The sequence below is a fragment of the Haliotis rubra genome, unplaced genomic scaffold (genome assembly GCF_003918875.1).
Source record: "Haliotis rubra isolate DU_JTF1 unplaced genomic scaffold, ASM391887v1 Scf415, whole genome shotgun sequence".
In the NCBI taxonomy this organism is placed as follows: domain Eukaryota; kingdom Metazoa; phylum Mollusca; class Gastropoda; order Lepetellida; family Haliotidae; genus Haliotis; species Haliotis rubra.
Genome location: NW_025767097.1, coordinates 163,286 through 273,836, shown reverse-complemented (window position 1 = coordinate 273,836; position 110,551 = coordinate 163,286). Strand labels below are relative to the sequence as shown.

Genomic DNA, 110,551 nt, shown 5'->3' with positions numbered 1-110,551 from the left:
ATTTCTGATGTCCACTGATATTGCTGGAATATTGCTAAAAGTGGCGTAAAACCCAACTCACTCATTCTGACACCAATTTCACAAAGGGATCATAGAGAGACAACTTCTTGAAGTCTATGTTGGTTCAAGTTTTTGAGAATTGTAGAGCTACAATGTCTGTGTAACAGCCTAGACTACTGTTCACTGGTATACAAGCTGAAGGACCCTGACAACCACTTGTCATAGTCAGACTTTCATTTACACTCAGGCACTTATCATTGCAATACATATACTATTCACACTTTGCTAAGGATCAACCATTGATTCAACAGAAAACTATGATGTGGGATCTAATTTGGTTTAAATATCTAAGCTTATTGTAAGCATGGATACTAGGTTTCAGTATGTCACTGCATCTTGTGGATCCCATACCTGCTATTGACAGGTGTTGTGTACTTGTCAATGACTCGTTCCATGATTTGCAAAATGGTTGATTGGTGCCATAAAAACCATTTTGATGGTTACTCATGTCTCAAGTGCATAAGGTTAGATTAAAGTGACTGTTTGCCTAAAGAGGGGTTACCATATCATTATTTATCTAGTTTTAAATGGATACAATTTTAAATTATAAATCTATGTTTAAGTAAAGTTGGGAATTTTTGTGATCCTTTGCAAAGTGTGAGTAGTATATTTCCATATACATTCATAATGTGAAGTAGTATATATAAAAATAATCCAATATAATCTCCACACATACGATCAATTAATTTAAACCTTCAACACAGAAGACAAATTACACCGATATTTGCCACCACATTCTTCGAGTTTACAGAGGCAGAAAAACACCAAACAGGTTTCCCAAGATGAAGGAGGTGAAATATAGGAACTGAACCCTGAGGCTGGCATGAGGTGAATATCAAACCACTACATCAACATTTGTCTCTATATTCTCCTTGACATAATATTTCAACATATCTTTTCTGTGATCCTGAACGTAACTCCTCTTTTAGCTGTTGTTTTTGACAGTTATATTTCTGTCAATAAAATATAAAAAGGTCTTTGTCATGTCCAGTAATATATCCTGTATTGAATGAGAAATATTATGTATTTATATGTCTGTCATTTTCAATATTTTTTTGGGTCAATATATTCCCAAGCACTGGTTGCCTTGATAATGGCAAGTTCCATACAAAATGGGTCCATTTCCTCTGCTGGTTTCCATTGACTTGGTCCCTCTTCAATGCAGTTTGCAGACACTTTATGTCCATCTCTTGTGCTGGTTGCCATTAAATGCGTCCTTCTCTGATGTAGGTTGTCTGTCTCAGATGGAGGTTCCATTAAAATCTCTTAGATGCAGGTTTCCGTTAATTGCGCCCATCTCGTTCCTTCTCATGCTGGTCCAGCTCATACGCAGCTCGGTAGTAGACCACACCCTTGTCATCACGGTACTGAAGCCTGGGGTTGGGGTGAGTGTTGTTCATACTGCCCAGGGACGTGTACCTGTGGGTGGATAATACGACTTACTGGGAAGGCCAGGCTACGTATGTACTTATTGAACATATACGTCTGTCCTTCATTTGGAAAAATTATACAGAAATAATAATTTTAAAATATTTAAATCATGCTTACTGCTTCAAACAACACTTAGTCATGGAAACAACATAATGGCAGACAGGGTGGGGGGTGGTGTGTATGGAAGGGTTACGACACACAAGAAACTCACCCTCGGTCATAGAGGCTGCAGTATGGCAGACAGAAAGAGCGCAGGAATGTCCACACATCGCTGTATTGCCATTCTAACAGTGGGTTAATTCTCATGAACTGTGGCCAGTCAGGGTCCGTCATGGAGAAAGACTCGAGGTGATCTGAAATATGTCTGTATGTTGTAAAATAGCAGCTTAAAATCTTCAGTAACTTGTAACAATGCAAATATGTATCTTAGACATTAAACATCACACAGACAACGAAAGTGTGCAAGCACATGTTGGCAAACTTCAAAACATTTGTCAACTTGTTTTTTAACAAACACCCTCACATTTCCCAAATATAGACACAGTTTTGTAGCAGCTGCAACTAAAAATCATGTTTCATCTACACAGTTTCTGGTTGCCTATAAACAAACAACATGCTTGGCAACCATTTACACACACAAAAAAACATGCTTGGCAGCATTTACACACAAAAAACAGCGAAAATACTGAAAAGCTGGCCAAATATTGGTGAGAATAGAGATTATTTTCCTTACCAACAGTTTGCCAAACTTTACAAATTAGTGTGTTTAAATGTTATCAACTTCTCTTTGTAAACGTAAATCAGAAAACTTAAGCTGGTTGTTTGAAACCAAACCAGAGCTGACTTCGTGTCCAGAGCAAGATGTTACCATGGTTACTGACACAACTGTAGAATTTACATATTTTGACAAACATGTTGAATAAACGTATAAGATAAGTGCCACTATTTCATTAAAATCGTCAAACTGAAAAGACTTGTGTTGTTGCTCCTAACATCCACCATTTGTTTGATTATTTAAGTGGTCGTGTTAGAGATGGAAACAACTCACCCGAGTATGGATCTGTACGCCTTGTTCCCATAATGACGGCCTTGATCTTAGGATGTTGCTCTTGAAGTTCACTCATGCTATTTTTTATTCTACCTTCAAATCTTAGCATTTCTAAATTATACCTGAAAAAATATCAAATTTACAAAAATTCAAATACACTCAATTATGACAAACATTTAAAAATCTACAAAACATTCTTCAAGAGTAATTAACATATTAGAAAACTAATTTATTAATATACAGACTTGTATAGTAACACCTGCACAGCAACTAGCAAAACTTACCTGTCTGTAGACAACAGTATTGTAATGAGACACATTCACCTGTCTCAAAATATGTGAAAAGTAATGAACATACACTTACCTGTCTCTAGACACCTGTATTATGACACACATAATCACCTTTACAGTAATGTGGGAAAATACTCACCTATCTCTAGATACCTGTATAAATTCCTCAACTTCAGGGAATGGAAGCTTACTTCGGATGTAAAGGGCATTCAGATTGGCTTTGGAATCTGGGTACATTCTGACAAAGTGAAGAATAAAGTTTTGATAACAGTATTCAAACAATAGAATACTACCAAACATCCTTCAGTACTAGCAATCCCACAAATATACAGAACAGCATGGCTAACTGTATATAGCTGGCTTGTTGTTTAACGATAGTCATATTTGATACCTAGTGGCCTGTGCACAATCAAGTCTGTGTCAGACCAGCAAGTGGTCAATATGATGAGCCACCCCCCCAGTAAGTCAGATAAGATGACATTCAAAGAACATTATCCTACCTCATGTAAGAATGTCCATCTCTGATTGGTGCGTGTGACCTTGAACAAATTACCATGTATGACCGGTGCACGGCCGTACACCACCCAAGCGTGGTACAAATCTTTACGAGGGAGAATAAATCATTTGTACCCCACCTAATGGAAAAAGCATGCATCCACGCTAGTCAGTGAACCGTGAATCAGTGGTTCGGATCGACTAGTCAGTACCATGTTAGTAAAATATATGATTGAATTTCAGTTTGATTTAATGTTATATTTTCATAACAAGAATTGGGACGTACGTATGGACGCCGCTGAATACATAGTCCCCGTTCCGCGTTGCGGCCAGGGACAATGAGAGATCTAAATGTTCGGTAAGATAAATTCATAAACTCGCCTTCTGCTCGGTGGATAAATCCTTACACGGGATGCATAAAACCCGAAACATAATGCTACAACATATAGAGTCAAGACCACTCAATCATATTCAGTAGTCTCTTACAACTAGCAGTTCAGTACGGAGGACATATTCTGATCCTTGGCCCAGATCCATCAGTGTGGTATGTAAGTACATATATCACATATGATATTAAACTTCATATATACCAGAATAAAGGTTCTGAATGTTGGCTATAGTTACAGGATAGGTGAGTGGCTATATGTGTGAGACACTGAGTTGCCTCCCTTTTGTTTACATTAATCCAACATGGATGACCACTGGCCTTTGACAAAACACTATTGGAAAAAGGCATATCAATGTATTGATATATGTTGAATGTTGATAATCAATCTTGATACTAAATTAATATTTCTGAGCCACAGAAATGTTTATGATTACCATAGACAACAACGAGAAGGAAGAATATTCAATTTATACATTTGATGGATCAGCTGAATTCCTATTTATCATTAAGATGATTAATGGCAGATCTAGACTGGATTTTTATTTATTATATAACCATACAGAATAACTAGTTTTGTTAGTTATTACATACTTTTTGAGTTGACAGCGATATTAAGCCTTCCAATCAATGATGTCCTCCATGCTACCGTTAGGCACTCATACAGTCCTGTTACTCGTACAATCAACACCAGGAAATACAATTCAACATTTCAATATATAGCAGGGACTGGGATAGAGAACTTTGACAATGGGCCATTTTCAGGTTTATTAGCCATTTTCTGAATTTAGAATGGGCTACTGCATTTGTATCAATAATAAACTTCAAAATTTTACTGGACCATTTTGTATTCTAATGTGCAAAATGGCCCCTGGCCCCTGCCTTTCCCAATCCCTGATATAGTAATACTTTCACACACATTTCTGTAGTAAAGCTATAAGAATATTCCTAATTTCTTTAAAACTTAGATGGTGATGTTTGTTGTCTTGAGACTAATTAGAAATAGTACGACTTAAAGGTTATCAATGAGGGTGCTTACAGTCTTACATTCAAAGACCTAATTTTTAGTGTTGAATTTGAATGTTCCTATTTGTAGTAGGTGAGTATTACTTTACACTGATTTTAGCAACATTCCAGCAAGATCCCATTGGCTTCGCTCATCATGTCGGGAATAGAACCTGGGCCTTTGTCCTGACAAGCTGACACATTAACCATGAGGCTACATACCCCTTCTGCCTATCCCTGGTTTGAGAGTATGGTACTTACTTCTTGAAAACTGCATGGCAAAGGTGGAGCAGAGCAGTGCAGTCTTTGCCGCCATTGAAACCGACACAAATCTCCTCTAATCTGAACAGATGGAAAATGTCAGGCATTGGTGTAATGATAGAAATCTAGTTTGAATGAATATTCCAGATCATACTGTGACAAAATGAGTGAGTGAGTTTAGTTTTACGCCGCACTCAGCAATATTCCAGCTATATGGTGGCGGTTTGTAAATAATTGAGTCTGGACCAGACAATCCAGTGATCAACAGCATGAGCATCGATCTGCTCAATTGGGAACCGATGACAAATGTCAACCAAGTCAGCGAGCCTGACCACCCGATCCCGTTAGTTGCCTCTTACGACAAGCATGGGTTACTGAAGGTTCATTCTAACCCGGACCTTCACGGGTAAGATCATACAAAGAACATTGCTACCAGCATTCTCCATCTTTCTGGTGACAGTTCTGACAATTCATGGTGCCATAGAGCATCATTCCTTGTTTACCCTCTGAGGAAGTGGTTACATCTCATTAAATCCCTCAAATGTGACATCCGTTACAAATACGGTTCTAACTGTTAACAAAATCATTTCAAGCATGATCCCACTTCAGCTGAAGACATTTAAATACAGGTAGAAACTTACGAGTATTTCTTCAGTCCTTCTTCAATAACCTTGACAGCATGTCGTACATTGTTGGCGTACACAGTGTCTTCATCCGACTCCACCAGAGTGTACAACGTCTTCACTGCAGCAGATACTGGATCTTTCTCGTACATCACCACGCTGTCTGAAATAGGCCAGGTCTTTATAAATACAGCTCAACTTTTGACATAAATGAAAATATGTTAGTTGCTATTACAACATCAAATAATAATGTGATAAATATGCAAATGAGGTTTCCTTGCAACAAGTTTGTACAGCAATCTCTGTACATGAAAGGTTTCCCAATGTGTGAGTGCAGTATGAGGAAATGTTGTATTTACGCACCACTTGGGTGACAATGACATTAGAATCTATGTTGAAACGTTGCCTATACTGAATAAAGAAGTTGTATATCCATAAAAATTGTTCTCATTTTGCATCTCCTCAACTTCTAGAATGCCAATCAAAAAAGAAATGGAATATTACACATCATAGGAACTACGTACATGTTGCAGTTATGTCTACGTTTCCTCTTCTAACACTTGTATAAAGGTTCAAAATATGGTGTACTATGACAATGTGCCAAATTCTTATGTAAATATACTGAGAAAAACAAATAAAGGATCACAGGAAAATTCAAGCAGTTCCTTTAATATTTTCCAGTTTTCATCACCAGCTTTGAAGTTTCCTGTGATCCTTTATTTGTTTCTCTCAGTATATTGTTCTAACAAACAAAAACAATCAAAGGATGATAATAACTTACAGATATCATCTATATGATACATATTTATATATCAAAACAGGTGAAATTTATGAGTTTCATGAGTAAATATATCTAAAAGATAGCAACATATACATCATAATATTGAAACTGTAAGCAGCAGGATTGGATTACTGTGTTTACTCCTATTCAACCGACCTTCTCCTCAAACATATCACTAAATATGTACAGCAATGTTGACGCATGACTTTACAACTGGTGACCGATTTTTCCCAAAATTGTGTGTTCACTGGCATCCGTATGCATGATTTTGCGAAGGACCTTTCCTTGATTCAGGGAACATTTGTACATAAATTTAGGATGTAAGTAACCAGAACCATTCTGACTACCTACATGTTGTTATTTGTTTTATTGTCTTCATTGTAAATAAGAGAAGAAGTCAGAGATGCGGATAATTATCATTGTCTTACTGCATGATTTTGGGTCAGTCATGGCATCAAGCTGCACGGAAACTTTGACATTTTTGTGTGAATTTATCAAATAATTGTATTGTATCTATTTTGAATTTCCTATTTCTTGCTATGTTACTCTTTCCATGTATATTCTAATTGTAATGAGCCAATGCATGCAATAAAAATGATGAACAGATGTCTAAAAATTTTAGAAAATGCTACACAGTGTAAAATCTGAATTTTTCTTTGTTTACATTTCAAATAAGCGCAGTCTTATGAGCACAGTGTTAGTTTTCACACCCAATATGCTTTGTTTGATTTCATCTAGACACTTGGTTTTCCCGACCAAAAACATTCGGTATTTGATTTTAACTGTATGTGGAATTCAATGGTGTATATGTTGCAGCTGAGAGTGAAATATATGTGATGTAATATGATATTGTATCTGCATCTCAAGATGTGATTTGGTAAACACTATCAACTATGGTGGTAAACTCACTTTGGCATTCATGTTTGTGTATTTTCCAAAACATCCCAGCTGATTCAAGGTTTATCAGTGACCTATCAGAATTATAATTGGTGATTTGATGATATGAATAATCATTAAGATCCTAATTTGAAACTGAAACCTCTAAATAATTATCCAATTTTTACTTTTAAAAATAGACACCAAATAACGCAATTTTAAAATGTGTAAAAAATGGTGACATTTACAATGTAGCCAATTTTGCATGGTCATTTTCAGCCCTTTTGCTTCACCTAAGATTATAGTGCATGATATGAAGAAACAGGAAATGTCCCACAGAAATAAAACTGTGAAGGATCTTTGTGTGTGTATGTTGAAGACCATAAACAAATATGTCTCTCTTTTCCGGGGCTTAAAACTCAAAAATGACTTCCGGTATGTTATAATATCCTGGAGATTTCATACGTCAAGTTGGTGATACTGTAACATGTGAATATTGCTTGCTGTGTATTTATTTTGCATCTTAACACAAATCAGACAAGGAAGTTTTCATAATGATATAAAATAAAATGACCAATGTCATTTGTATAATTGATCTTCAAATTGGTAGCCAAGTGAGTGATCTGCAAGACTGACAATCCCAGTAATTTGAAATTTTTGTTGTTCAAGTACATGTATGCTGCGAGGACTTATTTACACCTGTTTCCTAAGGTGCAAGAAAAATAGGACATAAACAAAAACATCTGAGATATGGTGTTTGGGATTATATATTATTTAGTTATAGATAAACCATTTACTCGAGGTCTCTGTAAGATTAAAACCCTCATTCTCAGATGCCCCATAGATTTGGGTTTCAAATCTCATAAAGACCCTTGGAGATGCTTTATCCTACACATGAAATGAATATGAGAGGCCTTTCTAGGTTTCAGTAGTGCTTTACCAATCATTGGTGTAAAATTTAATTAGGAGATAAACATCATGTGTTGGCCAATTTCCGGGTGTTATTGAGTATTTGAAGCACGGGAATTCATTTTCAACCAATCAGATTAGAGAACACAATGACTTTTGGTTTACAATGTTGGTGGTCAAGAAAACATGAGTACTGCAATCTACTAATGAAAAACAAAATTGCTGGTCACACTACAGATTGTTTTGTTTGAAAAAGTGTTTGGACAATACTCTTATGAAAATATTTTAATAAAACCTTTAGAATTTGTCATTTCAACTATCATAAAATGGAGCTGTAAAAAAGAAATCTTCATTTTTCTTCTTGTAAACCAGCTACATAAAGAATGTCTAAATGAGCATATCTTACAGCATAAGGTATACATGTTAATTAAGTGTGTAATGAAATTCATGACTGAGTGAAAAATAAATTAAAAATCACACATGAAGGTCAAAGGGTTAGCCAATGAAATTCCATGCTAGTTTAAAGTCACACATTTATCATTACATTTTTTTATGCTACTTACTGTGAAAAAATATATGGTATCACATGGTAATTCTATACAGGGAAATTTATCAAAGTATATTTTGTATGTTATCACAAATAAAGTACTTCTGTTTGGGGCTTTCCATTATTACATTATCTAACATGTTCGGTATTAGAACACAGAAAGAGCTCTCCTTGAGGAGCTAAATAAAACTAGGGTATAACTATTCTATGGTAATGGAATGTAGGGAACAAGAAAGATATACAGAAACAACACCCTTGACCATGTAATAACATAAAGCCATGGTATACGGAACTCTGTAACAGAAACCTTCAGGGAATACAGTACAGTGTATATACAGGAATCTGTAACAGAATCCTTATTTAAAGCAAAAGATGGTATACAGATTTCTGTAACAGACAGTTTAAGGAAAATACAGTATACAGTATTCTGTAACATCTGCCTTAGAGGATAAATACAAAATGCATGGTTCTATTATAATGTACTTGAAAGTAGAAATATGGTATATCAAGCTTATAGCATATGATAACAGTAGTGTTAAAATAGCAGGGACAGAAACTTTAAACAATCCTAACTTGCCACTGAACTGAGGAAAAAAGAGACTTGGGGAATAAAAGTGCACATGCTAAATACTAGTACCTGATCTGATTTGACTCTCAGACATGTTAAACCCTGCTACAGATCATCATTTATACCAGACTGTGACATGAATGTTAAATGCAAGTAACCTCCGACATGTCATGCACCACTGACAACTTCAATGTCACCACATACCCATTACTTCCTTCACAGAAGCTGACATCTACAGTGAAGTAAGTTCACAAACTTCACACTTTAAGTCTCAGCCTCAACCAAGTCACGTCATGTCATGCCATCTCATGTCATGTATTATGGCACTTGTTGCTTCAGACATGGAAGGGTATCAACTGTCTTTCTCTCATGTTGTGTGTTACTGAGTGACAGGTATTAACCCCTCCCCTGCCTTGACTTATACTGACATCAACCAATCAGAGCTGTTAGCTGGGACAAGGTCAGCTACCTCATTTGTAGGCCATCCCCGGTGTAGCAGGCCATTTCTTCACAGGTCTAAACTTTCCCGGGGAGAATCTGGCCTAGGCCAAACTTTCCCTGGGGAGGTTTTGTCCTAGGATATTCTTACTGGGGAAAGTTTGGGCTAGGCTAAAGTCCCCCTGTTTAAACTAAGATATTTTGTTCTGTTTTCTATTAAAAGTGGGGAGATGCTGGCCTAGCTAGGCTCCTCCTTACCACCCTTGCTCTTATATCAAAAGGGGGTGATTCTGGCCTAGCCAGGCTACTTCTTCCCCACCCTTGATCTTATAAACCGACAGTAGGTTTTGACTTGGGTGTAGTGATTTGAATGCATACATGTTTGAACGGCATACATCTCTAAATCTATCCTGCTCCTGCCGCCATTCCTATGAAGACACATTGCATTAGTTCTTCATCTGTCCACCATAAGATGTAAACATTCAATCAGCACATTTGATGGGTAAATAAGATGTAATATACACAGGTTGCTTGCTCTCTTATCATGCTGTTTATTATCTAATATTTGTTGTATTTATGTATAAATGTAATGAAACATTATTCACATAAGCTTGTCTACTAATCCATAATCACTTTGGGTGAATGAAATATGATTCAGATGTCCATGGGCCAAGTATACCCCTTATCAAACCTTGTCTTTTGAATATAGAATAAGGCAATATAGTGGAATGATAGATGATACAGCATTTGATACAGATATTGTGTTGGGTTGTTGTTGTTGTGTTGATGTTTACGTCTGCTTCCAACTGTTAAGTTGATGTTGCCGACATGGATGCCATATTTAAAGCCATGAGTGAGGGAATAAACTTTGAATGGATATGGACATAAGTAAAAACTGGGTATTTAGTTAAAGTTTCGAATATAGTAATGATTTTGACATAAGCCAGTTTTGAGGAAGTTGGCATTAGTAAATTATTGAAATATAAAAATAAGTAAATGATGATATAAAACAATAGTACTGATATAATATCTTTGCTTTTATGCTTGCTTTTCTTTTTAATCTCACCTTATAGAAAGGTACTGAAACAAAATGGGAACCATGTACATGTTATATATGAACATGAAGATGACCTGTAGATTGTTAATGGAACTTGACATCAACATGAATATCTTATCAATGTGTTCACGTGAATAGCTATGTCTTGTTTTCGTTTCTGACTTTTTCAAGACAAACATAAACATGAAAACAAGGATCGGAAACAATTAGCCTTTAAAGTTGATTCAAGGGTGGGGACAGTTTGGCCTAGGGGGAAAGTTTGGCCTGTTACACCGGTATGGTATTTATAGCCTATGTATCACTGTGTGGACATAGATATTGAGAGGGGACCACACCACACACCTGGGATAAAACCAATATCATGTTACACTTGGGAAAATCCTTTGATAGTGTTTGTTTGTGGTTGGCATCTATTTTTAAAATGTGAAGTGTTTGCAATTATATACTCTTAAAAAAAAAGTAGGGGAACTTCATTTTTAATTTACGATTGAAAAAATTGGGAGATATATCAGAGTCAATCAATGTTGATATGATGATAACGGATGTTTTAAGAGTGCATCGCTGCTTGCACTTCCTTTAATCACCATAATTGTTTGTACAGTAATCGGTCTTGAAAGGTGATTGGTGTTTGACGTGAAATTTGCATGTGTACAATTTTGCATGTGTACATTTTCAAAACAAAAACAAAAACGGCTAGAAACAAACACTAACAACTGTGTGATGCAAGATGATTGTCAAAATTAATGGTCTACAGTGATTTATCGACCTTCTTGAAAACCATAAAAATCAAGAATGACACCCCATGCACATGTATGGGGCTACTGCCTTGTGTTTAGGAGTGGTTACAGATCAAGAGAAATGGTGGTGTGTTCATAAGATGTCTGCCCTTGAAAAGTTTGTTAACGCTTATACTTCTTATCCAAATTGAAAGTTCAGGTTCCCCTACATTTTTTAAAGAGTATACAGTGGAAACCGCCTAAGTAAAGACCGCTTAACTAAACAGACCTGATAAGTAAACACTTTTCCTTGGTCCCGGCAAATTTCTTCATTAATTATCACTATTAGAGTCCTGTTAACTAAACCTCGATAAGTAAACAATACCGCTTAACTAAACGTTTTCTCACAGTCCCTGGAAGTAAATTACTTAACAAAAGAGACTGGATAACTAAATTAGCGATCACCACATAATCCGACATGAGGGGCAAGTGTCAGTCTCCAGTTAAACAAACATCCCACTTACAGCTCGCTGGCGTCATGCAGTTGACAATACACTGACAACTGGAGGCCATCCCTGATAAGTTGTTCATTGTTAGATATGCATACATATACATGCATACGGTTGTCATTTGCAGATTTTTATAGGTTTGGATAAGTAAAATACCTGATAAGTAAACAATTTTGGCGAGTCCCTTGAAATTTTACTTATCAGGTTTCCACTATATGTTTTATGTGGTGGGTGGTCTTGTGCACAGAGCTCAGGCCACGAACCAGTTGAAGTTAAGCAACGTTGAGCTCGGACAGTCCTTGGATGGGTGACCGTGTTTGGCAGCTTGACTTCTGAGAGTTTCTAGGACTTCAGTCCTGCCCCACAACGAAGCACATGTGATACATGTGATCTCACCTCAGGCAAGTGGGTTTGTTCAAAATTGCCTCTGTTCACCCAGCAGAAAATGGGTACCCGGTTGGATAAAGTCATGTGACTAAAACCTTCTAGCGCCTAACAGGCAGCTTGGGTTATCCGGGGTAATAATAATCAGGGTGTTAGCGCTTTGAGCATGCTTTGTTGCATGGAGATTAGTGCATTATATTATATATTATTATTATTATTATGAAAATGAATAGACATCATGAAAAGATTGTTTTTTCACTATATCTAACAATTCTTACACCAGGCTTGACTTCAGACATCAGATAAAACACATTAAAATCTAATCATATGGGGTGATGGTGAAATGGTAAATATGTCTATAAATGCCTCAGTCATACTTTGTGTTCGAAGCAATAAATCATCATAGTTTTAACCTGAAAATACATAGGATCTCTATCTGAAAGAAAAAGTAAGTTGAATGATAAAGCAGTCCCACCTTCCACACCTCTGTCCTACTACACTGTATCCTGACGAATTATCATGAAGAAGGGATTTACTTCACAAACAGACTATTGTGAGCATGTCAGCACATTTCTCCATTCTACAATGGCCTTTTGATCTAATGCCCCTGTGTTCCTCTTAGACCACTGGATTCCTTCCTTCTGTAGACTAGTCGCAAGATAACAGGGCCAGAGTGTGACATGTCCGGGGTGCATGTGTCTTATGGCTGGGTGATCAAAGTGAGTGAGTGAGTGAGTTTAGTTTTACGCCGCACTCAGCAATATTCCAGCTATATGGCGGCGGTCTGTAAATCTGGACCAGACAATCCAGTGATCAACAGCATGAGCATCGATCTGCGCAATGGGGAACCGATGACATGTGTCAACCAAGTCAGCGAGTCTGACCACCCGATCCTGTTAGTCGCCTCTTACGGCAAGCATGGATTACTGAAGATCAATATTCTAACCCGGACCTTCACGGGTAGGGTGATCAAGACATGAAGATACTCAGGAGGTTTTGGAGTGAAATCCTAATATACTCTTGTCCAGGCCCAGCCTTGTCTCACACTTCAGTTACTTATCATATAACATGTCTTTGTGCTTGCTACAGCACCCGTTTATACGGCGAAAATATACACAGCTGCAAATTTGCATACATGAGTAAATTGACATAGGGTTTGCAATTTGCTAGGATGTGCAGTTTGCTTATAATGCGTTCATACAGACTTTAAGTACTTTAAGCAAAGTGGTAATACATCTTGATAATAATTCAAGAGGGTTCAAGTGAGTGCGGGTTCCAATCCCGGATGGGACTCAATCTGAAAAAGTACTAGAATTTGTACTTTACTAAGAAAGTGTAATCCCAAATATAACATATGTTACATTTGACCACTTTCAAAATGGCATTGTGTATTCATTGATAATACATGTAGTTCATTTCTGCCCCAGCCACGGATTGAGTAAGACGTGAGATATCAAGAAGGTATAGGCATTTCCCATATTACATCAGTGTTGTCTGATACTGGGATGTTCCCATGACCAAAATTCTAGAAGAAAGCAAAGATCAAGTCATTGGTATACTGAAGTTGTCGGTAATCATTTCACGGATGCCAAATGGTTGGAAAATTTTAGAATGTGAGGGGAAACATGAATTGATCTGCACTCAACTGAAAGATGAGCTCTCTCCCTCTGATCATATGGTCGAGGAACCACTCGATGTAAAAAAAAGGTTGCTATAACAATCTATTGGATGGCTTCCTCTGCAGAGTATAGAACTGTGGGCAACCTTCTTGGTGTCGGGAAGGCAACCGTATGTGTCTGCGTCCATCAAGTGTTTGGAGCCATCATGAAACTTCTCCTAACTGAATACGTCAGGTTCCCAGAGGGAGACGCATTGAAGGATGTTATCAAGGGATATGAGAGTGTTGGGGATTTCCAAACTGCGGAGGATCTATAGATGGCAGTCACATCCCTATCATAGCTCCTAAAGATTCACACGGTGACTACCTGAACAGGAAGGGTTACTATTCCCTGATCCTTCAAGGGGTATGTGACCACAAGCTGATGTTTACAAGCATCAATATTGGCTGGCCAGGCAGAGTGCATGTCGCCCGTGTCTTTGTGAACTCAGACATTTATTTCCTTGGCGATGATGGTTCTCTTTTACCCAACTGGTCGAAGAACATCGGAAATCCACAAATGCCCTTGGTGCTCCTTGGTGATGCAGCATACCCCTAAAGTCATGGTTATTGAAGCCCTACACTGGCAGAGCTAACCTCACTCCAGCTCAGAGTACCTTCAACTATTGACTCAGCAGAGCCAGGATGGTGATTGACAAAGAATCTTCAGCTGAAAATTGTTGGTTGGCAGTTGAGGAATAGCATGATGAAGGGCCCGGACCTCTGACCATTACACCTCCGTCATACTGTGCTGTACGACCCGTGCTGTATGGGACAGCTCTCTTAATCATACTGTATGGTGGATGGGGCTGCTGTCCTGTCCCCCGTACAGCTCTCATAATCATACTCATCATGTTGAATTGGTGCTGTCTCTCTTCACGCTTCTGTCTTTCATCTGATTCCATCTTGGCTTTCTCGACATCAAGTTTTGGGGGTTCAAGTTCTATTTTCTGGCATTCAAAATCAAGAGCCTTATCATCAGCTCTCTCGTTTGCAGCATTAAATCCATCCATCACTGATTTCAGTGCTACTTCCAGCCTTGTCTTCCAAGCTCTTTTCTTCTCGCTCTTCGCCTTTTCATTTTCCCCTCCAGTGGATGCCATTCTTTTATTCTTTCTGCTTCCTTTTCATCCCTTTCAGTTTGATTATCAACAAGAGGTGTAATGTCAGCACAACTGTCACCAACAACCTGCGTGTTCGCCAGTGCTGTATTGTCATCAGGTTCACAAGGATCCCCTTCTTCATCTTCGGTTTTCTTCCTCAATGTCTCTATAACCTTCAGAGGTGACAAGGCTGGTCTGGTACTAAGAATGGCATCCAGTTCTTCAAAAAACTTACAAAGTTTCCTTCCCTTTCCACTTTTCTTCAGGTTTGATTTACACTCTCTGTATGTCCTCTTTAGGGTATGGATTCTCACTTTACATTGGTCAGATGTCCTGTTGAATCCTTTTGCAGCCACCTCCACCACGACAGTATTGTACACCGAAACATTGCTGCTGTGGGGTTTTCCAGTAATTCCTCTATACTGTTGTCTTCCCATATTGCCAATAGGCAGTTTGTTCCCTCATCATTCCAAGCGGAACCACGTCTTTTGGAACCACGAGTTTCTTTCCGGTTCGCCATTGTCGTGTGTCTGTTCTTAATAGAAGCTAGACATCAACTGATAGATATCTGACCAATAAGAAGCATAAAGTTTAGGTGGGAAACCACTAAAATAGCCATTATGAAATCAAGCGGTAAAAATACTCACCCTGAGTAAATTTGCTATGCATTCATACGACAACATTTGCTTAGGGTAGCAAAAAACAAGCATGTACTCACCGGTAGTAACAAATTAGCATCGGGTCCAAGACAGGAGTATTTTAGCTTGGGGTAGTAAAATTTGTATATGTGTATATGCTTTTATGCAACAATTATACTCATGTAAGCTTTACATATATGCAAAAACACACACATGTGCAAATGTCACCATATAAACAGGGCTCCTGGAACCATGGTTTCACACTGCTTTTAGCAATATTCTTGCAATATGACAGTGGGGGAAACCAGAAATCTTGCTGAGCATTAACAACGTTCACTGATCATCCTAATGCTTCCACAGGAGACATTGCTTGTCAGCTCAAGAGTTACTTCCTCGGAGATATGACAAACAGGATATTGTATCACAAGCCTCTCAGGCCATTGTGACATCACCAGTTGCCATGACATAACAGCAGTTGCCATGACATCACCTCAGTTGCCATGACCAGTTAACACATGAGTTGCCATGACATCACATCAGTTGCCATGACATCACACCAGTTGCCATGACATTACACCAGTTGCCATGACATCACATAAGTTGCCATGACATTACACCAGTTGTCATGACATCACACCAGTTGCCATGACATTACACCAGTTGCCATGACATCACACCAGTTGCCATGACATTACACCAGTTGTCATGACATCACATAAGTTGCCATGACATGGCACCAGTTGCCATGACATTACACCAGTTGCCATGACATTACACCAGTTGTGATGACATCACACCAGTTGCCATGACATCACATCAGTTGCCATGACATTACACCAGTTGCCATGACATCACACCAGTTGCCATGACATCACACCAGTTGCCATGACATTACACCAGTTGTCATGACATCACATCCCAATAAGAAGCATAAAGTTTAGGTGGGAAACCACTAAAATAGCCATTATGAAATCAAGCGGTAAAAATACTCACCCTGAGTAAATTTGCTATGCATTCATCACGACAACATTTGCTTAGGGTAGCAAGAAACAAGCATTTACTCACCGGGTAGTAACAAATTAGCATCGGGTCCAAGACAGGAGTATTTTAGCTTGGGGTAGTTAGTAAAGATTTGTTTATGTGTATATGCTTTATGCAACAATTATACTCATGTAAGCTTTACATATATGCAAAAATACACACATGTGCAAATGTCACCATACAAACAGGGCTCCTGGAACCATGGTTTCACACTGCTTTTTAGCAATATTCTTGCAAATGACAGCGGGGAAACCAGAAATCTGCTGAGCATTAACAAAAGCGTTCACTGATCATCCTAATGCTTCCACAGGAGACATTGCTTGTGTCAGCTCAAGTGTTACTTCCCTCGGAGATATGACAAACAGGATATTGTATCACAAAGCCTCTCAGGCCATTATGACATCACCAGTTGCCATGCCATGACATCAGTCATGACATCATTACACCAGTTGTCATGACATAACACCAGTTGCCATGACATCACATCAGTTGCCATGACATCACACCAGTTGCCATGACATTACACAGTTGTCATGACATCACATAAGTTGCCATGACAGTGCACCAGTTGTCATGACATCACACCAGTTGCCACATTACACCAGTTGTCATGACATCACATACCATGACATTACGCAGTTGCCATGACATTACACCAGTTGTCATGACATCACATAAGTTGCCATGACACCAGTTGCCACCAGTCAGTTTCCATGACATTACACCAGTTGCCATGACATTACACCAGTTGCCATGACATCACACCAGTTGCAATGACATCACACCAGTTGCCATGACATTCACACCAGTTGCCATGACATCACATCAGTTGCCATGACATTACACCAGTTGCCATGACATCACACCAGTTGCCATGACATCACACCAGTTGCCATGACATCACACCAATTGCCATGACATCACACCAGTTGCCATGACATAACACCAGTTGCCATGACATCACACCAATTGCCATGACATCACACAGTTGCCATGACATTACACCAGTTGTCATGACATCACACCAGTTGCCATGACATCACACCAGTTGCCATGACATCACACCAGTTGTCATGACATCACACCAGGCACTTATCTCTGCCACCGATGCAGGCTGTGGTACTGTTTATACTTATGTTTGTTTGTTGTTTAATGTCACACTCAGCAATTTTCCAGATATATGATGATGGTCTGTAAATAATCAAATCTGGACCAGACAATCCTAGGACTGACATCATGAACATCTATCTACCCAATTGGGATATGGTAGCATGAATCTGAGTCAACGTGGTGGACATCCCAAACCTGTTAGTCGCCTCTTATTACAAGTATGGATTGCTAAAGATTGATTCTAACCTGGACCTTTATATACTTAGCACTCTGGATAGTGCTGTTCTTAAACTGTGAAAGTTGGTAGAATATTTTGACATGATAAGTAGAATGTTACCATTGTACTATGTTAAACATGTCAACACAAATGTTTCATTAAACACCTTGGCACGCCTCAGAATTGTATTGACTTGTGTTGATATACAAAAGTCACTTCTCTATCTTACCATGTCTTGTGTTTTTGTCCAGTTTACTTGAGTGTAAGAATATTTGTTATAAACACATCAGTTGTTTATATTTTAAAAAGTATCTTATTGTAAGTGTGCCTTCAATCACTAGGTTTTTGTCAGTACACTTATTTCCTGTTTACAGAAAATAGCAAAATACAATTCTACCAAAAAACCCAACCTATCAGTGGCTTCCTTAAGTGGCATTTAGAAGCTGGTATGATGAAGTGGAGCACTTTTATGGATAGACAACTTCTTTGTTGCAGTAGCAGTTGCAACTACTACTGCAACAAAGAAGTTGTCTATCCATAAAAGTGCACCACTTTATCAGTGGCTTTTTTCTTCTGATCTCTTAAACATTTGATCAACATATTCATGAAACCTCTACATTAATGTCATAGTACAGTGTGAGCATACTGAATATCACAATGTCGATATACCTGTTTGTCATACATTATGTAAACATACATGCCTGTCATCTGATCCAACACAATATCCCCACTGTATAATACTCCATATACTGACATCACTTGTATGGAACCAGATAAACAGCTCACCATACAACTGAAATAGTCTGATATGACACCCTGTTTCAACAGTTTGATATAACACAAAGCACTGGCCACACACTTCAAGGAACAATAGACACACTTTTCAAAGGGCATTATTGAAAAGAAGGATCTTAATAAGCATATGCTGGGATATAGTGCCCATACACATCAATAGACAGAAACACACACAATACACACAATGTAACAATGTTTACAATGCACACAATACACACAATACACACAATGCATACAATGCATACAATACAAACAATGCATACAATGGAATGGATTCACATGTATACATATATAGTGCAATATACAAAAGTTAAATAATGAGATATATGTCTATATGTACCTGATATGGCATTATCATATCGGATAAATGCCTTGTTCTGGGTTTATCAGAATAACTGTTGGGAATATTTTCTAACAAAAGACCTGTAACCATTGTCAACTAAAGGATTTATTATGTGAACATCTGTGCAAAGATAACAGCTATAAAATCAAGGATAATCTGAGCTAAAACATATCATTTGAACTATCTGTCTATTTGTATCATAAAGGTGTTGCAATGCAATGACTGCTAACAACCAGTCTATGTACATGGTGTCTCCATATTTTAGAAAGGTATCACAAAGCAGTGATAGCCAAGGACCAGCCAGTGTAAGAAAGGTTCCTTAATACATTCTTCATCATTTTCTTGTATCAGAAATTATTCAGATATTATGGGTGAGTGAGTTAGTGAGTGAGTTAGTAAGTGGATTTTCTTCTGCATTGTTCCAGCTGTAAATCAGGAATGATCCACATGAACCATTGACTGAAAGTGTGAGCAACCCATGAGTGAGTGAGTGAGTGAGTGAGTGAGTGAGTGAGTGAGTGAGTGAGTGAGTGAGTGAGTGAGTGAGTGAGTGAGTGAGTGAGAGAACTCTTCACGGCAATGAGTCCTGGACACCTACCTTGTGGGAGCCTCTCCGTCAGATATTGACACACCTGTCCGAGTTTGTCCTCATCTAGGGACTCCAGTGTCAGTCTCACCTTGTAGTAACTGAAAGTAAATCTGCTTTACTCACAAGAATAAAGAAACCAAGGATTTAGACACCAAGTACAATTTTCACTGTGCCCATTGTCTCTCAGTAAATAGTGTTGTAGCTCTACTGGATGGGTTGTTATTAAAGACAACAACATATAAGCAACAAACATTTCTAACAACATTCACATTCAAATAATGTCTTAAATCATATCGAGGAGTGAGTAGAGTTTTATGCCGCATGCAGCAATATTCCAGCTATATGGCGGCGTTCTGTAAATAATCGAGTCTGGACCAGACAATCCAGTGATCAACACCATGAGCATCAATCTTCTCAATTGGGAACCGATGTCAACCAAGTCAGCGAGCCTGACCACCCGATCCCGTTAGTTGCCTCTTACGATAAGCATGGGTTACTGAAGCCCAATATTCTAACCCGGACCTTCACTGGTCTCATATCGAGGAAGGCCTCACTGTAATAATTCAAACAGACCTGTCAAAGTTCAGCTTGTTAGTTGGGCAATTTCAGAGAAATCAAGTCAAATTTGGATTTTAATAATTTATGAACTTGGTCAAAACATGGTACAGATGTCAAATTATTTAAGATATTGTGAATAACACAAATGTTAATATTGGTGACTCCCTCCCTCACTTACACAACTACCCTTCTCCTTGCTGTCACATTCACTCACCCGCGGACCTAACCCTTTTCCTGACTTCCTCCCTCACCTAACTTCCAATCCACTTCTTGAGTCCCTCACTCACCCAACTACCAATACACTTCCTGACTCTCTCACTCACTCAACAACAGGCCCCATCCTATCTCCCTCATACACCCAAATAACCGACCCTAGCCGACACCCCCCAACTACTTTTCCCTCCTCCCACCCCACTCAACTACCCACCCCACTCAACTACCCACTCCTGACCCATTTATTTTGATCGACTACCAACACCTAATGACTCAAGCACCCCCCTCCTCCGTCATCACCAACTCACCTGTTGTGTGTCACTGGGTACGACCCCAGCATGACTTCCTTCCGGAATTTCTCGTCCGCCTGGTTGAGGACTGAAGCAATGGTCATTTCATCCTTGTTGATGAACATATCCATGGTGTGGAACTCCACCCCAGGGTTCATAAACAACTCTTTCTGAAACATTGACAACAGCCCCCTCTTAGATATACTTAAAGACCCTCTCCACTCTACATACCACCAACATATTAAAGGCCCTCTCCACTCTACATACCACCAACATATTAAAGGCCCTCTCCACTCTACATACCTCAAACATATTAAAGGTCCTCTCCACTCTACATACCTAAAACATATAAAAGCCTTCTCCTCTCTACATACCACCAACATATCAAAGGCCTTCTCCTCTCTACATACCTCAAACATATAAAATGGCCTCTCCTATCAAAGTACCCTCCATGCTATATACCTCAATCATATTAAAGTTCCTCTCCGCTCTCCAAACTTTTAACATACGTTTATCAAAGGCCCTCTACACCCTAAATATTAAAGGCTCTCTACACCCTAAATATTAAAGGCCCTTTACACCTAAATATTAAAGGCCCTCTCCACACTCTACATACCTCTAACATATGGAAGGCCCTCTCCAGTTGAGCTGGTACTCCTGGGAACATGTGCACATTCTTCACTGACACCAAGGGGTACAAGGCCTTCTTGCCAGTGATTTTGTTGACTCCGTACTTCAAGGTAGCAGACTTCGGGATCTGATATTATACTGAGTCAAAAAAGAAACTTCACATTCTTTCTTCAGGGCACTATAAAAGAACAAGAGATGGTAAGATGGTTAAATTGTTATTATTTCATTGCTGAGATCTGTGTGATGTACTCGATACACTGACAGTGCCATAATCAGTTCCATTAGGCTACACCGCCGTTCCAAAACATGGGTATACAGAATGTCAAGTCACAAGAATAAAAATCTTGAAATTTCTCAGTTCAATATAGTGTATGGCCGCCCCGCTGCATTCACCACTGCCAAACACCGTCTCCTCATCGACTGCCTGATGCTTGTGAACCGCGTGGTTGGGGATTCTGTGCCATTGCTCTTGCAAGGCAGCGCCAAGTTCCTGCAAATTCTGAGGTTGGTTCCTAAGACCACGAAGCCTTCTCCCAAGTGCATCCCAAACGTGCTCTATTGGATTAAGGTCAGGGGACCTCGATGGCCAGTCCATGGCGTTGATTCCAGCGTTTTGAAGGAAATTTCGTGTCAACATCGCGGTATCGCGGCCGAGCATTATCATGCTGGAACTGTAGACCTGGGCCATGAGCGCCATGAAAGGAACGAGTTCAGGGGTGAGCACCTGGTGTGCGATAAGCAGCAGCTGTGAGGTTTCCACGGATGACCAGAAGTCGGGAGCGGTTGTTCCCACAGAAAGCACCCACACCATGCAACTTCCGCCCCAAATCTGTGGGACTTCCTGTACACAACATTGGGCATACCGTTCCGCGGCGTCGTCTCCAGACTCTATGCCTGCCGTCCAGCGAATCTGAGGGTAAACCTGGATTCATTGCTAAAGATGACTTCGATTCCAGTCTCTCTGGGTCCATCGGAGGTGGCGTTGGGCCCACAGCAGGCGTTGGCGTTGATGAAGCGGCGTCAATATTGGCCCGATATGGGCGTCGAGAATGGAGATTGGCAGCCATAACCCGATTTCGAATGGTCTGTGAGGACAGTCGACCTCTAAACATCTCAGCCCTGGTTAGGTGTAGCCGGCAGAAATCTGTCACGTAGGTGGCGTAGGGCGATTGGCGGTCTTCTGCTCGTGGCGTCACTGCGTGGGCGACCGACCTTAGGCGATCAGAAGTGGTGCCAGTTTGTTGTAGGCGACCTCGCAAGTCATACACAGTCGCGGCGGCTGCATCCCATTGCTCTTGCGGCGTCAATAACTGATCTTCCAGCTTGCAACATGCCAGCGGCGCCGTTCCGTTGCACATTTGACAATCGTGGCATTTCAAGTACCGTTAGAACTGTGGTTTAAAAGTGTTTTTTCAATTCTTGAGGCCAATGCAAACATGTGCAAATGAAGAAAACTTCGATGCGACAATCACGTGATCGACTGCACGTGCAAAACCTGATTTGGCACTAACGTCATTTGCACGACGAATGGATGGGTTTGAGTGGGTTTTGCTAACGTTTTTCTAGAGTCGAAAGATAGGGATCCCATTTCGGATACATAGATGTATCATCAGAGAAAAATTATTCATTATTTTTCAAATTACATTTTGTGAAGTTTCTTTTTAGACTCAGTATATTACTATCACAGCATGACAGCTTGATGTAAGAGGAAGTACTGAAGTAAATCAGTCATATCAACTGGTTCCAAGCAGTCTTTGTTTTGTGGCATCTTCAATAGATGTTGAGCATTCTATCCATGGTAAATTATATTTATTCTATTTATAGCTCATCCCTGTGCAGGGAATGCCCTTTTGCTTTCTGGAATGCTGGAAAAAATAGTTACATATGTCATAGTTTGAATTTTGATTTTAAGTAAGGCCAGACCAATTTTGTTTCTTGTTCTACAGATTTTTGTCCTCAGAAAACCTAAAGGCAGGAGGGAAAAACATAAAAAATGAAAATCACCAAAGTAAAATCCCTTTCAAATACTAAAAGTATGTATTTTTGGCAATTTATGAAGTGTATATCGGGCAAAATGCAATCCAAAAATTTTTTGGGGTAAGTTTACATTTTTGTCCAATAAAAACATGAGGATTTTATTTTTTGAGTGGGGAAAAATAATTGTTATTTTTGTTTTTATTCTTAAAAAAAATATGACTGGCGGATCTGTAAAACAAGAAATAAAATTGGTCTGGCCTAATCATAAAGCGATACAAAACCATGCAACTATTATTTGGCACCTTTAATAGTCATTTCTAAATTACTGCTTACAAAAGCCATCTTCATTTTGGGGGAAGTCAGGTCATCAGTCCCGAAGTATCCCTTTATCAGCTCCACCAACTGTGGGTGTGGGTAGGTCTCCTCACTGAAGGCCTTGGCAATACCTGCAGTACAGTACAGGTGCTAGTACAAGCAACAGGGCTCTGAAGCTCACCTATCACATATTACATATGTGAAAATCATAAGATGGGAGAAAGTCCCTTTTTGCACAAATCTCAAACTTCACAAAGATGAAGATATGAAGTATTTCCAACGGAAACGATCAGACTTGGTCAAGTGGCTGATATCTCAGTTTTCTTTTTCACACTTTCAAGTTTTGGACGTATGACATGATCAAAAACGGTACTGTGGCTATGATGAGTGAAAAGGGAAGATTTTGAAGATGACCAAGCTCAAGAACCTTTTGCCAAATGTTTGCACTGTCTTTATTTACACCTGTATATTAGTGTTTTATCACCTTTCAAACTTGCTCTTGCTCCTTAAGAAGGTTGTTCCAATAATTAAATTCACAACAAACCATAACATTTGTCACAATTGTTGCTGTTAGCTGTAAACCCACATGAAAGTTTTATATAGAGAGAGGATACAAAATAAAATGTTACAGATATATATCCTTGCTCTAAATTTCTTGTTTTATTAGCCATGAGCATATTAAGAGGAAAGATTTAATTTATGTTCTTCAGTGAAATCAAATATTTCATTCATTTTTTACTTGGTTAGGCTTTCTTTTTCAAACATCTTCGTGTAAATCCTGCCTGGATGGTGAGAGAATGAATACAACTGTTGCCACTGTTTCCACATAGAAGAATACCTTTTGGGTGATGCAGTTTTTAGTTAAGGTCACTTCTCAGAATCTTCTCCAAACTCTGAAGATATTTCAGGAATATAGTAGATTTGAATGCATAGATGCAGAGGCACATATCCACTGTCAGTATCAGTGTGCATTAGGGCTGGGCCGGGTCCAGATTTTCTACCGGGTACCCCACCCCCTATTACCCTACCCTACCCAACCCTACCCTGATATCCCTTATGTTAATTCCTGACATCAAATTTGTAAGAAAGGGCAATACATTGTTTAGATTGGAGGCTAAAATTCATGAGATATTATGTTTACATAAGTTTAAAAAGTGGTCAAAGTGTCATGGTGACCTTGAACATAAGGTCAAGGTCACCCAAATCGACTGGTGTCTGCATAATCTCCCAATGTAAGCTGTCACAAAATGCGAAGACATTGGATACAACACTGCCTGAGATACCACGTTAACAAGAGCTTGAAAAGTGGTCAGTTTCGTGGTGACCTTGAAAATAACATGAAGGTCACCCAAATTGACTGGCGTCTGCATGTGTAATCCCCCAATGTAATCTGTCACCAAATTTGAAGACATTGGGTACAACAGTTCATGAGAAAGCTCGTTAAGAATCGGGACTGATAAATGCTAAAAGTGTCATGTTGACCTTGAAAATAAGATCAAGGTCACCCAAATCGACTGGTATCTGCATAATCCCCAAATGTAGGCTGTCCCCAAATTTGAAGACATTGGGTACAACAGTTCATGAGACATCGCGTTAACAAGAATCGAGATGCTGCTGAATACATAGTCCCCCATTCCATGTTGCAGCAGGGTACAAAAACAAAACAATTTGAGATTGTGTGTTCTGTGACCTGAAGAGAGATGCCAACCCTAATTTAGCCAAATTAGTATTTTGGCCAAAAACTGATGCAAAAATAAGTATTTTGGGCAAAAATTAGTATTAATTTTTCCAAACATTTTTCATATTTAATAAATAAATATACAGATATTCTAAGAGCTTGTTATTAAATGTGTACTCACCTAAATCAGTATTAAGTATCCACATATAGCTTGATACTGAATAAAATATGGTTGAAATTTAATGTGTATGGTACGTATGCTATTGGATAATTTAATGTAATGTATTTTATTAACAAATCGTATATTTTTACTGCTATCATACTAGCGTATTTTGTGCTGTTTTTTTGTTAACGAATACGATAAAATCGTAGGTTGGCATCACTGCCTGAATATCTCACTGAGGCAATGAGTGCTGTGCAGAATATACATTATTTTCATTAAACTTCACTATCTTTGAGAACACCTCATTACAAGGCCATATCAAGTGAAGCCATACAAACTTGGACTGACTCGTCAAGATGAAGGATATGTGCCCTTATTTAGCCAACAGGATGTCATCTTTCTATAACAATTTCATTTCATTTGTTTACAAACTTAGTTTCAAGTTTTTCATTTTATGACACAAAAACACACAGGCTACAATATTCCTCTGATGGTGGAAAGTCTGGAAGTGGATGTCAAGGTGCCCCGAAACTAGACAAGATACTGTTAACAATGCTATGGTGCAGTGCTTATTATTGACATTTGGAACTGGCCTATTTAGTTTGTATATGCAACACAGAATTCATGCATGCTGCTCATTCATACCAACAATTTAGGAGACTCAATGCTGATTGGTCAGTTTGAAAGTTCCCAATCTGTGTAGCAGTTGTCAGATCTTGTTGCAGAGATATATAATACAGGAGAAACAGATCTGATTGTATGGAATTTGCCATATACACACAGACAAAGTCTTGACAGACTCGACATTTACCTTCCAGTGTTTTGTCGTCGTGTGTTGGGCCAATCCCCCCAGATGTAATGACATGGGTATAGGAATTCGAGAAATGAGCTACCTCCTCAGCTATTGTATCCTTGTCATCGCCAATTACAGAGATCTGGAATTGAGACAGGGCTGATTAACTTTACAGATGTTTCAGATGCATCACTGCATGCACTGCTGTTAGAAATCTTGTGAATAAGGAACCGTTAATAATTTATGGCTGGTGTGTGTGTGTGTGTGTGTGAGATGATGATTTTAAGGGGGTCACCCATTTTTTTCTGGGGAGCTAGGGGGCTCATCAATTTGTACACATGTACTAGGGGGTCAACAATTTTGTACATAAAAATATGTTTAAAATGATGCTTAGAAATTATGGGAAGGGGAGGGTCATTGATTTTGTACATGACATGCAGGGGGGTCACTTATTTTGTACATATATTTTAGGGGGGGGGTCATTCACATTGTACATGCTTCTCCATAAAAATCATCATCACACCACACACACACACACACAGAGAGTAAATTATGAACGGTCCCTAAGTCAGTTTGGTTTTTCGCTGATTGAACAAAGTTTCAGTTATAAGATGTTGGTGGAAAGCTGGAAGTGGAGCAGGTCTTAGGCTTCTAAACCCAAGATCATCAAGATGCATTATCTGGGTCAACCAGGATTCCAGCACAGTCACACATCAGGTATGCAGTTTTAGACAGCAAACTGAGACCCATTGAGAATTAGCCATGGATTATCTACAATTTTGTCTTGTGTATAAAGTACAGTTTTTCACCAAAATATAACATTTTTTACATTAGTCTTATACACCTCACATTTATGTCAGTCCAGATTTTCTCTTTACATCAATCTAAGGGCTTCTTTTATCTTCAATACAAACATTCTCTATTTATCAGTACAAAGATTTTCTTGACATCAGTCCAGATCTTCTCTTTTAATCAATCTAATTTTTTGGTTAACATCTCACTGGATACTTACAAGAATGACAGATAGAAAAAAGCAACAAGTGACACATCTCAGCTATGGACATCCAAAGACCTGAATAGGGGATCATTGTGAGGAGGGGGAGAAAACTGAACGGGGTTGTTAGTTTTATTCAGTATGTGCTCTGGGGTCTATAAGAGTCTAAGACCGTCTAGCTATTCACACAAACCAAGTCTTATATATGCATTCATACAAGACCGATATTCAACACCAGAAATACAGTTTTCTTATTTAAAACACTACATATTGACAAAATTGAAATCTAAACGAAATCAGGAACAATCCTAAATTTCAGCCAAAATCTGATGCAATCAAGACTTAATAAATCATTACTGCCTTGAGTTGGACTACTGCATGTTAAATAAAATAACGTAAATCACTATATAAAGTTGGAACTGAAACATCAATTCCTACCTTTTTCACTGTGACACCGAGACTGAAGAGGTGTTTGCAGATGAAGTTTGAGTTGGTGTCAGCTGTTTGCCCTTTCAGAATCTCATCACCAATGACTGGAATATTAAATGGGTCAATAATGATATGATTTGTGTGTATAAAAAATACAATTACATAAGTATCCCTCATTTGCTAAATTGGCAGAAATAAAGAAGAAATCTATGCTGATACTATATTTCCAAATTTTGAAAACGCAAGATGAAATAATCTTGTGATCTTTATCATAAACAAATCTAACAAGTAGATATGTGTACCCTAAGTTAAAACTGGTGCAAAACGACCTTCGCCCCCCCTAAGATACCCAGGCCTTACCAATGATTCCGGCCGTGCTCTGTGATCTGCCGTCCATCTTTATTATATGATTGAGGACTGTGCTTAATCTGTGAGAGTTCGGCGATGATGTCATTCGTAGAGGAAGTTTGCATAGAATTGCAGCCATCACATGTTGCTCACAACAACGAGCCTTAGGCACAGAAAAATGAGGAATATCCCAGAGCCTCGTTTTCAAAAGGGAATCCCCAGACCTTCACCTTTACGAAGAAAGCTGCTTTCGACACTCAGATCTGATCGGTTAAGTCCGCTACCGAGAGAACATGAGACTGACGAACCGAGTGTTGTCAATATTAGCATTTGAGTCAATCAAAAAGTTTGTGTTAGATTACTTTTTACGCTATAATGTCAGTGTTTGCAAAACATGTAAAAATAATGACTGAATGACATAAGAAAATCGTACATTCGAAAAGAATATATACATGTAAACAGATTGCAAGGTTAAAGAAGTTTGTTGATACAAATCTTTCATAAATATACACTCACAAAGACTATATTCAAATTTAGTAGGAGTATACGATTCTACCCCAACGATACGTAATGGCTAGTGGTAGCATAGGCGGGATTTTCAAGGGTGGGGTGGAGAGTGGGGCGGTGTTCAGGGGGTTCAGTCACATTAGGGACCCCCTTCAGTCACAATGGGTAGTGGTGTCAGTGGCAGCAGTAGTGAGTGAGTTTAGTTGTGCGCCGCTTTTAGCAACATCACGGCGGGGGACACCAGAAATGGGCTTCACACGTTGTACCCATGTGGGGAATCGAACCTGGGTCTTCGGCGTGACGAGCGAGCGATCGCTTTAACCGCTAGACTACCCTACCGCCCCTGTAGTAGTAGCTGTAGCAGTAGTAGGAGTACTAGTTGTAGTAGACCATCTAATTTCAAGCTTAAATTATATATTTATAAATATACATAGATTCCTATAATCTGCTTTACTTAACCTAGTGACATATGATTACACAGCATGATAAACATCAATAACATTTCGCGGGCAAGCAGCACGAAACGCGATTAAGCCATTTGGTTTCCACATAGAAACTAAGCAAAGATTAACGTCAATGTGGTCTTGTCATTTTCAAAAGGTTTGTGTGAGAGAGAGAGAGAGAGCGAGAGAGAGAGAGAGAGAGAGAGAGAGAGAGAGAGAGAGAGAGAGAGAGAGAGAGAGAGAGAGAGAGAGAGAGAGAGGAGAGGAGAGGGAGGGCGAGAGAGAGAGAGAGACAGGGGTGGGTGGGACTGGACCACTGCCGTGCACCGCCTACTTCTCGTAAACGCGTTCTCTGCGCCGGTCCAACTTATCCTTGTTTGCCAGGTACCTACAGCTTGTTCAGCTTGACCTGAGATACTCTACATATGCATGACCCGGGAGGTCGAGTTAACTTCATTAAATAGGGGAGCAGAGAATGTTAAACGGCGACCTGTCTCCTCTGTTCGGCCATGTTGACAATCCACTGACAAAGGTGCACCCCTTCACAATAATAGACCCAACCAGTTGTGACACGGTCACGCAATGCATTAGTATTTACTTGATCAGGTCAAACTGAACAAGCTGTAGTGAAGTTTTTTTAATGTCTTTGCCGACCATATATCGCAAAACTAGCTTCTTGGGTTGTAGGCTCCTCAGGGAGTTGAGAAATGCTATGAATACCAGATATTTCGGTAATGATGATAATGCTGTTTGAAGTCTTGACCATTGGCCGCTGATGTAACGACCTTGTGTTTCGAGGCAGAGCAGTATTGAAGTTCACTACATGAAATATCACAAATTAGGGAGTTATATTTGTTTAGTATCGTTGATATCATTATCATCAACAACTCTTTAACTCGTTAAATTTAGTTCTATTTAATGGTAAACCTTATTGTCCTAAATCCTTTATCGTAACATAAAATTCACAAGAACATAGAAATATTATACCACTCGGTACCTCTACAAACTCAAAAAGTTATTGAAGTGATATTGATTCGATTTTGTTGTGAATATTTCTTTTATGTATTAGAAATAGTTTTCATAAAAGATGTACCTTAATGAACAAGTAAAGTTTCATAAATGAGTCTTTTGTATGTAGAGAAAGGGTCGTATGACATTTACTGTGTCCTCTCGTTTACAAAGTGAAATGCAAGTATATCTTTTCTCGAAATTTACAAAATACGTTATACTCATTTTTCATATATCATTGTATAAAGTTGGAATTGGAATAGGAGCGATAAGAGGGAATGGTGACAACGTTCAGGGTATCAGTAGCATACAGGAGGAATCAAATGAAGGTTCCGATTGAATGAGAGTTAACAAGAGGAGATAACTCTCGAGGCATCGCTTTGTTCATGGCGTCGCTTTTGTTGATTTGGAAAAGACGGCATTTATTTGGATAACAAATAGGGTAAGTAACTACTTTTCAAGACCATAAATAAATTCTGTATTGTGAAAAACTATCATACATTAGTTTGCCGCAAAAGAGTGTTTGCTTTTACTGAGTGCATGTGTTTTTGAAACGCACGTCTTATTTATGACATTTCTTGATTTCATGATGTTTAGGAATATTGAAATATGACCAAAACAGAATTATGTGATTTCTCAGTTAAATATGTTCATCAATTAAACGTTTGTACAAGTTGTCATATTTGGACCACATAACATATTTTTGGATTATTACACTTGTTTATTGGCCTCCCGATATTTAATAGGTATCGTATGTGTTTCAAGAGACCAGGATTTACTTTAGTGTTGTTAAAGGTGATACAGAGCCGTTACCTAAATTCACAGATAACCTTGATTCATGGACCGCGGTCATTTTCGTGATATCTCGTAAATTAAGTCTCGTATGACGTCATGCAGCGGTACTTTTGATGAACAGACCTTGCTGAAAAAGATGTTCTGAATCACAGCAGTAGATGTAAGTACACAGAATGAATGGTCCAAATCTGTGATAATTTGTCCATCATCAGTAGTACCAAATCTTAAGTTTACAAATTTTAAAGAAAAGAAAAAAAGATACTGTAAGCAACAACCTTCTCACATTTCGTCGTCTGCTTGTATAGGTGTCAATAAACAATAAGATAAATGGGTCCGATATATGCTGTAAAGTAATATCCACTGTCAGAATATAATGACTACGGAACATTTTCAGGCCATCCTTTATAGCTTTTTTTCATTTTCATAGGGTTCACTGATGCTTTCAGAGATACAAAACATATTTGCCTACAGTTTTGACTAATGCTTAATTACAAGTAAAAAACAGTAATGTTTCAGTCGAGAAAGTGGCATTGAACCTGTTTGTACCTGAGCAAACACTGAGAGAAAGAGTTAAAGTTTGATTTTACTTGTCAGTTAAGAAAACGTGGCCTAGAACATTCTTTATCTGGGAAATGGTTATATGGTTTAATCAATCAGTCAGTCCAAAAGATAGTTAGAGCCAAAGCCAAAACTGAACCAGAGATCGAAAATCAGGTTAAAAACTTCTAAGGAAGCAGGTGCTTGATAATGGTGTTAGAACCACCCAAATCTGCTCTCACTGTAATTAAGAAATTGTTCATCCATATGTTGTTATCCTTCCTTTTGCTTCATCTTCTAAATGCATCTCAAAGAAATTAAGATCTTCTAAAAAGTCAGTTACAATCCAAGAAACGATCAGCAAAGTCACATATGTCAGCTACACCTTCTAAAAAGAAAGCTAAACATACCAGGCCCTGTTACTAGTGTTAGTCTTTCATATAGTGCTGATAGTGAGGAAGATTTGCCAGTGTCTAAAGATGAAAAGTGTTTTCAGCCCAGTGAATTTCCTTAATGCACATCTCTGTTTTTCATGCAGTGGTGTCATTACATGAGCCATGCCTGTAAACACTGGGTATATTTATAGTATTGTTATTCAGTGCATGTCCTTCAGACTCATGATACATTCTATTGCCCTTACAAACCCTCAGAGATGATTGAAAACACCAACTTACCTGTCAATAGTGTATAGACTTTATTGATAAGCTGACAGGTGAAGATCCAGGTTAGAATTGGTCTTCAACAACCCATGCCTGTAGTAAGAGATGACCAATGGGATCGGGTGGTCAGGCTTGCTGACTTTGTTGATACATGTCATCATATCCCAATTGCGTAGATCGATGATCAAGCTGTTGATCACTGGATTGTCTGGTCCAGAGTTGATTATTTACAGACGCCGCCATATGGCGGGGAAAAATGCTGAGTGCGGTGTAAAACTAGACTCACTCACTATTGACAAGCTGTGGCATCAGATCAAGAGATAACTTTCTTTTCAGCTGCTATCAACTGCCACAGAAATGTCTGTAAAGGAGATTACGTACATGTTTGCAGAACCTTACGACGGATATTATTAAATACGATCCCATGTTTTGTTCCATGTGGACAGGTCACAAGAAGAAACAAACCATATAGCATATACAGGAATGTCTGTCATAACACTTTTGGGATCAGGCATTGTTATTGGCACAGGTACTGCAGATATCTAACCAGGCCTGGATTTATATGTGTGGCACTAGTTTCACTCTCTCCAGTTTCACCTTGGTTGTCACGTAAACTTAGTCACATGTGCAATATGCTACAACTGTGCTGTTTCCATCAGTCCTGTTATACCCTTGTGCAGCAGTATTTATGGCTCTGAAGATTATTGGGGATTAACATTAATTAGTTCTGGTGATTAAGGTCAACACCACACTTATGGCATATCCCACACATGGCTAAGTTTAGATAATAAAAAAAAAAAAAAAAAAAAGTTTAGATAATACCTCAAGTGAAACTGGCTTTGTGTAAAAAGACCATAAATGTATCACCAGGCTAGGTTGCATTTGTCTGACTTTAGACACGCGTCCATAGTATGAGGCTTGTACAATTCTGTTTGGTCTGATAAACTGAGAAATTTATGTTCCTGCAATAACACAAAGAGCAACTGAAAATACTACTGAGAGCCAAATTTTAGCTTGTAGCCTCAAAGGTTTTGGGTACATCTGTAGTACCCAGTTCCCACAATGACCCAGCACCTCATTACTAGGTTTACACTGCTCTGAGGCACTGACCTTGGCTCCACAAGTGATGAAATCTTAGTTTGTAGGTCTGCCTTTCTTCAGTTCACCGCAAATAGCTGTAAAATGCATCATGAAGTATTATTCACTCATTCACTTTATTCAATTACCTAATGTTGAGTCTAATTTCATAAAAAAAACCCCTAAAAGTATAAATTTGTAGCAGTTTAAAGGTGTAACAGTCTTTAATTCCAAGCTGTGTATCAGATGTTTTTATATGTATAAATCAAATCAAATCTATTCTGGACAAGCATCAGCACACACTATCAGTAGCTTTTTTATTGTAAAAGGAAAATGTTAAAGTTTATTTGGAGGGGATCACGAGAGGCATTTAGCTTGTAAATAAAACCCATGACAATAAGAAGTGTTTTGTGATAGGGGATGCTGTTTGTGATGGGTTTCATGTTTAGTGTTAGCCACACAGCCACTTACTCCAAGTAGAAAGAAGATGGTGAGGAAAAAGGTCAAAAGTACATATCTTGGTCATGTGTCATAGCATCAGTACACAAAAACAATTGGTTTGTTTTGCATATACCTATTGATATTCAGTGTTTTATTCACGTAAGCTGTTTGTGTGTGGCATAATCTTTACATTAAGAAAACATTAGTTTACCATTGCTTACTGAAAGCTGAATGTGATGCAGGAAGTCACTTTGAGACTGTAACACTTAATCATGTTAATAGGTGATTGTTGTGATTGTGCTGGGATGCTGCAAGGATATTGTGATGTTTGTGTCATGATTGTGTTGTGATTTTGTTGTTAGAGCGATTGTTCTGTAATTGTTGTGATTGTGTTGTAATTGTGTCATGATTGTGCTGTAATTGTGTCATTTTTGTGTGTTGTAATTGTGTCATGATTGTGCTGTAATTGTGTCATGATTGTGTTGTAATTGTTGTGATTGTGTCATGATTGTGTAGTCATTGTGCTGATTGTCTTCTTCAGTGAGATGGACGCTGCTGAGGAGGAGGAGCAGATGTACCGGGTTGTCAAGAATGACCTTGACAACCTCATCTCCTCCATTTTGGAACAGGAGCCGGACGAGGACCCTGATGAGCTCAATGTGTTCAACACCCAGGTCCGGCAGATAGAACGTAAGTAGAACGTGTTACACCCAGGATCTGAAAAGGGCAGGGCGACAGAATTTCAAAAGGGGCATCCTTATTCCAAAAAGGTCATGCAATGACAGATTGCCAAGTATTATGTTAACTTATCCATGCATAAAATGCTTATAAACTCAAAGAACACAGTTATTTCACTAAACATTAACATGAAATAGAAACTAAAAACCACCAAGTGTTGATATCAATTATTGTACTCAAAGAAGGGCAGAGCAGCAAGTATAAAGGCCAGGGTGTTGCAACCTGCTAAAATGCCTTGGGGAAACACTAGTAGATTCATATGATCAACACCCCTGTCTGATTGATAGAGTACTGATGCATAAGAAGTAAGCACTAACATACAGCATTACTTTCTTCCTAGTTATAATACTACATCAGTGCTGGCATGTATGACTGAAATACTGTTCAAAGTGGTGAATCCTCTCACTCTCTTAGTGATACGTATGGAACTTGTGTACTCCTCTGAGATGTTAATGGTTGTGAAAGAGGACATAGAGACTACCAACATTAAGAGTTTTCATGACACTTTTGTGAATGTCAACTGCAGTATTTTAGTGATCGTCAGTGATCTCCTTTTCTTGTAGGGAAACAACGGGAGATAAATAGAATATTTCCAAGAGTGTCAAGACCATTTGGACAAATATCAGGAGACCCTCCGACTGGAGCAGGAAGATGAGGAGTAAGTTACAGCTGAATTATATGTTGATGACATGGTTTCAGATTGATGTTAGTAAATGGACAAGTCACTTTCATTTGTGAAAATAAACACTATCAGTATCATAAGTATTGGGGCCTGAATCCATAGTCTTCCAAATGATAAAGGAGGGCCATATACCTTTCTGAGAGGTCGCAGTAGAGACATCTCAAGCACTGTTGATCAAAGTGACTTGGTAATTTATAAAATTATGTTCTTATAGAAACAGATGTATGATTAGAATAGCCTCTCTTGCAGATATTGATGCAGCTGATATTTCTTCTTGTATTTGGTTCTTTGATGGTGTGTGACATTATGGTTGATGTGTTGCCATGGTTACAGTGAGAGACAGAAGGAGGCGGAAGCAGCTGTAGCTGAGGCACAGGAAACCGAACGGAAGCAGAAGTTGCGTGAAGCAGAGGAGGCAGCAGAGGTTCTAAATCTTGTGGAGGACAGTGATGATGATATTGAAATCATTGGGTCATCTTTTGATCCAAATGTTGCTGCCAATAGAAAGGCAATCATCAAGGCACACATGGCTGCCAGGCCTGCTGCCAAACAACCAGTCAAGCAAGCAGATGCACCAGCATCACAACCTGAGACACCTACTCTCACACAGAATGTCATGTATGTAGTGCCTTATTTATCTTTTCTATATAATCTGTATATTACTGGGTGTTGGGAAACCAGAGATGTATTGACCAACTAGGTGATGTGCTTGGAGAGACATTTACATTACTTGTGTTGGTGATTTTTAAATCCAAGTTGCCACATGCCTAAGCCTATTTTTGTAACATGAATTTAGCTGCTAAACCAATGAAAGACATGTATGCATGTTTCATTATGTCTTCATTAGGAGTTATACAGAAATCCAAGCTTTTGATTGGATGGTTATTGTATCCTATTTCTGAGTATAGATTCAACCACCCTGTAGTAGTAGGAGGGGCGGTGGAGTAGCCCAGCGGTTAAAGTGTTCGTTCATCACACCAAAGGCCCGGGTTCGATTCCCCACATGGGTACAATGTGTGAAGCTCATTTTCTGGTGTTCTCCCGCCATGATATTGCTGGGATAAAACCATACTCACTCACAGTGTCACTGTAGTAGGACTGTGTTGGGACCCTGTGATTCCAGAAAACATTTCTTACTGGAAACTTACTGTTAGGAAAGCTTTCATAAATAAATAGACATTTATCACTTAAACGGAGGTTTGCCTCCATGAATGAATGTGAAGAGTATTACACCATACTCACCGACTCCCTGTTGCAGCACCCCTATGGCAGCTGGAGTGTCAGGCCAGGTGTCCGTGGCTCACCTGAGAGCTATCCTCACAGAGGCTATCAACAAACAGATGCCAGGCTCACAGGCACATGCTCAGTCTCAGGCTCAACTTCTACAGCTACAACAGGTACCCACAATACTATCTCTGTGAACATCCCCGTCAGCCATTGTGACCAACACATCCTCAGTAAGGTCACCTCTTCTTATAAGGGATTTCTGTGGGTATACTGGGTTTGGAGTTGTCCCTCAGCCTATGCTTGTGGTAAGGCCAAGAATACAATATATGTCCGTTTCCGGTAACCCGACCGACCCTATTCTAACACCCCCCCACCCCCCACCCCTAAATCTTTTTTTAACCAAGTCAATATCATGACTGGAGTGCATTTCAACTCATCATTTTCATCCAAATCGATTATGATATTTTCATGTTTTTCAGTGTACGTAGGGCTAAAATGGATTGCACTGAATTGGCATAATGGGTCCTCACTGACCAAATCTGCAAATAAATAACATAAATAAAGATTTGATATAGAAATCTTTCAATGTTTCATCACAAGGCATTGTCACTACATGATATGGTATCCTTGAAGACCTCAGACCTGATGCCACTATAAAATAAAAAAAAAAGTAATAAAAGAAAGATAAAACTGACCTACCTACCCTATTTTTAAAAAGCATGTAATAGGAAACGGACATATATTTTATTTTGGCCTAAGATTAGAGTCGATTTGGTGGTCAGTAGGCTCAGTGACGTAGTCAGTGACTCTGTTGATAGCCTTCAGACACCTGTGAATAATTGCTCATAATATCAATCACATGTTTGCATATTTACAGGCCACTGTCACAGATGAGTACTTATGATTATGTTATGTCTGACACTGTGCCCATGTCAGTTTCTTTACAACATATTGACTATATTAAAATAATTAGGGGTCTTTGAAATTTCTTAGGTTTCATAGATTGGGTCATATGCATGAAGAAATATAAATTTCAATGGAAACCTTCTAATTAGAAAACTGCCCGTAGAAGGTCTGGACAAAAGCAGTGACAGACACTGACCGTGAATATTGACTCATCACATAGTTCGTATTTACCTTTCATGGTGTCATATGTTTACTCTGTCTGTTGGAAAACAACATAATGTTTGCAAGTGGCAACATGCAGGGCTCCAATCTATCTTTCAAGAATGTAAAATTAAGCATTTTATGGTGTGACTGTAAGTTTCACAATTTACCTGCCAGAGATATTTTGTTTGTATTCCAAGATAAATCCTTGCAAATATTGGTTTGTCTCATCAATATGTGATTTTTCCTCTCGTTGGTACAGTGTGGCATGCCCTCATCTCTATCATGATATTCATTGATTATTACTAAAGGCCACATCAAAGTAAACTCATTCACTCACTCAACTTCCAGCAAGCCCAGAAGGGTGAGTTGTCTCCCCTGCAGAAGCAACTCAACACCACCATCACATGCACAGTTCCCAAGACAGGACCTGTTGCAATCCTGCCCAAAGTTTCTACAAAATCTAAAAGCTCATCTTCAACTCAGGACTGGTTAGTATTGGGATACTTGTAACTGTATATAGTGTACATATTTACTGTTGCTCAAAGAGCATGCCCTTGAGGTGTGGAGTTACTACTATACTGCTCTCTACAAATGTCCATATTATTATTATTATTAACTCAGCACAGAGTAAAACACTGTTCATTCATAATAATCACCAACATGCATGTTATGCTTCAAATCTGATAATGTTGGGATTACTGTACAAGTCCTTCTGGTCTATTTTCTGGACTTTGAGATCTCACTTGATTCCAACTTGTGCTAATCATGTGACACAGGTCACACTATCCCTACAGGGACGGTGGGGTAGCCTAGTGGTTAAAGCGTTGGCTCGTCACGCCGAAGACCCGGGTTCGAATCCCCACATGGGCATACAATGTGTGAAGCCCATTTCTGGTGTCCCCTGCCGAGAAGTTGCTGGAATATTGCTAAAAGCGCTGCGTCAAACTCAGTTTGATATTTGCGTAAAACCAAACTCAGTCAGTCACTATCCCTACAAAACAACAACAAACAACTTTCTCTGGTGTTATTAGTTAAGTGAAATGCTTTACTAGTATTATTTATTAATTGCTGCTTGTACTTCATCGTATCCATATTGCCTTCAGGAAAGAGGTGGAAATTACGGCTAAAGTTCTTGCCAAGAAGTTCAATGATATCTGGTACTCGGGCACAATAACTGACATTGTCAACAAGTTGGATCCACCAGATGTGGTCAGTATCGCTTCCTAAACATTGTTATGTTCTTAACTTCCTAATACTTATGTTTCCTTAATCTTTGTACTGTTCCTAACTTCTGAATGATTTTGTCTGAAGTTGTTAAATTGATCAGTCGGCCTCTTAACAGATCATGCATTGATCAATCCTGCAAAATCATTAGATTGCAAAGGAGACACCTTTTAGTTGTAGGCCCTCATGGAACTCGTGATCTTTGCTTGAAAGACATCAGAAATATTATTGAGACTGAACGTGGTGATATTGTTTGTGTTTTCAGAGAAAATATAAGGTGAAGTTTGATGGCAAGGGCATGAAGATTCTCTCTGGGAAGCATATTGCTTACAGGGATCCAATACATGTAGTGCTGAAGGTGGGATCAAGATGTGTTGGTAAGTTCTCGGCCTTACCACACTCAAAATTAGTGAGCTGAGGTAAAATATGGTAAATGTCAGTGTCAAGTGTAACCTGGTACATACTCTATGCTCTAAACCAGACCACTAAGTAGTCAGATCATCAAGTAGTAACTGAAATTAGAGTCATTCATATATCTCAACCTGATTGGGTACAGTCTGCAGTACTCAATTTAAGAGCCATGTATTAACAAGAAAGGCTTCTGTGGGTATTCAAGGTAAGAATAGGCCACAGCAACCAATCCTTGTCTCCCCATGGGGAATTCAGGTCAGAATAGGCTCCAGACCTGGGTTGGATTCCCCACATGGGTAGATTGTGTGAAGTCCATTTCCAGTCACCTTCACCATGATATTGTTGGTATATTGCTAAAAGCTGTGTAAAACCCAACTCACTAACTTGGAACTAAATTGCAACTTTGTTGTCTGTCCCATGTTTTTCCTGGCCCATGGTGTGTCAGCCTGTGCTCTGGTTTCCTCAGTGTAGTAGCCGTCTTCTGTCACTGTGTTCCAGCCCTGTATCGAGATGATGAAGCAAATGGTCCCAATTCCTTCTATGCTGGGATTGTGGCCGAGGCGCCAAGTGTCAAGAACCAAAAACGGTAGAAACTGTCATTAAGAATCATTGTTTAGAATACTATGAAATGAGAGAATGACAATGCCGCAACAATGAATAAAGAATTATTGTGTTAATCTTGTCTAGTCTAGTGTTTCTGAATTGTGAAGAACTGATCTTCACTAGCCCATGCTTGTTGTAAGAGGCCACTAACAGGATCGGATGGTTGGGCTCACTGACTTGGTTGACACATGTCATCACATCCCAATTGTGTAGATCAACATTTATGATGTTGATCACTGGATTGTCTGATTATTTGCAGACTGCTGCCATATAGCTGGAATATTGCTGAGTGCGGTGTAAAACTAAACTCACGCTTTTCTGAATTCATTCACAACACTATCCTTATCTTTAGGACAAAAGTTTTGAAAATCATATGAAATCATTATGCTTATTATTAGTGAAGCCCATGACTCTTTATCACTTCACTCATGACCAATAAGACATTTGCTGAAATCATCTGCAGAACTGTAAGTAAACACCCTTATGGATAATACAGAGCTTGTAGAGTATGTGTGTGACCAGCACTGTCTACTGACTCATCATCACTCTCTTCTTTCAGATATCTGATATTCTTTGACGATGGGTATGCACAGTATTGTTACCCCAAGGAGATTCACAAGGTCTGCCATCAAAGTGAGTCACCTTGTACTTTATAAATCTGCCACCAACAGGGATTACTTTGTCACACTGGTTAAATGGACAAATAGTTCGCACATTAACAAGTACCATGGTATACTAACAATATCTAATAGACTAGAAAAGCCTTAAATTACCTTGAAAATACATTGTATATACATGTAGTTCTTAAAAGGAACTGTAATTTTACAAAAGTCATAGTTTAAAATGATACCGTGTACTTTCTCACCTTTGCATGTTTTCATAACATAGAACTGTATCTCAGCAACTTTGTATGAGTTTTGTCAACAGCAGTGTGCAGTTGCCTCCCTTTCCCTATTTTAGGCAAAATATGTAATGACAGCTGACTGGTGTATGGCGTTGTGGCTGATGTGTGTATGTGAAGAACTATGATGCATAGCCTGAAAGCTATAGTTAGCATCTTAAAGAGGCATTAACAGGCCTGAAATTATGACTGAAAGTTTTTAGATGATTGATTGTAGTTTGTGAAAGACAACACTTTAAACAGTTCCCTTGACCAGATAATAGGAGTTGCTGTTGATGCTAATCTTATTATAGTGCACATGGTATGTTTATTAAGGCAGTTTATGATATATGAGTCTTGGCTTAGAAACAGGAACTCACTTAGTATTCTGTCAAAACATTCAATTTACTTTAAGATAATGTCACATTATTGATATAATACCATATGGAAGTTACCTATAAAGTTGTCTATTACACAATGTACTACACCTTCGTTAATATTGTTCTTTCAGGTGACAATGTGTGGGAAGATATTCACCCAGATTCTCAGGAATTTATCAAAGAATACCTCAAACAGTACCCAGAGGTAATCACTGACAGTGACAAACAGTGTGACACATAAACAGTGTTGTATTATTTGAAGGATAACATCAAGGAGCTAACAGATATATTTGCTCAATCTTCTCTGAACATTCTGAGTTGTTGCTAATCAAGATGTCAGATGAGTGAGCAGGTGCAGAAAAGAGCTTCTCTTATGCTGTTGGAAGATTAAAAATGCTGAAACACTGTTTTAGAATATCAAGTATTTCATTGATTTACTTGAGATTATTAACTATTTTAGGTGTAAAAGTTGTTATCCTTCAAAGACTCAAAGAGTGAAATAAATGGTAAACTCCCTATGTTAAGAGTACTATTGTTGCTGTTATTTCTATGATGGCATGACAATGAATATGTTTCCATGGAATTTTTCAGAGGCCGATGGTGCGTCTGTTGAAGGGTCAGGTTGTCAGGACCGAGTGGAACGGAAAGTGGTATGTGTGACTGTCCTACTGATTACCAAGAAAAATTGTTGTTTACCTGTTAAGTTTGTTTAATAGTTTCAGTGTAGTTTCATTCTGGTCTGTTGTGAATGTATAACATGCTACTAGTCTCTTATGTTGTCTATGTGATCAAATTATCCATGATACTGCACTCTGCTGCCCAGAGATGCATCCCTTAGCCAGGATGTGCTGATGGGGGCTAAGACTACGAGGTGGTAGGCATCTATGATGACAGTTACTTATACTGGAACTTAATTCAAAGCAGTCTCAAAACAGTGTGCATTGATTGATTGGTGCTATGTTGACTGTTGTCCCATGTTGGTGCCTTGTAGGTGCCATGTTGGTGCCATGTTGACTGTGGTCCCATGTTGTGCCATGTTGACTGGTCCCATGTTGTGCCATGTTGACTGGTCCCATGTTGGTGTCATGTTGACTGTGGTCCCATGTTGTGCCATGTTGACTGGTCCCATGTTGGTGTCATGTTGATATCATGTTGACTGGTCCCATTGTTGGTGCCATGTTGACTGTGCTCCCATGTTGACTGTCATGTTGGTGTCCCATGTTGTGGTCATGTGTTGTGGTCCTGACTGTTGTCCCATGTTGCGTCATGTTGACCGGTCCTATGATGGGGTCATGTTGACTGGTCCCATGTTGGTGTCATGGTGACTATGGTCCCATGTTGGTGCCTTGTAGGTGTCATGTTGGTGCCATGTTGACTGTGGTCCCATGTTGGTGCCATGTTGACTGTGGTCACATGTTGTGCCATGTTGACTGTGGTCCCATGTTGGTGTCATGTTGACTGTGGTCCCATGTTGGTGCCATGTTGACTGGTCCCATGTTGTGCCATGTTGACTGGTCCCATGTTGACTGTGGTCCCATGTTGTGCCATGTTGACTGGTCCCATGTTGGTGTCATGTTGACTGTGGTCCCATGTTGGTGCCATGTTGACTGTGGTCCCATGTTGGTGTCATGTTGACTGTGGTCCCATGTTGGGGTCATGTTGACTGTGGTCCCATGTTGGTGTCATGTTGACTGTGGTCCCATGTTGTGCCATGTTGACTGTGGTCCCATGTTGGTGTCATGTTGACTTGGTCCCATGTTGGTGTCATGTTGACTGTGCTCCCATGTTGTGCCATGTTGACTGGTCCCATGTTGGTGTCATGTTGACTGTGGTCCCATGTTGTGCCATGTTGACTGTTGTCCCATGTTGTGTCATGTTGACCGGTCCTATGCTGGGGTCATGTTGACTGGTCCCATGTTGGTGTCATGGTGACTATGGTCCCATGTTGGTGCCATGTTGACTGTGGTCCCATGTTGGTGCCATGTTGACTGTGGTCCCATGTTGGTGCCATGTTGACTGTGGTCCCATGTTGTGCCATGTTGACTGTGGTCCCATGTTGGTGCCATGTTGACTGGTCCCATGTTGGTGTCATGTTGACTGTGGTCCCATGTGGTTGTCATGTTGACTGTGGTCCCATGTTGGTGTCATGGTGACTGTTGTCCCATAATGGAGTCATGTTGACTCTGGTTCCATGCTGGGGTCATGTTGACTGTGGTCCCATACTGGGGTCATGTTTACTGTGGTCCGATGTTGATGCCTTGTTGACTGTGGTCCCATGCTGATGTCATGTTGGTTGTGGTCCCATGTTGATGCCTTGTTGACTGTGATCCCATGTGGGTGTCATGTTGAATGTGGTCCCACGTTGGTGTCATGTTGACTGTGGTCCCATGTGGGTGTCATGTTGACTGTGGTCCCATGTTGGTGTAATGGTGACTGTGGTCCCATGTTGGTGTCATTGTGACTGTGGTCCCATGTTGTTGTCATAGTGCCTGTGGTCCCATAACTGAGTCATGTTGACTCTGGTTCCATGCTGGGGTCATGTTGACTGTGGTCCCATGTTGGTGCCATGTTGACTGTGGTCCCATGTTGTTGTCATGTTGGTGTCATGCTGACTGGTCCCATGTTGGTGTCATGGTGAATGTGGTCCCATGCTGGTGTCATGTTGACTGTGGTCCCATGTTGGTGCCATTTTGACTGGTCCCATGTTGGTGCCATGTTGACTGTGGTCCCATGTTGTGCCATGTTGACTGGTCCCATGTTGGTGTCATGTTGACTGTGGTCCCATGTTGTGCCATGTTGACTGGTCCCATATTGGTGTCATGTTGACTGTTGTCCCTTGTTGGTGCCTTGTAGGTGTCATGTTGGTGCCATGTTGACTGGTCCCATGTTGGTGCCATGTTGACTGTGGTCCCATGTTGTGCCATGTTGACTGTGGTCCCATATTGGTGCCATGTTGACTGGTCCCATGTTGGTGCCATGTTGACTGTGGTCCCATGTTGTGCCATGTTGACTGGTCCCATGTTGGTGCCATGTTGACTGTGGTCCCATGTTGTGCCATGTTGACTGGTCCCATATTGGTGTCATGTTGACTGTGGTCCCATGTTGTGCCATGTTGACTGTTGTCCACTGTTGGTGTCATGTTGACTGTGGTCCCATGCTGGGGTCATGTTGACTGTGGTCCCATATTGGTGTCATGGTGACTGTTGTCCGATGTGGGTGTCATGTTGACTGTGGTCCCATGTTGGTGTCATGGTGACTGTTGTCCCATAATGGAGTCATGTTGACTCTGGTTCCATGCTGGGCTCATGTTTACTGTGGTCCCATATTGGGGTCATGTTTACTGTGGTCCGATGTTGATGCCTTGTTGACTGTGGTCCCATGTTGATGTCATGTTGATTGTGGTCCCATGTTGATGCCTTGTTGACTGTGATCCCATGTGGGTGTCATGTTGACTGTGGTCCCATGTTGATGCCTTGTTGACTGTGGTCCCATGCTGGTGTCATGTTGACTATGGTCCCATACTGGGGTCATGTTGACTTTGGTCCCATGTTGATGCCTTGCTGTCTGTGGTCCCATGTTGATGTCATGTTGACTGGTCCCATGTTGGTGTCATGTTGAGTGTGGTCCCATGTTGGTGTCATGTTGAGTGTGGTCCCATGTTGGTGTCATGGTGACTGTGGCCCAGTGTTGGTGCCATGTTGACTCTGGTTCCATAATGGTGTCATGGTGACTGTGGTCCCATGTTGGGGTCATGTTGACTGTGGTCCCATGTTGATATCATGTTGACTGGTCCCATGTTTGTGTCATGGTGACTGTGGTCCCATAATGGTGTCATGGTGACTGTGGTCCCATGTTGGGGTCATGTTGACTGTGGTCCCATGTTGATATCATGTTGACTGGTCCCATGTTTGTGCCATGTCGACTGTGGTCCAATACTGGGGTCATGTTGACTATGGCCCCATGTTGGTGCAGTGTTGACTGTGGCTCAGTGTTGGTGCCATGTTGACTGTGGTCCCATGCTGGTGTCATGTTGGTGTAATGGTGACTGTGGTCCCATGTTGGTGTCATTGTGCCTGTGGTCCCATAACAGAGTCATGTTGACTCTGGTTCCATGCTGGGGTCATGTTGACTGTGGTCCCATGTTGGTGCCATGTTGACTGTGGTCCCATGTTGTTGTCATGTTGGTGTCATGCTGACTGTGGTCCCATGTGGGTGTCATGGTGAATGTGGTCCCATGTTGGTGTCATGGTGACTGTGGTCCCATAATGGTGTCATGGTGACTGTGGTCCCATGTTGGGGTCATGTTGACTGTGGTCCCATGTTGATATCATGTTGACTGGTCCCATGTTTGTGTCATGGTGACTGTGGTCCCATAATGGTGTCATGGTGACTGTGGTCCCATGTTGGGGTCATGTTGACTGTGGTCCCATGTTGATATCATGTTGACTGGTCCCATGTTTGTGCCATGTCGACTGTGGTCCAATACTGGGGTCATGTTGACTATGGCCCCATGTTGGTGCAGTGTTGACTGTGGCTCAGTGTTGGTGCCATGTTGACTGTGGTCCCATGCTGGTGTCATGTTGGTGTAATGGTGACTGTGGTCCCATGTTGGTGTCATTGTGCCTGTGGTCCCATAACAGAGTCATGTTGACTCTGGTTCCATGCTGGGGTCATGTTGACTGTGGTCCCATGTTGGTGCCATGTTGACTGTGGTCCCATGTTGTTGTCATGTTGGTGTCATGCTGACTGTGGTCCCATGTGGGTGTCATGGTGAATGTGGTCCCATGCTGGTGTCATGGTGACTGTGGTCCCATGTTGGTGTCATGTTTACTGTGGCCCAGTGTTGGTGCCATGTTGACTGTGGTCCCATGCTGGTGTCATGTTGGTGCCATGCTGACTGTGGTCCCATGTGGATGTCATGTTGACTGTGGTCCCATGTTGGTGTCATGGTGACTGTTGTCCCATGTTGGTGTCATGGTGACTATGGTCCCATAATGGTGTCATGGTTCCATGCTGGGGTCATGTTGACTGTGGTCCCATGTTTGTGTCATGGTGACTGTGGTCCCATAATGGTGTCATGGTGACTGTGGTCCCATGTTGGGGTCATGTTGACTGTGGTCCCATGTTGATGTCATGTTGATATCATGTTGACTGGTCCCATGTTTGTGCCATGTCGACTGTGGTCCCATGTGGATGTCATGTTGACTGTGGTCCCATGTTGGTGTCATGGTGACTGTTGTCCCATTTTGGTGTCATGGTGACTGTGGTCCCATAATGGTGTCATGTTGACTTTGGTTCCATGCTGGGGTCATGTTGACTGTGGTCCGATGTTGGGGTCATGTTTACTGTGGTCCGATGTTGGTGCCATGTTGACTGTGGTCCCATGCTGGTGTCATGTTGGTGCCATGCTGACTGTGGTCCCATGTGGGTGTCATGTTGACTGTGATCCCATTTTGGTGTCATGGTGACTGTGGTCCCATAATGGTGTCATGTTGACTCTGGTTCCATGCTGGGGTCATGTTGACTGTTGTCCCATGTCTCTGTCATGCTTGTGTCATGTCAGTGTCATGTTGATTGTGGTTTCATGCTGGTGACATGTTATCGGTGACATCATGTTGATGGGGATTCCATGTTGACAGTGTTGTCATGCTGATGCCAAGAATACGGTGCCATGTTGTAGGTGGACAGCTAAGGTGATGGAAGTGGATGCTAGCCTGGTGAAGATGTTCTTCCAGGCTGACAAGCGAACTGAGTCGATATACAGAGGGTCTACCAGACTGGAACCTTTGTTTAAGGCACTGGTGGGTATACATTTCTTAGACTGATGATTCTTCATATTGTCACAGCAACAAATTGTTACAACAGTCAGTTGACTGATTCAGATTAAATATAACAAACTTACTCAGTATTGGAGGTTAAACCAGGGTTGTTACCTCACTTACTCCACTGTAGCTTGAAACTAGGTTTGTCTTCAACGTTAAACAAGATTTCTTTATTACTTTCAATATGTACCACTTGCATCAAACATTACATAAGGTACTCGTCAGTACAGTAATGTGGGTGTTCTGTTGTGTAGGCCAATGCAGAGGCTATCAAGGCAGCAGGAAGCAGCAAGGCTAGGCGCCACAATCTGGATCCTAAGGCCAACAGGAAACCCTTGGTTGAGTATACCCGGGGGGTGTCCGAAGAAATCTCCAATAAATCCATGAACAAGCCAGCAACCCCACCTGTTGCCTCTACCCCAATATCCATAGCACCTACCCTTCCCCCACCCCAGGCTCTGGGCCCAGGGTACAACCAGAATCACCCTGCTGTCCAAGCGTACCTCCAGGCCCGAGAAGCCGGTACACAGCGGGCCCAACTGGCTACAACCATTACCACCATGGGGGGAGAACACAAGAAACGTCCTGTTGCAAAGAAGAGCACTGGCAGCCGCCCCATCCCTGTTCCTCCACCCGTGACAACGTCTGCATGGGAAGCCCCTTGGCTGAAGCTCCCGAAACGAGGGGGTACAAACACTGTCACAGTCAGTGTGGCACCCGTCACCAAGACAACCATGCCACAAGTGTCTGCCGCTGATAATGAAATGAGGAAAGGTGAGGATTGGAAATTAAACAAGTTTGTTATGCAGCTCCTTGTTTTTATTTAGCTCATATAATCATTTCAAATGCCTTGCCACAATCTAAATTCATTTTGTGACTGGTATTCTTGACTGACATATCACTTTTTCAGACTCCATCTTAAGCCGTCAATTTGAATTAGTTGTCAAATGTCAGTACCACATGCACAAATATTTTCCTTAATCACTTATCTCCAGATATATGTTCTTCTTTTCATCAAAAGTGAATTTTGAACTTGGATTGAAAACATATTGGTTCGGGTTTTGAAAAGCAGATTTGCAGGACCGCCCCCCTCCCCCCACTGAAACATGCTGAAACAACTACTATTTTTCCTTATCCTGACTCATGCTCTTTTTGCTTGTCTTCTTCTTCTTGCGAACATAGTGGAACACTTGTATCTCCCTAATTGAAGCTCCCTTCAATGTAAAATCACTAATTAGTACTCAGCATGAGTTACCTCCCTTCCACAAGCGCGGGAACGAGGGCGCCACCTCCACCCATGTGCCTCACTCTCTCCTTCTTCGCCCAGTGAGCTGGACGTGAGAGCGCCTGTGTGTCCCGACACACTATATCCTTTGATTATATTTAGTTAGTTACCTCGTATAGACATCTATAGAGGTTTAGCTAGTATCCTTCAACAATTATATATTGATATTTAGTCGTGTTTCTACTGTTTATTCACGGGACGCCGTGTTTGTTTCAGTGGATTACGTTGATAAAAATTCTGTTCTGTTGCAGATTACGTTTTTTTATTCTGCTGCTGATCCGCATTTAATATGCCCTATTTGTATTGCGCCATGTTCATTTTATTCACGTTGCAGTTGCGGTACTAATTTATCCATTTCTGCCTTTAATAAATAATTACTTTGCGTTTGAGACGCGCAGCAGATAGGTCGCGTTTGCAGAGTCTAGCCATGACTGATACACCTGAACCCCTCGCCAGACTCGTGGGACGTGGGACGTAGTCCGCCGCCTCCAAGAAGCGTCCTGCTTCCCCAGACATCCCATCGTCGCAGCCGAAGACTAGAGGGTTTCTACTGCATCTCAACGCGACCTCTGAGGGGAAATCAACGAAGTCTACTTGAACTTTCTCAGCCGAGATTGTTCCCGTCGCAGATTTGGGCCTGTATGATGATCAGCCGATCATCATACCTGATGTACATCAAAAGAATGACCGATGTCGACAACAGTGATGTCAGCGCAGATCAACATGCAGCCTGATGTACCAACGCTGATATTCTATGATCTTCCTGAGGGTCCCGTCGCTACCAACACTCAACGCAGACTTCAGCACCCCAGGGCAGCGCCGACCTCTGAGGGGAAATCAACGAAGTCTACTAGGACTTTCTCAACCGAGATTGTTCCAGCCGCTGAACTGGGCCTCTACGATGATCAGCCGATCATCATCCCGGCGACGACGCCACAAGAAGCTGACCGGAGACAGCTACAGTGACATCAGCAGAGATCGCCATGCAGCCTGAGGTCTCTACACTGGCGCCAGACGACTTCCCTGAGGGCCCCGCCCGCTAACATCGCCAGAGGGCACCGACTAATTCGTCGCAGACCATCCCAGATGAACTGTTGCGGCAAATCATGATCATGATGGAGGGCCACTACAGACTGGGAAGCAGCCAGCCCAAGGCCTGAGCCCAGCGAAGGTTCCAACGCAGACGACACCCCAGAGGCACCCCCCTATCAGCTGCAACAGCCACGACGAAGCCACCTTCGCGAAGGAAGTCGCAGACCACCTCCACGGCGACCCAGATGTACAGCCTTCGCTGGCGAAGGCCTTGGCGGGATAGATCATCACCTGCCTCGGCTTCATCCTTAGATGCGGACTCAGACCATCAGACCTCACGGAAGCCTTCGCGAAGGTCAAATCGCCGTTCCCCAGGACCGGACGCAGAGGAAGCTTCGCGAAGGCCTTCGCGAAGGACACCTGACTACACAAGAGCTTCGCGAAGCTATCAACATTCTCCTCACAGGTCTCCGAGAAGGTCAACCCATAGACGCAGATCAACATCACCACGTCGATCGTCTCACAGGTCACCACACAAGTCTGCACACAAGTCTACAGTCAGGTCTCCCCGAGCGTCACCCGACATAGAGATAGAAATACACAGTCCACCATCAGAAGAGCATCAACATCTCATCAGCGATGCTGGGATAGAAAATGATGGAGGCATCATTTTCTCAGACGCTGAGATACGATATTGGATGGTAAACAACCTAGATCTCTCTTCACCTTCCAAGAGTGGCAACTCGGCGCAGACATACCTGATAAAGGAAGACGAGGCAGACGCCATCACCTTACCTCCGACGACTTCGATTGCTCGCGGTGCCACAGTATGTGGACACAGCCTACCATAAAGCCATAACAGTTCAAACGCCAGAGGCGTATGTTCTGGCATTAATAGATCTAGAACGATCAATGAGATTCTTATCACCAGATTTCGTGACGAATTCTGAAGATGATAGGATGATCTACTCGGCTCTACTTATGCAGAACCAGCAAGAACCACACCCTGTATGAAGCTAGCGGCTCATATATTGATCGGATTCTAGACACTTCGCTAAGGAAGTCCCAGGCCACCTCAGCGAAGCTAGAGCCTCACCAGTTACAAGGGACGTCACAGAGGAGTAGCGCTTCACCGACCCCACATATTGCTGAGTGCGGCGTAAAACAAAACACTCACTCACTCACTCCTGTTGAACACAGAGGTCGCTCGTGAAGCAAGCCATATATTATATATATACTGATCGGGCTCTGATTCGATACCTTCAAAGGTCGCGAAGGCTAAGTGGCTCCAAGGCTACCTCACACAGGAAATCTAGAATGGATACTTCGAGAGCTTCGCAAGTCTCCGGCGCCCACCGAGGAATTCTCCTCCAAGGTCTCCATATATTAGCCACTTTCGTCATATATAGCTACTTCGTCAGTCCGTTCAAGACATCGCATAAGTTGTCTATCAACTGTATGCCATATGCGCCTATAAGCCTCTACGAAGACAATTGCACAGGCTATATACAACACAAAACGCCGCTATATTAATTAATCAACGACGTTGCATAGATCTTCACAGAAATCAACCTTTCCGTATAGATTGCTAGAATATGCAATCGGACTACTGATACGATTATCTACATGCGTGACCATTACGCAGATCTGCAGACAATTCAATATCGAAATTGAACAGCAGCCTAGTTACAGCGAGTATAACTCATATTCGTCAAAATTTTCTGAGAAGAAATATGTACAAGTTCAGCTTTAATTCTACAATTATGACGATACATTCATGTATACAGTCTACAAGCTGACAACTTGCAAGTTTATTGTACCTTTATATAAGGAAGTCGAAATTATATTCAAAACTGAAGTTACATTCACGACAGCCAGGAAAATAACCTACCCAGCATTAATATTACAGAGCGAGGTAGGTTTTGCGCCGGAGGTTTCAGCTTTACCTTAACCCTCGAAACACGTGGTCACTCGGGTAACTTCGGGAAGCTACGGTGAAGACCGACGATTATGCTAATATCAACGACGGCAAGATTTTATACAAGGTTTTTTCCTGCTACACCGGTGACATCACAGCGCGGGTATTCTACAGAATCAAAATGCCTTGTTCTGATTGGACCGCGTTGGACAACGACCTACGCAGAGGTCGATCTTAGTTCACAGTTCAAGACTTACGTTACAACTATATATCAGTGAACGAGCAAGCCTCCTTACAGTCCAGTTAATCTGAACCTTCATGATTGGGCTGCTTTCTTCAGGTTAGAGACCTCCCCTGTCAAGTTAGGACGAGGGCACGGCAGTCAGGCAATTTTACATAAAATGCAACGAGGCACCTGGTTGTGCACCTACATCGTCAAGGACTTCGCAGCGAATAACCTAGACGACGGGATACAAGTGGATCTAAATCCACAGCGTCTCAGACTACAGCTGAATTTCATAATCAAGCTACTAACACAACTAGATGGTTAGTAAACCTACTTTAATTTTCTGATTGGAGAATTAAAACGGAAGTTTCACCCTCCAACTTGGGGATCTGAATAAAGTGCTCCAACACCTCACAAGTGAGGTTTATGAACACGCCTGGATGACATACTTGGACTCCATGATACGATGATTCTATCACGATGGCCAGCAAGAGCACTGTAAATTTATCTCCACCGAACCAAACAGAAGGGAATAATACAACAGAATATTTCCTCTATCATCAACTTAACTTAAAATGAAATCTCACGCACTATATCTCCGCTTGGATCAGAACTGTCATACTACGTGCATACAAGACGGATGGACCCAATCCGACCCTCCATGAGCTTTAATACTCATGATATTAGAAGCTAACTTCTACAATTGATCTACACAATATTATTTGAAATAATGGAGGGTTTATTTTCTGGAGATCCTGATATGGTGGTTGCCAACCATTATCTGAGAGATATCATCACCGAGGACGTCTCAGGTATCCACCAATGCGATCCCATGGTCCTCGCTACAACAGTTGACAGTTCCTCGAGAAGATAAGTCAATCTTACAGATTTCTACTTATCTTATAACAGTACTAAATAGCTACATGCTATATATAATTTGCTTAAGTTCTTTTATCATCACAGTACTATGATTATTGCATCATACAATATATAAGTTAACAACTCTACAGAGTTGGTTATTATATATTTACCTTAACTTAATTATATCTTAAGCATAGTACTATACTCAGATTGTAAAATATATAAGCTAACAAACTCTACAGAGTTTGGGCTATTATATAGGTAGCTTAAGCTTATTCATATCTTAAGCTCAGTACTATGTTTATATCATATCAGTATATTAGCTAACAAACTCTAAAGAGTTTTGCTATTTGGCTTAAGGCTCATCATATCTTAAGCAATATGGTTACATTATAACATGTATTAGCTAACAAACTCTACTGGAGTTTTTTTACTATTATATATGTAACTTAAGCTTATTCATATCTTAAAGCAATACTATGTTTATATCATATAGGTATATTAGCTATCAAAACTCTAAAAGAGTTTTTGCTATTATATATTTGGCTTAAGTTTCATCATAATTTAAACTTTATGGTTACATTATAACTTGTATTAGCTAACAAACTCTACGGAGTTTTTGCTATTATATAGGTAGCTTAAGTTTTCCTTCAAATCTTAAGCTCAATACTATGTTTATATCATATAAGTATATTAGCTAACAAACTCTACGGAGTTTTTTGCTATTATATATGTAGCTTAAGGTTTCCTTCAAAGCTCAATACTATGTTTATATCATATAAGTATATTAGCTAACAAACTCTACGGAGTGTTTGCTATTATATATGTAGCTTAAGATTTCCTTCATAAACTCAATACTAAGTTTATATCATATAAGTATTTTAGCTAACAAACTCTAAAGGGTTTTTTGCTATTATACAATTAGCTTAAGTTTCATCATATCTTAAGCAGTATGGTTACATTATAAAATGTATTAGCTAACAAAACTCTCTGAGTTTTGCTATTATATATATAGCTTAAGTTTAATTATATCTTAAGCTCAGTACTATGGTTATAACATAAAAGTATATTAGTTAATAAACTCTAAGGAGTTTTTTTTTGCTATATACATTTAGCTTAAGTCTAATCTTATCTTAAGCTTAGTACTATGGTTACATTATAAATCTATAAGCTAATAAACTCTACAGAGTTTTGGCTATTATATATGTAGCTTAAGTTAATTATATCTTAAGCACAGTACTATAACATATTGTAAAAATATATTAGCTAACAAACTCTACAGAGTTTTGCTATTATATAGGTAGCTAAAGCTTATTCATATCTTAAGCTCAGCACTATGTCTATATCATATAAGTACATTAACTAACAAACTCTAAAAAGAGTTTTGCTATTATATAATTAGCTTAAGTTTAATCATATCTTAAGCTTAGTACTATGTTTATATTTTAAAAGTAATTTAGCTAACAAACTCTAAGGAGTTTATACTAGCATATTAACAAGCTTAAGTCTATTAGCCTTAAGCATTGTATTAATGTTATATATACTTTATCATAATAAGTACATTGTAATAACCTTTATATGGCAGCTGATAAGTTAGCAGCAGGAATTCATCAGTTCAGTACCTTTATGAAGTTCCCATAGGGTTATTACAATCATCACAGTTCAAATCACTAATTATTAAAATCCAAAGTATTATATATTCCCACCTCCCTTTCCTCAAGGATTCTACAAGCAAAAGAGCATGAGTCAGGATAAGGAAAAATATGTAATTTTTAGAGTAAAATTGATATTTTATACTTATCCTGACTCATGAGGTAAGCCCTCCCATCCTCCCCACATAACACTTTGGATTTCCCTGTAAATTCAAATGTTGGGCTCAGTATATGAGGAGAGAGTGAGGCACATGGGTGGAGGTGGCGCCCTCGTTCACGCGCTTGTGGAAGGGAGGTAACTCGTGCTGAGTACTAATTAGTGATTTTACATTGAAGGGAGCTTCAATTAGGGAGATACAAGTGTTCCACTATGTTCGCAAGAAGAAGAAGACAAGCAAAAAGAGCATGAGTCAGGATAAGTATAAAATATCAATTTTACTCTAAAAATTACATTTTTGTGTTAGCTCTATACAAGCTTTAACAGACCTTTTCACTGTGTGTGCAGCCTTCTACCAGGCCAGCAAGTACTGTTTTCTGTTGACTGTCGTCCCTTACTGGTGTCATGTTGACTGTGGTCCCATGCTGGTGCCATGTTGATGTCATGTTGTCTGATTTTCTCACTGTGTGTGCAGCCTTCTACCAGGCCAGCAAGTACTGTTTTGTGTTGACTGTGGTCCCATGCTGGTGCCATGTTGATGTCATGTTGTCTGACTTTCTCCCTGTGTGTCCAGCCTTCTACCAGGCCAGCAGTATCAGCAGCAACACGGTGGCCCAGGACATGGCCAGCGTCCTCCAGGAGAGGCTCAAGACTGTGGACGAGGCAGACATAGGTGAGGGCATCTGTTCCAGGGTACATGACATTGCCATACCAACACCATTAATGTCTCAGAATCTGTAATTTAGAACTGGTGGGTCTCCACCTGGAATGAATCTACAAGTTCCAGGGATAGAAGATCATGGAGTATTTGACTGTGTAGTGTACATACAGAAATTCATTTGAAGTCCTACTGGAATATTTAGGTAACAGTGACATGAATGTTTTGGTGTTATTTATGCATAGACTGTCTCTCCCCAGATGAGGAGGCACTAGGAGAGAGGATGGACACGATGCTGGACTTAAAGGAGAAGATCAGGAAGAAATTCAGTGAGTATACTTGGTGTGACACCAGTGGTGATATCATACATCAACTGCACTGTGTTCTTGTGCAAGAGGCAGACCTTGGAATTATAGCATCACAAAAGAAGCGACCTCATGGTTGGGTGTGTCAGGCGCAGTGATTTAGTTAATTGCATGTCACCAAACCCTGATGCATGGAAAATATCTCATGTCACCTGGATTTTCTGGTTTGATGACTGACAGGCCATATGGTTTGAATATTGCTAGTGTAGATTTTGGTGAGCTTGTTGAATGTTTCAGTTCCCCACAATTGTGGCAAGAAGTGCAAGAAGAACAATGACGAGGAGCTTGAGAAGCTGAAGGGCCGCAGTACGCTGCTCAAACCTCTACTGTGTGGATGGGAGAGGTAGGTTGCCCCCTTGGCTGCTCCAGGATATGCCACTTCTGCTGAGGCCTAGATTTGCACTGTCAGTACTGTTGTCAGTCTTCACCAAACACTGGTTCCTTAAAGGGAGGAAATAACTTTGATCACATCATTTTGGGCTTCTGGGGAGTCAACTAGACCTATGTTTAGGGCATAGTCAGGCCCAAATAAATGCCAGTAATAAATCCTAAATGGAAATTACAAATGTCCAAAGTCCTGTTAAGCAATTACTCATGTTAGCTTTGTTGAAGGGAACACAGATAGCAAGTTTCTGTGTCTAGTTCTAAAATTTGATACATACTGATCTGAACCTAGAACCAATATGTTTCATGTGTGTAAGCTGTGTCCTTGCACATCTTGATCTAGCTGTGATATGCTGTTGACTTATAGTCAGTTGTGACATCTAGTACTAGAAGCTGCTGTGTGTTCCAGGCATGTGTGTAAGCTGTGTCCTTGCACATCTTGATCTAGCTGTGATATGTTGTTGACTTATAGTCAGCTGTGACATCTAGTACTAGAAGCTGCTGTGTGTTCCAGGCATGTGTGTAAGCAGCGTCCAAGTGGCCGTCGTGTGGTCATGTATCAGGGTCCGTGTCAGAGACGACTCCGCTGTATAGAGGAAGTGGACCTGTACCTTTGTGTCACTGACTCACCCCTCACCATCGACCTCTTCTGTTTCGATCCTGTGCTACATGTACACACAGAGTTCGTGCCTGTCAAGGTGAGGCAATGTACTATACAGTAATTATCCCAGAATAATCTACAATAAAGTAACAAAAGCTGTTAGATAACATACATGTACAATGCTTTTGTGAGGCAACATCTGTGTTTTAGTGGTAGAGTGTGTTTAGAGATGTCTGAGTGGGGTAGATATTCTAAATTGTGGCATGGTATGGCAACAGGCCAGCACTACAGACTAGTATGAGCAGCAACATACTAGTACATATGTAATAACTATCATCTTGAACTTGATGTGACACCACATTTCACCTCAGCCATCCAAGTATGGCTGGATGATAAGCCTGTGGTGCTGCTCTGGGAACAGTTGTACAAAACAACCTTAGCTCTAAGACTACCTTAAGACTGTGTTAAGGTATGGGAGTTACGGTCTGTTGTACAAAACAACCTTATCGCTAAGACTACCTTAAGACTGTGTTAAGGTATGGGAGTTACAGTCTGTTGTACAAAACAACCTTAACGCTAAGACTACCTTAAGACTGTGTTAAGGTATGGGAGTTACGGTCTGTTGTACAAAACAACCTTAGCGCTAAGACTAACTTAAGACTGTGTTAAGGTATGGGAGTTATGGTCTGTTGTAAAAAACAACCAGTTTAACCTTAAGACTAAGGTATACCTTATGTCTATGTTAAGGTCTGGGAGTTACGGTCTGTTGTCCAAAACAACCTTAACGCTAAGACTACCTTATGTCTATGTTAAGGTCTGGGAGTTATGGTCTGTTGTCCAAAACAACCTTAGCTCTAAGACTACCTTATGTCTATGTTAAGGTATGGGAGTTACGGTCTGTTGTCCAAAACAACCTTAGCGCTAAGACTACCTTATGTCTATGTTAAGGTATTGGAGTTACGGTCTGTTGTACAAAACAACCTTAGCTCTAAGACTTACTTAAGACTGTGTTAAGGTATGGGACTTACGGTCACCTTAGCTAAGATCACTTTGTACAATGGCACCCTGGTATATATCTTTACAATGAAATGGATTTGTTATGTTGATTATTCTTTGATAAGATATTTCTTTTCAGTTCATAAAGTAAAGACATGCGTTTCTTTGCAGACATTTTGTGATATCAAAGATTTGTCCTATGGCAAGGAAGCTGTCCCGATATCATGTATCAATGGAATAGATCGACAGTACCCTGACTATGTGGAGTATTCGAACCAGAGGATCCCAGCCCAAGGGGTGAAGCTCAACCTTGACTCAGACTTCCTCATGTGCTGTGACTGTACAGACAACTGTAGGGTAGGTGCAAGACTTGCTCTAAATCCTGGGATGCTACATTTAGAACGAGAATGTTGTATGTATGTTATGTATGGGATGTGTTAAGTCAGATGTCCACCTACATGTCTGTGTTCCAGGACAAGTCCAAGTGCCAGTGTTGCCAACTCACCATTGAGCATACTGAGGCTCTGGGGCCCAACTACAGAGACCCCTCAGCCGGCTACGACTTCCGCAGGCTGAAGGAGCCGATATTTACAGGGTGTGTACCAACTCAGTCACCAGGGGTAGAGACAGTGTCATTGTGAACCGGACATGACAATGTCCCGAAAAAGATGTGTGTCTTTTTTAATGTGAACTAGGGATTATGATTTATTGCCTAATCACCAAAGTTGAAGTGTACTGTCAATCCTATAGTATAAATCCCTTAACTTTTCTTACGTGATGGTCAATAGCCCCATATAATGACAGAAAGCAAAACAGTGAACTGATGTTAGTTCAATTGCGATTACAATCAATCCTTAAGAGTTAAAAGGAATTGATGCCACTCCATGTACTGTGAATGTCTTTCAGTATCTTTGAGTGCAATCCCCGCTGTAAGTGTGACAGTCGCTGTCACAACCGCCTGGCACAGAATGGACTTAGTCTTCGTCTCCAGGTGTTCAAGACAGAGAAAAGGTGAGACAGAAGACAAGCAGGATGATAAAGCTTCAAGAGTGATTGTTGTATTGGGAATGACAGGGACTTGGTATCTTGCTGTACACTGAAATGAACCATGGTACCGCGAACCATGGTACCATGTTTCCGCGTTAATATAAATGGATCACATAATATTCCAGTCATAAAGCCTTGTTAAAATGCAGTTCCAGATACTGCTGAACAGATTTGGTATTGCTGATCACTTTCTGTTAAATATGTTTTGTAAATTATTCAGTGACTGTGTTTGTTGTATTCAGGGGGTGGGGCCTGCGTTGCCTTGACGACATTCCAAAGGGAGGCTTCATCTGTATCTATGCTGGTCAACTGTTGACAGAGGGTGGAGCGAATGAGGTAACATGCTTCTTGTGTCAGGGTTGGTGAATGGCTAAAACAGCCACTGTCCATAGCTATAAAGTTTTTATTTTATCTATTTTACAACACTGTTTACGTTATGCACTGACTACAAGGTGATCCAGTGGTTAAAGCATATGCCTTATCACTGAACACCAAGGTTTTGATAAATCAAATATATTTATGTCCTACCAAGATATAATAGTGCTAAATGTGTTGAAAACCCAACTATTTGACAAGTACCATATTCTGTGATCAGGATGGTAAACAATATGGGGATGAGTACTTGGCTGAGTTGGACTTCATCGAGGTGGTGGAGCGTCAGAAGGAGGGGTATGAGAGCGATGTGGAAGAAGATCAAGGCATTGGGGATGATTCAGATGCTGAAGATGAAGGGGATGAAGCAGTCACGAGTGATACATCTGACAGGTTGGAGTCTCTAATTCTCTTTTTAAGCAATCAGAAGTCTGAAAATATTCCTGATTTTATCTGATGTTATCCTCATTGGGGGCTACATGTTGGTATGCAGAGTTGTGTCCCCTTGCCTAGGATCTAGTGATGGTGTGCTTGCACTCTCACCTTCACTCTCCCATTACATTTTGACAGAATGTGTGATATATTCAGCATTAATCTTGATAATGGGGATTCAGATACTACAGCAGTAAACATCATGGTCCCTTTGACATATTTGGTTTAGTCAAACACTGCATGTTCTTTTACACCAAGTACTGATGGGTATACCATAAGAAATACAATTGAATGTGTGCCACAATACGCTAAGAAATACCAGGATATTGCTTTCCTTAATATTATTCTTATTTTCATCTTGTTGACATAATTTACAAATGTGATCAGTCAAATTAGAGTTAATAAGTTGATTTGAAGATAGCAACTGATTCTAGTTGTTGAAAAACTATTCACGATCAGCTGTCTTTACATAATGTGCCTATTACACATACATTGTGATCATTGCATCATCTAACAAAATGGGGGATGACTACAAAGTTGTCAATAGGCTGTGGTATGGGTCCATTTTAATTCAGGTCCATAACCAACTGGAGATGAAGGAACAAATGAAATACAATGAATCATTATTACAACTAATTGTTTTATGAAAGTCAGGCAATACCCATCAGTACAAAGGTCTCAGTTTCATGACTGGCTGTGCAGAGTTTTGTGTGTTTTCTTTTTAAATATATATGAAAGAACTTTCAACAGCAATGTTAAACTTCCACCTTGTTCTTATTAAGGCCTAAAGAAAAATATGTTGTGGTTCCGATTACCCGACTGACCCTTGAATTCTGGTGCCGACCCTATTTTTTTAAGTGGACTGAATAAAATAAGCTTTCAGATACCATTGTTTTTTCCTGGCACTGACAGATATCGGTCATTCTGATAGAGAAAGTCGACATAACGGCCGCAAGCTTGATTGAATAAAAACTTACACATTGATACATGTGTTATTAGTTTGTAATTTCCTTCTAAAAAAATATGTAAAAAAATCAAAAGAATTCCTACATACCTACTTACCCTAAATTTTAAAGAGGTGTAATCAGAACCACAACATTTTTTTTTATTTGGCCTAACTGAAAATATGCTTACTGTGACTGTGAGTGTTGTGTTGTGAGTGCTGCTTAGTGAATTATTGTTCGTCACAGTTGAACATATTGTTTTATGTATGAGAGAAATCTTCTTCAAACCAGAAAGAAAAATAGTAGTAGGGTATTTAGCCACACCATATTTTCAAAAACTTCAAAAGCTTAACTGGTTTGACTTAAAGTAAGTAAAGCCTTGTTAATCCTTACAGATTAAAGAATACTCAGATAAGCGACTGTGATATCAGTTGTATACATGTACATTGTAACAGTTAGCATCCCAAGAGGGGCCTTTCTGGACAACTGTGGCTGTAGTTTAATGTATATATAGTCCTAAGTATAGGCATGTTTGATGATTCCGTTTTTGTTTTGGACATTATAGTGTTATTGTGTTTTCTTACTTTGTATTGTATTTGTTACTGGACAAGATCTCATCACTCCAAGATGGCAGAGATTCTCAGGTTCCTAGGTAAACCCGTCCAGTCTATGTTACACGTTTTATACCAGCTGTTGTCAGACCTCATCTATGCAGACCCTGTAAGCTACCTGTTGTGTGTATGGCCATGTGTTTGTATCTGTGTTATGTCTCTGCTTCAGTGACTTTGCTGGTGAAGGAAATGAACAGAACGTAGAGCACAAAGAGCATGCCACCAGGTAGGCGCAGATTTGCAAATAACAAGGGAGTTCATAGCTAGTCCAGAATACATCCCTGGTAGTACTTCATGTTTGTTCTCTCAATGAGAGTCCAGGGCTAGTCCAGAATGGTAGTACTTCATGTTTGTTCTCTCAATGAGAGTCAGGGCTATCCAGAATATATCCCTGGTAGTACCAGGGAGAGTCCAGGGCTAGTCCAGAATATATCCCTCTTCATGTTTATTCTCTCAATGAGAGTCCAGGGCTAGTCCAGTATATCAGTACTTCATGTTTGTTCTCTCAAAGAGTCAGGGCTAGTCCCCCTCATGTTTATCTCCCTCTGTGAGTCAACAGTAAAGCAGGTCCCCAGTATAACATGTTTATCTCCCTATGTGAGTCCAGGCTAAAGCAGGTCTCAGTATAACTTATTTACCTCCCTATGTGAGTCCAGGGCTAGTCCAGCATATTCCCTCATGTTTATCTCCCTATGTGAGTCCACAGTAAAGCAAGTCCCCAGTATAACATGTTTATCTCCCTATGTGAGTCCAGGGTAAAGCAGGTCCCCAGTATAACATGTTTATCTCCCTATGTGAGTCCAGGTTAAAGCAGGTCTCCAGTATAACATGTTTATCTCCCTATGTGAGTCCAGGGCTAGTCCATAATATATCCCTCATGTTTATCTCCCTCTGTGAGTCAACAGTAAAGCAGGTCCCCAGTATAACATGAGTATCTCCCCCTATGTGTGAGTCCACAATAAAGCAGGTCCCCAGTATAACATGTTTATCTCCTATGTGAGTCCAGGATAAAGCAGGTCTCAGTATAACTTATTTATCTCCCTATGTGAGTCCAGGGCTAGTCCAGAATATATCCCTATGTTTATCTCCCTCTGTGAGTCAACAGTAAAGCAGGTCCCCAGTATAACATGTGTATCTCCCTATGTGAGTCCACAGTAAAAGCAGGTCCCCAGTATAACATGTTTATCTCTCTATGTGAGTCCAGGATAAAGCAGGTCTCAGTATAACTTATTTATCTCCCTATGTGAGTCCAGGGCTAGTCCAGAATATATCCCTCATGTTTATCTCCCTCTGTGAGTCAACAGTAAAGCAGGTCCCTAGTATAACATGTTTATCTCCCTATGTGAGTCCAGGATAAAGCAGGTCCCCAGTATAACATGTTTATCTCCCTATGTGAGTCCAGGATAAAGCAGGGTCTCAGTATAACTTATTTATCTCCCTATGTGTGTCCAGGGCTAGTCCAGAATATATCCCTCATGTCTATCTCCCTCTGTGAGTCAACTGTAAAGCAGGTCCCCAGTATAACATGTTTATCTCCCTATGTGAGTCCAGGGTAAAGCAGGTCCCCAGTATAACATGTTTATCTCCCTATGTGAGTCCAGGGTAAAGCAGGTCCCCAGTATAACATGTTTGTCTCCCTATGTGAGTCCAGGATAAAGCAGGTCCCCAGTATAACATGTTTATCTCCCAATGTGAGTCCAGGATAAAGCAGGTCCCCAGTATAACATGTTTATCTCCCTATGTGAGTCCAGGATAAAGCAGGTCCCCAGTATAACATGTTTATCTCCCAATGTGAGTCCAGGATAAAACAGGTCCCCAGTATCATGTTTATCTCCCAATGTGAGTCCAGGATAAAGCAGGTCCCCAGTATAACATGTTTATCTCCCTATGTGAGTCCAGGATAAAGCAGGTCCCCAGTATAACATGTTTATCTCCCAATGTGAGTCCAGGATAAAGCAGGTCCCCAGTATAACATGTTTGTCTCCCTATGTGAGTCCAGGATAAAGCAGGTCCCCAGTATAACATGTTATCTCCCTATGTGAGTCCAGGATAAAGCAGGTCCCCAGTATAACATGTTTATCTCCCAATGTGAGTCCAGGATAAAGCAGGTCCCCAGTATGACATGTTTGTCTCCCTATGTGAGTCCAGGGCAAGGCAGGTCTCCAGTATAACATGTTTATCTCCCTATGTGAGTCCAGGGCAAGGCAGGTCTCCAGTATAACATGTTATCTCCTTATGTGAGTCCAGGATAAAGCAGGTCCCCAGTATGACATGTTTGTCTCCCTATGTGAGTCCAGGGCTAGGCAGGTCTCCAGGACCACATCCACGACATAGGTTCTCATGTGTGACATTGCTGAATGTGTCATTTTACCCTGAGTGATTAAGTGTGGTTCATGCTATGAACAACTGGTTTCCTTGGATCCAACTGAAATACAGACCACTTTACTACAGCAGCTGCTTAAACCTCATTTCCTTGCATGTTGCAATGTTTCTGAAATTCTTCTGTTGCCATGTGCTCTATCTCGTCTCCACTTGGGTAGCAAGCTCTTACACCCCCAGTTTCTATGTTTGCCATCAAACCCTATTCAGTCACCCATGAATGAATTCTGAAGGCCATTCTCATTGAAAAAAGCATTTCTGAAAACAGTTTACGATCTGCAGATCTGGGTTAGAATTGATTTTCAGTAACCCATGCTTGTCGTAAGAGGCGATGGGGTCGGGTGGTCAGGCTCACTGACTTGGTTGACACGTGTCATCGTATCCCAATTACGTAGACTGGTGTTCATGCTGTTGATCACTGGATTGTCTGGTCCAGACTTGATTATTTACAGACTGACGCCATATAGCTGGAATATTGCTGAGTGCGGCGTAAAACTAAACTCACTCACTCACTGACCAGGTAAACTGGGTCAGTGTTACAAGAAGAAACATTTTATGTAACAATGCAAGTTGATATGTTGAGTTTCAGGATGTAGTTTATTATCCATTGCTGGTCTCAACAGGTGAAGATCCTAGTTAGGATTAGGATTTATCAACCCAAGCTTGTAGATAGAGACAACTCAGGGGATCTGGTGTTTTGTGGACCTGATTGTAACCCATATGCATTATGATGTCAGTCACTGGAAAGTCTGGTCCAGGCTTGATTATTTACAAACTGAATTGATACTGCTGAATAACACTGGGTGTGGTGCTAATCAACAGACAACAATTATAAACAATATATGTTTATCCATTTAACATGATACAATATAGTGATACATTAACAGTTGTGTTTGTGATCATCCTGGATTAACTCAGATATGTAACTCATCATATAAACAAGTAGCTCACCTGCTATCCTCCAGCATAATATTTGTTACTGTCTCCTACAATATGGATCACTGTGTTACAATATGGATCACTGTGTTACAATATTGATGACTCTGCTACAACATTGGTCACTGTTCTGCAACATTTGTCACTATCAGACAACATTGGTCACTATCCTACAGCATTAGTCACTGTGCCTTCACATTGGTCACAATCCGACAACATTGGTCACTGGGCTTCAACACTGGTTACTGTTGTACAACATTGGTCACTATCAGACAGCATTGGTCACTATCCTACAGCATTAGTCACTGTGCCTTCACATTGGTCACAATCCGACAACATTGGTCACTGGGCTTCAACACTGGTTACTGTTGTACAACATTGGTCACAATCCTACAACATTGGTCACTGGGCTTCAACACTGGTTACTGTTGTACAACATTGGTCACTATCATACAACATTGGTCACTATCCTACAGCATTGGTACTGTCACTGTTAATGTTGTACACATTGGTCACTTTCCGACAACATTGGTCACTGGGCTTCAACACTGGTTAATGTTGTACAACATTGGTCACAATCCGACAACATTGGTCACTGGGCTTCAACACTGGTTACTTTCCTACAACATTGGTCACTGTGCTGCAACTTTGGTCACTATCAGACAACATTGGTCACTGGGCTTCAACACTGGTTACTGTCGTACAACATTGGTCACTATCCTACAACATTAGTCACTGTGCTTCACATTGGTCACACTGGTTAATGTTGTACAACATTGGTCACTGTCCTTCAACATTGGTCACTGTGCTTCAAACACTGGTTACTGTCCTACAACATTATGCACTTTCCTACAACATTGGTCACTGGGCTTCAACACTAGTTACTGTTGTACAACATTGGTCACTTTCCTACATATATAAATATGCAAACACTAAGTGTCACTCTGTTGAATTTGTTCTTTATTTAATCTCTGAAGGACAGACTACTCAGTATCCTTCAACATTGGTCACTGCCATATTGGTCACATTCTAACCACGTTTGTCAGTATCCTATGACACTGGTCACTATTTAGCAACATTAGTAACTATCCTGTGACTTTGGATATTGTTCTTCATCAGTGGTCAGTATTCCATAGCTTTGGTCACTACTCTACAACACTGGACAGTATCCAGGGACATTGGTCACGGTCGTATAACGCCAGTCACTGTCATACAACATTGGCCATGGTCCTTCATCACTGGACATTACAGTTCAACACTCGTCATTATCCCACAACACTGGATAGTATCCGGTCATTATAACGCCAGTCACTGTCATACAACATTGGCCATGGTCCTTCATCACTGGACATTACAGTTCAACACTCGTCATTATCCCACAACACTGGATAGTATCCTGCAACATGAAGACTGGTCAAGACATACATGCAAGCCTAAAATATTACTGGCCATAAATGCCTGCCATGACTTTGTTGCAAACCATCACCATTACCAGATTGGTGCTGTATTACCTGCCACAACGTAACGGATTAGGAGTCTGTTTGAAACAATACAAGCTACAACATGAAGGATTAACAGTCTGCTCCAAATATTACTGGCAGGATGCAACCAATTACCTGTTTGCCTAACTGTCTATGACGGACAGTCAATGGGACAGTAATTGTTGCACCCGTAGCAGGGGTATACAAAACATGATCCTCTCTGATATCTATTTCCAGGAAAAGAAACAAAACGTCTAAGCTTGAAAGCCAGTCAAGCATAGAGAGCTCGGACAGGAAAGATGAAAAGTTAAAGAAGATAGTAATTAAGCGTGACTCTGCTGCGAGTGGGGACAACAAAGAATGGCGAGTCATGTTGGTTGATATTTCCAATCCTTATACAAACCAGTGTGCGGCCGGTCACAGCATGATGTACAGTGGTGTTCCAGTGCTAAGTAGAACCTTGGTTCTGTTGATGCCGTTGCGCTGGTTTGTGTTGCCACTGTTGCCACATGGCTGTTTGGTTTGCATTATTTTTATTCATGGTCACAACCATGTCCCTTGTGCAGTACATGGTAATGTTTGTATCAGTGTTATTGTGAAGTTTGCATGGAATCTGTGATGAATAGCATCATGTGTATGATTTGTCAGCAAAAAAGTGCAAATCATCTTCCTTGGTTTGTTGGGGGTCAGGAGCATGCTGGTGGTTGTAGCTGGTAATGTAATTTCATGTTCATATTAATGTTAGAATATATTCTTCAAGAGTAATATAAATTTCATTTATACTGAAGAACAACGAAATAATACAGAAAATGTCACCATCTGACCTGAGTGTCCTCCAGATCTGCCTGTGCAGGAAAAAGTGGTACTGTAGGTCTCTCTTGACAGGTGGTTTTGTTCTGTCCCCATGGGAACAGGTGGTACTGTGGGTCTCTCTTGACAGGTGGTTTTGTTCTGTCCCCATGGGAACAGGTGGTACTGTGGGTCTCTCTTGACAGGTGGTTTTGTTCTGTCCCCATGGGAACAGGTGGTACTGTGGGTCTCTCTTGACAGGTGGTTTTGTTCTGTCCCCATGGGAACAGGTGGTACTGTGGGTCTCTCTTGACAGGTGGTTTTGTTCTGTCTCCATGGGAACAGGTGGTACTGTAGGTCTCTCTTGACAGGTGGTTTTGTTCTGTCTCCATGGGAACAGGTGGTACTGTAGGTCTGTCAGGACAGGTGTTTTTGTTCTGTCTCCATGGGAACAGGTGGTACTGTAGGTCTCTCAGGACAGGTGTTTTTGTTCTGTCTCCATGGGAACAGGTGGTACTGTAGGTCTCTCTTGACAGGTGGTTTTGTTCTGTCTCCATGGGAACAGGTGGTACTGTAGGTCTGTCTTGACAGGTAGTTTTTGTTCTGTCTCCATGGGAACAGGTGGTACTGTGGGTCTCTCTCAAGTCTGGGACAGGTAGTTTTGTTCTGTCCCCATGGGAACAGGTGGTACTGTAGGTCTCTCTTGGCAGGTGGTTTTGTTCTGTCTCCATGGGAACAGGTGGTACTGTAGGTCTGTCTCCAATGGACAGGTGTTTTTGTTCTGTCTCCATGGGAACAGGTGGTACTGTCTTGGTCTCTCTCCAGGGAACAGGTGGTTTTGTTCTGTCTCCATGGGAACAGGTGGTACTGTAGGTCTCTCTTTTTGGACAGGTGTTTTTGTTCTGTCTCCATGGGAACAGGTGGTACTGTAGGTCTCTCTTGACAGGTGGTTTTGTTCTGTCTCCATGGGAACAGGTGGTACTGTAGGTCTCTCTTGACAGGTGGTTTTGTTCTGTCTCCATGGGAACAGGTGGTACTGTAGGTCTCTCTTGACAGGTGGTTTTGTTCTGTCTCCATGGGAACAGGTGGTACTGTAGGTCTCTCTGACAGGTGGTTTTGTTCTGTCTCCATGGGAACAGGTGGTACTGTAGGTCTCTCTTGACAGGTGGTTTTGTTCTGTCTCCATGGGAACAGGTGGTACTGTAGGTCTCTCTTGACAGGTGGTTTTGTTCTGTCTCCATGGGAACAGGTGGTACTGTAGGTCTCTCTTGACAGGTGGTTTTGTTCTGTCTCCATGGGAACAGGTGGTACTGTAGGTCTCTCTTGACAGGTGGTTTTGTTCTGTCTCCATGGGAACAGGTGGTACTGTAGGTCTCTCTTGACAGGTGGTTTTGTTCTGTCTCCATGGGAACAGGTGGTACTGTAGGTCTCTCTTGACAGGTGGTTTTGTTCTGTCTCCATGGGAACAGGTGGTACTGACAGGTGGTTTTGTTGTCTCCATGGACAGGTGGTACTGTACTGTAGGTCTCTCTTGACAGGTGGTTTGTTCTGTCTCCATGGGAACAGGTGGTACTGTAGGTCTCTCTTGACAGGTGGTTTTGTTCTGTCTCCATGGGAACAGGTGGTACTGTAGGTCTCTCTCTTGACAGGTGGTTTTGTTCTGTCTCCATGGGAACAGGTGGTACTGTAGGTCTCTCTTGACAGGTGGTTTTGTTCTGTCTCCATGGGAACAGGTGGTACTGTAGGTCTCTCTTGACAGGTGGTTTTGTTCTGTCTCCATGGGAACAGGTGGTACTGTAGGTCTCTCTTGACAGGTGGTTTTGTTCTGTCTGTAGTCATGGGAACAGGTGGTACTGTAGGTCTCTCTTGACAGGTGGTTTTGTTCTGTCTCCATGGGAACAAGTGGTGGTACTGTAGGTCTCTCTTGACAGGTGGTTTTGTTCTGTCTCCATGGGAACAGGTGGTACTGTAGGTCTCTCTTGACAGGTGGTTTTGTTCTGTCTCCATGGGAACAGGTGGTACTGTAGGTCTCTCTTGACAGGTGGTTTTGTTCTGTCTCCATGGGAACAGGTGGTACTGTAGGTCTCTCTTGACAGGTGGTTTTGTTCTGTCTCCATGGGAACAGGTGGTACTGTAGGTCTCTCTTGACAGGTGGTTTTGTTCTGTCTCCATGGGAACAGGTGGTACTGTAGGTCTCTCTTGACAGGTGGTTTTGTTCTGTCTCCATGGGAACAGGTGGTACTGTAGGTCTCTCTTGACAGGTGGTTTTGTTCTGTCTCCATGGGAACAGGTGGTACTGTAGGTCTGTCTGGACAGGTGTTTTGTTCTGTCTCCATGGGAACAGGTGGTACTGTAGGTCTGTTTACACAAGAAGTTTTGTTCTGTCGCCATTGGACCACAAGTCTTTCATGGCAACCTGGGTGTTTGAAGGAATATCTGAACTACAAATTTTGAAATTTCTGTTTAATTTTCAGAATTTATGTCAAAATATCTAAATTGCGTGTTGATATACCATGTATATCTGTACATATTATATATTCCTGACTGGATGGATGTTGTTCTGTCTAATCTGCTTTTCCTATAGAACTTTTATGTCCTACTAATCTCTCCTATTTACTGTTGATTTGTGACTCCCTGTCATGTCTCCATTCTGCTGGTAAACCAACAAGTTGAACAAACCTTTCTTACAGAACAGATGATTAATGGAACATATTGGTACTTGTCATCTGAAGTAGTTTGCAGTGCACAGTTGCGTCCCTAATGCATGCAAAAAGTTTATGATCATGGGTATTTCGTCTCTATTTGAACCCAAATAATCATTCTGGGGTTGTCATACAATGCCCTTTTACGTCGAAGTCTAGAACATTGGGTGTTCCTCACTCACTCAGCCACTGCTAGTCACACACTCACTCAGTTACTTATGCACACAGGAGGTTTCATTCTCTAGGATGTGCCTCATTCTGGTGTACCTTGTCAGATATCATAGTAAGATACAAAGCCACCTACTTGGGGTTTGAACACAGATTTTGTAAAGGTTTTACTTTTGTTTGTTTACCAGTTCTGATGTTCTTCGAAAATTTCATGCATGTTGAAGTTTGTTTTCTTTTGATGGTCTTTCATCACAGTGTGCTTCACTCTGTCAAGTGTGTCTGTCCTCTCCTGGTGTTCATTGTGATGTCTTGTCTCTGTTAGAAGATCCTGCACTGCTTAACAAGTTACAACTTTAATTAGAACGCTTGAAACACATACTCATGGTAAAAAGTATTGCAACACTCCATATTTTTCAAAGTGTCAATATGTTACCCTTAGCCATAACAAAGGAACTTATTTAAGCCTCCATTTAACCTTTTATCAGGATAAATTGATTCTCAGGGAGTAATTACATGGCAAATCTAAATGCAGACTGACTAAACACTGATTGACTTATGTGCTGATAACTAAGGTCGTTTTGATGTAATTGTGTGCGGTCACTGTTAAGATTCCGCCATGCCACCCTCAAGAAATCACATAAGTGTCAATCACTGAGCATAATGTCAATGTCTAGTACAAAAATATATGAAATAACAAACAGTTTTCGTCACTGTTGAAAAGTTTTGTCCTAATGTAAAAATTAAATTCATGCCGTTCCACACTCTTCATATATATTTATTAATAAATTGTTTCTTTAACAAAGTGACTCAGTCAACATCATAAGTTAATTTAAAGCAAATTTTTAAGTGATCTAAATTTTGAAATTTGATAATTGTTACAAGATTAGTAAAAGAATTTATTTTATTTTTTTCCTTTTATTCAATTATTTTTGTCCGCCCACTCTCTTGTTGGTTGAGGTTTGAGAACAGAAACACATAAAATAGTACAGATGGTCAAACAGTAAGGGCAAAATAGTTCTACTGTATCTACTATATTAAAACTAATCTCTGTGGGCCTAACTCTCCAGTCCTCCACAGGCCACACTTAGTACTCTGGTCAGTTAGTTTATATGTAGCTGACTTTAGCTGGGAACCTCTTTCACTCACCCGCCCTTCTTCTGCAGTGGGGGCGGTGGGGTAGCCTAGTGGTTAAAGCATTGGCTCGTCACGCCGAAAACCCGGGTTCGAATCCCAACATGGGTACAATGTGTGAAGCCCATTTCTGGTGTCCCCCGCCGTGATGTTGCTGGAATATTGCTAAAAGCGGCGTAAAACCAAACTCAGTCAGTCTTCTGCAGTGTTCCTTTCTACTTTATCGATGATGAGGAAAACCTTTGCTTTTAACAATTACATGCACAAGTCACATACTTGGTGTCTGTGATGACTTCCCATGCTATTCCCAGCCACATGTTGCTGATCTGTTCCCTTTGTCTTATATCAGTGGCAGTGTTGTGTTTGTCCTTGTGGTGTTCCTTGTGGTGTCTTTGTGATGTAACTGTTCAGATAATACTGTACTTTCTCATACTTGATCACTAACCATTCTATGAATTAAACCAGCTAGTGCTGGCATGCACAGGTATCACACGTATGAAACAATTAAATTGTAATTTGATTATATCAAAATGTGTTTTCAAGAAAAAGGGTGCCAATGTGGTCTAAGGTGCCACCATTTGATGTACAGATTTATTTTCCTTAGCAGTGGCAGGATCTGCTGATGGTTTATTATCTGTGAACTCCATACCTGTGCTTTTGTATTTTCAAAAGTGATAAATATTTACAACTCGCATCGCTTCAGGCTACCTCCAGGTTTGTGCTGGTGAGCTGCAATATGAAACTATTTAAACTGCCTGGAAACCCAACTCTTGTAAACCATGTATTAAGTAGAAAATAGTAAAGGTTTCAGTGCATGTGAAACAGAAAGAAAAAACAGGTTAAGGAAAGGTTTAGGCATTTGAAATGAACAACCTACAGAGCATAATAGTCTGCTCAAATGTTGATTAACATCGCATGTTTGCTGTGACAGGTATGAGAAGAAGACAGCTGCCTGGGTGGACAGCATCTCCACTGATCCCAACTCCGCGGACCCCATCTCAACTGACTCCGTGTCTCACCCTATCATGATTGATGATGAGGAAGAAGGTTCAGTTCCTGTGGACAAAGCTGAGAAGAAGGAGTCCATGGATTTTGATGAGCTGCCGGACCTTGACCTTCCAGTGGAGAAGAAAGCGGTGGTAAAGGAAGTTACGCCAGATAAACCTAAACCTCGACTGGCGAGGAAGTCCACGACATCAGTTCATTCAGGTGAGTCAGGCTGTCATGGAGGGAGTCACTGCTTGACTTCAACAATGTTTTAAACGTTTGTTCATTTATTACTGATTGGAGAGAGCTGGTTGTACAGTGATGGCATCTATTGCTATTCTGGCAGAATCTTTTGTACAAAAACCTCCCCAGTAGAGTAGACTGGTTTATGTGTTTTGCAACATGTTGTCATTATATCATCCAGTTGAATGAAAACATTAGTTACTATTGCTGGGAATCTGTAAATCTGGTCAGAAATAAGTGTTAAATCATCTTAAGGTCATGCATCCAATAAGTGTTCCCCATGGTCAGACTCTTAATACTTTGCAAAGGCAGATCCAGAGGCTGGGCCCTGCTTGGTTGACTTGGTTCCCCAATGTTAGTCACAGGATTGTCTGGTCCACACTTTATTATTCTCTTTCTGCTGTCATATTGGTGGAATATTGCTGAATGCAGTTCTATACTACCAGAAAACAATGAACAGGAGGTGTAGTACTGTGATCAGTTTTTATAATTGGGCCCCATGGTTTGCTATAAATAAATGATCTGCTTTGAAGCCCATATTTTAAAATGGTCAACCAGTTGAGCACAAAATCCAGAAGGATATAGCTGAAAAATTGCATATATGTTCTCGATTCACTACCAGCAATTTCCTCCAAGGGTGAGTTTACTTTAGTTCTCTCTTCCACTGTGTTCTGTTTATGTATGTCAGTGATAATTTACGACTGTGTTATAGAGTCCAAACATCCAGATGTTGATGAGAAAAAGATCATCCCAGGTTTGTTGATCAGCAGTGAGTGCACATCACATAGATACTGTAGAAGCTTCTTGTAGAAACTTACTTCACCTAGCAGTAGTCTTTAGTTGTAGAAACTTGTTTCTCATTGGTACAATCACTGTTTCCTTGTTTCCTAGATGTCAGTTGTAGTTGCTCATCACTAATAAAGGGGTCACAGGTGGCCCAGTCTCCAGGTGCTGCAATACATAGTGCATGCCACAAACTTACGATCGAGGGCTTCAAATGTTTGCCTTGATTATTTTTCTTGATCCATCACTTAAGACTTTCCTCACACAAGCTGATAGTCTGTGATATAACTAAAATACTGTTAGACACTTGATTCAAGTTCTGTATAATTCCTTAGAATACACTTCCTCTTCTACACCATAGCCATAAATTCCTGTTTGGCTGTCAACCACACTATGAATTTATTTAAAGATTTCAGCAGACGTTCTCTTCACCGCCAATATATCTAATAGTCCCTTTAGGGTTCCACCCATGACATGGCGTGATATAACTGGAATACTAATTACTATTACTAATGATTTCCTTTTGAGTCGACCTGGTTTTTGTTTGAATCTTCCATTATCAAGTGTATTGTATCTCCATTCTGACATATTCCATGGAAAGACCCTGACTGACCACCATAGGTTTGATTTGTGTGAGGCATTATACCAAGAATACCATGCCCAATCAAGCTACACTATATTTCACTGATTGGTCGCCTGAAATCACCAGTACTTGGTCCACTGTAGTGTTCTATCTCAGATACAGCGGGGGGCGGTGGGATAGCCTAGTGGTTAAAGCGTTGGCTCGTCATGCCGAAGACCCGGGTTCGAATCCCCACATGGGTAAAATGTGTGAAGCCCATTTTCTGGTGTCCCCTGCCGTGATGTTGCTGGAATATTGCTAAAAGCGGCGTAAAACCAAACTCAGTCAGTCAGTCAGTCAGATACAGCGGTAATGTAGTGTAATGTTTTAGAACTGTCTCCTGATTAGATCCGGTTTAGATATTAGATTTGGTGGTGGGAAATTGACTTCATATCCCTGCAATGCTCTGGAGAACTGAAATGCGTGCAGATTGAGATTTTCACAATTTGAAACCTGATTTGTGAAAAACATTGGACACAGGCAATCTGAACTTCGACTGTTTATCTTATATGAATAGATTTGTTAAATATTTCATGCACACAACACTTAAGTTAAATTTCAGTGATTCAAACTATGATAGGACAGTGCTTGGTATTTGCATTGATTCTAATTTTTTGTCTTTAACATTATGTAACATTAGATATGATAATGTTTTAAGGAACATAGCATATCAAAATTCTCTGTGTTATTTTAATCTTTCTTTGTACATGTATGTGTGACAGTGTCATAGTTTCCCCATTTAACTGTTGTCTTTGTAGTGATGTAATATAGATATTATCATTTCATCCTGCATGTGGATATGTAGTGGCACCACACTGTGTAGCTAGTTTAGCTGTCAGCACCATGTGGATATGTAGTGGTCTCGTGTAGAGTGTCACCACTACTGGTCGCTAGTTTAGCTAGTCTGAGCAACATGTGGAACCTGCAGGCAATTGATGAAATTGTTAAAACCACTTGGGAATAATGGATGTGTATTGTATTGCTGACTTTGATGATATACAATTTTGACAAAAGCTAACAGGGTCTTCTGCAAGGTGGCTTGGAAGAAATTCTGGGTGCTTAACTAACATGATTAACATAGAAATATTTGTATATAATAACATAGTTAATCAGTTTATCAGTGATGGTATTTGAGTTCTATTTCAGTTTATATTTCTGTATTGGATGTATGTGTGATTTGATAGCGTTTAGTTACAGAAGTGAATAGATAGGAATAAGCTGTTTTCTTCATCAGGACTAGATTTGTTTACAGTGTTATTCTATGGAACATGTGGGTATATATATATCTCAACATTGATCTTCTTTGGATATTCTGTTTTATTACACACCTGTGGAAGATACTGCAGTGTAATATTTTTACATCAATATTACACCAGTGTAATGCCGCTACACGTATGACGTCACAATGCTAATACCTCTGTCACAATGGTATTAGCCCTTGCTTGACTTGCGGAAAGCTGAAAGTCAACACAGTTAGTAGGCAGTTTCTATCAGTTTATGTTGGAGAGTAATAAACAGAATACTAAACTTGCTTCTGCGAAACACCATTTTTATTAAATGCGTGAAAGATTTAGTATCAAACTCGCTTTCGCTTGTTTGATACCAAATCATTAACTCATTAAATAAACATAGTATTACACGGAAGGTCGTTTAGTATCCTCTATGTCTTGTTCCATGGACGGATACAGCTGTCCTTATTGTTGCAAATAGTGACAAAAGACAAATACATGAAACTATACACTTGTATATTGGGTGCAGTGTTTGATTTGATATCAATTGTAACATTATTTCTTGTGTGCAATAACCATTGCCAACACCTTTGTTTTCATTACTAAAAATTCAGATAAGTTTCGATGAAGTAACTTTGAATACTGTAGAATCATGATAAACTTTTAACATGGTCTGACCTTCCTTTCATGGTGAGCGTGCAATGCCTATCTTCAGTTCAAGGATCTCAGCTAACAACTATTATCAACACTTGACATCTGTAAATAGGTGTTGGTACTGGGTGGCACTGTTGCACAAAGAGCTGCTTCCCTTGGGTGTACCAGGAATCTATTGCATTGTGTATGCTTCATGGTTTGCCAGCATCTTATCATCCGTCACACTGGGCTTTCCTCATACGTTAAGCTGACATAAGAAGTGGTACACCCAAAACACTCAGTTCATGTACTTTACTTCAACCTATAGTTTACTCTTGTGTCAGTATCTTTTGTTTTGGTACAAGACAAATATAACAAAAAACATGTGACCTTCTACTAGGGTTATTTAGACTCAGTATAGCAGTGTAATGAATAATACTGAGCCTAAGTTTACTTAGACTGAACAAAAAGAGAGCCTATACTTGATTTTTCAACCTTATTGGCATACAATGAATACTCTTATGATATCTCTGTGAGGATTCTGGGTTCAGATTGGTCGGGCCGATGAGGTAGCCTAGTGGTTAAAGTGTCCATTCATCACACTGAAGACCTGAGTTTGATTCCTCACATGGGTACAATGCGTGAAGCCCATTTTGGGGTCCCCCACCGTGATATTGCTGGAATATTTGTTAAAAGCGGTGTAAAACTAAACTCACTCAAGTCAGATTGGTCCCCAGCAACATGTGCTTGTGATACATGGTGACGGGATGGATCTGGTGGACAGGCTCATGTCATTGTAGCTTAGCTGCTTGTTGCTTATAGCATCACTGGATATTCTGGTCCAGACTTGAATGTTTACTGTGTACTTGTCCTATAGCTGGAATATTGCTGAGTCGTGTGTCAGACAAGAACAGTGAACGTACTGTTGCTGTATTATTTCAGATGTGAAAGAAGAAACTGATTCAGAGACTGAGCCTCAGAAAAATGAGAAACTTCTTGGTCGAGGTGAGTGAAGATAATAACAATAAGAGTATTTATATAGCGCTGACTGCCACCACACAAGGGCAATGCTCAAGAGATGAGTGTATACCTGGTTTAAGTCTTTTGTTTGACCCATCATAAGGGATAAATATTTCAATGTTAAAATTGTTAAGGATCTTTTTAATTTATTCATTTAATTCTTTTTTTTTTTTAAAGAAATTGATTTCATTAATGAATTTTCATTAATATGTTCTGAAGATAGATGTATTTTAATGATATGTAGTTTAGATTAGTAACTTAGATTGTGAGTGGCTGTACCCTCAAAGGGGGTTAAAGGACTGTAAAATTATTGTCCTCCTGAGAGGGTACGTAAGTCCCAAAACATTCAAAGTAAATTTACATCTACTGCCATTTTAATCGTAGAATAAATGTTCGTTTAATTTGTGGCTTGATTATCTAAAATTGCTAATAGCTGAAGGGATGATGTAAATCCAGCTAGGGGCCATACAGGAAGCAAATGTACTGTAAGTCCCCATGGTCCCTAGTATGGTGATCTACCTTCAGTTGTTGGCAATATATAGCCTGTTTTTACCTTGTATTGCCATCTATAGTTAAACTGTTTTAGATTTAATTACTAGTTTTAAATTCGAATCTGTGATAGTCTAGTTATTTTACTGTCCTTTGTTGACAGGTTTCTACAATTAACCATTAATTACTATGTATAAAATTAATTGTTCTCGTCACGATATGGCTGAAATATTGCCGATGTGACGATAAATTTTAACTCACTCACTCACTGTTTGACCCAGTGTCCTGATTTGTTAGAATTACTAATATTGGCACTCTGTACCAAACTTTAGCCACAGATGCATGGAGATGTCATTTATCTGGGGATGCTTGGGGACAAGTTCAAAAGATTGATGTTGGATAAAAACATGTATTCCTTGAGTCTTAAGACATACCGCCCACAAAAACCTTAATTCAGAAAATGCTAAATTCTTGAGTTTAGCTTCCTCATTTTTCCTGCTTTGTTTTCTTTTGGTCCGTTTTCTAGCAAGTTTGTCAACTTATGCATATTTACTTGGTGCAGCAAATCATTTTCAAAGTTTTTACAGATTGTATTTGCAATTCTGTATTACACATCCAACATCATTACAACATTACAACAGCCTTTGTATATATTTTGCTGTTTGTTCAAGCTTTACCTGAGAATACCTGCTAAGCAGTAAAGATCTTTTTGTAGTGAGATTTCTCATTTTATATTTGGCCTTCATGAAATGAGTTGTTTGTTATTTGTTTATTTCAGCCAGGAAAAGCACTGGTGGTTCTCGGTTTAAGAACTTACCGAACCCTCGAGCTCAGATGGGGCGCAAGGGTGATGACAGTAAGACACGTGAGTCAGAGAGTACCCCAACTGCCGGTCAGTCAGATTTACATACATCTCTCTCCTCCTTCTGGGAAACACCTTCCGTTGTGGATTCTTCGCACTTGGAGCTCTTCGTCAACATAACACCTATCTTGCCTCTCTAGTTGGTAGTGGAACTCCACACTCCACAGTGCCTGGCACTCTGCCGGTGCATGGAGTGGTGTGAGGACAGCTAACCTGTAGTTACTTAACTCTCTTTGGATTGGTCAACTTGCTGTGTTAAATGGTGACAGTTTGTGTGAAAGTCTAACAAGTTTAAAGCTACTGGTGCTTAACATGTATTCATATTGTTCTGTTTTTTACCAATTTTGCTCCTGTGGGACAAGCATGGATGAAACGTATATGGCAGTATAGGGCAGTATTAACATGAAAGTGGTAAGAAAGTACAACAGCTGTACCTTCTAGTGGAGGGGTTGTGGGGTAGCCTAATGGTTGAAGCAGCCGCTCGTCATGCCGAAGACCCGGGTTCGATTCCCCACATGGGTACAATGTGTGAAGCCCATTTCTGGTGTCCTCCGCCGTGATGTTGCTGGAATATTGCTAAAAGCGGCATAAACCCATACTTACTCACTCACCTTCTAGTGGACTTAATTTATGTGATCACCTCATGACCTGAACAGTCTTTGTTGAGTTGGAGAATGTTAAATTGTTACATTTTGTACTTCAGTCTTTATTTTATTCCTCGAAACCTGCCATGGGTTGGGCTTGTGGTTGAAGGGTTTGGTCATGGTGTCCTTCACCCTCTGTGATGTGGTTGCTGAGGCTGACATAACCCGACTCACTCACTTTCTGTTCAGAAGCTGTCCCAAGCAACCTATTGCTTATCATAAAGTGTTGCTAATTTGAATCAGATGGACAGTTGGTTTGTTACCTTGGTTACTGTGTGTCATTGTGCCACCAAGTTGGATAGGATAGTCAGTTGGTCTGTCACCTGGGTTATTCCATGTCATTGTGCCAGCGTAGCAGAACCATTGTTCATGTGGTCAGTTGCTGGTTTGCATGGTCCAGTCTTGATACCTTCCACAGTAATGTAGCTGGAAGTGTACTTACTGCGTCACAGTCACTCCACGACTCCAGGACTGGGTGACATAACAACAATCGCAGATGTTGATGTAAAGTTTCAATCTAACTGAGAATAGAAAGGGTAGATGCATGTAAGTGTAAAGATATATATTCTGTCAGCGGAGGCTATATTTGTTATATCAGACAGTAGGTTACCTGATTCCTTGTCCTACTATTGTTCATTGTGTTCCTAATGCCCTCTACATACCTCATTCTTCTTGTTAAAGGTGCAACATCACATCTCCATATCTTGATGAAATTCATGAACATTTACCAGTGTATACAAAACCTACAAGCCAAGGGTTGTCCCAGTATGTCAGTACACAAAAGGCAGCTAAACACCCCTTTCTAAAACATATACATTGTCTAAGCTTGCAAACAAAACATACTTGATATGTTCCCAAAATGTGGCAGGTATATTTGTCAAAAACTGATATTTTGCTTTAAATTTGGATTTTTACAAAAATGGAGGATTTTGTCATTGTGTTTAATACAACAATGTTAACAAGCATTTTGAAATATACATTTTATGAAAGAGAGTATGACTACAAAATTCATCTTGCATGTTGTGTGCCAAGAGCTGTCCATGTTAATGGTATCAGAAAGATTTTATTGCAGTGTTGACCATGTAAGAATATGAACAAAACAAATAGAATATATACAAAATCTGATTTTGCACCTTTGACATCGTTGTTGTAATCACTACCCATCATCACCATCATCACCATCATTTCTGTCATCTAAGTTCAGTCACATATTTCAAATCATGTAGAATAAATTCCTCAGTGGCTCTATGCATCGTCAACACACCACTGAGGGGTCCATTGTTACAGTGATCTTGGTATCTGCAATGGATACATATATTCAAGTTTATGATTAAAGTACAGATGCTTGTTCTTATTGGGGTTGAGTTGCATCCAGGATTCGAACCACCACTCTTAGAGGGAGGCACACAAAGTCGGTGATCTAACCCATGCTGTTCTCACAAAAAAGGAATCTTACAGCTAGTAGTACAGATGACATACTTTATGCAACCCTTTGACAAGTGTAAACTGGCACTGCTCATATGTCCAAAAGCTGTGAAAGCACAATTCCCTTCTGAGAGTGGTTAAATGTGACATGTGATATTTTGGATTACTTGTTTTTACTTTACTGAGAAAATGTAATCCCAAAGGTAACATATGTTCCATTTGAACACTTTCTATGTTTATAAAAATAGTATCACAGTATGAAAGTAAAGGTCACTTAGATAACGTCAGTCCAGATTGTTGGTGTTGTTACCAAGTGCAGCAGTTTGGGTATGAGAGTGAACTTGGATGACATGTTCTGTTTAAGTGTTGTGTTCTCTCATCTCATTATGCATTGCATTTCATTCCAGCGTTGTTTCAATCATATCCTGGTTATAGGGTATGTGAGATTGCTAGGTCTTAAATCATTAGCTTGTCACAATGAATGCCCTACATCCCACATGAGCTCAATATGTGAGCACCTATTTCTGGTGCCCCCTGCTGTGATATGGCATAGAGATTGCTGAAAGCAGTGTAAAGCCATACTCACCATCATGAATGTAGGCTCCAGAGAGTCTTGCTCTTGTGTGACATTGTCTTTACAATGTTCTCATCAACTGAGCTTTTGTAATTCACAAATGCATAAATATTTATCTCCTTATTGTTGCAACTGAAGTCTTATTACCTCATATAAATTAATTTGACATTGTATAATTTTGTGTAACAGATCTTTTGTTAATGAGATAGAAATTGGCCCATTCTAGCTTGCTGCTGCATAGCACATGGTGTGTTGCATAGCTGCTGTGTAGCACATGGTGTGTTGCATAGCTGCTGTGTAGCACATGATGTGTTGCATAGCTGCTGTGTAGCACATGGTGTGTTGCATAGCTGCTGTGTAGCACATGGTGTGTTGCATAGCCGCTGTGTAGCACATGGTGTGTTGCATAGCTGCTGTGTAGCACATGATGTGTTGCATAGCCGCTGTGTAGCACATGGTGTGTTGCATAGCCGCTGTGGAGTACATGGTGTGTTGCATAGCCGCTGTGGAGCACATGGTGTGTTGCATAGCTGCTGTGTAGCACATGGTGTGTTGCATAGCTGCTGTGCACATGGTGTGTTGCATAGCCGCTGTGTAGCACATGGTGTGTTGCATAGCCGCTGTGGAGCACATGGTGTGTTGCATAGCTGCTGTGTAGCACATGGTGTGTTGCATAGCTGCTGTGTAGCACATGATGTGTTGCATAGCCGCTGTGTAGCACATGGTGTGTTGCATAGCCGCTGTGTAGCACATGGTGTGTTGCATAGCCGCTGTGGAGCACATGGTGTGTTGCATAGCAGCTGTGGAGCACATGGTGGGTTGCATAGCCGTTGTGTAGCACATGGTGTGTTGCATAGCCGCTGTGGAGCACATGGTGTGTTGCATAGCTGCTGTGGAGCACATGGTGTTGAATAGCTGCTGTGTAGCACATGGTGTGTTGCATAGCTGCTGTGTAGCACATGGTGTGTTGCATAGCTGCTGTGGAGCACATGGTATGTTGCATAGCTGTTGTGGAGCACATGGTGTGTTATGTTGCTGCTGTGTAGCACATGGTGTGCTATGTAGCCACTGTGGAGCACATAGTGTGTAATGTTGCTGCTGTTTAGCATGCAAGGTTTTGTACTCTGTTTAGCACGTGGTGCATTTTGTGCTTGGCAGGAGAGAAGAGGGAGAGTCAGGATCAGCGGCCCGGGACCCGCTTCTACTTCCGTGATGGTCAGACCTGCTATATCATGGATGCCAAGTCCATGGGCAATATCGGCCGATACCTCAACGTGCGTAGATATATGTTAGAGGAGGTTATGTCAAAGTGGGAGGGACTAAGTCAATTGGGAATAGCAGAGAGATCACTGTAGTAATGACCTAAATGTAGCAGTGAGAGATGATGACTGTATTAACTACATGACTGTAGTAACAACATGACTGTAGTAGCAACATGACTGAAGTAGCAGCATGACTGTAGCAGCTACATGACTAGTACCACCATGACTGTATTAGCAACATGACTAGTAGCAACATGACTAGTAACAACATGACTGTAGTAACATGACTGTAGTAACAATATGACTGTAGTAACAACATGACTGTAGTAGCAACATGACTAGTAGCTACTTGACTGTAGTAACAACATGACTAGTAGCTACATGACTAGTAGCAACATGACTGTAGTAACAACATGACTAGTAACAACATGACTGTAGTAGCAACATGACTAGTAGCAACATGACTGTAGTAACAACATGACTGTAGTAGCAACATGACTGTAGCAGCTACATGACTGTAGTAGCAACATGACTAGTAGCAACATGACTGCAGTAGCAACATGACTATAGTTTGGCATGAAATGCATGTGGACCCGTTTTTTGTAAATATCTCTTCATCCAATGACCCAATCGATGTAGGCTATTTGCTAGAAATGAACACCTCTTCAAACCTGTCACGTGCATAGCTGGCCTACATTGACGAACATTGACCTTTATGACCCAACACTGCCGCTGTTACAGGTCATTGGCTCCCTCCCTCTGCAAGCCGTCTGCGTTCTGCTGTTTATTTTGTTGACAGTTACATAGACAGATTCTTTAATACAAATGCACAAAATCGATTGGGTCATTGGATGAAGAGATATTTACAAAAAAACGGGTCCACATGCATTTCATGCCAAACAATAGTAGCAACATGACCATAGTAACAATATGACTGTAGTAACAACATGACTGTAGTAGCAACATGACCATGGTAGCAATATGACTGTAGTAACAGCATGACTGTAGTAGCAACATAACCATAGTAACAATATGACTGTAGTAAAAGCATGACTGTAGTAGCAACATGCCTGTAGTAGCAACATAACCATAGTCACAATATGACTAGTAACAGCATGACTGTAGCAACTACATGACTGTAGTAGCAACATGACCATAGTAACAATATGACTGTAGTAGCAGCATGAACAATATGACTGTAGTAACAGCATGACTGTAGTAGCAACATGACTGTAGTAGCAACATAACCATAGTAACAATATGACTGTAGTAACAGCATGACTGTAGTAGCAACATGCCTGTAGTAGCAACATGAGCATAGTAACAATATGACTGTAGTAACAGCATGACTGTAGTAGCAACATGACTGTAATAGCAACATAACCATAGTAACAATATGACTGTAGTAACAGCATGACTGTAGTAGCAACATGACTGTAGTAGCAACATGACTGTAGTAGCAACATGACTGTAGTAGCAACAATATGACTGTAGTAGCAACATGACCGTAGTAAACATGACTACATGACTGTAGTAGCAACATGACTGTAGTAGCAACATGACTAGTAGTAGTAGCAACATGACCTGTATAGTAGCAATATGACAACATAGTAACAACATGACTGTAGTAGTAACAACATGACTGTACTGTATGACCGTAGCAGCAACATGACTATAAGTAACAACATGACTGTAGTAGCAACATGACCATAGTAACAATATGACTGTAGTAACAACATGACTGACTGTAGTAGCAACATGACTGTAGTAACAACATGAGTAGTAGCAGCTGACTGTAGTAGCAACATGACTGTAGTAGCAACATGACTGTAGTAGCAACATGACTGTAGTAGCAACATGACTGTAGTAGCAACTGACTAGTAACAACATGAGTAATGAGCAACATTTTAAAAGATAGATATTTCGGGCTTTGAACACAGCCTATTCTCATAACTGGTATTGTTAGCAAAAATTTGCTTCACGGTTAACTCATCTGTTTACAGCACAGCTGCAGTCCGAACGAGTGTTTGTACAGAATGTGTTTGTGGACACACAGGACCTCCGTTTCCCATGGGTGGCCTTCTTTGCTGGACAGTAAGTACACTCTATTACATACACAACCATATACACCATCTCTTACACAGGGCCTTCGTTTCCCATGGGCGGTCCATGGGTGGTCTTCTTTGCTGGACAGTAAGTACACTCTATAACATACACAACCATTTACACCATCACTTCCACAGGACCTCCATTTCCCATGGGTGGTCTTCTTTGCCAGACAGTAAGTACACTCTTTAACATACACAACCATTTACACCATCACTTCCACAGGACCTCTGTTTCCCATGGGTGGCCTTCTTTGCCAGACAGTAAGTACACTCTATAACATACACAACTGCGTACACCATCACTTCCACAGGACCTTTTTTTCCCATGGGTGGCCTTCTTTGCCAGACAGTAAGTACACTCTTTAACATACACAACTGCGTACACCATCACTTCCACAGGACCTCTGTTTCCCATGGGTGGCCTTCTTTGACAGACAGTAAGTACACTCTTTAACATACACAACCATTTACACCATCACTTCCACAGGACCTCTGTTTCCCATCGGTGACCTTCTTTGACAGACAGTAAGTACACTCTATAACATACACAACTGCGTACACCATCACTTCCACAGGACCTCTGTTTCCCATGGGTGGCCTTCTTTGCCAGACAGTAAGTACACTCTTTAACATACACAACTGCGTACACCATCACTTCCACAGGACCTCTGTTTCCCATCGGTGACCTTCTTTGCCAGACAGTAAGTACACTCTTTAACATACACAAATGTGTACACCATCACTTCCACAGGACCTCTGTTTCCCATCGGGTGACCTTCTTTGCCAGACAGTAAGCACACTCTTTAACATACACAACTGCGTACACCATTGCTCACACTATCACTTATGTCGTCACTCACACTGTCACTTACACCGTCACTCACACCATCATTTACAGCATCACCTTTACCATGTCTTCCACATATCTAAGCAGTAAACTGGAGCCACCCCATTATTCTGACACCAGTTTGTGCTGTGTTAGCATGTCTGCCTGTTTATTGCAGGTATATCCGTGCGGGGACCGAGCTCACCTGGGACTACAACTATGAAGTGGGTAGTGTCCCTGACAAGGTGCTGTACTGCTACTGTGGCTCCTCTCAGTGCCGCGGCAGGCTGCTCTAGAAACACTGTCTCCACAAACAAGGTGTTGGAGCAATGGGTAAAGTGCAGGCTGCTCTAGAAACACTGTCTCCACAAACCGGGTGCTGGGGCAATCGGAAAAGAGCAGGCTGCTCTAGAAACAGTCTCCACAAACAGGGTGCTGGAGCAATGGGAAAAGAGGAACACATTTGGAAAGACAAATGCACTTGGTGTGTGAATGTCATTTACACTGAGGACTTCAAGAGCTAACCGGTATAACTGCTGCATCATTGCCCAGGTACACCAGTACACAGACGAAAGTCGTTGCTGTCATGAGTGTCACAGAAAACAAGATGTTGCCATCATGTGATGTGTATCCATCTGTACACACTCATCATACTTCACTGTTGTCATGAGTGCTGAAGAAACACAGGCTTGACACCTGAACATACACTTTAGGCCATTGTTATCCTGAGTGCCAGTACGCCAGGGAACGCCGGGTACAGATGGACAATGGGTGTCACCTGCTCCTGAAGCTTGTCAACATGGCTTGATCCAGGATTCCAACAGTGGGATGGTTGTTCAGCCTGTAATATTTTACAGGGTACAGAGAATTGCCTCCATGTAGACTTGTTGGCTGGGTGTGTACCTCATCGCTGTTGTGTATCTTTCTTACCCTTGTTGTGTTTCTATGTTACCATACATTAGGTTTTGTCAAATAGATGTCATGTTGATGAGTTCTAAAGTAAGATGTCTGTGAGTATTAGCATCACAATGTGCAAATGGAGATATGATTGTTTCCTATATTGAATGTGGCTTCCTCCAGAGCCAACAGTAACGTGAACAGATTCAAAAGATGAAATGTACTGGAGAGTCCTTGCCAATTTGTGTAGAGCTTGTGTTTTCCTTCTACCTCAGATCACACCCATTCATCAGTGATTTGTTGCCTGAAAATACTGTAAAATGTTATAAGGGCCTTGAGATGAAGCCTGAGTTCCTAGATCAGGCTTCAGGATTTGTAACAAGCTACCGTTCTTCCATCATGTCTTCTTAGGGTCTGTCCTTTCTGGCATTGTCTTAATATTTCGTTTCCAATTCAAAACTCAAAATACATCCACTGCATCTTCAGGAAAACTCTGCATCCTTCTTGCTCTTTATGGACATTTGTCTTCATGATTTTGAATCAATTAGATTTATACTTGTCTAAAACAGCTCACATTCAATATTACTCCACAAAACAGTCACACATTTCATTTGTCCTCTCATTGATTGAGTAATTTTGGAAGTGTGGTTTACATCATTTCCCTGACTTTATTAAATGTTTTGTCTGCTCTCCCTAGACATTGAGGTATCATGTTAGAATAAACAATAACATTAAAATCAGATTTGTAGCATGTGACAAGATCTCTTTTACAGATTGGTGCTGTGTTACAGTGGATGATGTGATTTTAATGAAACTTGTTTACAACCTTTCATGAGCATGTGTAAAAATGTGTCAACACTTTCCTCAGCAAACATGTCAAGGAAATGGAGATTGAGTGGCCATTTTCAGAAAACTGAACATCTTCATTTGTTGGTGTTATCTTTTGAAATTGAGGATGACAAGGTTGGTAAGTCCAGGGATGTCAGATAAAGTTTATAAATACAGTTTGGAGAAGGTACAGTGTCAGCTTCACCAAGGGTAAGCGAATACAACCTCAGTAAAATGTTGCTGATCTTGTCGCCCAATGTATGATGTGAGTATGTCATTCCAGAATCTTCTCATACCAAGGGATGTGGTTATAAGCCTTATTTTGTGTCCCAGGTTGAAATCATATCTGCAAGTTATAACACTGGGTTTACTGAGAATAATTTAATTTAAATTTTACGTCTTACATAGGTCTTCAAGACTTTGAGGACATGTATCTCGAATTGCCTGCAATCAAGTTCAGTGCAGAGTAGCATCCCTTGTCTGTGTAAGCCTCTTCATCCTTCAGTGCTCTGGGCTTACAACATGCTCAAATCAACCTTTTGCACATTTATCTGGCTGATTTGTGTCATTTGAAATACATGCCATGTGGAATTGTGTTTGTGAAAAAGATTGCTGTTGAAAGAGAATATGAGGTGTGTATTTGTGTAAATGTGGTTTAATTGGACGTCACAAACATCATAGTCATTGTTACCATGTAGTTTGTAGAGGTTCAGGTAGAAGTGTCCAGCGTCATAGAAGTATGAATCGATCAATGTTTCTGCCCAGGTATTTTAGGTCTCAGGATGGGGGTCGAGTAAATTGATGATGTAACCAGTTAGATGTGGGAATTGGATGGCTGAGGATAGTTTGGTCTTCACCAGGTTATTTTCAAGCTTCAGTTATACACGGGGAATATTGCTGATTATGGCATTTATAATCAGTCTGTTAACACATATGCTTGTGTTTATACATGTCACCAGTATGAGTTGTCACAGGGGAGGGGGTGGGTTGGGGTGGGGTATTAACAGGAATCCCACGAAGGTGTTTGTATTTAGATATATGTATGTGTACATCCGTCAACATTAAAGAGGGCATTGTGTGATTTTACATAGGTTACTCTATTTATAAGCATGCTTTGTTACCATGACCAGTTGTGTATAAAGCAAGTGATTTATCATCTGTGTGTCCTGTACATGAACCAACCTAGATGTAACAGTACAGTCCTTGTGTATGTGGTTCATCCTGGCTGTCACCCTGGCCGATTCATCATTGTGAACATAGTAGTGCTACATAGACAATCGTATCAGCAACGTGTTTTTGACATTACAATGTTTGAATGAACATGATCACGTGTCATCTGAGGTTTTTGTCTTTGGTTATCTTCCAGTTTAATCCTATAAGGTTATAATCACGTGTGTACCATGCAGATGTAGGGAAAAAGTGTGACACGACCCGTGAAGATCCGGGTTAAAATTGGTCGTCAGTAACCAACCCATGCTTGTCGTAAGAGGCGACTGACGGAATCGGGTGGTCAGGTTCGCTTACCAACCAACCAAAATGTGACGCAAGTGTCATGTGATATGTTCGCATGAGTCATAAATAGATAGAGCCAGGATCTCAGAAAGATACAAGGAGTTGATAATGTCAAAAACAGAAACAAAAACATATGTATCTTGATTTTCTCAATGATAGCCTCTTGTCAGGCGAGGCCAGGGAAGACCAGAAGTTACACATAAAGTTAGTCGGTTAGTTTTCTGGTTGTCTCTGGTGTCTTCGAGCTGGTTATTGCTGCCAACTCAAGTTTGTACCATGAATCAAACGACGCACGTTGTTGACTGTTTTTGCTACGACATTTTAGAGTGTAAGAGAGTATTTTTCTATGAATGTGATCATTACCAGACTGCGTGATCTGCCATTATCATTTTGTCATCAGTATCACAATAAATGTCATTGAACTTTTCTTGTCTTTCTGTGTTCAATACTCCATTTGCGAATCTTAGCCCAGTGTTCTAAGGCGCCACAGGCTGAGGTGCTGATTTGCGCGCCAACAGAACCAAGTTGATTAAACTGAACGTTCCTGTCGTTACACTGACACTTGCATAAAGGCAACTGGACAATTCGTACACAATATCATTTAGCGGACTGTACACAAAGTACAATCGGTCATCCAAATTCGGGTACACATCATCCAAATTAACGCGAGAATCAAACAAATGTGTGTACGAATCATGTTTAGTTGGGTACGGGTCGACCAAAAAAGGTACAAATGCTCCGAAACAGGTACGAATATGACGAGTGAGACATTTTCGTTAGGTACGGATCATCTTGTATCTGACAAACCTAGGACACTGACAAGGGCCCAGTTAACATGCGAGTAGGTGTTGCACCTTCCCAATGTATATCCGTGTATCCTTATTTCATTCAAGAAACGAGGTCCAGTTATGAAACAACCTGCTTTGTAACTATTCCATTGCAGTAGTTAAGTGAATACGTGTTCGTTTTTCCTGTTTGCATTCCTCTTCTAGAGGCAGGGATGACAGCTGACGTTCAGTGGAGTTATAGTTTAGCTAACCTTTCGAGTCCCGGCTTAGTCAAACCCAAATCGTGGAATTGACATCTGGTTCGAAACAACATGGCAGCACTGGCACATCTGGACATCAGAACGTCGGCAGATGTTTTCGTGTCTTATCCACAAGTGCTGAAGTGATCTGATGCTCTCCGCGAGGAATGACCCATAGTATTTCTATTATTTCTCTATAGGTCTTGAGTATCATCAGATCGTCTTGACTGTTTTTGTATTTGTTTAAAAATCAAATGCCAGTGACATAAAGAGAGAAACTATATTGGTCAGTAGGATGGACATAGAACGGACACAGCTCACCGTAGTCACTGGTGGCGCAACAGTCGAGAGACAAAATTATAGCGAAGGTCGGCAAATTTTACCTCGGTACATAAATTTTCAACCTGAGCCCCTCCGAGGTCCGCGCGTTTCTGCCAACTGTGCTGGAGTGTCTGGTGTTGAAGGCGTCATTGGTGGTGGGGTAAAGGTCCTCCTTGCTCAACTGCTCTTTCTTCACGTTTGGCATCTGACGTATGTGATAATTGTGGGGCATGTGATATGAAATCAAAGCCTTGCAGTACAGCCATTGCGGCCACACCTGTGAACAGGTGCACTATTCTGGTGAAACAACACACTTTAAGTGATGTTTACCACGGCGTTTAGTCTTGGTATTGCCACACAGTTGCCTTAGCTGATTAATGTGATATTGGCTAGCGGTTGCTCAACCTTTTTGGAAGAGTACATTCTCACAATAATACTATTTGTCATTAATAGTTGGGAGGCCTGATACCTTGATCATGGCCGATTCATCACAAGAATGTTCTTATCTCGCTTATCATTGAAGTTATGAGATATGCCGACTTTTGGTATTGTGACGGCAGTGAAGGTCTTCTGATGTTGGATCGCTGCCGACCTCTAAGCAGTGCCAAAGGAGAGGGCATGATTCCCCAAAGTCGACACCGTTTATGCAGGGAAAGAGTCGGCCCTTACAGGTGGCGATAATTGGTGTTAGCAGGTAACCAATATTGTCCATTTTCATCAAGAGAATACTTCGTCATTTTCTCTATAGACATGTGCTGCCTTGGTTCAGAGGCAGTCTAAAGGGTGTAAAGTACATTGTACTGAACTTGTTAAGTTTTAAGGTCGAAGTGTACTATGAAACTGTTATTCAACCGAAGTACTATTCAAGTTCAGTTCTTTTATTAAACTCACATTGCAATGAAATGCATCATTGAATTCGTTGGCAAGGATAGGTCCTTAGTACTTCTGGTCTTAGGCTAAACCAGGGATTATCTACGTGTTCTATTCTCCCTGGTTAAACGGGCTTCGTTCACTGATAGTTTTATACTCATACATCAAAACTGTAGTGAAGAAGTTACACAGAATATTTGTTGTCACTCAGCCTGGTGTCCGATCCAGTTTTGTTGCTTCTCATAGGTAATTGAGTGATTGGGAGCTATTCTAACCCAGTTTGAATCGTCAACTTCGATACGAGGCCACAATGCGTGAAGAACTGATGACATAGAAAAATGAGTCGGTGAACTTTTTGTTCAGCCAGTCAGTATCGAGGCTTCTAAATTCTCTGTATAGCTCAGCTCAGCGTGCCGACAAACATATCTAATTTCTGTTCCTCGTAAATGAATATAGTTGGGGAATTCCGAACACACATAAACCTAAAACCGCGTTATTATATTGGGGATATTGTATGTGGTTCTGAGCTCCTCAACAGGGTATAGCACCATCGAGGGTATTCTTGTATTCTGGTGTTTCTTGTTGCTAAGATCGATATTTCCAAATCCAAGTGGTGATGAAATGAAGCTGAAGAGTTCTTGAAAGTTGGCGTGTGTATCTGTTTGCAGATTGTGTGAATGGCGGTTCCTGTCGGTAGGGCTGGACAACCTGATCCTATCGGATGTCGTCGCTGGTTCTCTGTTGCCCGTTCCTATGGTTTCCACCCCTGTTTTGCCATCCATGTCCACCAGAGTCTTTATGCGTGCAGTCGAGACGCTTTGCAATACCGATAACAGACTGTCCTGACAAATGTCGTCAAAAGTGGGTGCTACCCTCATAAAGTTGTTCTGATGCAGTAACAGAAAAACATATCCTGTCGTAAACAAAACTGCCAGTAACAAACAAACACCCACCACCCCCCACCCACCCCACACACACACTAAACAAAACTGCCACTAACACCCCCCTACACCCCCCAAAAAACAAAACAAAACACACACACCCTATATGTTTGTTTAGTTAACGTCGCACTCGGCGGTCTGTTTATACTCTAAGTGATTTAAAATATTGACCATCGATCTACGCAACTGGAATACGATATGTGTCGCCCAAATGCCTGACCACCCGATCCCGTTAGTCGCCTCTTACGACAAGCATGGGTTACTGAAGATCAATTCTTACCCGCTCCCCACCTTTATATAAACTCTGTCTTTTGTCTCTGTAGTAGCTGTTGACAGCTTGCAGACAGACACTGGGACATCTCCATTTGCTTGTATTGGAGACTACGATAACTTCAGACAGATCCGACCTATTACCACCGCTTGAACTCGGATAATGTTGCTGCGATGTGAAGCCACATTCAACAGAAGGGAGTAATACGAAGTTTCGTAAGCGAATAATGCTCGGAATACAGTTTGAAACGATTTCTTCAGACATTCATTCCCAGCTGTTTAGGGATTGCGTTTAGGGTATTATCCCATGTTTGATACTTGTACAGAGAGTGTTTGGGGTGTTACGGCTGCATTAGATGGAACTTGAAAGGAAGCAGGCTCAGACGATAGGAACCAGTGACGAAGATCAGAGTCTGATTCTCTTCTTATCTGGATGGGAGATCTGTGGCGTCGAGCATTGGTAAACATGTTACATCGATACATCCTCGGTAGGCTGATGTATTAGGTCCTATTACGACAAATATCCTAGACCCACGCGTTATCGAACATTTTCACAGAATTTCTAAAATTCATGAGTGGGAGGCTATTTTCAGAATCTTTGTATTCAGAGAAACTGTCTACCCACGTCATACCAAACTGTGGTTAAATGGTACTTGTTGTTCCCCTGCCTGGCGCTCGGCGTTAAAAGGATAATACAAGGTCATATCCATTCGTAAAGCGCCTCTTTCCGTGACCTACAGGAAGACCACCATCCGGCTTGCCGGAATGACACGAGTAGTTACGAATGGGTCATATCGACTCGGAGTCAAACTTTAGCGCAAATGCGGTTGCGCAACAGAGAGAAAAATGACCAGTCTTCCTCTATGCGAGCGAAGTTCATTTTTCTCTCTGTTGCGCAACCCTATTTGCGCTACAGTTGCCTGTGGTTGTATCTCAATGAGATAGCAATAACCAATCGACTTAAACAACCCCGGACAAGCCATATACACGTACATGCTGTAGAAAGTGGAATAATCTTGAATTCGAAATAATATATTTAGGAATCATTTCTATAGTATGCATGACTTCAGGTAAAACTAACAATCTACCAAACCACCCTATTTCACCTTAAAACACACACGTGGGTATCAGTTCAGATGCCCACTGCCACATTCACAGGGTTGTACAGGAACACACTTAAAATCTAAGACTGGTCTAGTCACTACGCGACGCCGCCGCCACTTCATCTGAGCACATGGCACCCACGGATGTCATACTCAACTGGAACTCCCCGAAGATAGTGAGTGTTTCATTTCTCTCATGGGTCTCAAATGGAAGTGCATGTGCTTCTGCTATTGTAAACCCGCTCGCAAACTCAATCATCCGTTGTAGACCATATTTGTAGTCACTGCTACCACTAATGTGGTACACATCTACAGCTTGCGTCCTTGCAGCTACATTAGGTCTACATGGTGTAACTGAATATTGTGTTAAATTACGACACACCACAGCTCGGAGCCGTTGAGAAGGTATTAAAGTGCGGTGAGACAAGCCACCGTAACGTCATTTCTACAGTGACGTCACAATCTCCATCGCTCCTATATCTGACTTAGCACATAATTTCTGTCGGTGGTGAGAGTAAATTGTTTTAGCGTCGTGCTATTGTAGCTGGACTTCAAACGAAGCGACGTTAGCTCACAGCTCCTGGGTATGGTTAAAATAGAACGAAAATCTAATACAGTGGTTATTACGGAAGATGCTCGGCCCATTTTGGCATACGCTTATAACTTAAGTAGATTGTTTGACAAGGCTTTCTCAATGACATTTTATCCACACCATATGAAGTTGAGGTTCGATTCTAAAACTTGTTCTCTGATTGGGGAACTCTTCTCGGTTATCAGTGACTGGTTAACAGAACGTATACAGAAGGGACACCACTCGTAACATCTACAATCAAACCACGAAATTCCAGACTAGTTGAGCAAGGGTGGAGACTGGACTTTGATAGCCACATTAGCCCTTGTCTTGGGGCGGCGTGACAATGCACGTCTTTAACGTTTGTGGTTTGTATTTCAAGAGCTGCTGAAGCCAACGAAGTTCCCCGAGAGAATATTCCGTGTTACAATAGCCCGCAGGTACAACAGACCACAGTCGTGATCGATGCTTCTTCAAGGAGTTAGGACGTGGCTGATGTCATGAACTCTGGGTTTGTCTGGTCCAGACTAAAGAATGAACAATTCGCAGTGAAAACACCGGAGCAATGTTGATGTCAAACATGAATTCAATCGCTCACCAGTCAGAATTGTTGAGGCTTGGGCCTCGTCCAACAAAGCGATCTTAGTGCTGTAACAGTTTAGAATACAACTAAGATGGCTTTGTTGGGCGACCCCTAGTGATTTGCTGTCAAAACAGGCTTCTTGGCATTACCTCAGAAAGGACCCAGTCTGCCCCAGGACTCTGACATCAGTACAGACAGGAAGCAATGAAGAGGCACTTCAGTGACATATTATAGATTCATCATCATTACTTATAATTTTCCTTCGGAGACAGCGTCTACTGGCGATGTTCAGAAACAGGCAGATCCTCGCTCTGTGTTTGTGGGACAAGGTCTCAAGTCTAGGTCATTTCCTGAATTTCCCATAATCCCCTACTTCCGATTCCGATCTGACCCGGAAGTGACTTGATGGAACACAGACGCAGTCAGCATGATGAGTGATGTTATAGTTGGTTTGCCTTTTTGAGAGACCTAGTCAGGGTTCGAATCTTACATTATAATCATGAATATGTCATTACTCTAGTTACCTATCCCCTCATTATGAATAAAATCAAATCTGTTACCTTGATACGACACCTTTCTGCGTGTCTTCAATCCAGTACAATAACACTATGTGTGAAGATCTTCAATCCAGTACGATAACACTATGTGTGAAGATCTCCAATCTAGTACAATAACACTATGTGTGAAGATCTCCAATCCAGTACGATAACACTGTGTGAAGATCTCCAATGTAGTACAATAACACTATGTGTGAAGATCTCCAATCCAGTACGATAACACTACGTGTGAAGATCTTCAATCCAGTACGATAAGATCTTCAATCCAGTACGATAACACTATGTGTGAAGATCTCCAATCCAGTACTAACACTATGTGTGAAGATCTTCAATCCAGTACGATAACACTAAGATCTCCAATCTAGTACAATAACACTATGTGTGAAGATCTCCCAATCTAGTACGACAATAACACTATGTGTGAAGATCTTCAATCCAGTACGATAACACTTTGTGTGTGAAGATCTCCAATCTAGTACAATAACACTATGTGTGAAGATCTCCAATCCAGTACGATAACACTATGTGTGAAGATCTTCAATCCAGTACAATAACACTATGTGTGAAGATCTCCAATCCAGTACAATAACACTATGTGTGAAGATCTCCAATCCAGTACGATAACACTGTGTGTGAAGATCTCCAATCCAGTACAATAACACTATGTGTGAAGATCTTCAATCCAGTACGATAACACTTTGTGTGAAGATCTCCAATCCAATACGATAACACTGTGTGTGAAGATCTCCAATCCAGTACGATAACACTGTGTGAAGATCTCCAATCCAGTACAATAACACTATGTGTGAAGATCTTCAATCCAGTACGATAACACTATGTGTGAAGATCTCCAATCCAGTACGATAACACTGTGTGTGAAGATCTCCAATCCAGTACGATAACACTATGTGTGAAGATCTTCAATCCAGTACGATAACACTGTGTGAAGATCTCCAATCCAGTACGATAACACTGTGTGAAGATCTCCAATCCAGTACGATAACACTGTGTGAAGATCTTCAATCCAGTACGATAACACTGTGTGAAGATCTTCAATCCAGTACGATAACACTGTGTGAAGATCTCCAATCCAGTACGATAACACTGTGTGAAGATCTTCAATCCAGTACGATAACACTATGTGTGAAGATCTTCAATCCAGTACGATAACACTGTGTGTGAAGATCTCAATCCAGTGCGATAACACTATGTGTGAAGATCTCCAATCCAGTACGTACGATAACACTGTGTGAAGATCCCCAATCCAGTACGATAACACTATCTGTGAAGATCTCCAATCCAGTGTGAAAGATCTTCAATCCAACGATAACACTGTGTGAAGATCTCCAATCCAGTGCGATAACACTGTGTGTGAAGATCTTCAATCCTGTGCGGTAACTCTCTGTGAAAATCTTCAATCCAGTTCGATAACTCTGCGTGAAGATTTCAATCCATTACAATAACACTATGTGTGTGAAGATCTTCAATCCAGTACAACCTTACGTGTGAAGATCTCCAATCCAGTGCGATAACATTATGTGTGGAGATCTTCAATACAGTACGATAACACTATGTGTGAAGATCTTCAATCCAGTACGATAACACTGTAAAGACCTTGAGTTCAGTACAAATATCTGCGTGACAATCTCCAGTCCAGTACGATAACCATGTGTAAATATCTTCAATCCAATATTATAACTTTTTGCGTGAAGATCTTCAATCTAGTACGACACCTGTCTTCACTCCAGTTCTCCCATTTGATACCTCTCGTGACATATCACACAAAGAAGTGCTGTACAACAGTGGTGATCTTCAAGCACAGTTATCGCATACTGTGTGCCTTCTAATCTTGTATCTCAGTATATTTCAGATGTCTCAGCCGGCAGACGGGGTTTTGTAGGGCACTTATGTATTTCATGGGCTTCGAATCGCAAGGTGGGGGTACACCTAGTGGCTAAAGCGTTCGCTCGTCACGCTGCAGCCCCGGGTTCGAATCCCCGCATGCTTACAATTTGTGAAGCCCATTTCTGGTGTCCCCCGCCATGATATTGCTGGAAATTTACTAAAAGCGGCGTAAAACGAAAGTCACTCACTCGAATCGCAGTATGTTTTTAAAATATATTTGAATTTTCTGGAATCACACGGGTGCAACTACTTGCATTTTGTCCACTTCGAAAGTGAACTTTGACTAATGTTTTCAGCTTACCGGAGGTCAGTTGTTGGATATTTTGTACACTTGCCAGACCTAGACTATCAGTTGCCTGACTCCCATTGTGTTTGTTGAAGCTGTGGTGCTTGAGTAGGGTAGATCGTGTGCAGGCGCTTAGGTGTCTCACACTGACGGTGTGGGTTTGAATCTCTGTTGGGATCAACCTAAAAAAATACTAGAATCTGAACTTTAAAGAGAAAGTATAACATGATGTGTGTGTGTGGTGTGTAGGTGTGGGTACGTTGCTAGCCTAACATTAATTATCTATTTTGGCACAGTGTCTTATCGGTAAAATCTCGCCACTTAGAGACTGAAATCGAATTTTTCATCTCTCTCGTTCTACTCCGTGTGGTAGCACTACAAAGGTGCTACCAGATGTAAATGGTTCTTGCGCTGAAACACTTGACCATGGTCGACATGCTTCACAACAACTGGCAAACACGTTTGTTTGAATGAGCGACACGTGTTAGCGACATCTGCACACAATGGGGGAAGAATGAACCGTCCATGTTGACAGCGCGGAGTGTGACATGGATGCTTGAAATCTGAACGGTCATTCACCCCTACTACCGTCCTGTAGAACACCATGCCATCGTCTTCCCTGCAGTTGACATCTTTACCCTAACCCTCATGGGAACTCCGGTGCCGGGTTTGGATCAGTTGTTTGCCAATACCGCAGTTTTATGACGGCGAACTTAAAATAATCATGACTGGGCAAGACAAACCAGTGATGGATGTAGTGAACATTGGGCTCGACCATTTCATCCCATCCATTTGGTCTTCTCTCACTCACCCGTGAAGATCCGGGTTAGAATTGATCTTCAGTAACCCATGCTTGTCGTAAAGGCGACTAACGGGATCGGGTGGTCAGGCTCATGTCATCGCTTCCCAGTTGCGCAGATCGATGCTCATGCTGTTGATCACTGGATTGTCTGGTCCAGACTCGATTATTTACCGACCGCCGCCATATAGCTGGAATATTGCTGAGTGCGGCGTGAAACTAAAACCACTCACTCACCCTTCTCTCACTCCGTTATCGTGACATTATGTTTGTTGTTCAAGACAGGCAGCACTATTTCACCTACATCACCGTGGACTGTAAATATCCGGTCTTGTCCAGATACATCACTGACTGATGGTACGAGTAACACTCCACCGTTGTACGGGGCCACGCAATCAAACCAACGTCAGTGAACCCGACCACCCGGTCCGTTTGGTTACCTCCTTTAATAAGCACAGATTGCAGTGGCGTTGTGGTAGGCTAGTGGGTAAGCGTTGGCACATCATGCCGAAGATCCGGGTTCGATTCCCCACATTTGTGCAATGTGTGAATGCCGTTTCTGGTGTCCCATGCCGTAATATTGCCGGGATACTGATAGAAGCAGCGTGAGACATTACTCCTCCATCCTAGGGACCATTTCTAATCCAGACAACGGTTCATGTATATCCTTTTTATGAGAAATGATGTATTTACTCTGCGGGTATCTGCTGGTGTATACGGTAGTTGTTCTGACATTCTGACATGGGGTACTAATTGGGTAACGTTGTGCCACTGTGTAGTGATCAATGTTGACCTCTGTTCAAGGTCGAAGTTTACGAACTCTAGAACTATATAAAAGTTTGCAAGCTAATGATCACTTGGAGGCCGTCAATTAACGTACAGGTACAACGATCGTCAGTAACTTAAAGCCTCCGGTTGTGTACCTTTAAATCTTGGAACGCTGTTGTTCAGTCAGAATTGTCGTCTGTATACAAGTGTCGTCTGCTACGTGTGAAGCCCAGTTATGCACTGGTCAGTGGGACAGTCCCTGGGGAGTTCTCAGACCCAACACTACTGAACTGTACTATGTGGTCTCCCCCCACCTCCCCACTCACACATACATTCTTGGCGAGGCCACTCGGGGGGTTAAAGTTGTGTAAAATTATTGTCCCCTTGACAGTGGCACGTAAGTTCACACTAATTGATTAATTGAAGCATATAACATCGACTAGTGTTTTAATGCTCAATTGTAGTTAATTTTTATATATTGGTTTGTCTTGCATACAGCATTGTGGCCAAAGTGAATTCCAGGGAATCCTGCAGGAAGCAGAGGCACCGTAAGTCCCCTTCATCCCCAGGAAGGTTGTCTTGCTTTGGGCGCTAGTAGTCTATAACCTGGTTTTAAATTATTCCAGATAATAGTCTGAGGAAGTATTGTTTTAAATACAGAATTGGTTTGTTTTATACCTAAACTGTCATACTGAACATAACACACTGAACACACTGAACATACTGAACACACTGAACATACTGTTTTACTGTTCTTTGTAGACAGACTTTTAATATTGTTCAAATTGTTCTGATCGCTATACGGCTGCAATATTGCCGATGCGATGTAAAATCTTAACTCACTCACTCACACACATACTGACTGACTGACTGACTGGTTTTACGCCGCTTTAAGCAATATTCCAGCAACATCACGGCGGGGACACCAGAAATGGGCTTCACACAATGTACCCATGTGGGGATTCGAACCCGGGTCTTCGGCGTGACGAGCCAACGCTTTCACCACTAGGCTACCCCACCGCCCCACACACATACATGCTCCTATATCGTATACAAATAATGTTACATACAGTATGCCCTTTCCAAATACTTCGAATCATATGTCCATTACGAACTAATGTTTGTACAATATGTCCAAGAACCTCCCTGAATACATGCCGAATACATTGTGTACATACGAAATACCAGTTATATATCAATACGCCTTCCAGAAGACTGGTTACAAACATACACTTTAAGACTTCCCCAGTTGTCATATAAAATGTTACTGAACATTAAACAACCCATTCCACTCCTGGGTCACTATCATGAGTGAGGTAATATCTATTATTAATGGTAAACATTAGCCATTTTGAGTGTTTTTATAAAGCGTCTGTCCCTCCTGCAAATAATTTTCTCGTGATCGCGTGCGTGTCTGCGTGCGTGCGTGACTGGGAACCTGTCTTGACGCCAGGACCGAGACTTGTGGTTGAGAACCGAATCAAACATTTCCACTGGTCCCACAGTCTGTAGTGCGCTGGGCGCTCTGTTTGGTACGATACAAGGTGTCTACATGCAGGGACTGTCGGACTTGAACACAAACCATAGAGACAGATATAGCAGCAGGTACCACTGCACTCACATTCTCCAGCGTGTCGGCACAATCAATATAGACCCCTTCAGTTTTATCCTGGATATGAAGTGTGTGCCTGGCCTAATACTGATATTTGTGATCGTGATCTGATAGGAACGCGCGCTAAGGTGACCACCGTGGTCACAACGACTTGTGGCTCTGCATAATGGGCGTAATGTAATGAATTTACGTTCGAATCGGTCGTGTTGATCGCTTAGACAATTGTGAGGGTCATGGGCGATGTTGATTAGTTGCGGGGGCCGTAACATACGCACCTTCTGTAATGCAGATTTCATCCAATAGGGAATAGACCATGTTCGGAAGCGGAGATCTGCACCATAGCGTTAAATAGTTTTGGCAGTTCAACGTGAATTAGCCTCAACAACATTAGCATACCGCCATATGGTGTCATACCACCCACATGACTGCGGAGTAAACTGTCCTCTTCAAAGGCTATGAGTATATAATACAAATCTTCTGGTCTTGAATTGGATGTGTGATTATATCGGCAAAGTAATTGAAATGCAATCCTGTTTGAAATCCGAAATGTAGGTGTGTGACGTACCATATGACACCTATGGCAGTAGAGCTCTTGATAATGGTATTTCTTGAATTATTCCCCGTGCCTTGGGACTCTCTACGTTTGCCATAATGATGGATTTGGTGAATGTATTACCCACTCTACCGCCGGATCTGTTGACCATATTAGGCCACACGCAGATACTGGTCTGTTGAGGTGTCCATCCCCTCTTGTAGCCTGGTTTCTGGGGTCTTTTAAGAAAGCGTTCCGGAGTCAGGCGTGTTGTATCCTTGACGACAGAAACACAAATACCAGCGTAAAGAACAGAAATGACATATCATTACATTCTGTTATGGCCAAGGAACATGTTTGTTGTGTCGTCCATGTGATCGACAGTCTGCCTTTGTAGAGTGAATTCTGACGGGTACTTTTGAGATTTAGTATTCGGGATACAGGGTTGAGCAATGGTGACTCAGAATGAAAATTTAGATGCATACAGAATTCCGTGAGTAGTGTCTCGGTTGCGACGCCTGTTTCGTTAGACGTAAGTTAAAACCCGCTGCCACCATGAGTGTTTGATCTCAAGGAACTGTGTGGCTTTTGATTCAACAGGACAAGTGAGAACTTATCTTCTTTGACTATATGGGGGCACACGTACGGTCACAATGTTGACTTGAGACCAAAGAGAGCCACGTAAGGGAGATAACTCCCTTTACCTTATACTTGCCAAGCAAAACTTCATTGAAGCACAGTGATATAGATGTTTCTTTGCTTATCGATAGTACTCGGCCAAAATAGAATCTAACATAATCTAATATTTAATATTATAGATATTTTAGAATCTTACAATTGTTTCAGTTGTTGGTGGATATAGAACACAATTAGTATTTTATGAAGTTATATAGCTGATAGTTCACTTTTAAGTAAACGATAGATTTTAAGAACAAAAGAAAGTAATATTATTACATGCTCCAAGAATCTGGACTTACAAAATATATCGTTCTGGACTTAAAGCCACAGTAGTGGAATTTGTAGCGAGTTCGATATCAATGATACAAACACAAATAATTCGTTCAAAGGACATGCTGAATGTTCTGACAAAAAGCGTTCTAGTAACAAACAATCGTATATCACTGTTCCTAAGATATTCCATCTACTCACACCACACAGGGGACCCCCCACCCACCCCCATTCTAAATCAAATCAAACTCCCACACCCCTCTCACACCTATATGAATGAGCCTACACTGACACATTCCCTTCTGTCTGGTCTGACGACCGACACCATATACACCCTCACTAATCCCATTCTGCCCTAACCCAACATTGACACATTCCCTTCTGTCTAGTCTGACGACCGACACCATATACACCCTCACTAATCCCATTCTGCCCTAACCCAACACTGACACATTCCCTTCTGTCTAGTCTGACGAACGCCACCATATACACCCTCACTAATACCATTCTGCCCTAACCCAACACTGACACATTCCCTTCTGTCTGGTCTGACGAACGCCACCATATACACACCCTCTCCATTCTGCCTCTAACCCAACACTGACACATCTCCCTTCTGTCTGGTCTGACGAACGCCACCATATACACCCTCACTAATACCATTCTGCCCTAAACCCAACACTGACACATTCCCTTCTGTCTGGTCTGACGAACGACCACCATATACTACCCATTCACTAATGACCATTCTGCCCCAACCCTCACTAATACCATTCTGAACACATTGACACATTCCCTTCTGTCTGGTCTGACGAACGCCACCATATACACCCTCACTAATACCATTCTGCCCCAACCCTACACTGACACATTCCCTTCTGTCTGGTCTGACGACCGACACCATATACACCCTCACTAATACCATTCTGCCCCAACCCTACACTGACACATTCCCTTCTGTCTGGTCTGACGAACGCCACCATATACACCCTCACTAATACCATACTGCCCCAACCCTACACTGACACATTCCCTTCTGTCTGGTCTGACGAACGCCACCATATACACCCTCACTAATACCATTCTGCCCTAACCCTACACTGACACATTCCCTTCTCTTGTCTGATGGGCAAGTGAACGCCGCCATCTGAAACCCCACCCCACACTCTGACCCCAGGCCTCAAACTGTTGTAATTCCAATATTTTGGCATAACTGTTGTATCCTTCATAGTATCAACACGTTCATAAAAACGCTTCTCCCTCGAGGGACACAAGTCTCGTACATATTTCTTGACGCTCAGCGACGAAGCATGAATTATTAACGACACCGATAATTAGTCTACTCCACAGTTTCTCCAGCGACAGGTTAATTGTTCGCAGCTATCCTGCGATTTTCAAGAAAGAATGTCTCAAGGCTCTTTAGGATGGCGCTGGAAAGGGCAAAAAACAATGGTGTAGAAAACATCTTGCATTTTAGGGCTCGCGACCATTGAAAACTGGAAGAAGGCAGGTGGTGGACGGTGGGGGAAATTGCTTGCTTTGGGCGGGTAGTCCACGGATGACAGGGAACATTGCTATTACAGGCGGGCCATGCGGTAGTGTTTGTCTTTTATTGAAAAAGTTGAAAAAATGTCACACTGACGCAAAAAGAGAAAAATACACCTTGTCACATTTATTAACAAACGTACACTGATTTAAATCTGAGTTGATCATCTTGCCGAAACCAAAGTTGACAGTTGAGATTCTTTTTCAAAATCATGCACATGAGAGTTTTGTAAGGTTTAGCATTAACCTCTTTGATTATTCCACCGGGGATTTCGTTCCAAGTGTTTTAAGTCCGGTATAAAAGTCCTAGTAAAAATGTTCCCTTGACCCTACCCTTTATGTACATGTAAAAATCGGGACCTGAAATATGCAGGTCGATTTCTTCCAATTTCACTGGCCGAGATACATTTACACTGTCAACGTTCATGTCCATATATGTGTCCATTTCGCACGTGCAACACGGATTTCTCGCGAGAAGCACTTTGTTCTTACATGTATGGAAACATTTTACGAGTCATACCAAAAGACGTTAAAAGATATTACTTGTTGTTTCCTAGCCTAGAACTCGACATAATGTGAGTGAGTGAGTTTATGCACAGAAATGGGCTGCACACATTGTACCCATGTGGGGAATCGCGGATGCGGATGAGCTCTTTAAAACTAGTACTAGTCCAGACTAGAACACGCGTCCACCAACACGGGCATGTTCGTAGTAGCTTTGAAAGTGGATTAACCTAGAACGGTGCCTCAAAGGAGACATATTTAATACAAACTTCTCAACATATGTTAAAGGGGAAGTGTACACTGATATATCACACTTATTCTTATGTGAAACAAAATGGAATTTTTTAATCAGTTGATATTAATGTTTCAAAATATACACTAATTTTTTTACAATGAAAGTATAACCCTCAATATAAGTGCTGAATCGATATGAGTAATATGAATCGATACAATTCCAAAAATATATTAGTTAGTTCTGATATCTGTACTGTTTTGGCTATGAAACTACTTGATAAACACTTTTTATGATGAAAAAGTGCAAGACAAAAAGGTTTATTTTCGTGTAAACTTGCCTTTTAAATGGACAAGCAAACTATGCTTATTTACAGTAAAGAAAAAGTGATTTTATTGTAAAAAAGTGTTTTATTCTAAAAAGCACCGAACAACGGCACTAATTTCACAACCTGTCCGCATGCTTATCGTAAATATAGCCTCACGTTGCCGTTATCCTGTGGCATAGTGGAACATATGACCTGATTATTATTTTCGTAATCGACCAGATTCTAGCGCGAACTATACACCACAAGGGAATATCGACACAATGGGTGAAATGCGTCACAATGAATATGCATATACATATTGTAATTGTCTGAAAACGTTCCACACAGAGAGACAGGTCGACGTGGATCTGCTGTTAAAACACTGGGGCAGGCACTGGTTTAAACTGGAACATTCGGCTGTACTGAGGTGTGGAGTTTGGTTTGATTAACAAATAACATTTCACGATGAATTCTTTGGGAGCCGTTACCTTGAAAATAGTCTAAAAGAGCCTCAAATCTAGTCATGCAGTCTATCTGTGAAGAGTGCCTTCTTATTGAGATTCATTGCATCCCTGGTTTGAGAAGAATTTCCGTTAGGAATCGATTGCGTGAAGTGGGGATTCGACCAAGAAGGCCAGTTGTCGCCCCTGTTTTGAGAGACTTCCATCGGTGCAATCGCTTGCGGTGGTGGCGCAGAGTCCGGAACTGGAACCTTAGAAGCTGGTATCGTGTTTTAACGTCCTTCGGCACGGCGCGACGAGAATCGAAAGATTAACCTTCCCCTTGAAGCTGATACATGTATTATTCTACCCGCGAAGATTCGGTTTAGAATTGATCTTCAGAAACGCATGCTTGTAAGAGGCGACTAATGGGATCGGGTGGTCAGGCTCGCCGACTTGGATGACACATGTCATCGTATTCCAATTGCATAGATGGATGCTCATGCTGTTGATCACTGGATTGTCTGGTCCAGACTCGAATATATACCGACCGCCGCCATATAGCTAGAATACTGCTGAGTGCGGCGTTAAACAACAAACCAACTAACCAATATGTAATATTCGTAAACTCAATATATGGTCTATTGATTAAATTCTTAACTTGAAAAGGGGGGTGGTAAATGAGGACAAACCATGTTGCCTGTAATGTTGTCAAGTCCTCCGCGGTGTCATTAACCTGTCAAATAAAACACAATTACTTACGTGAAGGCATTTAGACGTCCGCGGGGAGCAATGGCACTAGGTGAAATGGAGTCTCGTTACGTTGGGTTAAAGACATCAAAGAAGGGCCCTTTACAGAAACCGGAACCACGAGGAGGTAAAGTGTCAGTTACATACAAACAACGTACACACCTGACTTACAAACAGTGACACTGTTTCAGTACTGGTGGTTATTCTCGTGCCATCATATGCGGTGTTTTAGGAAGCAAACCTATTTAGCGTTACCATGTCCGGACAATATATGCGTGTGTGTGCTTGTAAGCTTTTTCTGCAGACATTGGCTGGAAAACGTCAATGTGTATACATGTACGTGAATACGGAAGCCTTTTAGAGCCACGCTACGCTATTATTCAGCATTTTTTATCTCTGCTTTACTCCATTGTCATCGGCCACAGTTCGTGTACAGAGAATTTGGAAATGCGCATAATGAACGAAGAACATTTCATTTAAGTATTAATTTTCTTGAATTTTCAAGATGCTAAGTTGAATTTTCAAGATAGCAAGTTGAATTTTCAAGATAGCAAGTTGAATTTTCAACATAAAAGATGCTCAGTAATAGCGTAGCGTGGCCCTAATAGGCTTCCGTACGTGAAAGCTATCCCTGCAGTTACCGTCCGGATAATACGTGTAAGCTTTCCTTACAGTTACCGTCCAGATAATACGTGTAAGCTTTCCTTACAGTTACCGTCCAGATAATACGTGTAAGCTTTCCTTACAGTTACCGTCCAGATAATACGTGTAAGCTTTCCTTACAGTTACCGTCCAGATAATACGTGTAAGCTTTCCTTACAGTTACCGTCCGGATAATGGTGTAAGCTTTCCTTACAGTTACCGTCCGGATAATGGTGTAAGTTTTCCTTACAGTTACCGTCCGGATAATACGTGTAAGCTTTCCTTACAGTTACCGTCCGGATAATACGTGTAAGAATACGTGTAAGCTTTCCTTACAGTTCTGATAAAATGGGGTATGGACATCAATGGAATGTTATACAAGTGCATCTGGACGGAATATGTCACTCCTGATGTATGCGTCCAAAGTTGGAGAATGTGTCTGTCACGTGCTGGGACACCCCCCGAAGTGTATGGAGTGTCACGTGCTAAGACACCCCCCGGGGTGTATGGAGTTGTCAATGTAGAGCGGGCGCCGAGAACATACCTGAAATACCAACTCGTTCGCGTCGGTGGACACCGGTGAAAATACCACACGTTATTGATTTGAAAACTCATAGGTCACACAGTGTGCCCCCGAGCGATCTGAGCGCTTCTTAATTTCAGACAACCCCCATTCTCCACGTGAGACTAGCTTCAAAGGCTCCATGGCGATTCAGCAATTGCTGAGACAAAGCTTAGAATAACGTCAAGACGTCACTTTTACCCTGTCGGAAAATTGGAAGCATCCGGGCTTTTCATTTCACGAAAGGCATCACGGGATGTCTTGCTGCGATGTTTTTTGTACTAAGAACTGTTTTTCAACCATTTCTGACGAGAGTCATTATATTTGAAAGCTTAATTGCAAGTCAAATGATTACTGTTTGGGTTGCCAATAATTTCGCTCTAATGACTATATACTTGTCTTGTTTTAGATGGCACAAGCATCTTTTAACTCATTACAAACCGAGTTTCCGTAACAACTTTTGCTGGGCTCCGATATTCCTATCATAACGGATTTAACTGTTCATAATTTTTTTCGAAACTTGAAATGTCTAGGATGAACTTTCACAGGGAATTGTTAACTAGATAGTGTCTATGTTTTCTGAAATAATGTGCAAATTATATATCTCGCCATAAACATTTTTTCTCATACAAATTACAACACGACACCTGACGGTATAATCTCTCGAAGAGGTGACCAAAGGTGACGGGCATGTGTTTGCTGATCGTTTAACTTGCGTAAGTATCCACGTCATCTACGCCATTTCACGTTAAAACACTCGGAAAACATCGATACGAAGTGTCTGGTTTCATCAAAACTCCGTTAGCTAATATACCTCGGTTATTGCCTCCTTCTCGAGATTATTCTTCACATAGGTTTCAACTGTCAGTGGAATCGAAGTGTTTATTGTTTACTTATTCGTTTACAATAATCCTTTACAATAGTAAATCTCTTCAACATAGGCATACAATGGTCGCAGCACTTACATCGCTTTGGGCAGAGACGTACGTAGAATCCTATTTCTTTGTGCAATGGAGCCAGGGCGTTTACAAACACCATCAGTAGGCACCTGCACCCGCTTTTCAGTGCATTTGCTATTTTTAGCCGACGAATCAAGTTCCGGCCTGGTTCCAGCGAGGACAACAGCGAGTTCAAAGACCAATGAGCTCTTAGGTTTCAATATTTCTCCCTGATCACGTGTTATGGGTTCAGACCCTCTAGGGTTATGTCCCGAAGGGGATAATTCACTTATTTAACTTTGTGGGGTCCCAAAGTCAACATACCCCACTAAAGCTAAAATAGAAGTGATTCTCGGGCTTTTCCGCGCCTCTTCGCCACAGTCGGTTTCATCGGCAATGATGAAATTATTTTAGACATTTTCCGCGTCATATGAAACTTATTCTGTTATCCAATAATGACATGTTAGACAACTGGTATGTATAATATATAACCGACTTCTGTGTGTGCCAAGTCGTGTTTCTCGGTGTTCTTCGCGAAAAATGACAAACTGTTCCTCCTCCATCACAATGTGTTTGTCATCAAAGGAAGAATAAAGTCCTTCATCCCTCCTCCTCAATACTGACAAAATTGTACCCGAAAAGTATGTAAAATATTTATTCCGACTTACGTTACAAGCGTGCAATCTCGACAAATAACATTGACAAGCCTCATCTTTCAGGTTCTATCTTAGATTTCATCTTTCGTTGGCCCCGTAGAGATTCAGCTACAAGACAGACACCCATTTACCGATGCCAACTCGTGCCAGACGGGTTCAAGTCGAGTCGTCTTTTAGATAATGGATATCACTCGTTTTCAGTAACCTACAAGAATTTGGCTTGTCCCGGAAGGGCAGGGGTCGTTCACAAACCAAATAATAAAGGCTACTGATGACGAATGTAGCCGTTTATATCACACTCGGGGATGACTGTAAATAGTATAGCCGAATGATGAAGGTTTTCCACGAAAGGATTCGACCCTCTACATGGGTACGATATATATTTTCTTCATGGCCCCCTAGTTACAACACGTGTACATGTAGTTCACTGTTTACTGTCTATACTTTGTCTTCTGTAGCACTGAGACCAGGCAATGTAACATCACCCTGTCGAAATGTCATAACGGTCCATCAGTATGGTTCTCGGTCTTATTTTGTGGCGATCTGTATGCTGCTAGGTCTATTGTTTATCGTTAATGCCAGACATATTGCATTAAGCGCGATGTAATAAGATGAACACGAGACGGGTCTGTACCTGAATTTGATATATTTCTATGCATGTCTGTCCCCTACATCCTGGCTGTAAGGTATGTCCCCTATATCCTGGCTGTATGGTATGTTCCCTATATGTTGTATATCCTGGCTGTGAGGTATGTTCCCTATATGTTGTACATGTATATCCTGACTGTGAGGTATGCTCCCTATATGTTGTATATCCTGACTGTGAGGTATGTTCCCTATATGTTGTATATCCTGGCTGTGAGGTATGTTCCCTATATGTTGTATATCCTGGCTGTAAGGTATGTTCCCTATATGTTGTATATCCTGGCTGTGAGGTATGTTCCCTATATGTTGTATATCCTGGCTGTGAGGTATGTTCCCTATATGTTGTATATCCTGGCTGTGAGGTATGTTCCCTATATGTTGTATATCCTGGCTGTGAGGTATGTTCCCTATATGATGTATATCCTGGCTGTGAGGTATGTTCCCTATATGTTGTATATCCTGGCTGTGAGGTATGTTCCCTATATGTTGTATATCCTGGCTGTGAGGTATGTTCCCTATATGTTGTATATCCTGGCTGTGTTGTATAGGCCTATATGTTCCCTATATGTTGTATATCCTGGCTGTGAGGTATGTTCCTGGCTATATGTTGTATATCCTGGCTGTAAGGTGTTTTCCCTATGATGTATATCCTGGCTGTATATCTGGCTGTGAGGTATGTTTCCTATATGTTGTATATCCTGGCTGTAAGGTATGTTCCCCTATATGTTGTATATCCTGGCTGTGAGGTATGTTCCCTATATGTTGTATATCCTGGCTGTAAGGTATTTTCCCTATATGATGTATATCCTGGCTGTGAGGTATGTTCCCTATATGTTGTATATCCTGGCTGTGGGGTATGTTCCCTGTTGTATATCCTGGCTATGTTCCCTATATGTTGTATATCCTGGCTGTGAGGTATGTTCCCTATATGTTGTATATCCTGGCTGTGAGGTATGTTCCCTATATGTTGTATATCCTGGCTGTAAGGTATGTTCCCTATATGTATGTATATCCTGGCTGTAAGGCATGTTCCCTATATGTTGTATATCCTGGCTGTAAGGTATTTTCCCTATATGATGTATATACTGGCTGTAAGGCATGTTCCCTATATGATGTATATCCTGGCTGTGAGGTATGTGAGATATGACAGTTTCCAGTTGACTGTAAACTCCCACCTGCGTCCACGTGTCTAATTCCCGGGAAAGAGTATATGACATATTTCATCCCTCAAAGCTTGCAACACAATTCCGGATTCAAATACAGAGACGGACATGTTTCAGGTCATTAAAACATTCTGGACATTTGAGTGAGTGAGTGAGTTTCGTTTTACGCCGCACTCGGCAATATTCGAGCTATATGGCGGCGGTCTGTAAATAATCGAGTCTGAACCAGAGAATGCAGTGATCAACAGCATGAGCATCGATCTGCGCAATTGGGAACCGATGACATGTGTCAACCCAGTCAGCGAGCCTGACCACCCGATCCCGTTAGTCGCTTCTTACGACAAGCATGGGTTACTGAAGGCCAATATTCTAACCCGGACCTTCACGGGTCCTCGACATTTGAACACAATCTGTTACTTACTGCTGCGGGTTGTATTGTTATCTTGATTGAGAACCAGAAACTGTATTTTCGTTATCTTGATTGAACTAATATAAGACATTTGATTCAAACCCACTAACACCGACTCCTGACACAGCAAAGGGAGATTACTCCCAACAGTTTTGTAGGTGTGAGATGAGGTGCGTTGACCAAGGGAATATCCCAACATAGATCCCAGGTGGACGTTTATAGGATATAACCAATATTCGGATCAATAGCTACACTAACTATGAACATGTGTGTACCAATCTATATAGCGAGATCAGGAATAAAGGTCCTCATTATACGATTCACACCGAACTTTGTGTATGGCAATAGTATCTACATCGACTCATCCTGACAGAGAATGTGTTGCTGCTTCTTCCCATGACGTTGACGCGACTGCTGATCGTCCAGGGCGCAGTGTAAATATAAGTATTTCATAAGCATAGCGAAAGGCTGCCATGTATGCATCGTTGTAATGCCTGTTACTCCTTAAATAAGTGCTTACTTTGCTGCATTATCTCCGAGGCACTTATAGAGTCTTGAAGAACTAATTAGATCAGCACCAACCTTCGTCTGGTTTCTCCTCACCCCCGAGATCAGACGTGTCACGTGACCTGGCAGCGTCAGAACAAGGCTCTGCGCAACAGAAACAATTAACTGCTGACTTACGACGAGGGTCACCCAAAACACAAGTCATGTTTGACGATGATATAGGATACAGAGGTTAGCCTTAGAAGGTGGCAGCAATCATGATAAAATAAAAATACAAGAGAAAGACAATAGTATGACAGTCAACGTTAAATACCACGTATGACGGGGTTACACACATTACCACAGCCCTGTCGTCCCTGTGAAAGCAGTGGACAGCAACACCCTACATAGAACATTACACCAGGTAACCGGAAAACAACGGTATCTCGATAATCTCCCTCGACGTCAGTTCCGGTTATCATGTTGATGGACCAAACAACAACGTATGATCGCAGGAGAGAGTGAGTACATTAGTATTATGAGTCAACTCCGCAGTCAACAATATTCACACAACATCATGGCGGCCTGTGCATCTAAGACTGATTTCAGTTCCTCCAGAGAAGGTGGGAACATCAATGACAGCTGGTATGTTGCTTCGTAGCTCCTTCATGTAATCTATTCTCAAGCACGACGATAAACCCAATTTCACCTCACCTCACCTTCATGTAATCATTGTAACAGCGGACAGGTTCAGGATGAATTTCATATGTTACTAAAATTGTCCAGAATTTAATGATTTGAGAATAAAGTATTTAAGATTTCTCGATGGCAAATTTGTATGTAAATCCCAAATGATATACATGTTGAATTCACAAAATAGATGTACCGTTAAAGCAATAGCCAAATTTCTGAGTGTGTATTCTCCAGGAATGTTGGAAACAGTGTTTAAACATAGCTTTTCCATTTTCTTACCAGTGACAACAAAAATGTTGTAACAACAATTGTAACATGAGCCAGTTGGCCAATATTACTGAATACAATTTGTCTGTCTGTGTTCAGAGGTAGGGGATATGAAAATATTCAATATCTATTGAAGAGGAACACTTTATGGATAATGATCAACATTTGTTGTACACCGAAACGTCGCATCTATTGCAATAGGAAGCTGTCTATCCATAAAGATTGTTCCTCTTCATCATACCAGCTTCTATATGCCACTTAAAGAAGTACTGTATATAAATATATATTGTTATACAGTGAAGCCCCGTTAGTCCGGACTCCGATAATCCGGATGTCTCGC

At 41.0% G+C, this 110,551-nt stretch overlaps 2 protein-coding genes and 1 long non-coding RNA gene across 3 annotated transcripts; 2 read left to right on the top strand and 1 right to left on the bottom strand.

Moving 5' to 3' along the window:
* Nucleotides 1–572: 572 nt before the first annotated feature.
* On the bottom strand, nt 573–28,468 carry LOC124288314 (FAD synthase-like). Its single transcript, XM_046724825.1, has 13 exons — nt 28,277–28,468; nt 27,926–28,020; nt 26,512–26,635; nt 23,878–23,990; nt 21,554–21,694; nt 20,956–21,107; nt 19,886–19,974; nt 5,617–5,761; nt 4,976–5,056; nt 2,969–3,067; nt 2,540–2,661; nt 1,703–1,844; nt 573–1,479 (listed from the first exon to the last, which is right to left on the bottom strand). Exons 1-13 carry the CDS (start codon nt 28,401–28,403, stop codon nt 1,344–1,346), a joined length of 1,566 nt encoding a protein of 521 aa, XP_046580781.1. The 5' UTR covers nt 28,404–28,468; the 3' UTR covers nt 573–1,343.
* A 2,118-nt stretch (nt 28,469–30,586) lies between these two features.
* Nucleotides 30,587–84,024, top strand: LOC124288313 (histone-lysine N-methyltransferase eggless-like). Its single transcript, XM_046724824.1, is given in 33 exon segments — nt 30,587–30,664; nt 34,273–34,421; nt 35,033–35,127; nt 35,485–35,769; nt 36,410–36,548; nt 37,837–37,976; nt 38,592–38,697; nt 38,978–39,089; nt 39,622–39,709; nt 40,286–40,359; nt 41,118–41,191; nt 41,578–41,636; nt 46,667–46,787; nt 47,063–47,582; nt 54,514–54,612; nt 54,858–54,926; nt 55,200–55,305; nt 55,861–56,044; nt 57,115–57,300; nt 57,417–57,538; nt 57,850–57,954; nt 58,233–58,326; nt 58,586–58,755; nt 60,519–60,575; nt 65,383–65,508; nt 70,867–71,144; nt 71,878–71,919; nt 75,375–75,437; nt 76,720–76,833; nt 80,605–80,720; nt 82,712–82,729; nt 82,732–82,802; nt 83,821–84,024. Coding segments are annotated over 30 exon segments (3,663 nt in total). The 5' UTR covers nt 30,587–30,664; nt 34,273–34,421; nt 35,033–35,127; nt 35,485–35,677; the 3' UTR covers nt 83,939–84,024.
* On the top strand, nt 66,242–67,033 carry LOC124288315. The gene is made up of 3 exons (XR_006901422.1): nt 66,242–66,334; nt 66,445–66,499; nt 66,855–67,033. It is a non-coding gene; the product is annotated as an uncharacterized LOC124288315 (long non-coding RNA).
* Nucleotides 84,025–110,551: the final 26,527 nt, after the last annotated feature.

Coding starts and splice junctions, on each gene's coding strand:
- LOC124288314 (XM_046724825.1), bottom strand. CDS start 28,403: ATGGCTGCAATTCTATGCAAACTTCCTCTACGAATGACATCATCGCCG. Junction 19,975..20,955: donor TACCCAGTGACACACAACAG/GTGAGTTGGTGA, acceptor ATTTACTTTCAG/TTACTACAAGGTGAGACTGA. Junction 5,762..19,885: donor GACGGAGAGGCTCCCACAAG/GTAGGTGTCCAG, acceptor GGCCTATTTCAG/ACAGCGTGGTGATGTACGAG.